Here is a 144,179-nt window from a genome sequence, read left to right as displayed (position 1 = left end):
TTCACATCAATAATATAATATACTTTGTATTAAACTCTCTATATCACTTATATAGAATGTATTTATCTCCTTTTTTTTTTAACATGGCTTCTTCTTCTGTTCATTCATCTATTCGTGGCCTTCAGGTAACCAATGAAGCTACCTTTGCAAACAAGACTCTTGTAGTCATTAACGTTGCCACTCAAGCTCCCTTGACACTTACGAAAACAACTTACTTCCTCTGGAAAATACAATTTGATGCACTACTCATAGGCTATGATTTGTATGGCTTTATAGATGGCACCTTTACTTGTCCCGTGCCTATGGATCATGACAAGTCACCTAACCCAGACTACACATTCTGGGTAAGACAAAATTCTCTCATTCTGAATGCCATACCTGCTTCTTTGTCAAAAGATGTATACAAATTTATCTCTTATGTTGAAACATCCCGTGATGCTTGGCAAAAATTATCACTCACTTTTGCTAAACCAACTCATCCAAGGCTACTACGACTTTGAGAATGTCTTATCCGACCTCAAGGGTCTCGTTCTATTCATGAATACTTGAATGATGTTAAAAATGCAGTTGATGAACTCACACTCATTGATCACCCAATGAGTGATGATGATCTAGCTCTTTATAATTAGTGGTCTCTCTCCTGAATATGAAGCCATCTCAGTAGCTTTTCGATCTTGCAATTATGCTGTCTCTTATGAAGAATTGTATGATAAACTTTTAGAACATGCTAGCTAGAAGAAACAGACTGAGATGCAATCTAATGATTCGCCATTCATTGCCCTTGCTGCACAACGACAATCCAATTTTTGTAGCTAGCCACACTCATTCAAGCCAATAGTTCACGTCAACTCTCTTTAGGTGGCAATATCAATGGCCGATCCTCCTTCTCTATTTCAACTTCTGCTGAATAGGGTACAACTCGACTCACTGGTCCCTCCAATTCCTACAAGAGTCATTGTCAACTATGCTTGGTTCAAGGCTACTCTGCTCGTTTCTGCCCACTGTTACACCAACAATGGACATATACTTCTCAGCAGCAAGCATCCTTCCCATGAAAACCTCTGCCTCAAGACTATCATACAAACTCTGTTCTTGGTCCTCCTCCAACTCCTCAATCGACAAGTTCCTCATGGCTTGTTGATTTTGGTGCTTCACACCACCTTGCATCTGATTTTCAAAATCTGACCCTTCACTCTGAATATGATGGCCTAGATGAGATAGTTGTTGGAAATGGTAAAACTCTTCCTATCACGCACACTGGTATCACTACTTTATCAACTCCTTCTCATTTTTTCCTTTAACTGAAGTCTTATGTGTCCCACATATAAAACAAAATCTCTTCTGTCTTTAAATTTTGTCAATAAAATAATACTTCCATTGAATTCTTATCCATTTGTTTTCTTGTGAAGGATCTACGGATGAGGGCAATGCTTCTACAAGGACCAATTAAAAGTGGAACATATGAATGGCCGGTTCCTCGTCCCTCTTCTTTTCCACTTCCTTAAGTTTACTCTAATGTCTGAACTAATCTTCATGATTGGCATCACAGGCTTGGTCACCTTCTAATCAGATTCTTCTTCAACTTGTTTCTCGTTTTTCACTTCCAGTGTCTTCTAGAATAAAATTTAATTGCAATCCTTGCCGTTGTAATAAATCACATCAAATTGCTTTTTGAAATTCCTATTTTTCTACTATTCAACCTCCACAATTAATATATTCTTATGTTTGGGGTCCTACATCTGTTATGTCACATGATGGATTTGCTTATTATGTTATTTTTGTGGATCATCTTTTAAAATTCACCTGGTTCTATCCAATTAAACAAAAGTTAGATGTTTCTTCCACTTTTATTAATTTTAAAAATCTTGTCAAAAATATTTTCAACTTCCAATAATTTCCGTTTACTCTGAAAATGGAGGAGAATTCACTGCTTTAAAATTCTTCTTTCAAAACAATGGTATAACTTACTTTTTTATACCTACTTTTTCTCCATGCCTTACATTCCTCAGCAAAATGGTTATGCTGAGTGCCGACATAGACACATTCGTGACTGGTTTATCATTACTAGCTTGTGCTGGCCTTCTTTCAAAATTCTAAACCAATGCCTTCTTCACTAACACTTATTTAATTAACAGGCTCATAACACCTACATTGAATAACCAGTCTCCATATGAAATCTTATTAAAAAAAAAATTCTCAATTATATGTCCTTGAAAAGTATTAACTATCTCTGCTACCCATGCCTTAAGCCCTATACAAAACATAAATTGAATCCACTTTCCAGGCCTTGTATAAACCTTCGCCCATTAAGGTCTCAGAGTGGATTTTTATGCTATGATCTTATTTCAGATACTATATAGAAGTCATGGCATGTTCATTTTGAGAAGTTTATTTTTCCTTATCCCACTTTAACTCTACTACCAGATAGTCCTCTGATGATAAACCTGACATATCTTCACTCCTTATGACTTCTACTCGTTTTTATATTCCTTTGTTCTCATCCAATAGTAATTCATCTATACCTTATTCTACTCCCTCCACCAAATCTGTCTCCCCCAAATCTCTTTCCTGGTCACATATTTGATCAACATGTGCATCCCACCCTTCTTTCTCTTCCTCGGTGCCAATGTGGGATCTTGACCATGTACGCCATATTAATACAACTGGTTCCAATAGAAGCACTCCATCTGTTCCAAAGCCTTTTTCTTCGGTGCCGACCTTACATCCTCCAAACACTATCTTTTCTCCAAGAAGCACCCATCATATGCGAATTCGAGCCCTCAACAACATTTTCAGACCAAAAATTTTGTCTGACTCTTACTCGGCCTCCAACTCTTTTTCAATTGAAGAACTAAAAGCAATTAGCCAAGCACTTCAGTCCCTAGCATGGCGCCAAGCCACGCATGATGAATACAAAGCTCGGCTTGCTAATCATACCTGGAACCAAAATTGGTACAATCGAATGGTATAAAACTCGACATAGCCAAAGGTTTTCATCAACGTCCTGGTATTGACTATTACGATACCTTCAATCCTGTTGTCAACCCTACAACCATTCATATTGCTCTCTGCCTTGGTTTATCAAATAACTGGCCATCAGACAAATGGATGTCAACAATGCTTTTTTTCATGGTACTCTTCACGAATAAGTTTTCATGACTCAACCTCCTGGCTTCATAGATGCATCGTCCCCCTCTTACATTTGTAGACTCAACAAGGCCATCTATGGCCTTAATTCAAACTTTATGGTTCAATATGAATTTACTCTCTTGATTTGATTCCTCTCTATTTATTTTTGCAAAGTGCCACATATTGCTATACTTGCTGGTCTATGTGGATGATTTGGTTCTCACCGGCAATGATAATGTTTTTTTAGCTAAGTTTATTGCCTCCCTTTTCAATCGTTTTTCCATGAAGGATCTTGGAATACTGAAATATTTTTTGGACATTGAGGCTTTATTTACACTGACTGATTTATTTCTCACTCAGCAGCACCACCTCAAAGATCTCTTAGATAGAACTCATATGGCATAATCCAATGCCATGGATACTCCTATGTCCATCTCGTCTTCCTCTTCTACTTCAGATGGTACTCCTCTACAATCTGCTACATTTTACCATCAAGTGGTTAATAGTCTCCAATGTTTAACATTCACAAGACCTAATATTTCCTTCACGGCGAACAAGTTGTCCCAGTACATGCATTGTCCAACTGCTCACCATTGGGTTGCTGTCAAACGCCTTCTACGCTATCTCAAAGGTACAGTTTCATTTGGTCTATCCTTTCACCGCAAGTCTCCATTACTTTTGTATTCTTCCTTGAATGCCGATTGGGCTGGCAATAATGAATATTGCTCCTCTACAACAAGTTATGTTGTCTTTTTAGGTTGCAATTTAATCTCATAGTCCTCTCGCAAACAACTATCTATCTCCAGGTCTTCCACTGAAGCTGAATATTGGATAGTGGCTCATACCACTTCTGAAATCAGTTGGCTCACTTCTCTTTTTCAAAAGCTTCATGTATCTTTCACATCTTCACCGTCATCTACTGTTACAACCTAGGTGCAACATACATGTCTACAAATCCTAAGCTCCATTTCAAGATGAAGCATGTATGTATTGATTTTCACTTTTTTAGAGAAAAGGTGGCTGATGGTTCTCTTCATGTATCTCATGTCCAAATAATGACCAAACTGCTGCTGTCCTCACAAAATCTCTTGGCCAATAGCAATTTCAGTTTTTCAAGTCCAAGCTTTGTGTCATTAACTAACTCAAAACTTGTAGGGGCATAACAGAATAATGTAGTTGTGCACTCATATCTCACTTTTGTTTTGTATAACTTATCATTTGTATGTATATCTATTAAGTAGAATTTATTTATCTCTTTTGTTACAACCGATGTAGAATATGTATATATATGTAACTATTTCACATCAATAATATAAAATACTTTCTGTCAAACTCTATATATCACTTATAAAAACTTGTTTATAAGAAAACCTCAAATCTGCTCTTTTGGTTTTACCATTAGAGAAAACTTTTTTATGTTACCTTTTATATAAATGAAATGGCATCATAATCCATTCATAATTGAATATGTAACTCTTTTTTAAATTCATTTATAATTGAATATGTAGCACTTTTTTTTATCTAGAATTTACATGTATTATTTCGTCATAATAATGTTATGAATATTATAAATTATTGAAAAGAATACAGCTGATATGGGATTACACTAAATGATATCTTAGGTAAGATGTAACACCCCGTCCCGAAATATGCTGGAAATTTCTCAAGTTGACCAATGTTGATCAAGTTGATCGGGTTTGACCATTGTTGACTGAGAAGGGTCAACTTTGACTTTTTGATTCAGCAAGAATTCTAGGTTGACCGAGACATCGTCGCGAAGTATGCATCAACCCGATTTCGTAGACTAGTAGCACAATGAAAATGGAGTTACAGTTTGAAAGTTATGGGCAAAACAAGTTGAGGTCCAAATTGTCCAAGGGTGCCGAGTTGACTTTTTACTGTTGTAGAAATGAGCTTTGATTCATGTACGGTTGTGAAGTATTCATTGATACGAGTCCATAGACTAGTGACACGTTTGATTTGGACATTTCGGTGAAAAGTTATGGACCTGCAAAGTTTTTCAAATACTATATTATTTTTAAATGTATGAACAGTTTGCGCCACGTGTAACATTATGAAATATGTCATGTGTCAGGAAAAAAAAATGCCACATGTCAGCCATGATTAAATACTACATTATTTTATATTATATTATTATTTTAATATTTTTTTCTCTATATTTATTATTTTCTTTTTTTTTTCTTTTTCTTTTGTTTTTTTCTCCCCCACGTGGGGAAATGCCCCAGGGGCTTTTTCTTTCTTCTTCTTCCTTCTCTCCTCCTCCCTCTCAGCCCCACCTCGGTTTCTCCATTTCCAACCGCCAGAAGGCTACATGCGCCGGCCACCGTCGAAGCCCAGTCGCCGGGGAGCTCGGCTGCAAAGTTTGGTGGCTGGCCGACCGGTGATGTGCGCAGATTGGAGGGTAAAGCCAGTGGCAGCACAAATTCCATTTTCGACGATTTTGCCATTTTCGGACGTACCCAACCCAAATTTATACTCTATCCCCCCTATTTTAGGTCCTCTAATCTCAAAAATGGCCTCAATTTGTTCAATTTTGAAGTGGATTGTGTGATAGGCGAAGGAGGAGCTCAACCGAAGCTTCCCGGTCAAATTTCGGCCACCACCGACGGGTTTGTGGTCAATGGAGGTTAGAAATGTGTTCCTCATCTTATTGGCTTTCTATAGGCACCTTATTTGTGAATTTTGGTTAACGTTTGTGTTAAATCCTCTAGATAACTGTGTATAATTTATTCGATTAAAAATATCATTTTAATCTGTTTGTATATTGTTGATGCTTTAGGAGCACGTGTGAATTGTGGAATTGATCCTATGGAGGATCTTGGTATAATTGCGTGCTTGAGGTAAGTGATCCACCTTCAAAATTATTTTGGGATGTTAAAAAATATATATATATTGTGTTAATTGGTTATTTGAAGAATATGTTTTATGTGTTGAATATTTAATAAATTTATATTTGGAATTTTGATGCCAAAATTGAATGAATTATAATTATTTGTGCATCAAGAAATATTTTGATTTCAAAAATTTTATGGATATGAAATTTTGTTAATAATTGTTAAATTTTATTGTTGGAATATTGTGTAATTAGAAATGCTTTCATGTGAATTTTAATATATGCTTAATATTTGAAGAAATTTCCATTTAAGTTTACAATACTGATTTATGATGGTTTTAATATATGTGTTGTTGCCAAAAATGTATTTGGGATTTTAAAAGAATTATGGTTTAAGGTTTTTAATTAATTATTGTTGAGTTTGATGTTGATTTTATAGTGCATAACAAATGCGTTTACATTATTTTAAGAATATATGAATTTCATGTGGTTTTAATATTATTTTTGGCATGATTTGATTTTAAAGATTTCAAGAAAAATATTGGTTTAAGTTATGGTGCTTTCAAAATATATATTTTTGCACTTGAAATATTATCTGGTGGATTTTATAATATGGAAAAAAATTATATATTATCATAGATTTATGCTGATGATATTAAAAAAAATTGTGGGAATGTGAATTTGAAAAGTGATATAATTCTCATGATGAGTTTTGGAAAAATTGTTATTTTTAAAATAATATAGTTATTTGTTTTAGATGCACTCATATATTATTGGTGTTCTGTACTGTATGTGTGGATGAGCGCACAAGTTATAATGTCTCCTGTAAGTTGCCATCGGACCTAGGGTAGGCAAGTTCTATATGGTGCACATAAGTTGCCCCGTCCATGGTCGAGATGACGGTTTAAGCGGCGATACTGTTAGGATGCCGAAGCGACCGTATGCAAGTTTCTCTTTTTAACCTCCCGTCAGATGGTACTCAGGACACTGGGTATCATAAGGCATCACTGGTATATAGTGTGGTGCATCAAGTTATTTTCTCGATACGAATTTCAAACCAAGATGCTTTAAAATCATATTTAAAATTAAACGTATTTAATTTTGTTTTATTGCTTATTTCAAACTAATATTTTCTAAAATGTATTTATTCATGTTTTTATCAATTATTTTAAACTGATGTTTTAGAATTTTATTTTACCATGTTGCTATTATTTATTTAAATTTCAAAATTTTAACATGAATTTTATTGTATTCTTTTATTTATTTTAAATTGAGATTTAAAACCTATTACAATGTTTCTTTGATTATTTCAATGATTTAAATAATAAAATTTATAATTTATATATTGAGTTTATTTTTGTTTTATGCCAAATTTCTTTAATACAAGTTTATTCATGATTTTATTTATTTTATCTAGTGATGTCTTATTCTAAATTTAATTATTGGATTTTTAAAATATTTTAAATATATATATTGACTTCTAAATTAATATTTGTATTTATGAGCATTCTAAATTATTGCATTCCATTTAATTTAATATTTCCTTGATTATTTTTAGTGTAAATTTATTATGATTTTGCTTATTTTATTTATGACACTTTGTGTACAATTTAATAATTGTTATTAAAATTATTGTTGTTTCTTATTATACATTCTAGATCTTTAATTTAATGTATTTTATTTATAACTTATTTAATTAATTATTCCTTGATTTTTGGGGTACAATTATTGGATTTTATAAAAATATTTTAAAAGGAAAATTTTTCCAACTGAGTGAACTGTGAGGGTTTTGAGAGAAAGTAATATTTCAACTACTTATTATTTATTTGATTATTTATTATTAATTAATCAAGTTTATTTTATCGTTATATTATTATTATTATTATTATTATTATCGTGTCATAATTAGGGTCACTCACTGAGATGATTAGCATCTCATGTTTTTAAATTCCGTTCCCCTAGATCTAAAGTAGTAGGCGTTGATCATCCGAAGGCGAGTTCGACGTCTTTGTTCGTTGCTGAAAGTCCAAGAAGCTTTCCTTTCTTTTGCTCCCTACCTTGTATTATTCATTTTATCTTTTGTTGTATTAAACTTCATATTTAACTATATTTTGGTAAAGCTCTGTATACTGTCTTGCACATTTATTTATTAATTATGCACTGATTTTCTATTATTCATTTGAAGTGCTACAAATTTGTGGAATTAAATTGTAATAAGGTGGGAGGAATAAGGTAGTATATATAGAAGTGTGTTTTCAGTGCAGAAAATTTATGGTAAGTCCAACCCTAAATGGAGGTTTTGCCAGATTTTTTATTGAAGGGTCTGGTAGGGTTTCCCTGGAATTAGGGTTTGTCTAGAGTTCTGGTGAGGGATCTTAGACGGATCCTGACATAAGATGCCGTCACTTGCTACTAAACTGTCATAAAGAGACAAATGGGTACCTTATCATGCATTTTTTAAAGAGAGAAATGTGTGCCAAAGTTTAAACTTTCTTTTCTTTTTTTTTTTACTAGATTTTTTCAACACTTGGAATAAGATAAAAGAAAATTCTAATAATAATAATAATAAAAGCCTTCATTATGTGATCAAGAAGAATGCAACTGGCACGCTTCCACCTACCCAAGTTTGTCCAGATCCAAATGAGGTTCCAATCCAAAATTAAATGAATATGAGTGGAATAGCCTACTTGAATTATATGGTATATAATATTTGTATTTTCTTTCGAAATGAGACTTTGGTTTACATTCCCGATAATCACTCTGTAACTTTGGTTTGTGTTTCCAACAATCACCCTATCGAACCGAGGACAACATATCTAGTCCCCTTTTTCCACTTTAGTACCCCCTCAACTTGACAATGTCTTTCGTCCCTATCTCATCAAGATTTCCTACCATGACTATGGCACCTCACTACCGTATCACTAGAAGTTTCATGGCACAGATCCTCCATGTAGAGGCTACATGGAGGTAGGTCCCTATCACCCCACTATGTCGACACAAAATTTTATCATTTTGTTGCCGATAAGAGTGCAACCAGTCCACTCTCTGCTCAAGCCCACCACATGTCCAATCCTTTGTCCATTTTGGTACACTCCCTCAACTTTACACTTCAACTTTCTCATCCCATTAAGAGTTCTTTTGCGGCTATAGTTCGTCCCATTGTGTTAAAAGGTCTCCTTACTATGGTTATGGCATGTCCGCACCTCACCATCTCGCCTATTGTTGCTATAGTTTCGTTCCCATCTTGTCAAAAGATTTCCTACTGCAACTATGGCACTTCCTTGAATCACCAAGAGTTTCATGGTGTGGGCTTAAGTCTCCCTACTATGACTATGGCACCTCACTGCACCTTATCGCATCTTTTACTACGGCTATAATTTTGTCCCCATCTTGTCAAAAGGTCTCCTACTGTGGCTATGATACTCTACTGCATAACCAACAATTTCATAGCATGGCCTCCTCCATGTGGAGGGTTCTTCCATTATGGTCCACCAAAGGGCTTATCATCATTTGATTCATCCGTCCGCATCCACTCGACAATTTTTTTTGGCTCTGATTCCACTTGATAAAAGTGCAATCAGCCTACTTTCTGCCTAAACCCTCAAGTCTCCATACTACAATTGTGGCACCTCACTGCATCTCTTATTGTGGCTTGGTTTCATCTCCATCCTGTTAAAAGGTCTCCTATTGCAGCTATAACATCTCATTGCATCACCAAAAGTTTCATAGCATGGCTTCTTCTATATGGATGATTCTTCCATCGTGATCCACCAGGTGGTTCATTACCATTCGATTCATTGGTTTGCATCTACCCAACAATATTTTTTGGCTTTGATACCACTTGATAAGAGTGCAATCAACCCATTCTCTACCCAAGCCCACCTGCTAAGATCTAAATGAGATTCCAACCTAAAATCAATAGGTTATAGGTAAAGTAGCCCACTTCAATTAGATCATATATGCTCTTTGTATTTCCTATGGATTTGGAATTTTGATTCGCATTCTCAATGGTGGTATATTATATATAGCCATCTTAAGAACAAATTTCACAAAATAAATCATTAAGCTAAGTAAGGAGTTCAATCTCTACCACTCAAAGTGTAATCCTCACTTGGACACACACACACACACACACACACACACACACATATATATATATATATAAAAGCAAAAAAATCAAAGGTATTGCCTTGGAAAGAGAAGTCAGAGGTTGTTAGTGAGGAGAAAAGGCATGCCATGTCGTAAATTACTAACGAATCCTACTTCATTCAGCAAAAAACCTAACAAATCCTACTTCCTCTAGCATGGCCTTTTTAAAGCCTATCATAAACCTTGCTAATTTCTCTTACTTTACTTTAAGTAATGGCCAACAAAATCTTTTTTCCCGAGATTGTTTTCAAATTTCAAAATACCTAATTGCTAATATTTACAAATACAATATAGAATAATCCATATATAAATGCAACAACAAATTGATTATCCTCGTAACACTCATATCATCCAAGAACATCTAATAATAAGGTTTAGATTGTAATATTCATGGTGCCTTGTCCAAAGCTTTTTGCTGTAAACAACCCACAACTATTAAGGATGTGAGTCAGGGCTGAGATGGCCTCCCCTGTACCCTACCCCCCCGCTAAAAATATCCCCATACCCACCTTGGAAAAATACCCCCAGGATGGCGATTCCTCAGCGAGGAAAATGGATAAGGCGGGAATTCCCCGTTTCCTCATTATTTAAAAAAAGTTAATAAAAAAATATAGTTTAAATATTTTTAAAAATATTTTATATATATATATATATATATTCATCAAAACTACACACAATTACTAATATAATGATATTTAAGTATACAAAAATATAAAATATATTTTATTAATAATATATATATAAACGAGGTGAGTATGGGACAACGAATATGATCACCATCCCCATCCCGATCTTGACCCAATTATGGGGTTTTTGCCTTGTCCTTGTCTCAGTTCCCTGTTTAATAAGGGATTCCTCGCCCCATTAGGGTCCGTTCCCCATGGAGATCGAGGAATGGTGAACAAATTACCATTCTTAAAAACTATTACCCAAAAAAAAAAAAAAAAAAGGGTGAAAAACAATAAATGAAAGGCGCAAGAGGCCACACAATAAGTCATCCTTCTCAAATCTCGACCTATTCTCTATAAAGGAGTGTTAACTTGTTTCTAATTTTTATTTTGGAAGATACAAACATACACCGAGAATGCAATTGTTATATCATTGTTATATCATAGTTGAAGTAACTAAAATACTACGTAACCTAAGTAGAGTTAAATAAAATATATATATATATATATGTTTTTTATTTTCTCCAAAAAAATTTTTAGGAAAAAATATGATTTGGCTTTTGTTAAATAAGATCTGGCCATCAAATAAATCGATTACAAATTTTATATATAAAAAATTAAACATACTACTTCAAGCAAAAAACGAAAAACAAAACAAATAAAGCCGTTTTGTTAGGTAAAGCCGTTTTGTTAGGAACTAGTTAACCGACGTAAATTGAGAAATAAAAAAAAAAATTTGTATTATTAGAATCAAAGAATTGACACTTCAATCTCTCAATAATATACGGGTTTTAGCCTCTCTGTAACCAATATATATATATATATATATTATAATAATAAAAGATAATTAAAATATTACAATAATCATATATTTTTGTTTTAATTGCATAATTTTTTGAATTAACAATTTTTTTAAATATGTATAATTGTAACTAAATATTATATTTAAAATAGTAATTAAATAATTATTGTATTATTAAAAAATATATAGATAAAATATTTTAATTGAAAAAATATTATCGATTAAGATTGTTGTTGAAGTTATGGTGTGAAAAAGGAAGAAAGAATAAGGAAAGTACAAAGTACAAACATACATGAGTAACAGAACGTACTTTATGGACGTCGACTGCGGAGCAAGTCTTGCTAGCATAGCTCGGACTTTTTTATTCTGAATAATTCAACCGCGTGCGTATAGACTGATTCATTGATTCTAAAAAAAAAAAAAACCAAAAAAAAAAAGGAAGCTGATTCATCAAAAAATTTAATAGGTCTTCACATCTTGTTGTAATTACAGCGCTTGGGACACTCTTTTATTTATATATACATATATATATATATATATATTTATATATAAAATATATAGGATAATTCTATATTTTGAACCGTACTAATGTAGCCAAGAGATATTATTATTTTTTTCCTGTTTATATGAGAGAAAAGATGACAAACAATAAAGGTTCTGATATATATATATATATATATATATTTATATATAGGATAATTTTATATTTTGAATCTTCTATACTTTGAACTGTCCACATGCAGACAAAGAATATTATCATCTTTTTCCTATCTATATGAGAGAAAAGATGATAAATCGTTGTTTTTTTTTTTTAATTCGCATGCATAGACAATTCTGATCATAAAAGAATTATATATATGCAAGAATGGAACCAGGATTATGGATATGGGGGGCCAAAATTTACATATAATTTTTTTGTTTCAAATCTTTAACTTTTTTATTGTTTCAAATATCAAAAATCTATATAATTAAATTAAAGTTAATTTTTTTCTGATATATACCCAAATTTAAAAATATTTTTTTATTATTTTTTTTTATATAATTTGATGTATAGATCAATATTTCTTTATTATTTGTTAAATAATTATATTGATCTATACATCAAATTATAGAAGCTTTAAAATATAAACTAAACAAAAACATATCATATCTGATATCCTTATTTATAAACAATTAGAAAGAAAAAATGTCATTGAATATGAAAAATGGATTATTATTTGTTTTTATTTTTTGTAACCGCACCTCATAGAATATTATCATGATGGGAGAATTGGTTTCAATTTTTCTTGAGACATATAAAAACTTTAGATTAATTATATTAGTTTAAAAAGATAACATGTGATATATAAAAATTTATTACCAGTAAGGCAAAACTTATAAATAAAATAACTAAAAATAACTCATATTAGATATTTAAAAATTTATAAACTTAATCAAGGAAAAAAAAATTAATTGATAACAAATTAACTTTAAAGTGATAAGTTTAAAAGGAAAGTGATACAATTTTGGGAGCTATATAGTAAATATTATGTTTAATTTTATATGATGTATATAGATATTTTTTAAAAAAAAATTAGGAGGCTCAATGTAGTTCGTCCATGACTAGATGCATATATATATATATATATATATTTATATATATGATGTCATATATATATAGTTAATATAATTAATAAACTTCTAGTTCATTGGACTTGTCAACTTTGTCTATTTATAGCATCTTTTTTGCTAATGTAGACTGATTCAGTGAACAGATTAATAAGCGTTGGCATATTCTTTCTACTTTCAGTTTGATAATTCATAAGGTTTGTGGAATCTATGTCATCTAGAAAACTAAAACATTTTTAAGTTTGAATAATTTGTAAAAGATGGAAAATTGTTGGCCAAGGGAAAGAAATTCTTAAATTTTTTTTTTTGAAAAAAAAAGATATAAAAATAGTTCTCATGTATGTAAAGATCATTTTAAAAAATAATTATTAAAATTTTATATAGTATATATATATATATATATCTTAATTTGTAATACAAAATTTAATTTAATTACAAATCTTAAAGTGCTTATTATCAATCAAACACTATATGGAAAACTAGTTTCTACAAAGCTAATTTTTGTAAAACTAAATTCCAATAATAAGTGATATATACATATACCATATACGTACATATGTATGATGTCATATATAGCCATATTTTAATATAATTGATAAATTTCTAGCTCGTTGTACATGAAGCTTTGCCTATTTAAAGTACATCTACTGCTAAAATTTCTCAACCAATCTCTCTACTGTATACCCATTTGTTCTTTTTGAGCGCTGTCTAACTGTTTTGCTGGAAAGATGGAGCAGAAACCAGTGTTGAAGAGCATCAATTTGGAAATAAAATGTGGACAAAATTCGGAGACGATGAAGATCAATTGTTCAGATACATCATCAAAAATACTCCTCCCTCCCACAAGAGGAAACATAAAGCGCCTAATCTTCTCGTCTTTGCGTGTATCATTTCCCAAAATTCTAAACCTGTAGATACAGGGTTGAACATATTCCGAAAATACTGGAAACATGCTCATTTAGAAAGAAGCTAAAAGATCATCATGTGGGATTTACTTGTGTCTTTTATAATGAATCTTCAAATGTTGTTGGCTCATAAATTTCCTAGATTTTCTATGTCTGTTTTGTAATGTTTGTATATGGCTTGAGGAATCCCTTTGCGGCTTCAGGATTCCTTGGCTCCATTAGTCCGAAGGACTAAATCCAAATAATTTTAACAACGCTCTCTTCTTTATTGGCGTAGTGTATTTGGTATTATTAAGCTTCTGAATTTTAGGATACAATATGTTTTTACAAATTAGTGATATTTGATTTTATTTAATATTTTACATACCCCAAGTTATGCCAACAATGAAATTAAATTAATTTTCAACAATGAAAATAAATTGTTTTTAGATTTAGCTTCTTCAATTAGCTTCAATATCTATGACCAGGCGATTGCTAGTCAGCTATCATTTTACTCAGTAAATAGTAGGGGCTGAGGCTCTGAAGGCTCTCTTAACTTGCTTCAATTAGGGAATAGCGCAGATGGAGCAATATACGTGGTTAAAATAAATTCAACTCATCTGGCATATCTTAAACTTATGAAATTCTTTTAAGGAAAAGAACCATGAAAATAAGTTCAGTATTCAATCAATTAAGAAAAGAAGTAGAAAAATAAAAAAAAAAAGAAAAATTTTATTCTCTCATCATTGTTTGTTTACAGAGAAAATTATGTAAAGAAGAAAGAACAGGACAACACGAAAGCAAAGAGCCTAACTTCTTTTTATACCTAGCTTATATGCTGTATACTAAACCCCAATGAAACAAAGACAGCTGTCAAACAATATAACAAACAAAACTAACTAAAACAAACATTAAAGATAAAACGTAAACAGTTTGTTATTGAATTAAAAGCTGATGTAGATCTGTGTCTATTGTGAATGCTGACATGGGGAGTTGTTGTTGTTGTGGAGTCTGACATGGATTTGATACTGTATAAAACACCCCAACACCCTCCCTCAAGAAGAGCACTCTCTAAGTGTGATATCTTGAACAACTTTGATAACCAGAATACACTCCATGACCCTCTCTTCAAGCAAGTGACAGATAGAGAAAGAAACTAAGTACCAGCAACTACATGAAGCTTGTTTCTTAAGAAAAGAAAACATGCAGTTCCTAAAGCTTTTGTGAAGATATCAGCAGTCTGCTCAGCTGTAGGAACATAACAAATTTCCAATTCTTTATTCAGCACTTTGTCACGAACAAAGTAAATATCAAGCTCTATGTGTTTTGTTCTAGCATGAAAAACTGGATTTGAAGCAAGTGCTACTGCACTAATATTATTTGACCAGACAATAGGATGAGATAATGTAAGTTTCAATTCAGAAGCTAGATGGGATAACCAGCTAAGTTCACAGGCAATAAGTGCCAAGGCACGAAACTCAGCTTCTGTACTAGAACAGGTAACTACTGATTGTTTCTTAGAACTCCAACTAACTAGATTTGGACCAAGAAATACACAATACCCACTGCAAGACCGTCGATCATCCGAATTACTTGCCCAATCACTATTTAAAAAGCCATGAAAAACCAAATGATCAAGAGGAGCCTTCTTTAGGAACAAACCATTATGTAGAGTACCCTTAAGATATCGTAAAAGTCTTTTGCAAGCTTCCCAATGTGCTGTACAAGGTGAGTGCACATACTAACATAATCTGTTGACAGAAAAGGCAATCTCAGGACGAGTAATTGTGAGATACTGTAATGCACCAACTGTACTTCGATATAGCTCAGGTTTGAGAATAATATCTCCATCATATAAAGATAATTGTTTAGAGGAGAGCATAGGTGTAGAGTATGCTTTTGCTGTATTCATCTTTGTTTTCACAAGCAAGTCTTGAATATACTTTGTCTGTGACAAGAGCAAGCCACTTTCTATCCATTTAATTTCTAAACCAAGAAAGTAAGATAGATCTCCAATATCTTTAAGTGAAAACTCTTTATGAAGTTGAGAAATAAGAGTGGTGATGAATTCTGAACTTGAACCTGTAATAACAAGGTCATCCACATAGACTAGGATGAATACATGAACTGTTGAGGTTTTGAGAATAAAAAGTGAACTGTCGACCACAGAGTTAACAAATCCATGTTGAATTAAAGCTGTCCTAAGCTTATCAAACCAAGCCCGAGGTGCTTGCTTAAAACCATATAGGGCCTTATTCAACTTACAGACATAACCAGGAAATTGAGTATTCACATATCCTTCAGGTTGTGTCATATACACAGTTTCTTGGAGATCACCATTTAAAAATGCATTATTGAAATCTAGTTGACAGATAGTCCAATTATAGGACAAATCAAGAGTAAGAATCACTCGAATAGTAGTAGGCTTGACTACTGGACTAAAAGTTTCAAAATAATCAAAACCTGGTTTTTGATGAAATCCCTTGGCCACAAGTCTTGCTTTATATCGCTGAATTGAACCATCTGCATTATACTTAACTCTAAACACCCATTTGTTCCCAATGACATTCATGTTTGAAGAATAAGGAACTAGATTCCATGTATTATTATGTAAAAGAGCATTGTATTCAGCATCCATAGCACTTTTTCCATTCTGAACTTTGCAGTGCTTCTTTGATTGTAGAAGGCTCTAGTATTAAGGAAGTTGAAGCTATATGACTAATTATTGCATCTGAATCTTTCTTGGTCAAAACATACACTTTGGGCTTGACAATACCACTTTTGGAATGGGTCTGCATAGGATGTTTATTCTGCTGAACAGGTAAGCCAACATTTGGTTCAGATTCAGAAGTAGTTAAAGAATCTGACTCCTGATGTTGTAAAAAGGAGTCTAACTGATCTGCTGAAGGAGTAGTAGAACTAACTTCATGTAAAATCTTTTGTGACTGTGAACCTGTTGAGAACAAAGGTGTAGCATTGATTTCGACCAAAGGTGTATTTGAATACTGATCTGGTGGAGAAGAGGAAGTAAACTCAGCAGAAGAAGTATTGGACATAAATCCTACAGCAAAAGGAAAATCAAACTCATTAAAGTCAACACTTTTTGCCACATAAAGTCTTCCAGAAGGATGCATGCACTTATATCCCTTGTGTTCTGTAGAGTAGCCAACAAATACACACTTTGAAGTTCTAAACTGAAGTTTCTGTGTATGATATGGCCTCAGGTATGGATAACAGGCACAACCGAAGACTTTAAGAAAACCATATTCAGGTACTTGATTATACACTTTTTGAAAAGGACTTTTATAGTCTAATACTACTGTAGGAGTTCTGTTATTAAATAAACTGCAGAACTAAAAGCTTCCTACCAGTACTTTAGGGTCATATGAGCTTTAGCTAACAGACTTAGACCTACTTCAGTAATGTGGCGATGTTTTCTTTCAGCTTTGCCATTTTGAGCATGAGTGTGTGGACAAGGATGTCTAAAAAGAATTCCACACTGTTGAAGATAAAGTACAAAACTATGGAATTCGCCACCCCAATCTGACTGTAAACATTTCAACTTAACACCAAACTGTCTCTCAACCATTTGATGAAAATGAACGAAGCATTTTAGTGCATCAGATTTCATTTTTAAAGGATAGATCCAAGTGTATCTGGTGTGATCATCAACAAAATGAATATAGTATTTATAACCATCTCTAGACAAGTTAGGTGCTAGACCCCACAAATCAGTATAAACCAAGTCAAGAATTCCATGACTAATAGTAGAAGATGAAGGAAAAGTTTCCCAATGTTGTTTGCCAAAACGACATGCTTCACAGAAATGAAGAATCTCTTTATTAAAGGAAGACTTATTACAAAGAGTCAACACTTTTTATAAAACTACAACTAAAGGATGTCCTAATCTTTGATGTAAAACATTAAAATTGTCATCTACATGCTTATTATTGTGAACAACCAAAGCATTACAAGTTTTATCAACCAAAGTATCTCTTGAACTAGATGCATCTGTCTCGGCAACATTGTTAAAAGTGAAGTGATTCCAAGAGTCTGTTTGACTATTACACATTTCCAATTAAGAAGGAACTTGAAGATTAACCTCGGCAAGTTGTTGATTACAAGAAGACTTCTGTGGAGAAACTGCAGTAGCTTTATTTTGGAATAAGGGATAAAAGATCCTATTGTCAGCTCCTGCTTTAAGTTCAACTGACAACTCCAATTTGTATAGTCCAGCATCAAACACTCCTTTAAGGATAATCACTCCCAGCTGCTTGTCCTTAAGCAAGCAATAGTTAGCACAGAATTCCACTATAATATTGTTATCATGGATCAACCTTGAAACACTAAGTAAATTCTTAGCAATTGTAGGAACAATCAATATATCTTTAAGAAGCAATGAATAACCAGATTCACAGGGGATTATAGTATTACCAATGCCAACAATATCAATTCCTTGACCATTTCCTATCAACAACTTGTTCTTACCATTGTAGCTAGAGTGGTGAAGTAACCCAGTGTCTGTTGCTGCTACATGGTTTGTTGCTCCACGGTCAAGATACCAATTTGGATCTCCAACCAAAAGAGGGGCAGTAAAGAAAGCTGAATTATTCTCAGGAGGTTTGTTATGTAACAACCCAGTCCACCCGCATCAAGATATTGTCCGCTTTGGGATATTCCAGGCCGTAGCCCCCCTCACGGTTTTGTTTCTGCCAGTCCCACTGGCAAAAGGCCTCTTGAAGGGAAAGGTATCCACACGCTTATAAGCCATGCTTCGTTCCCCTTTCCAACCGATGTGGGATGTTACAATCCTCCCCCCTTGGGGCCCAGCGTCCTCGCTGGCACACCGATCCGGGTCCGACTCTGATACCACTGTAACAACCTAGTCCACCCGCATCAAGATATTGTCCGCTTTGGGGTATTCCAGGCCGTAGCCCCCCTCACGGTTTTGTTTCTGCCAGTCCCACTGGCAAAAGGCCTCTTGAAGGGAAAGTTATCCACATGCTTATAAGTCATGCTTCGTTCCCCTTTCCAACCGATATGGGATGTTACATGTTATCTCGTGGTAAACCAATCTGTGAAGGTGAAGCAGCCTGTATAACTTGTCCAGGATAAGCATTCCATTGTGACATATTAGGAATAAAGGTATGACCAGGTGAAGAAACTGAACTTGGTAGCATATATGGGGAATTTCTCAACGGTAGCCCAGCTTGATTATTGAATGATGTTTCATACTGAAAGGGTGCACCATGTCCTGAAAATTGAAGAAGATTGTCCATAACAAATGGTCGTATGGTTGAGCTGGTGATAGGTTGAGGAGATTTGCTATGTCTAAAATAGCAAATATCAACAATATGTCCCATACGCTTACAGATTTAACACTGAAGTCTACCATTCCTAAATTTGTTCTTGCTTTTAAACTTGGGAACATTGAAATCATGTGGAGCATTAGAGACATGTGTTGCAAGCATAGATGAATCAGAACCATTTGTCAAGAAATTGGTATTATCATTCAAAGAATTTCTATTTTTCAAGAAGTGTTCTCGTGTGGCAGTGAACTGAGAGGTAGAGTTGGGCTTCAAGTTTGACTGTAAACCAATTTTTTCATGTAACTGTTCTGACCCAACCAGATTCACAGAAGAATTTGCAATAGATGGAACAGAATCCATCATACCAGCACAATTTTGTGTTTCAAGTCGATTTTCATAGTAAAGAAGATGTTGTTTTACCTCCTCAAAACTTGGGGGTGTCAAGTAGGTTTGAAGGCTTACTATTAGCATTTCATATTCTAGACCAAGACCTCCCAAGATGTAGGAAACAAGATCTTCTTCTGAAACAGAACCCCCTCCGGCTACCATTTGATCAGCCATAGATTTCATCTTCAAGAAGTATATGGCTATATTATCCGATCCCTTTTTCATATTTTGTAATTGAATTCGCATCTGTAGCAAGCTCATTTTCGATTTGGAAGCAAAATTTAACTCAAGTACCTTCCAAATTCGACGAGAAGTCTTCAAGCCTATCACCAAACCAGCAATGGAAGGCGAAATTGTTGCGACAAGCCAACCTTGAAGCAACTGATCTTGTAAAATCCAAAGTTGCTGTTCACACTCTAGGGCACCAATTTCTTGCATAAATGGTGGCTCATCTTTGAGGACAAATTTATCCAGCTTATGGCCTCTGAGAATCGGCAAAACTTGAAGCTTCCAGATCAGAAAATTACCTGCATCGAGCTTGAGAATTGTGCTGGGAAATGGTGAAGCTGTGATCAGATGTGTGCGCACAGGATCGGTCTCTTTTGTATTGGAAGTTCTTGACTACAGAGGATAGGAAAACTGATTCTCCATTGTTGAAGGTTTCTAAGCTCTGATACCAAATTAAGAAAAGAAGTAGAAAAACAAAAAATAGAAAAATTTTATTCTCTCATCACTGTTTGTTTACAGAGAAAATTATGTAAAGAAGAAAGAACAGGACAACACGAAAGCAGAAAGCCTAACTTCTTTTTATACCTAGCTTATACGCTGTATACTAAACCCCAATGAAACAAAGACAACTGTCAAACAATATAACAAACAAAACTAACTAAAACAAACATTAAAGATAAAACGTAAACAGTTTGTTGTTGAATTAAAAGCTGATGTAGATCTGTGTCTATTGTGAATGCTGACATGGGGAGTTGTTGCTGTTGTGGAGTCTGACATGGACTTGATACTGTATAAAACACTCCAACACAATCTAATGTTTCTACCATGCCATTATGGAAATAGATTTTTAAATTTTGAATATAACCATCAATGAAAAAAATGTGCAAATTGTATCCAACTCTCCCCTTTTTTTTTTTTTTTTTTTTTTTTTTGGTTGTTGTTGTTTTAAGGGGTGGGGGTGTTGGGAATGCAAGTGTTTCCAACTTGTTTGTTGGACGAGGCAGAAAAATAGTGACTTAAAATAAGCCTGCCCATATGATCTATTCAATTTAAGCCCAATCAATAATGGCGGCCCTTCTAGCTTTATAGCCCATAAAGGTACCAAATATGGGCCCAATAGTTGGGTAACATGGATATTTAGGTTTCGGCTTTGTGTTATTTTATTTTATTTTTATTTTTTTCGGTTTGGTAAACATCCATGCCTAGCGATACAAACAAATATTGATCCAATCAACAACTTTATAATCTTAATAACAAGAGGAAGATTTTTTTAACCATAGAGTATAGAAAATTACTCCAAATACATACACAATATACACAACGTAGTCTATACCACATCAAATAATTACTTTTCTCTACCTTTCACACTTGCCACTATTAGACCACCCACATGGAAATTTTCTTGGTCCTTTATTTTATATAATATAGATATATATATATATATATATAAAGAAATTAGAAAGAGAAAAATAAAAAAGAGAGAGAGTAAAAAAATCAATTGAAGTCCTTCACTTTTCAATCATCTTGAAAAAATAGAGTTTGTTGGGGAGTTCCAATCAATATAACCTTTTAATTTCCTGAGGCGCACCTAGTTGATCATTATGCTTCAAAAGCCAATTTAATAGTCAAAGAAATTAGTGCTACTTTCAAATTTTCTACTGAGAAAAAGACACTGGTTAAAATTAATGTGTAATTTCAAAATCTTATTCGCTACTTTTTCCCATATCTAAAGCAGAATTCACAAAAGGCCAAAAAAAAGAAGAAGAGAAATTCAGTTAAAAACAAATGAACTACACTATATGTCAACTTTGACGCTACTTTTCAACTAAAATCAGGTATTATTTTCACTTTGGTAAACATTGATGTTTTTCTTTCAACCTTATGATTATGATGGTGGGCATTTCATGTGACATGTCAACAACATTAAAGAGAATGTTATGATCGGTCCATGTGATGAGTCCAGCTTATCATGGACCCCATTTGATCAAAATTTTGTGGTGATAGGACCTTTTTTTACTTTTTTATTGTGGGGGAGGGGGAACTTTTTTATTATAATTCTTATTACGTGTGAACTAAGTTCTTCACTTAATTAAGCCCAACTAATGGTCCAAATAATTGATACAAACCAGCTGACATTATATGGTTTTGTTTTTTGCATAATTGCTTTTGGCTAAGAAAGACTAAAGTGATCAAGAAAAGGCTCTTTTGGTTAAGCAGAATAAAACTCAGAAAATAATTTGTTATATTGGGTGTTGATGCCCTTATAATGACATTAGCAAGTCGCAATTAAGTGGCATTAGATTCTTATTTATCAAAGCGTAAAGAGGGCCTTATGATTATTGAATGAGTTTGTTACCACTGCGGTGGTATTATTTCTTAATCTTAGTTTGGATTAGACCCCAATAGACGTTGGGTAATCAAGGAGCATTAATTTAATGTACTTTTTTTTTTTGGGTAAATATTAATTTAATTTGATGTATTTAGTTCCAACTTCCAAGCACAAATACATATTTAAAGAGAAAGAGATTAGACTGAGATAATATAGAAAAATACAACGATATGAATTCAGAATTAGTTTTTATTTTATTTTATTTTTCCAAACATCTAAATTAATTTTTGAACGTTTCAAAATTATCTTTGAGGTTCCAAAAGCAATTTCAAATGGGGCATCTCGATATCTACACTAGCCCACCCAGCCCAAATAGAAAAAAATAATATATATATATATATATATAATTCTAATATACCATAAAATTATAAAATAAAACAATTATTTAAAAAAGATAGAAAAAAAATGTAAAGAAAGAAAGAGGACGAAAAAGAAAAAGGAGGATGAAGGGAACATACAATTATTTCGGTTGAATTTTATGTTTTCGTGTTTTTTTTTTTTTTTAAATTTCTTTTTATGGTTTTTTAATTTTTTAAGTTGATGTATTGTGGAAATTATTTACGTATTTTGAGAGGTAAAGTTTACTATGCCTTCTCGAATAAATGTGTTTTTGCATTCAATTAAAAATTTTTCATATACATGCGTTAAAAAAAAATTTACAATTCCCCGTTAACGGTAAAATTTGGTTATGTCCCTAAGCTTCTTCTTTTTTTTTTTTTTTTTTTTTTTTTTGGATGACAGTCTGTAAGCATCTTCAATATTGATTTCTATTAAAACAAAAAAGTATATTTCTCAAAAAATAGTGACTATATCTTTAATACTAGTTTTAGAGTTCAAAAAAATAATAATAATACTAATTTAATGAGTGAAATTTTGTGGATAACTCTCTTGATGATTAATAAGACACACAGTTAGTTAAAAATACTCTAAATGGGGTGTTTTGTAAAAATAAAAGTATTGAAGGAAATTAATTTCTAATAATCAGTTTTTTGAGAATTCAATTTTCTAAAAATAAGATTTTTTAAGATTTTTTTTATAATGTTTGATTAATCACATAAGAAAATAAGACTTACAAATAATTAAATAAATTTATATATTAAAATTGAAAGATAAAATTGTATTTAAAATATATATATAAAATCAGTTTCTCAGATAATTTTAAAATGACACATCTAGAATCTATTTTCCCTTTCAATATTCCAAATTATGAAATTTATTTTCCACTGGAACTCATGAATTTTTTCTTTTAAAAATTATTCAAACAAGAAAAATTTTCACTTTTTTATAAAATTTTAGATTTTCACTAATTTTATTACTGTCCAAACATCCCATAAAAACAAATTAGCGGAAAAACTAGATATATGAATTAGATATAGAATATTCCAACTAAAATATTAACTTAACTTATTTTATCATAGATTCAAAAATTTATAAACTTAAAATATTAAAAACTAAATTCCCTACCATAAAGGTTAAATATACAATATTTAAACTGAAAAAAAGTAAAAAGAAATAAAAATAGAATCGTAAATTGAGATCAAAATAAAAATTGAAGCACTGAATTGAAAAAATTGAAATTTGAAATACTCAATTAAAATTGTGAGCGAATTAGAGAGTCCAAAAATATAATTTGTCGAAAAATTAAAGTGAAAACAAGAAAGAGAGATCAGAATATTAGATATCCTTGGAAGAGACAGTAAACAGATATCAATTACCGTGAGAGTTCTAAAAAAAACACAAAAAAATAAAAAAATTAAGGTATGGAATGCTCAATATTTCTGCAGTTGATGAAATAGTACAAGTAAATAATGAATAAAAATCAGCATAACAAACACCATTTGATTTCACAAGCCAAACAGTACGACAAATTAGTACCGAAGATGACTTTAATTAAGGAAATTTCGCGTGGAAATGTGGGAAAATAATTAATATATTATCCCCAAAGCAGAAAAGACAATTAAAGGCTCTTTTCCCTCCGAAAAAAACATATAAAAACAGGTATTAACTTCCAAATCATCATCATTAGATTAGAGGAATCAAGAGACTAGTACTGCCAAGGAGGACCCCATTTCAGCTTTTTGCAATTTTTATTAGATTTTCGACAGCTAAAAAGGTTGCATGGCTTGGTCCCCCTTTTCTTCTTCAATTATATACACAATATATATGTAGATAATCTTTGGCATGGACTTCCAAACGTTTTTAATTTGCATGTACATTTTAGACAATAATTTCTCTGAAAAAAAAATATCCAACGATATATTAGTGTTTATAAATTAAAAAAATTATAGATATTTGTATTTTAAAAAAAAATTATATATTATATACAAAAATAATTCTATTATAGATTACGTTCTCTATCAAAAAAGTAGACCACAAATATTTGTCATCGTCCAATCCACACAATTACATGTAATTAAATCACCAATATATATAATCATGTTTGATTGAATGATCATCCCTTATCAATTAGTTGGTGAATTCACCCATATTAACAAGATCATATATATATATATATAGAAAAAGTGAGCTATTTAATAAAAATTAATTAAATTTTCATATTGTATTTAAATAACATTAACTTTTTGTTTCAAAAAATTGAAAATTTGATGTATTTTATTTTTTACCCGCATTTAATTTTATATTATATTAATATTTGATACTATGAAATGAGCTAGGTAGATCACCAGAGAGAAAGAGAGAGAATCATGCTCAAATAAAATCGTTAATACGAGGGCTACCAAGGTATACTCAATATTTAAATTGTATTAAGCCCTCAAATTTAATATTATATTTATTAATTATCAAATTCCAATAAAATTTATTTTTTCTAAATAAGATTTTAATGCGTCGTTAAATCTATATTTGATTATTTTTAAAATTTTAAATATTAATATTTAATATAATCTAATAATTACCATAAATAAATCTTAGTTTCATAAAATACAATAAACCTTATTTAAGTGACTATATATAATATATATACATTTATCATGGACTGAGTTTTATAATTCAAACGGTGTAAGTTTTAACAGGTTGGATATTTGGATTAGACTGTGGTGATGACAAGAGAGGAAAGGAAAAAGAACAATATTAAAATGAATAACGTAATGAGGAGGAAACACAACACTAACACATATGTATATCATGGATTGTATAACGCTTCATTAATTAACTCATAATTTTTTAAATGGACCACTGATCTTTAATTAATCATGAAGCCACAAAAATTAGTACATTCAACCATGTTATATATCATGTATTGGTTAAGTCTACACTTTAATTTAAACACTATACATACACACAAACGCATCCATACATATATCCACACATTTATATATAACATATATTTGTATATACATATAAACATGGCTCACTTATTAAGTCGACATGAGTAGGGGAAAAAAAAAAAAAAAAACTGTTTATATATATATATATATATAAAAACAATATTGCCAGTGTTACAAGATGACTCAGAATGAGGTCATCATATTTTCAGCAAATATATTTTAGCATAATTTTAAAAATTCTGAAATACAAAGAAGATTCTGCATCTCCATCAAACTAGAAGACATGTACATCCACCAAAAGGCAAGAAAGGAGGGGGAAAAAAAAAAAGAAAAAAAAAGATAAGAAAAAAGAGAAATTTCTGGTTGTCTAAGAATTTCTTCTTTATGGTAAAGGTCTAAAAATTTTCTTTTGCTTTTTAAAAAGATTTAGACATGAATTTTTATTCTAGAATGTTAGATATATGCCTTTAATAAATTTGTTTTCTTTCTACACAGCAGGTATATCCTTACAACAATACTGCTAAAAAAAAAAAAAAGAAAAAAAAAGAAGTATTCTTTAGCAAAATATATATTCCTAACTGGTTTAGCGTGGAAAGAATAATTCTAAATTTTGCACCATCTTTTGTGGGCTAGATCATGTTCCTTTTTTGGGTTGGCTTAAAATATTATTTAGATTTATATTTCAACCGTGCTAGTATTGCAGAGAGCATAGTCAGAGTAGTGGGAAGCAGAAGATAATGTCTAATACTTGCCAAGACCCATTTTGGTCCTCCTTTGAAATTCCTGACATTCCTTTTGCACTGCAAATTCCACAATCTCAAAAAAACAAAAGGGTGTCCAAAGTGAACCCCACGAGGTTGAAATCTCAATCCATGCCCATTCCCCACCCACTCAATTGTCCTTATACCAAAAAACCATCAACATCCATGCAATGCTATACCCTCTTAATTCAAAGAATCCCACTTTGCCTTTCTTTAAAAACCAAAAGAAAAACAAAGGCAAATATGGTAGATTATGCATAAACTTTCTTATGATCTATCTTTGTTACGCTCCTTATGGTCTTTTAAAAACAGGTCAAGTGGGTCGATTTATTATCAGTGTGGCAAAGAGAGAGAGGAGACAAGTCTCTGACATTCCTGTATGTGTTTGAGGAAAAGACTTGAGAGAAAATAGATAATTAATCAAGTGGGTGTCTGCTATTTCTGCAAAAGAAAAATCAAGTGCCTGAGTCTGCTTCCTTTTCTTCATTTTCATCGAGTACCCAAGATTTAGTGGTGATTTTGTTCTGGGATTTCGTCTGAAAAAAAATACCACTTTGATGCACTAGTAAACCCATTTACATTCTTGGAAACCCAAAACTCATCACAATAAAAGAAGGCTTTCCCAAGTCTCACAGAGAGTAGAGCTGTGATTCTTTTTTTTTTTTTTTTTTTTTAAAAAAATTAGAGAAAAGAGGATGAAAATTCTGCAGAAACTGGTTTGTTTCTGCATCCATGCAAGTTTTATTTTTCTTGTTTTGCCAATACTGGTCAGTTCATCTCAAGAACATGCGAAAAGTACAGGGGGTCAAACAAGCAAAAATGATAATCCCCGAAAGGTAAATTTCCTACGTTCTGCTGATAAAACTTCCATTTCATGAACTTTGTATGTTTATCTAGCTGATAAATTCTTGGGTTTTTGTTACAGCTGAGCCATAAACTAATGTTTGAAATTACACTCCACGGTTTTCTGCTTTGGGCTTCAATGGGGCTCTTGATGCCTATTGGGATACTTACAATCAGAATGTCAAACAGAGCAGAATGTGGAAGAAGACTCAAAATCCTTTTCTATATCCATGCTATATCACAGGCATGTTTCATGTTCTTCCTCAATGTATTTCGATTTTTTTTTTTTAAACAATTCATTAATTTCTTCACTTGATAAACAAGATCTCTACAGTGTTAATAAAAAGATTCCATTATGCAATAACTTCTTTTTTCTTAATGGAGTTAGATACCCCACTCTTCAACTTTTAGTGATGTTGAAAGAGAAATACCAGCAAACTAAATCCTGTTTTGCAAATATTTTAAGCAGGACACAGTTTATTTATTAAATAATAAATCAAAACAAACTTATAAAATTTTAATTGCCCTTAACGGTTTTTTTTTTTTTTTAATAAGAAGAATTATCATGAATACTTAGATGACAAGAAAAGACAGTGGCCCAGAATTTTCTTGATTTAATTCAAGTCTCTCTGATCTTGTTTTTTGAGACTTTAGTTTTTTTTTTTTTTTTCGAACATAATGATTAGTGTTAGGTGTTAAGATTAGCTCAGTCACAAATCAAAAAAGTGTAGAAATCATACATACAAGTAAAAGACACGTACTCATTTACTTATCTGGTGAACTTTATGTTTATGTCTTCTGTAATTGGATGAATAAAAAAGTCTTTGTTCTTTTGGTGTACAGACGCTCTCTGTACTACTTGCAACGGCAGGAGCAGTAATTTCCTTCAAAAACTTCAACAATTCCTTCAACAACAATCACCAAAGAATTGGGGTAACCCTATATGGACTCATATGGTTGCAAGCCCTTATTGGGTTCTCGAGGCCTTATAGGTAGATCATCAAATTTCCTTTTTTCTTTTTCTTGTATTTTTCTCAAGGGAAAAGGGTGTGGAGAAGAAACCATATAAAGTGAAATTTGACTTTAAAATTTTACAAAATCTCATTTTTCTCTACAGGGGATCCAAAGCTAGGAGCATATGGTTTTTTGTGCATTGGATACTTGGAACTGGAGTATCACTTTTGGGGATTCTCAGCATATATACAGGTTTACAAGCTTATCATGAAAAAACATCAAGAAAGATAAGCCTTTGGACTACCATGTTCACTGCTGAGATATGTTTCATTACTTTCTTTTATCTGTTCCAAGACAAATGGATATACATACAAAAGCAAGGAGTAATTTTGAGCAATGAATTAATAAGGCCCACTGCAATTAATGAAGTGATCTGCGCAAGTGAAAAGAAAAAAGAATTTGCAACAGAGTCCTGTTGAAGAAAGCTGGTGGAAACTAAATACTTATTTTTCTGACATGGAACTTTCCTTTTTTTATTTTTTTATTTTTCCTCTTGAATTTTTCTCCAGTGGAATATATATTGGTTTTAGATCTAAGGGTCACGCTGAAGATTTCATCCAATAAGATAAGTAATGAATGTTTTGCTGATTTTCTTTTTTGTTTTCTCTTTTTCTGAACCGAACAACCATTGTTTGAAAGTTTGTATATTGGATTGTGAAGGGAATTTTTATCACCCCTATGAGTTTCAGATTGTAAATTTGGAAATAGTAAGGAAAATTCAAGTATGGGAAACCTATGTTATTTATTTGGAGTACAGTTAGAATTTGTAATCATCAAGTTGAGATTTGGGCATTTAATTAGTGCCATATTTCTTGTAACTATTAAGCCTTAATTATATAATCTTTCACTTTCTTTCTTAAGGGGATAAAATATGAATAATACTATAACTAAAGGCATGCAGTGGGTGAGGAAGAAAACCAAAGCATTTTTTCAAAATAAGGTCAACTTAAAGAGAAAAAGAAACCATTCTTGTCTGCATGCAGGTGGTAAAAGGTAGAAGAGTATAAAAAAAGGAGGAAAATTTTATCTTCCATACATATAACTAAAAACTATACCTTTGACTTAAAACCACATAAAATCTAAGATAAAGCAAATGATGAAATAGGATTTAGATAGCCAATTTTAAATTGTTGGAAAAAGTCTTCGTGTCTATATTTTATTAATGGAACTAATATTCAAATGCTATCATCCATGATACTGATTTTAAATGTCAAAGATAATCCAATTCAGATATTTTACCACCATAATCATCATTACAATTGTTATTAATCCATAGCCTCCCATCCTAAGTCAAAGAAAGTCTTCATTTTTCAGCATCTCTACACCGAAATTCTAATTGACTATCATTTGGATTTAGAAAGGACCTATTTGTAACAATCAATTATAATTAAAGACACAGATTTTAATTTATTGCAATTTTGCAAGTTTGGCTGCAACTAAGTAGGTCTCTAATAAAATCTTTTGTCACATAGAAATATAGCAATTATTCTGAAATGTGATTGTATTTAGAGATTAAATAGGGGGAAAAAAAATAAAAAGGAAAAAAAGGAAAAGAAGAAGAAGAAGCCTGTAATGGCTTTTTGAGATCATACTTGGTGCAAATGCAAAATTGAAAACATAAATGGTTACAGACTAGGTTTTGCTATGCATTTGTAAAGGAAGTACCCGTTTGATATATATGATTGGATTGAATTGAACTAGGCTATTTTAAATATGGCACAGTTTAGTTAAGCTAGATTTTAAAGTCCTGTTTACATATCAAATGGGCACTTAGGGACCTTTAATTTAAAATCACGTGGACTCATAAGATCCTATTTCGCACGTCAGAAAGAGTTGACCAGGTTAAATTCATGATCATTTCATATTTTTACCTGAAAAAATATAAATAGATTTCATGGTTTTCATTCAACTCTTTTTTGTCTTTTCTTTTCTTTCAGCTAGCTTCTTTTTTTCAAATAGATTGATGATATCTAAACCCTTAAAAGATATGCAGCAAAGCAGAAAATCAACTATGATTACTTTTACAAAGAAAAGGTGGGGGGAAAAAAAGAAAAGAAAAGAAAAGAAAGAGAAGGGTATTTGAAGGTATCTGAAGCACTTTTGAACCACTATATAAGAAAAATAGTATATCATATAGTGTTTCTTCATGGAAAAAGCTGTACATAACCAGTTATAATAGCAATTCCTAGTATCACAACAGGGGGAAGAATTATAAAAGCTCCAATTGTAGCAAAGAAAACACTATCATTCCTCTGAGATACTTCATTTAAGTAAGCTTGTCTTCTTATATTTCTCTTCTGTGAGATGGTTAGAAACTTTGCACTCACCTTCTTTAAATTTTTTCCCAGTGGTATGCTAAATTCATCATCTCTGTCACCAAACAGCTGTGCAAGCTGCTCACGAATGGTTGGCCTCCAAGAGCTACCATCACTCTCATAACCTGACCATAAGTAACTCTTAGCTTATGTTCTCTGTTTTCTTTTTGATGATGAGTGGAAATTGATGGTGAATGTTTAATGTTGATGGGGGACAGAATTTAGCACATATGTTTAATGTTGATGGGGGACAGAATTTAGCACATACCATCCACTGATGAGCTAGTAGAAGTTAGTTGCTCTAAGAGATCCAGCTGTGTACGAGCAGATGATAACGAACCTTCTAAAGAACATAACCGGGGGAAAAAAAAAATTGCATCAGAAATGTTTCTAAATAAGATCATTAAATTCAAGATCTAAGTTGATTTTCTTGCATTACTAAAAAACATACAAAGCAGACTTCAATATAAGATAAACTGTTCTTGAAAGCGCAAAGAAGCAAAAGATGTTAACAAAAGGACTGTCAAGTAATGAATACCAAAGAGACCGTTTTAGTCAAGCTAAAACCCCCAAGTTCCTTTTTCTTCTCAGCAAAATGGGAAATTCATCAACAAACTCTTTTCTTTGACTTCCCCTCTGACTGCTAAAATTGATGCAAAAACTTAAAATATATCATATTTTAGCATAGCATTTTTGGTTAGAATTTCAACAGGAAGTAAAAGTATCACTTCAAGTAGACAAACATGAAGCTTGTATCATATACAGGAGGGTGCTATCGCTAGAAGCAAAAGACGGAGAACTGAACCAAATCTCCCAAATAAATCCATAGGTTCTGTATAAATGTTCTACAGCTAATTCATTGCACCAAACGAGAAAAAATGAAACCATTTTTTTTTCCCCCCCTTTCTAATAAGTTTGAAACCAAATCGATTCATCTAAGACAAAAAATGTTAATGCAAATCAAAGTTATTGACTGCTACAGTATATAAAGAGAGATTTTTTCTCCTAATGAATTTCATTTCTTTTGCAAAAGAAAACAAGGAATGAAATTCTCATATATCTGCAGCTACTGCAAGTAACCTGCATAGGATTGCTTCAGACATTCATATTCAATTTTGCAAGAGATCATTCAACACTTTATGTTTTCTACAAGTACATACATAGTATTCTTCCTACCAAAACGGCAATCATCTGAAGTCATCAGAGGATTGGTTTAAAGCACAAACAGGTTACAGGCAATCCATTTGCAGTCACTTTTTGGGGTGGAGTTTTCATATATATATACATATATATATATATCACAACCAATAAAAAAAGCTTATTCAAATTCCTTTTCATATATAATTTGAAAAATCTCTCAATTTCAATATTACTTATCATATTGTTCTAAACCCAAGTTCCCATTTTTGTAGTAAGTAAATATATGACAAGCTATCCAGAATAAAAACTAATAATTATGCTCATCCATAAACTTAAGCTGGTGCAAAAACTAAACAATCTCAAAAACAAATCATATATAATATGTGCATACCAGAAAAAGAAGAAGGTTCTTGCTGTGCAATTCCAATTTCAGTTTTCTCAGGCTGAGCAGGTGTTCTAAATGAAGAAGATGGAGAAGAAAAGAAGTATTTGTGTTTTGGGATCATAAATGGAGGAGAAAGAGGAGGACTAGAAGAAGCGTTGGGGTAGAGAGAACTAGCACTCAAATTCATCAAAGCCATTCTTTTTTTCTTTTTTTTTCTTCTTTTTTTCTTTTTTGGTTATTTCTTTTATTTATGTTTATGTCTGTGAAAACAACTGCAATATTATAAATAAATCAATTTATATGGGCTCCAAAATGCAAATAACAACTCTTCCACAACCACACAGATATTCCACCTGGCCACCACCAGTCAGGTCGGTGTGAACTTGTGGATCTCAAAGTCTATTGGGGTTGACCACATGTCAATATTCGATTGGAACATTGTTTTTAATTTACTTTCCAGCAAAGGAGAGGCTTTATTAGTACTTTTACTTGTAGATTTTTTATTAGAGTGATTTTTTTTTATAATTTTAAAATAATTTTTATAGTTTTATTTCATACATTATAATATAAATATATAAAAAATATAAAATTATTTAATATAATATTAATTATTTTTAAAATATTTTTAATTCATATCATTCCAAAAATATATATTTTATAAATAAATTTTTTTTTATAATTTTAAAATAATTATATATAATTTATTATTATTATTATTATTATTTTTCCATTATGAGTTAGGATTGATTTTTTTTAAATGATTTTTTAATCACTTTTTTAAATAACATAAAAGATTATTTATTTGAAAGCAAAAAATCAATGAACAATGGAGAGTAATGGTGATTGGATGCTTGATAGTATATTTTTAAATAATTTTGAAAGTATTCAGTCGTATACTACTGAACATTTTAAAGTAGTTTAGTTCTATATTATTTTTAAAATTTTTTTTTTATACAATAGTTAGTCGTAAACTTTTAAACATCTGTAAAATTTTCAGTATTGTATTTTTAAACTTCTTTAAAATTGTTGAGTTATATTTCTGAACATCTTGAAAGTTGTAATTTATTATTTTGGAACGTTCAGTCCTAAATTTCTGTACATATTCAAGATGTTCGATTATGAACTTATAAACATATTTGGAATACTTGAATTTGTTCAACCCAGCAATTTTGCAATTTTTTTGTAAAGTATATTTTTAAACGGTTCGACTATAAACTTTTGTTAAACTTTGATATTGTTCAATTGTAAGCTTTTCAAGTTGTTCGATTGTAAACTTTTGTACAACTAAAAATGTTCAGTTGTAAGCTTCTGAACATATTAAATATCTGTATATAATATACGGTATTTAATATTTGTATATACATACAATGTTCGATAGATAAAAGCTAAATATCTTAATAATGTTCGGATGGATACTTCTGAACAATTAAAAAATATTCAGTTTTAAACTTCCAAATAAAAGACGAATTTTAATATATCAGATCAAATATAAGAGTATTGTTCTGACCTGTTCGTTGGTAAGCGATAGGAAAAAAAAATATTCCAAAGTAAAGTAATCATCACAAAAAAAAAAAAAAAAACTAAATACATCTTACTGTTTTATATTTTTGAGCTTTCATAATTTGTGAATAATTGTTTTATCTGCAATCTTAATTTTTAATAGAATATAAATTAGATGGATATATGTAATGTATTATTTGAAAGGAAGAATAAGACTGTATAAAGAAATTATTTAAATAGGTTTAGTTAACAAATGTCTTTAATAGTAATTTTAAATGGGGATCAAAATAAAAATTAATAATGAAACTGTATAGAGTGCATATAGTAGTGCAACTAGAAATTTCCTTTTTATTATTCATATTATTATTTTTAAATGGATGTTAAAAATTTATTATTATATGATCTATGCGTTTACATACAATTAAATTGTGATTATATATAATCAAGCATAATCGGATGGTCATTCCCCATTAAAATAGTTTAAGGAAATGTGTTGAGTCATCCCTTCATAATAATGAATATTTTGGTTAAAAATTCTAACATTTCCGCCAAAGTTGAGGTAGAAATAACCATGACTAAGAAGACTACTAATAAAACCCAACCCAAAAATGTTCTGAGTAGACTAACTAAACTTGATGAAAGACAAATGTTCCAGTCAAAACATTATTTTAAAATGCCTATACTATCTTTATTATTTTTTTTTTTATAATAATAAAAAAGATGTTTCCTGTTAGTATTATAGATATCATATCATAGTTCTGTGCCATGCGGCATTGCAGCATGAGATCATCTAAAACAATAACAGAATTTGTCAATACTCAAATCTCAACTTCCAAATTCGCATATGTGAAGATTGAGTGGCTTTTTTCCGTTAAACTGCCACCCTCAATGGTGCCTATACTAACTATTGCTAAATAAAAGTCATCGCAAATGTATTTGGGTGACCAAATTTGAGTACAGCTCAACCATTAAGGTTTAACAAAGCCCTAACAAGTGGCTCTTCATTTTCTCATGAGAATGACCCATACATATAGAGGAATATCTTCAATTTGAAGGTACATTCCAAATAGTTATTTTTTCCATACAATTTTCAAGGAAGTTTAACAATCTAACTTGAGCATAAGAGAGTAATAGGTACCACATTAGTGCCCTGTTAACTTCTAGCTTTTCTTTTTCCTTTGTTTTTAAGTGAACTCAATCAAAATTTTCATAGGGTTGTTTATATTCAAACAAAGGGTAATACTTGGGCCATATAATTTATTTATCAAATTTGAAATACAACATGATATCGTAGTTTATTTTTTATTGTTAAGTTAATATAATCTAAAATCATAAAAAATAAATTCAATAAAATAATGTTACATCATTTGATATTTAAAATTTGATAAATTAATTTATTAATTTGTGGGATAATTTTTTTGAACAATAATTCTAAATTTAAATTTCCATGCTTTCAATATCAAATTATTCGAATTTAAATCCCCATACTTTCAATATTAAAATTCAATTTTTGATTTAACAGTCAAAATATCTTATTCTTAGACCTTCTTTTTTATTATGAGAAAATATTTTATTTGAATTGTCAAAAAGTATTCTTAAAAAAAAAAAAAAAAAAGTAAGAAGTAACCGTTTAAATAAATGTGACATTTATATGAAAAGGTCAAATCAAGAAAATCATAAAAATCTATTTCCATAAATAAAAGATAAACAAGATCATAATAAGTTGAGAACTAGATGAGTGGGTTTCAAGCTAGCTAATGCAAACTATTACCCCAAAAAAACAAACAAAAAAAAAAAAAAAAAGGGCTAGCTAATGCAAACAGCGTTTATATCTGACTTTTGTTGACACCACCCCAACATAATCCAACTTGTATTCCAACACCCCAAACCCACCATAGAAGGCCCCACCCACCGGACCAATTTACCCCTCATCGTCATTGCCCTTTTAAAGAAAATTCCTTTACATATTATTTTTTAGTTTTTCTTTTTCTTTTCTTTTTTTTAATTTTTGAAGTAATTCAAATAAGAAACGTCTGGAACGGAGTATCCATAACCATTCAGAAATTAAAAATTCAGAGAAATTATTATTCACAAAGAAAAAAAATTCTAATAAAAACTGTGCAGATTAATGTGATTTTATCTATAACGCATATATACCTCCAAAAAAACATATTAATATAAAAATTAAATTAAACTATAAATTCAAAGTCTCGATCACTTTTTCCGTTGACAAAATATTCACATTTTGAACCTTTCATTTATCTATGTGTAAACGGACGGTTCAGTAGCCAAAATTGTTATTTTTTTATAGGAATAATTTCCAAGTTCGAATATTTCCAACTCAACATTTAAAAAAAAAATATATATATATATATATATAAATTAATATGCAATAGTTTTTGCAACTTACAAGTATTTAATAGTCCGAAAACAAAAATAAATAAATAATAATAACAATACTTTCTTAGAAAACATAGAAAATTAAGGGATAGTATGGTCATATCAAGTCGAACCCACCAACATCAATATATGACCGTTTGTTTTTCTTATATAATATTTTCTTTAGGACTGTTTCTCTACCTTTGCCAAGGGAGAGAAATGTGACCGTTGGAAGCTAACAAAACCCAAGCGTTTCAAATTACAATTTTTTTTAATTTGAGAAAAATTTAAACCCACGAAGCTTCATAAGAATCCGATTCCAAAGCTAGAGGTTTTCACACAACGAAACCCCAAAAAGTCATTTCCATAAAGCTACGCTCTCTCTCTCTCTCTCTCTCTCTCTCTCTCTCTCTTTAACATGCAAAGAAACCCAAGAGAGGAAGAAGAGAAGCTACTGTTGGAATCATTGTTTTAATGGCAAAGCGTACGGCAGAGGAGGAGATAACCAAGGACGTACAAGAAGAAGGAGAAGCTCATCCTTATGCATTCCATGTCTCTGGTCCTCGCAATGTGTCTTCTCCGAATTGGAGAGATCTTATTAATTCTAGTTGGTCAGTTCCCATTTTCATTTTTTATGTTTTTTGTTTTTTTTTTTTTTTTTGTTAGACAAAGATCTGCTACTAAAGATTTAGATTTGACTGTGAACTTATACATTTTTATAGTACTTTTTGTGGAAAATTGAAGGATTTGTTGCTTGAACAATGAAAATAACTGTAATTACCATCTGGGCTTTTGTTTTTGTTATCAAATAGTTAGATGTTGAATTAGGAAATGAGAAACGCCATTAATTGCCATCTGGGTTTTTGTTTTTGTTATACAAAGATTTGCTACTAAAAATTTAGATGTATAACTATGGATTTATACGTTTTTGCGGAAAATGGAAAGAATTCTTGCTTGAACAATGAAACTAACTGTAGTTTGTGTTTTTCTTTTTGTTGACAAATAGTGGGTGCTAAATTAGGAAATGAGAAATCCCACTTCTTAGATCTGATTGATAAACTAAGATTTAAAGATCTTCATTTCCATGTTGAGCCATCAATCAAAACCAGGTTTTCTCTGTAATGAAATCAGAGGATTTAGTTATGTTGCAATCTGGGTGTTACTTTCCTTATCCTAGCAGTTTTTGAATTGGAAAGTGGGTTTTGTAAAGATAGGGTTTGTTAATAGGGCAAGAATAAATCACTTGACTGACTTTTTCTTTTTTTTTCTTTTTTTGGGTACATTTTTGGTAATTTACCAGTTGGACTGGAGGGCATTACGATTCTTGATTCTATTTGTTTTGGTTGTTTTTCATATACTATATAAGATCTCAAAAATTTTAACAAGTTCAACTCTCTACATTTCAAATTCACTAAAAAATTTTCTCATCTTCTTTTTTTTTTTTTTTTTTTTTTTTTTTCTCAATTTTGTAGAGGTTTGAATTTAGATGTCAAATTCAATGAGAATATTTAATTATTTCGTGTAACAAAAAATTTGTGGGTAATTAATATTTGGGCTAATAAGCTATTAGAATTCGGGTTTGACTATCTTAATTTGGCAGGTAATAAATATAGTCTTCCTCACTTGGTAATTGTAATATAATTTCCATTGGAGCTCTTCATTATAGGGAGGAAAAACAAATAGAAAGAAAAAGATGAAGAGGATAGTTTTCAACAAGTTACTAAGCAAGTCTCTCTTGATTGTCTTGCAGGAAAGATGGGAATTACAAAAGAACTGTAATAGCTTGCTTTATACAGGGAGTTTATTTGCTTGAACTTGACAGACAAGAGAACAGAAATGAAGAAAATGGTCTTGCTCCAAAATGGTGGATACCCTTTAAGTACAAATTGGCACAAACTTTGATTGATGAAAGAGACGGATCTATATTTGGTGCAATACTAGAATGGGATAGATCTGCTGCACTTGCTGATTTAGTACTCATCAGACCCAGTGGTGCACCAAGGGCTGTATTAGCCCTCAGAGGAACATTGCTCAAAAGCATGACAATCAGGAGGGACATTGAAGATGATCTTAGATTTCTTGCTTGGGAAAGCTTGAAAGGTTCTATAAGGTTCAAAGGAGCTTTCGAGGCATTGAAACAAGTTGCTGAGAAATATGGAAGTGGTAATATTTGTATTGCAGGTCACTCTTTAGGAGCTGGTTTTGCTCTCCAAGTGGGAAAAGCATTAGCCAAAGAGGGTATATATGTAGATACTCATTTGTTCAATCCACCTTCTGTTTCACTAGCTATGAGCTTGAGAAATTTAGGAGAAAAAGCTGGGTTTGCCTGGAAGAGACTTAAATCCATGCTTCCTTCAAGTAGTGAAACTCAGGTCAATACTGAAGAGGAAGAGAAGAATTCTTCCGGTGTATTGAGGAATTGGGTACCAAATTTATACGGGGCTAAGAGTTCTGGTCTTGCTTTGGGAAAATGGGTGCCTCATTTATATGTAAATAATAGTGATTACATATGTTGTTCATATACTGACCCTGATGGAGCAGAAGAAAACAAAGCTGCCGTTGGGAAGGAGAATGTGGGTCCTAGCAATGGGAAAATGGCAGCAAAACTTTTTGTGATGTCAAAGGGAAACCAGAAGTTTTTGGAGGCTCATGGATTAGAGCAATGGTGGTCTGATGATGTGGAACTTCAAATGGCTCTTCATAACAGTAAACTCATAAGCAGGCAGCTGAAATCCTTATACAGTCTACCATCTAGCTCTACAACAAGCACTGGGAAAGCATTAGTTAACAAAGGTTGATTTGCTCTCCCAGCTGAAATTCTTATTTTGTCTTCTTAAATGCTTGTTAGGCAAAACAAAAAATAAACAAAACCACAAAAAAACAAAGCATTTAATTCTATACTGCTATGAAATTGTTGATGTTTTTGCTTTTATATGTGTGTTGTTTATTATAAGGTTAATTATTCCAATTTCCACTTTATTTCAATACTATGAGGTGCGTAATGTAACCCCTTTTAACATTTCTTAAGACCAATCTTACTATGTGAAATTATCAAATTACTGTTTTCTGTTACTTTTGACCAATTTTAACACTTTATCCAAAAAAATATATATATATATCAATTATATGAAAAAATTAACCAGCAAGGAAGCTACTAGGAAAAATGATAAACATTTCTTTAATTAATTTGTGAAAACTAGTGCCAATTGCTTATTTCCATTAGAAAATTAACAATCAATGTAGGTAGACGAAACCAAGAAATTTGACAAAGGGTTACATTAAAAAAATTTGAATTCTTGTTGAAGAGTCATTGTAGCACTAGCAAGTGCTTGTTACGTCAAAAACTATTAGAGCATTTGAGGAGGGGAAAAAAAAGGAACAAAAAAAAAAAAAAAAAGTGTGCATTTTGTCTCTTATGGCCCCTATGGATCCGCTTCTATAGTTAATTGCTTTAATTAGTAGCAACTTACCGATCAATCAAAATTTTCTTATGCTCTATTTTCTTCAATGGGTGAATTTTTTTCTAGCTATAAATTGATGACAAAAGCCATAAACTATATTTTTGAAGTTACAAAATAGTCCTATATTATTAGTGTGCCATTCTAGTGAGGTTAAATTGTAGGAAGCCTAAAGTAAGATTTTTAACAAGATATATCTCCCATTACAATATATATATATATATATATATATATATATAAGATATGATCTTAGAGGAAGATAGACTTCAACTCGAGATGCCTAATATATCAAATTAACTCAAGGCACCTAATTTCCTATCAAACCAACATCGAAAGAAAGCATCTTCGAGATAAAACCATTACATCATCTAATATAAACTTGACCATATTTGAAGTATCAAATATATTAATCAGTTTCATGATTTGCTGTATATATATATATATATACACATGCATATTATTATGTACAAATCTGTGAAGGTCATGATGGATATGATGGATGATAAATCGAACGAATTACACTCACTTGTAAAAATAGGTAAATGCTCTCTCTATACAATGAATACAAATGGAATAACATCATCATCTTCTTCACCCGGACGTATAAATATATATACGTAACACGCACACTCAGTCATACTATCATGTGTATATATATATATATATATAGATATAGATATATGTACCATCATATAACTAGCAGTAGCATAACAATCAATTTCATATCAGCCCTGATAACTCATAGTCGTATATGCTGACTTCCTGCTCACTCTGAACAAAACCATTGTTGCAGAAAGAGTAACCATAAGGATGATGATCAATATCTGAAAGCCATGATTCCAAACTTCCACAAGCCAACAGGTCCTCCACCTGATCAGGAATATCCTGTTGATTTGCCATCAAATCTTCTAAACTCGTGTTGTCCAACCAAATCTGATCGCACACTACTCGATCATCATCGCGATGATGATGATGATGATCTTGATCAGTCATCGTTGATGTCAACAACACTTGGCTTCTGTACAAGTCGTGTTGATCAGCAGAAGAATCATTATCAATAGATGCATCAACGGTCACGTCCGTACTGCTCTCAGGTTCCACTACTACTTGGGGTTCTTCCATGGAAGGTGATGAAGAAGAAATGAATATTGGTGATGATGATTGTGATGATGAAGAAGAGTTTCTATTGCCAGTGAGCTCTTGTACAAGACTCTTGAAACTTGAGCTGTCTGTGATGTAGACCTTTGGACGCAAAACGCTTAACCAAGATTTGAAATCCTTCTTGTTCTTCTCGCTTTTGTTGTTGTTGTTGTTGTTGTTGTTTTTGTTGTTCTTAGATATTTTCATTGATGCTGATTTCTTCCCCATAATTTTTCAAATAAATACAACGGCACAGGCTTTGGAATTCTCTTCAGCCGAAACTGTGCTGCTGCTGAATATTCAAAGAGGGTATATAAATATATGGAAGAGAGATTAAAGATTAAAGTGTTTTCTGATTGTGGTGGAAAACAAAACAAGCCACAGAACATAAATATGCTGAAAATGATGTTGATTCTACAAATGGGTTTATATTTTTTTAATAATTAAAAAAATATATACATATATATTAAACTTAAAAGGCTAAATAATACATACTCCTTCTCTTTCAATCTCTCTCACTTTCTGATCAGTATATATGAGAGAGAGGAAGATGCTTAGGTTTGTTTGTTTGTGCATCATACAAATGAATAGTATAATATGTAAAGAATGGAAATGTGGAAGGGCATTAAGGGCACGCCGCTAGCATTCCCAAAAATTTCTTTATTATAATAAAAAAAATGACATCATTTGCTTGTTAATTATAATCCTTCTATTAACATCCATGTTATGAAGAACTTGTGAGAGAAGGCAAAGATAAATAGAGGAAACTATGAAACAAGGAATAAAAGGTAAAGCGATAAAGGCCCAACTTATCATATATATAATTTGTGTACCTGGCTTTAAAAGCCATTATCAGTTTATCACACAACAATTTTATTTCAGTCTACAAATTTAGACCCTTTTCTTTAAAATCATTTGTGCATATTTCTGTTAGGTGTATTGGTGACTCAAATATTGATGGGAAATTCATACATAGTTCACCATGTCAAATTCACCTAAGTAATGTTAGTTATATTGTTTTTTAATATTATGATCAATACAATTACTACTTTGGCTGTTGTTATTATCATACTAGACAGGAAAAATTAGTGAAGGTTACATCAAATGTGTGAAAAGAAATTAGTTTACGCATTCAGTTATATAGCAACTAGAAAAAGAAAAATAATTAAAGAAAGGAGAAAGAGACATTCCATCACAACAAAGGCATATAAGAAAATGCTTATTTACATAGCCTCCATGTCTACATCCTGTATGTCGCATCAAAATCTACAATTTTGGCTCTGGCTGTCGATCTCAAATGTTAATGGCACTCCATGCTCTTAAAATTAGGTTCTAAGCTTGTTGCCAATTAAAGTGCCATTACCCATTGATGCTAAGTGAGGGTGGATAGTGTTATTAGTCTTCATATATATGATGAATTAGATTAAAACAGGACAAGTTTTACATACATGTATCGTCGTTTTTTTAATCATCTCAGCTTCTTTTATAAATCATAATTTTTTTCAAAAGTTAAAATTTAAAAATATATTAATGAACCATGTAATTTGTGTTGGATTAAATTAGAGTGTTTTAAATTTAAATTAATGAAACTTTCAATAATTTAGTCCAACCAAATCCAGCTCCAAAATTTAAATAAAAGAATCCCAAGTAAACTATTAGTACATTTTTAGACAAATCAATAAGAATGAATGATAAACAAGTCCTCATCTGAAAATTTCATATATATATATATATATATGAGTCTTGTTACCTAAAAAATAACCTTAATTACTAAACATATAAATATTTATGACAAAGATAGAAAGAGATATCGGCAGATGAAGATTGAATTGATAAGTTGTCCTAAACCCAATTCAACAAGGTTTAATTTTGTCTTAACTGCTAAATGGAGCTGAGCAACTGTTGTTGTGTCTAGCTATGTTTCCCAGATTAGGACCAAAAAACCATCTGTACAGGCCCCCATCAGTCTTCTACCCTTCCTTCCTTAGTGGATTGATATATAAACTTATATCATATATATGCTTAGTAATTTAATGGAGTTATTGTGTATAATATTAATATAAGCCTTTTTAAGAGTCAAGAAAAACAATTCCACAAGGTTTATAAATAAGGATAAAGGCTGACTCATCAGGGTTTGAATAGTGTGTCATCCTCATCCATGCCAATCAAAGCATAGAATAATTTAGCAGAGTTATTCCCTCACCAAAAGAGAGAGAGAGAGAGAGAGAGAGAGAGATAAATCTAGTACTTTGGGTGTATAATTTCTTTCCAATCTCTTAGAAAAGATGGGATTGGCAATGTTACCAATTGAATTGAATTTTGGCCATAAATATTAGAATATAGTACAGTAAGAAGTATCACCAACGTGGCTGCAAAGGCGTTGTCTTACCCACCTACTGTTGCAGTTGCTTCCAAACTTGTAATGACAACAACATCATGACAAAACACACAATCAATACAATAAACATATAATTGTTTGCTTAATTATTATTATTATTATTATTATTATTATTATTATTATTATTATTATTATTATTGATGTTTTTCTTAGTAAATTAAGTTTCATGATTCATCTAATACGACTATTAGGGGATAGTGCAAGGGAAATTACTGTAGTACACAATATACTCAGGGAAATCGAACTGTTACATCGTTTTTATATATTGAGCATATATACTTCCTCTATAAGAAAGCAAGAACCAATTTCACAAAACTCAGTAAGGGAAAAAAAAAAAAAAAAAAAAACTCACTCTTACAAGAATCTACTAAGTTCAAATTTGTTTATATAAAAGTTGTATAATGCTTTTGAAAAATTCTTTAAACAACGGCTGGGACATTCTCGCACATGAAATTCCAAGGAATATGATACTTAAATTCATGTCAAGATGAAACTGGGCAGGAAAGATATTTGACAAATCACCAAACCGGATCCATGTTTATTAAAAATTTAAATTCCTCAAAAAAAAAAAGAAAAATCGAAATGCTAACTTGAGAAAATCTAAGATAGGTTCCTCATGCTCAGAAATAATAGAAAGACGGAACTCCATTGTCCCACATTGACAAGCCATTAAAAAGTTTAATTATTTATAAGTGGCATACCAAAGCGTTTGGACCGCCGAGCTCAGTAACGCGGGCTTGTAACCTTTGTGGGGGCATTAGACTGATGGAACTCCGACGCCGTCCCTTTCGATCGGATCTGGACTGGCGATTCTCTAGCCCGCCCGTTCCAAGCCGAAAGTCGATCCAAGTGGTTTGGGCGAAGGTTTGGGCTTCTTGGATCATAGTAGGGATGGCACCGCGTGAGGCTGGCTTCACAGAGCAGCGATCACCTCCTACTTCCGGCAGTGGAAGGATAACGGGTCGGTGCTATCCAGGCCCAACAGGGTCCATTGGGCGGTCTCCAGTTGGACCATCACTTTTTGGACCTTTCTTTCTTAATTTTGACCATAAAAAGTATTTTTTTGGTGTTTCATGGGCCAGAATATAAAAACTTACCAACTCCATTTAACTTGATCTCTTTGTTTGTATTTCATCTATTTTGTATCATGTTACTATGTGTTTTGTCTTCTTGATCTATATGTTTGTAATGTAAAAATTGTAATAGAATGGAAGTAAAAGCAGTAAACTGTCATTCTTAATTTTCATTATTTTCTTACAACACACACAAATAAATAATCATATTGATAAAAATAAATAAATAAAAATAAAAAAAGAAGAAGGAAACGTCAACTATGCTCCTCTTTGTCTTCTTCTTGATTTACGTTTTTTAAGTATAAAAAATCGTCTTCGAAAATAATACTAATGTTTCTAATATGTCTTTCCATTTTACATTGTGTCATTACGACTCTACTGCAATTGTGATGGTGTTTGTTTTGCCTGTACCTCCCTCACCACTGGTTCATCCAAGTATTAATGAGAGTAGGTGCTTCCTGTATGCAGGAAAGAGTGATTTAATATAATAGATAATGGTAATGCCAATCAAACATATAACAACTAGCACATTAACTTACCCCTCTCTCTCTCTCTCTCTCTCTCTCTCTCTCTCTCTCTCTCTCTCTCTCCAAAATCAATTGCTTCAATGATACCTACTTTTTCATAGTTCAAATAAAATCCTGACAATTGGCCTTTTTAAAGAAGTATGTGCTTTTGTGCCAACCGCATGTTGTTCCAGTTTGGAGATTGTAAGGTCCCTGACCTTACCCTGCAACAAATTGATCCTCGTCTACAATAAGAAACCAACTATATAGTTTTTATTCCTACTTTTTCATCACTGCATTCAAAATTTACTTCAGTCATCATAATAAACTTTCATCATCTCATTTTTGATAAAACCATTTTCCTCTGTGCTAGCTTGATATACTTAGTCGAATGCACTTTTTATCGGCTTAAGTTTTTAGAAAAAATAAAATGACAACTTAACCATTTTAATCAATAAAAGGTAAATAGAAAAATATGAGCAGAGAGATGAATTAATGGTACCTCAAGTTTTCAGTATGTTCACCAATAATCTTGACAAGAGCACAAGCCATCTTTGAAATGGTGGAAACCTCTTAGTATCTCTCTCTCTCTCTCTCTCTCTCTAGAAAGTACTAAATACGCATGACTGCAAATGATTTGATAAAGGAGAATGTGACCTAAAACTGATTATACAATCTAACCTTTCTTCTATCATTTTGATTCATCGACTTCATTAATTTGAACTTAAAATGTCCCTCAGACAGCCAACAGACTACATATTCTCCAACAATGATTCTAAATTCATATTCCCACACTTCCAATATCACAAAAAGAATATATAAACTTCAAACATGGAATGCTTAATTTTTATCTACTACCATATTTGTTGGATAACAGACACAAGATGAATAAAACCTAAAATTTTTCAGAAAATAAAGTACATTTGTAATTTACATGAAACAGAAGGGAGGACATTATCACTACAAATGCAGGGGTTAAAAAAACAAAACCTGAGTTCTCGGTGAAGAAATGTAGGGCTCTTAGTTTTACATTTGTTATACACGAACATATATATATATATATATATATATTATAGCTATTAAATGGATCTTAATATACCCCCCAAAAAAAAAAAAATGAAAGTCTCACTTCTCTAAAATTAGTATACCTAAAAAAAAAATTTTTAAAAAAAAAAAAATCAGTCTTTGTATGCCTCTGACCCACCCACAGCACAAATAGTGCTCCTCCAACAGCTCAACAAGTCATCTCCTTTTTTCTGCCAAATGCGTATATGTATTTGATTTAATACTATGCAGCTTTTAGTACATCTTCTCAAAAGTGCGGCTAGCATTTCATGATGTAGGAGGATTTTCTGTCAAGGATGATCCTAATTGAAGCATAAGAGGGTATACAGGGCTAAACTCCTTGTCTCCTCTGGCCCTTATACTGGAAGCATAATCATCCAAAGTCGCTTTGATACCTTTCCAAATCTGATCTTCCCCTTGAGAATCTAACCACAGTGAATATTGAAGAGGTGTAAGTTTGGTCCTTTGAAGTGGTGACTGCAATTCATCAGGACCTCGGGTATACAGATGGTGGAGGATTACACTTGGTGGCAGGTCTTGAAGAATAGGAGCTGACCCCAGTTGAGATGTTTCCAAGAAGATAAGAGGCCGGAACGCTCGAAGTGCTCGATATGGTGCACCAAGTTTTTCTACAGGGAATAAGTTTTGACCTACAGCCAACTCCAGCTCAGCCATGTCCCTGGCCATCCTCAGCTTGCCTGATTCTGATAAGGGTCTGACAAGAGAAGCATGCCTTATGAAGAAAATTAGAACCCGTGATGCCATGCTCTTAACAAGCCTTGTGCATATTGTTTCTGGCCCAGAAGTGGTAGCATTTTTTGAAGGCAACAGCCTAGACAGGAACTCACGACGAAAGTGAAGAATGCATTTTTGCAACTCCTCCATGTAAGGTGATGCATTGTTGTCCATTGCAGCATCCACACCAAGCACAGCGAAATTCTGTTCATGAATTTGCAAGATGCAAGCCTCGAGACGGTCAAGCATCGCTTGGAACAAGGATGTCACTGAGTCACAGGCAACCCCATATATTGCACCCAATGACGGAGACAACACCTCAGCAGCAATTGCAGGCAGTCCTGTAATCATAGATGATATGCGTGTATGAATTTCTTGTAGATGCTGGCATAGCATGAAGTTCTTGAGTTGGGCTTGAGTTGCAGGATCATTTACTTGGCGGGCCTCAGGACCAGTAGATATCTGCCATAATGGTGCAAACATTTCGTTAAGACTCGTTCAGTAGAATAAGGTGTTCAGCATTATAAAATAAGGTTATATATGTCCTTCAAACAATTGAATAAATACAGTCCTAACCCTGGTCAAGATAAAATTAGAAGCTGAATCTGACCTCCCAAAACAAAAGACTACCTCCTTAAGTTCTGTACATTTAGTTATCACATTGAAAATTCATCTAGAATAGGAAATTATCACAAATCAATTAGTGAAAAACAAGGCTCTGTTTACTGTGTCATTGATCTTAATGTTTTAACTCCTTCATTTAATATTATTACATGAAATTAAAATGCATTCAATTTCTCTGTTCCTGGTAAACAGCATGGACTTGAGTTTACTTTGAATTATGGAATTGAGTTTCAAGTTCAACGTAAGCAACTCTATCATGGATCATGATAACTTAGAAACTGTAGATATACACGATTCTAGTTTCTAGCCTGCAAAAGGTATTATGACGAGGACACTCTCTTTGAAAAATGTCCTTCCTCACCCTAAAACCTAGAAATGGTTAACAAGGCATTGCCTAGTTGAACTTTAGGATCTGAAACTGCAACTTAAGACGGAGTTTTTTATTTGGACTGCGGTTCATGGTAGACTCTGATGATTAATAATATGATATCCAAGGCAGAGTGTTTGTTGTTCTATATGCGTACATAACACGATGAATCTCTAGCTTGTCTTTCATCGCACATCCAAGGACTTCAGAGTTTAAGGTTTTCTTTTGAAATTGTTTTAAGTGTACTGGATGCCACAGATTCAGTTTGTAATTTGATTTCGGCAATGCAATGCCAGTTCATTTAAAACTATTAAAGGAAGGGAGGTTTGCCTTTGGTACTTAAGACAGAGACAAAACCTCAATTATTGAATGCTATTTTGAGTGGTCCAATAGGACCCATTTTCCTTGATTTCGTATACATTTTTGTACCTCTTGTTTACTTGGTAATGACCTTTCAGAGTTCTTACAACAAATTTCTTTACAGATATAAAAAATTCAAAAGAAAAAGTAAGACTTATACAGCATCTAAGACAGTTTGACAGAACAAACAAACCCTGACAACCTGTAACAGAGTAAATGCAAATAGAAGCATGATTTCAATGGATCCCATATTGAATAAGCAATAAGACTGAAAATATGCATATATATATATATATACACACACACACGAGAAGATTCTTTTCTCATAAATGAACTAAAAGATTACCTGGTATTCAGCTCGTTCAGCAAGGAGGAGCAGAACCTTGCCAATTTCATGCAACACAAGAAGAGTCAAGCGTCCATCCAACTGTACAGATTCAATCTCCTCCTGAATCCGTGATATGATTTTTGAGATTTGTTCTTTAGTGGGAACACTTCCTCGGCTGGAAACTGGAAATACACTATTCACAAGATCTGAAAGGCGACTCAAGCAAAGAGCCAAGAATGCTGTCTGAAATATCTCAATAGCTGCAACCATTTGATCTTTTCCATCCGAATTAATAGCTGGTAAAACCCCTTTGATTTCTGTGTCACGAGATATCCTTTCGAGAAGATTCTCTACCATGGAGAATAGTTTAGGGTAACCAATGGTGAAAGTTTCTTTAACGAAACTTGAAGCAGTAAAAGCAGATTTCATATGGCTAGCAAAAGCCTTCACAATGGCTTCCCAGACTCGATCAGTTAACATGGTATCACCTTCCTACACAAACACAGTGTATGTGAGCAAAAGAAAATGAACAGAATGACAAAAATTAACGACGACTCCAATATCATTACAAAATCACAGTGAAGGAACAACAAAAGGAAATTGTAATGACATCTTCAAAAAGAGCTTGGTTTGAGTCAAAGATATAATTGCAGCTCACGTATAACAAAAATTCTCTTATCTCCACATAACCTATGCCAATTTTGTAGGCTCTCATCATAGATGGAGGAGATTAATTTAGCTACGCAAAGGGAATAGGTTTTTTCAATAAGCAAGTCACAGGTTCATTGACCATTAAATGCTGGGGAAATTCTTAAACATATCTTGGGTTTTAAATCAAAGAACAATTAAGCCAAAAGAAAGCTAACGATTCCTTTACTCTCTGAAAGCAACGGTTAAGTAAAATACAATCTTCAGAACAACAGTCCATCCAAGGAACCTTAAATCAAATATAATTTAATAGACAATATAGGTTAAAATGCTATAAAAGAATTCAATCAAAAAAGCAATTTGTTTGAAAGATAATTACTACTCAACCCTTTTTTAAATATCTTCTTAGATCCTACATTAGCATGAAAACTACAGTCACATCCGAATTTGTGAATTTGAAAATAAAGATTCAGATTACACTTTTTAAATATCTTCTTCAATCCTATATTAAGACGAAAATCTAGAGTTACATCCAAATTTGTGAATTTGAAACTAAGGATTCAGATTACCCATCTAACTAAAAATGTTTACACAAATGCTGATAAAAAATAAAAAGGGAGAGCTTTACAAACTACACACTACATTCGAGCTATCTAAAAAATGAATTTGACAAAACACATTCCGTTTGGGAATTTGAAATTCATCCCATGTTCATTTTATGCATGAGAAATTAACAACTTTGAAGCTTCGCTAAGGAATAAATAATGCTCAACTCTGAGTGCTGACCGCATAACTCCAATTCCTCAGCCAACCTCATCTTATATTAAACCTCCATTCTCGGACTCAACAAGACTATTTTTCCTACCAACATACCAGTTAACAAAATTTACCACCTTAATTGATAAGCAACAGAACTATAAACATCTAAGTGGCCAAATGTTGCGTTTTACAACTTTAATTCTCGAAAGATCTTCTTCTCAATATTTCCCTATCAATATTTTCCTCCCTATCTCCTAATAGCCATGAATAGCTCTCATTTCATTGCTAACACTTTCTTTCAATTGTAAGTATAAACCATCCTAAAGCTCACAATCACAAATATTTTTTAGTTCCCCCACGAGATTATATAATATTTGGCTTCTTATGCTTCATTTTGACTTCTTATTTCTATTCATTTCCAAACCAACATACAAAAAATAAAATAAAAACAAACAACCACCCCAATATACAAATCAAAATGCAAAGCACAAATCCCAACCCCACTCACATTGATAACCTCATCAAGCAGCAGAACATGAGTGAACGGGTCGCGTTTCTTGGACAACACTCTCTGCAAGTGCCACACAGCAACCATTATCGAATGCAACTTGTCCATACAGCTTCCCATCCTCAGCCACTGTTCCTCTCTAGCCTTGGCTCCTCCGCCGATCTGCGGCATCCCACTCCCTCTAATCCCTCCAGGACCATACCCACCACCTCCAGAAGACCCGGTAATCGCTTTCATATCCAACGCCGCACTCACACTCTTCGCTCCTATCCCCCTATACCTATTGATCAGCTGCTCCACAGTGGCTCTCAGTTCACCCAGATTGTAGAAAACCTGCAAGCCCGTCCCAACCTCAGCCTGATTCAAACCCTCCATTCCTCTATCCAGAACTTTCATGGCCTCGCTCCTCAATTTGTCCCCAGTCTCCCTAACCCACTTGATCTCTTCTTCTACCACATCGATACCCACAAGATCGTACTCACCGTAGAGGTTCAAGATCTCGCAGTGAAGCTGAGCGGCCTTGGCGAGATCCAGCTTGTCGGGATCGGAAGCCGATGCCGCAACGGTGTCACGGAGCTTCTTGGAGAGGCGAAGAGCTCGCGTGGAGTGGTGGAGTAGCTCGGTGGTGGAATGTAGATTGGAGAGCTGGATGGTCTGGGTCTTGATCGATATGAGAGGGTCGGAGAGCTCGGATCGAATGCGGCGGAGAGAAGATTGGAGGGATGAGACAGCGGATCGGACGGTGGAGAGAGTGTGATCGGCGTGCTGAAGCGAAGAGAGCTGTGAGAGGAGATCGGCATGGCGGGAGAGGACTTCGGTTCGGAGCTGGGATTCGAGCTGGCGGATGGCGTGGTGGAGCTTCTCGGCGGTGGAGGCGGGAGAGCCGGAGGAGAGGGCGGCGGAGGAGAAGGAGGTGGAGGAGAAGTTCGGGGAGAGGAAGGCGGAGAATATTGGATCGGAAGCGAAGGAATCGAGAGGAGATTGGGCGGTAGAATTGGTGGATGTGGATGTGGTGGTGGTGGTGGTGGAGGGTGAACCGCCGGCGGTTGGGGATTTGAAGGTGGAGAGACGTTGCAGAGGTGAAGAGGAAGATGGTGGAGAAGACGATGAGAGTGGTGATCTTTGGAGTGTCAATGGCTGTGACGCCATTTTTGCTTATTCTTCTTCAAAAGGTATTTTTTGGTTTCGGTTTTCTCATATACACTGAAAATAAATAAATAAATAAATAAATAATCGCACAGATAGATTTAACCATTTTTAACACTTAAAATTAAATATCATTTTTTTTCTTTTTCATATAATATATTTTCCTGTTCAAAATATTGGTAGATATTAAATGTTATAGAGAATATATATTTATAAAAATTAATAAATATTAACTAAAATGAAAAATCTATCGATTTTTAAGATTGGTGAAAAATTAAACTACTTTTGTAGAATTTTTTTCTTTTTATTTTACTTATTTTTTTAAATCAAAGATCAATATGTTTTAAATGGGAAGAAAAAATTTTCCAAATATTACGCTTTGTTTTAATTTATTTATGTTCATTGTTTTAACACGATTGTAAAAAAACGAAAACAAAAAAATCCTTAATATTTTTCAAGAATTTGAAAGATATTTTCTTTTCTTTTTTTAATAATTAAGGTCACACATGAACTTTATCAAAACATTTGATAGATCCTTGTATTAATAGTTGTTAGTGATTTTGCTGTAAATGTCGATATGCCACTTGGACCACTTGTTTGAAACGAAGACTTTTGATTTTATTCCAAAGTCAATTTTTTTAATATGAAAATTATTATATACATGGATTTGTGTAAAATCTATTTTAATATGAAATCAATTTTTTTTTTTAAATGTAGTTTATATATATATATATATATATATATTGTTTGACTTTGACATAAATGGAAAATTAAAATGCTATAAACAAGTTCTTACAAATTCAAAACAGTTTTATTTTATTTATTTTGCTGGAATATTAACACTTTAGCTTGAAAACAAATCGAAGTGACAATTGAGCTTATAGGGAAATAGATAACTTAGCTTATATTTGTATACACGTCCAACATTTTGTTAATTGTGTTTCTTCTTTTAGTATCGAATAGAAAAAAAAAAAAATTGTTACTTTTTTAAAAACTTGTAAATGATACGCTGCTCTTATTAAAATTATTTTTTATTATCATCGCAAACTTTTCGAACATGAAAATGTCTCTAAAATAAAATGTTTTTCAAAAATAATATTTGAAAAATGTGTGCTTTTTGTTTGAAAATCCTAGGCCAATTAAAATTTAATGCACTTTTGTACGAAGAGTAATGTTAAAGATATTAAATAATTTAACCAAAATATATATTATATATTTTATTAGTTATTAATATCATTATTTTTTTTTTACTATTATTATTATTATTCCAAGCCTTTCCATTGTAAATAAAAATGTCTTTAAAATAAAATATTTTTCAAAATAATACTTGGAAAATCAGTACTTTCGCTGGAAAATCCCAGGCCGATTAAAATTTTAATGCACTTTTGCTTTAAAAAATAAAATTATAATTGATAAAATATTCAAACATTACATTTAGTACATATTTTGATAGAGCTATTTAGTACCTTTAACATTATTTTAAATTTTTTATGCAATGTATATTGGACTGGTAGTAATAAAGCGGGCGACCATGAAGTTTGTTTCGAATATTGGGCCAACAGACCAAAACCAAAAAGCTCACCATTTTATTTATTGGGGAAAATATTATACAATAAATTTCCTACAAATTGAAACCTAAAAAATCATAATTCAGATCATATCATTCTCTACTAGTCTACAAACTTGATCGATTTAAACAATTCTTTTTCAAAAATTAAAAAAAAAAAATTCTAAAATCAAATAAAGTTACAAGCTTTAATGCCCAATTATGGCTTTCAAAGTTATAAAAATAAGAAATAAAAAAAAATAAAAAAAAAGGAAAAAGAATTATGTAAGAAAGAAAAGGAGTGAATGAAAATCAGAAATGACAGCCACAGCAGAGGAAGAAGAAGCAGAGCGTGGAGACAAGAACGACGGCTTCTACTACAGAAAGTATCTTGAAAACGACGCCGTCTATGATATTCAGCTGAGAATCGTCACGTTTCCATTTGAAGATGGCCGAGAATCTCCATGGCCAAAGCTCCTTGCTCACCTTCTTTAACGACCACGGCTTCTTCTTCATTCCCATTACTCTCTCTCTCTCTCTCTCTCTCTCTCTCTCTCTCTCTCTCTTACTCTGCGTGCTCTGTGCGATTCGAAGTCTGCTCAGAAGAAGCCGGACTCTAATATATATATATATGAAAGAGCTTTGGTTCCTTCGTATTGATACTGGCCGAGGATAATTTTTGGGATTTGTTGAGGGTATTTATGGAATTTTACAAGAGCTTGGAGGAGGAATATTCTGGTAATGGAGGTTTACAGCAAAGCAGTTTGTGTAATCGTTTTACACCTGTTATGATTCTGGTTCAATAAATTATATTAGTAATTAAAGATGTTTCTGTGGGTCATTAAGATACATTTATTTCTCATCTATCGATGTATAAAAATAGAAAAGTAAATTTTGAAAAAACTTTTAAGGAATAATACAATTAATTTGCGGTCGTGCAAAATAATCAAGAAATTCTGTGATTCCCAATTGGTTGGTTTTACGTTTTATATTAATAGTTATTAATATTATTTTTTTAATATAATGTTGGAAATATCGTATCTAAGGATTATAAATTTGGATAAGAGCCGGCTAATATATATTATGAATGGCACAGCAATGAATTATCTCAATCTCTAATCTGCAATGGTTTCTAATAAGTTTCATTGAAAATGACTCTTGCATAACATGTTTCACTTATGAGAGTGTATAGAGATTTGATTGGTGTACTATATATTTTTATTCATATTTATTTAACTAACATCTTACTTAATTTAAATATTTAGATACCTGTGAAGTTGATCCAATCATTGGGACTTGTTACTTATAAATTACAATATATATATATATATATATACATATGTTGAGCTGTTTTATTTTTTATTTTTTCCATATATATAATTAATCATGAACTTGTAAATTGTAAATCACTCCTTTAATTGATATAATCGACATCGAAAAATTCTATTGATACAAAAATTTATTTATTTGTTGAAAGTTATGAAATTTAAATTAACATTGTCTTAAAAATTCATTAATTAATAATTTAAACATAAATTGGATTATTATTCTGATACCAAATAAAATTAAATTAAATTAAAATTTTTTTTAAAAAAATTAAGAAGAAAAGACAAAAGAAAAAAATTGGATTCTTTATCTGGACGAAGATTGCCTCTTAGCTGTCTTCCTCTTTAATGTAACGGCTCTCAGCACTTGTGGTTGGGGAAAAAGACAAAAGTGCGACCTTTAAAAAAATAAATAAGTAAAGCAAAAAACTCAAACGGTCTGGCAAAAAGCAAACACTGTTGTGCTGTGCTGTGACCAGTAGAGTACAATTGACGTCGTCAAAATACAAGTTGGTCAAACAAACGTGCTACGGCTAGTTTCCATGCTTATAAAATACTTTCATGGATTACTTAACCGGCCCATGTTCATTCTTCTTTATTTGGGCCCTGGCCCTTATGGTTTGTCGGCTTGGCATATGGATGTAGAGTCCTATGGAAGAGACATCCTTTTTTTTTTTTTAAATAATAATAATAATAATAAAATACAGATTTTGGCAGCTCCTGTTTTTGGACCAAGATCATAAGATTTACATCGTTTTCTGATTTTGCCACTTTTTCTTTTTTCTTTTGTGAATGTGATTTTTTAAAAATATTTTAATATAATTTTTACGCGTTATTATGCTTCTAAATTGTATATAAATTTTTGTTTTTTTCTCCAATAATGGTGATGAAACTTGAAATTTAAATTCTAGTATCATGTCTAAAATATCATTTTCTATTTAAAGTTTAGACTAATAGGTCGTGAGTTTAAAATAAATTTTATGATAACGCTTGTAGTTTTTATTTGATTTTGTTTAAAACTCTTAGCATTTGTTCATAATTAAAATTTAGCAGTTTAATAGTTATGTAAACTAGTTGAAAAGCTTCTTCAACTAAATAATATTCTATTTATGTAGCATGTTTTAAATATAGAATCGATATGTATTTGAAGTGCATTATTTGAAATTTGGTTTAATCGAAATTATATATTTTTAAATATAATTAAATTTAATTAGATAATATTTAAAATAGTTCAATTTAATCCAATTGAGTGCAGTATCCTATTTCGAATGCAGCTATTTGTGGTTTTAATTATTTTGATAATCTACAAATAAAATGCTCAATTATTTTAATCTATTATTTGAAAAGGCATTTTTAAATACAAGGTGAATCTATATTGGATTTTTTATTTCGATCAATGAGAGAGTCCAATAAAAAGTTGTAAAATTCTATACTAACCAGAAGACAGGAGCATTTTAGGCTTGATTTAGGTGATTGATTGCACTTTATTTGAGAAATGGCTGTATGTTATTTTCGCATAAGTTTAGTATTAGAGCATAAACGGCTTCATGGGATACATTTATTTCTTTCTTGGTAAATGGCTTCATAGGATGCAAAGAGTTTGAAAAGGTGCGTTTTAGAACCTAATCAGAATAATCGAATGATTTTGATTGCGTCCATCCCACAATTATAACTTTTAAAAGTAATATAGTTGGATCAATCATATATCTTGTATATACATTTTTGTTAAAAAAAAGAAAAGAAAATACATGCATATAGTATAGAAAACGAAATTTGAGAAGTTTTGTTGGATGGGCAATCAAACTATTTTCTAAATTCATGCACATCCGCATTCCCAAAAAATAAAATAAAATAAAATAAAATAAAAAATAAAAAATAAAAAATCATGCGTATCCCAAAATTGAGATAATTGAACATTAATTGATATTATGCAACATATTTTCTCCCTCAGACATGATAATATTGGTGCTAAATTCAATGCCCTATTTGTGTGTAATTAATTATCTTGTCCATTTCCACAAAAATTCCAGCACATGCAATTTAGCTAAATTATCACGTGTAAGGTTCAAACACTTTGGTGGATGATACGTTAATTAAACTCATTCATGTACCAACTAGTCAACTGCAACTAGTCAACGACTTCTATCAAAGTGCCTAACTATTTGATCATTACAAGACAGAATTGTTGTAGTGACTAGTTGATTCAGAAATTAAAAGGATCATATCAGCCCTATTTTACAATTTTTTTTTTTTTTGGCAATAGAAATTTAATTTATAAGGTTGGTTAACTTAATTGAGCTTAATTTTGAGAGATATTGACTTAAAAAATATATATACTAGTCATTAAATAAAGACATTAGAGAATAATATTGAATTATTAATGCAGAAAGCTCAGCTTTTCCATCAGCTTGAATAATATAAATTCGATAATAAATCACAACAAAATTAAAATCAATAAAGTACAAAGAATTAATCAAAATATACCAATTACAGAAGTTTCTCTTTTATATTAAGGAGATAATTGGGAATTGAATCAATGATGAAATGAATTCAAGTAACAGAATTGATAATAAACGATTAAGAGAAAAAACTAAAATAAAATAAAATAGAATGAAAATAAGTAAGGTAGTGGATAAATATATATTTTTTAAGAGAAAAGTTTGAATTCTATTCAGATAAAGAAGGACCAAATTCCATTCGCAGCAAATGAGAGAGCTCCCTCTTCCACAAAAACCACAGTTTTTTTTTTTTTTTTTTTGGGTGGAGGTTAGTTGAATTTTTGAACCAGATTTTGGCGAATAAGTGTTGAACCCGATTGTATACATGGAGGAGTGTAAATATTCATTTTCCCATATAGATAAGTACAAACCACAGTGGTTGTGCAAAAAGGAGCAAAAGTTGATAGATAATAAAAATAAAGTGCTGTCACGGACCTGCCTTAAAGATGATATATTATTTTATTAATTAAAATTAATATACAATAAACTGAAAATGAGCTAATAAGTCCCTTCACACCAGTAATAATAATAAAAAAGTTCTCTTTACGGATACTTTGATGACAAACCAAAAACATAACAAAAACATAAAGTTTACGGAGCGTAATGTTCATAATGTTTAATAGTTAATTAAATTTTAATTTTTAATCATATATTAAGGTGGAATTCCATAATTTATTTTTGAGAATTTTAGAATCTTCAGTGTGTTCAACGGAAAATATAAAAAGTATAGAATGCCAATTCAACAACACAAAGACTAAATTTTTGTTTCATTTCGGTTTTGGGATAAAATTGTATTAAACACCATATAAGTCAATAGAATTAAAGACATGGACATTAAGAGAAAAATAATAATAATAATAATAATAAGAAACTTTTATGGTATACCATGAAAAGGATGTAAATGGGAGTTGGAAACCAAAATCTAGAAGGGTCAGATAGAGAATGAAGAAAGGCCATGTGGTCCAACAAAATACTTGTTAATTTGGACCAACAAAATATTAACAAATCGAAACTAAGAGAAATTTGATTTTTTTTTTTTTTAATTATTTTGTGGTAGGCAGAAGCTGCTGGTCCAATGGAATCAATGTCGTATTCTCATGGTCATAGACGCCGCGTCGCACAAGCAGTTGCCTTCAATCAGCTCTTCGCAAATTGGAAAACTATACCTGGTAATTCGGGTTGGTGGGTCGTGTTTGTGTCAACTCGTTTAATAATCGTGTCAAAAATGCCTAATCCGAACACGATCCATTTATTAATCGTGTCAGGTACCTAAAACACTAACCCGACCTGTTTATAAACAGGTCAACACGACACGACCCGTTTAACACGATTATTTTAACGGGTCGTGTTGACCTATTAACCCGTTAACCTGAAATTGATCTATTAACCCGAAAACTAACATATTAACCCGTTAATCCGAAAATTAACCTATTAACCTGAAATTTTTTTTATTTATTTATTTTTTTTATGTTTTTGTTTTATTAAATATGTATTTTTTGTTTTTAAAAAATTAGTAATAGAAAATTATTTTTATAAAATTTTTAATTTATAATATTTTTTAGTTATTAAATATTATATTAGTGATAAAATATTAATTTAAAATTAAATTTAAATGGGTTGTAATAGGTATATAATCGTGTCGGGTTGAAACTGACACGTTTAATAAATGGGTCGTAACGGGTCAATTTCGAGTTAAACAGGTTAACCCGAAAATGACACGATTAATAATCGTGTTAAACGGGTTGACCCGATTATGACCCGAACCCATTTATAATAAACCCAAACCCATTTATTCCGTGTCATTTTCGAGTCGTGTCGCCGTGTCATGATCCAAATTGCCAGGTCTATGGAAAACATTGATTTTTGACCCAAAAAACATTATATATACATTGAAAACATTGAATTTTGGCAATGATATATGTGAGCCATTGTAGAAAGGGATAACTACTAAAATTTAGTTTTTATTTTTAAAAACACCTTTACGAATTTAATGTTATTTTTGTGGCAAGCGCATTCAATTTTGGTTGAAAGCCATTAATATAAAACTAGCAAATTGGTTTCAAAAGTTATTATTTTTTGAATAAAAAGATCGAAATGATAAAGGTGGAAACTTTGTGTATAGATGGTTATAGCTAGCAAAATGTTTTCAAAAAAAAAATATATATATCTATTTTTTTTGGGGTTAAAAAAAAAAAGTTGAAAACTAGAATAGAGAAATGTTTAAAATTTTACAGATATGATTAAGCTTTTTGAGCATAGATCATATGATTGAGCTTTTTGGGCATAGATGGTGATGTCATTTAAACTTTACCTTCTTGATTATTCAATGGTACTCAAACATGCCTTACTAACTTATGTGTTACCACCTTAGAAATAAATACTAAGCTTGAAATATATAGGAGTCTATCTCTTATAAGCTTGTCACAACCATAAAAACATATATTAAAGTATATAAAGTTCATTTCCTATAAATTTTGTTTTAAATGTTCCTTTTAACTATGGAAATCTGAAAAAAAAAAAGTGGAAGATATTAATTTGAAATTATTTTTCCTTAGAATTTATGAAAAAAAAAAAAATGAGATTTGAATATAATGGTCCTTACAGTTTCAAAGGAGGTTAATGATGGTGGAAATTGTTGTTACCAAATTTATTATTAAAATAACAAATTTTTCTATGGTTAATATAATCTATCAGCTAAAGACTTAGGCCTGTGGTGCTTTAGAAAAACACCACTTCCAAAAAGGCCCAAAAAAAAAATAATATTAAAAAGAAGACATTATGATTATATTTATGAATGAACCATAAAGTTGAAAAATGGAGATATTTATTGAGAAAGACACGTGAATTAATAATAGACAAATCGGTAATGATCCAGAAGAAAAAAGAAAAAAAAAACGTAAATTTCAATATAGATTTTGGAAGATCCTTTTTTTTTTTTTTTTTGTTTTTTTGTTTTTTACAGGTCGCATCAAAATTTTGCCGCTGATGATACCCAGTTGGTGGTCCGAGCCCAAAAAGTCCAACATCATTTGCATATATATATAAATTAAAAGAAAAAAGTGTTAGGTAAAATGGTAATTATGTATGAACTGTGTGTGGGCAGCGTGGCAGAGACAAAAGAGTCACAGATTGCTAATCAACGAAACAGTTTTTTTCTTTTTTCCTCGTCTTGTCTGACCGTACACTGTCTCGTTTAGTAAATACAACTTCCATTTCCTCCCAACCTTCTATCTTTCTCTTTCTGTTCCTCAGTTTTTCATACCCAGGATCCTGGTACGGCTCTGTTTCACTCTCTCTCTTGTCTTTCTAGCTGAGAAGAAGAAGAAAAAGAAGATGGTGTTGGAAGCAACAGCGAGGAATCAGGATTGTCTCCCACCAGACTTGTTCGTCTTCAATACAATTCTGGCTTTCTTTAATGGTTTTCTTGCTGTAGTTGCATTTTCTCAGGTGTTTTTTTGCTAACCCTTTTTTTTTTTTTTTCCCTCTGTTTTTTTAAAGCTCTGTTGAGATTTTTGTCAGCATGGTTTTATTGGGTTTTTTGAAAAAAATCAAAATGTGTTTTTGTTTCCTGAAATTTGGATTGGATTGTAGGATTGCAGATGTGCATTCATTCTAGGTTTACAGGAGAGATTTTGTGGGTTATTAATCTGTTATTATTCTTCAAAGATGTGATGGAACATAGTGATGTTTTAGAGTTCCTAATTTTAATTACTTTGGTTTCACCCTCTTCAATGAACATTTTGATTTGTACTAACCAAAATTTACTTGAAACTTCATGGTTAATAATTTGGAAGTACTTGACTTGTTTGGTGTTTCTTCAATTGATTTTTGGAGATATTAAATGAATTTTGTTACTCTCTCTCACACACACACACAAACTATTAAGGTATTATTTTTTGTGATATTCCTCTTCCTTTTTCGATAAAAGTGATTTTTTCTTCCTTGTGATGTAAATAACGTAATAAAAGAGCTGTCAATTCTTCCATTTGCTATGTTCACTGCAAAAGGAAAATTTTCTATCTATTAGTGATGGTTGATTAGGATGCTTATTTGAGAGTATGTAGCGTGTTTGGCATTTAGTATTTTTAGACTGTGTTGGTTTGACATATATGTATTATAGTTGGAAAAATAACAAGGTAAAATAACAAATTACTTTTATATCATCTTACCAGTGGTAAAATAACAAGGTGTCGATAAACATATAACTTATCTGTCAAGTCTTGTGTTTGAATCCTGCCAGGAGAGTTAAAACTGTCCGTCTAATTTGTTGGATGATGGATATCTGGGCCCACTTCCTCTTTATGATACACATATTGAAAGCCAAAACCATTAGTGTTACCAAATGTTGATTCGAAATGGTATTTGACATAATACTGATTTATTGTTTCTTTTGTGACATAATACATAAAAAAGTATTTTGCTTATTTTATTCTTTCCGCTTTGTACTTACTGTATCACTTTGTCATGCTAGCTTGTCAGGATGCACATGCGGAATCGAGAAGAAGGATGGACACGCCAAAAAGTGAGTGGTATTATCTAGTAACTTGTAGCATCTTAATTTTTGATTGATAGAAACTTTATAAATTATCAGTAATATTATTAGCAGTTAAAGAAAGAAACCAAGGCTTTTTACTTTAGTTAAATTTCCAATAATTTGTGGCATTTTGATTGCATGTATGTGTCTTTTGAACATTGAGCATGAGATGAGTGTCTTTTGAGTTTACAGCATAAGATGAATGCCATTTGGGATGAAACACAATGAATACTTCGTAAATAGCTAATTGACCATACTTTGCTGGAGGGAAGTCTACTGAGTTTCTTTGTGTTTTAAATCTCTATATATATTACCAAAAATGAATAGCCAGAGACACTAATCGGTGAATGCTTTAAATTATAAGGCAGTTTTAAGAAAACTTTCTTCATCAGTTTCTGTTTATTTTAAAAATTTAGGTTGCCTATTGATTTTTTTAGTTTTATATTTTATACTTCTTTTTGAATTTTATTTCATAATTTATGAGTAATTTTTGATGGGAATGAATACCACTCTACAGGTACTTCATTTTATGGTCGGCAGTTCCAACTTGGGTAAGTCTGAGGTTCTTGGTTCATATAATGAGTTGCATATGTTTTAATCGTTAAGAAATTTGTTATGGTTCTAAGCTTAAGTTATGGTCAAGTTAATTGTATTAATGGAAATGTTAGAAATATTTTCTAAATATATTCTCTTGAATAGGTTTAATCATTTAGTTTCTGGTACTAGCAAATATGTCATTGAATTTACTTACTTTGTTTTATGATTGCAGTCCAATTAATATTCACATATTAAGTATATTATTAGTTTTATATGAAAGGCTATGGGCATTTTGAAGTGTACGTAGAAATATTGGTCTTTTATATAAGTTGTTTTCATAAACTTCCATCCATGAAGACAACCTTCATCACCCTAGTTTTTACTGATAAATCTTTATCTACCAAATTTTGGACTTCTTGTTTGTGAACTTCTTAAAGTGCTGGAGCATAAGTAGGAGAGCCTACTAAAGATTGTCTAAGTATCGCTTACCTAATCAAGTCATTTCATCTGTTTTCTCTTTTGTCAGGTTACTTGATATATTTTATATCTGCCCTTATTGCAACTTGTCAGAAGTGGGTTTGCTGGTCTAATGTGTGTGGGTTTATCCTTATGGGTATGTTTCCTTGCTCATTGCATTTGCATGCAGCTTCAACAATCATCTTTAGATTCTATTTTGTGAATCTGGTGGTAATTTTAATGATGTAAATATTGCTGCAGCCTACCCCAAAATTCTGTTTCTTGCAGCATTTCTTCTGTTCCTATCTTTCTGGTAAGTTCTATTAATTAAATTTGTTGCCTGAGCCCTCTGTCCTTATCAATCACAAGAAAAATTAAAAGATTAAACTTATAAATATAAGAACTATGACATAGAAGTGTATTTAAAGCTAATAACTATGAATATAAACAATAACTTTTTATGTTGAGATTCATTTATAAAGCAAGATGTTTTACCATGAGCCATTGGTAGTTAATAAGTTTTTAATAGTTTTTTTCCCCAAAAAAAGGAGTTTTAGTTTTACCATGGTGGAGTTGTGGATAACTGTCTTAAGGGACACCTTATTAATGAAACTAATGTGTATATCTTAATATGCTATTTTGGGCCCCTATAACACAAAGCTCTGAATTGCACTTATTATGGTTTCCATTAAAAATTTTTCAATTTGTTCTCGGTCTTATGTACAGAAAGTCCCATGAAAGTTGTGCATAACTTAATATTTTTTATGTGATTAAACAAAATTGCTAGCATAATATTTATACATTAAACATATGCTGCTGTTGTTGCAATGATTTTATAGGGTCGACCTCTGCCATCAGGCAAATGATGATGAGGATGATGACACTGACAATAGCATTCAACAAGCATTGCTGGAAAATTCTAAGAATAAACCTGATTTGTTAAATACAGATGTGCATTGGAGTTGTTGCTCATTTGAAAGCCTTCATGTTGGGATCCACCAAAAATTTGTGATTGTGGTAAGGAGAATAGAATTTATCTGCTTATTTGTTCAAATTCTTTGTCTTGTATGACTTAAGCATTTTTCAAAATATTGTTTTCACTTTTCTGTTCAAATCATTAATTTAGTCTTCTTTAGGTTGTCATTCTCATCTGTGCCTTGATGATAACATTCGGTCTGGTAGTCTGGATTGGTGCAGGGAAGAATCCAATTGATTCTTCACTAGTTGCTCAGGTATGGAATACATTCTTTCCAATTCCTGTTTTAGCTGATTTTAAGAAGCAGAATATCTTTAGATTCTTTCATGTTATCCAGGTGTGTTAAGCTGGGTCAAAACATCTGATCAATGGATATGGTTATGAAGGATTATAGGTTGACACAGTTCAGTCCCATGCCTGATATTTGGTTCATATTTAGAGAAGATAGTTTGAAACTAACACCTTATATATATTTTATCTGAGAAATAATGATTGGATACGAAGATCTGGGAGTTGTATTTTAAATCTCTTAGATTTGTCATATCAGCTATTCAATGGTTCTCCCTGTGAGTTAGTGAAATTCCTTGTTGGTGGTGGTCAACGGTGTTGGTGACCTTATTAAGTACTCTTGTTTGGTTCTATCACTCTATGTTCCAGTTATTTGGTTGGCATCAGGTCATGAAAGCAGTTGTACATGTTGCAATGCATTAAGTTCTTAGCCCTTACTGGAGATGAGTGCATACTGCTATTCCCTTAGTTTTTCTTGTTGGAACATCTTTTTTGTCTATAGCAAGTCTTAGTACATATCATTTGAGACATAGCTATCGTTAGATGATTTGATATTATGCTGTGATTTCTAGCCAAAGGGTGTATGTCGATCTGTTTCTATTTCTATACACCTTACCATGGCAGTTATTGTTGGCCAATAATTGCAAATGTTCATGCAGGTATATGAAGACTTTCTTGCCATAGCTGTTATTTTACTTGGAGGAGCATTGGGTTGCTATGGTAAGCACTGAGCAGCCTTGATTTTAGTTATTTTTCATTTTTATCATTTAATTTTTTTTTTCCTTTTCTTTTCTCATACTTTTAGATCTTTGCAAGTTGCAACTATTCACAAGACTTCTGTTTCATTTGTCATCACACATTTGTTTATTGGTGGCGTTGGCGGTAAAAATTTTATGCTATTAGACTTTTTCATGGATTTAATAGGTAAACAATTTTGTTAATATACCATCAATCCCAAAAATATTAATTTTGTTAAGAAGTAGACTTAATTATGTATTTGTACGACACACTAAATGCTGTTCCGCAAGCTCAATCTAATAATATGTTAAGCTACCATCGAATTTGAAGTCTTGAACTCTTAAGAAGTTGGCTGAACTATATCTGTTCAACTGACAGATTCATACACTTGACAAAGGTTTAATTAATCTAAGATTTGTTTATTTATTTATTTAGCATTTGCTTACTCATAGTTTGGATTTATTTTTCGCCTTATTTTGTTTCTGACCACTTCTTATACGTTCTCACTCTTCCCTTACCTGTAGGTCCTATATAACTTTTGCTATGTAAAAGTTACTCTCTAATCATTATGACATTTGCTTTTTTCCCATATTGAACTTAATACTATTTTAGTTACTAGGATTGTATGAGCTCAAATCATGACTCCTAAAATATCTAAGTATCTTCATGTTAAAATCCAGGTTTAATGTTAATTTTAAAATTGAGAAAAGTACGATCTGAGCAAGCTTCATCAGAGATGTGGAAGGTATTTATCTAATGAGTTTTTAATTTTTTTTTTCTTTATTGGCTTTGACATTTAATTATAACTTCTTGTATATATTTATGTTTTCGTATATGTGTATATATACTACAGATACATATATTCTTTACAAATTACAGTTTTCTGCTTAAATATTGTTGAATCATTTCTTGCAAAATTTGGCACACCATGCAGGTTGCTGGTTTAGCAGTTACATCTGTAATATGCTTTACGCCAAGTGCTTTAGTAGCCCTTTTTACAGATATTCCAGTAAGTGGTTAATTGAAACTGTACCTTCCTATTTGGTTTGGGTGATTCATTCTGTTTTAGATTTTGAATTTTTTACTTATCATGAAAGTCATTGGCAGCTTTATTATCATTGGCATCTGAAGAAAATCTATGGAGTGAACTCACTGGTTTTTCTGATTTTGTACTATTTTATAGGTAATTCCACATTCCTTAAATCTTAATGAATCAAGATGATTATTTTAGACTTTTATTTACTTTCTATGAAACTTCCTATACATAGAAAGTTTTTATATTAATTATAAGTTGATAATATTCTTTTAATCATCTATCACTATAGATTAGCAACTCTATTAATCGCTTAGTTACATTTTCTGTCTGCACTGAACTCCGATCAGCATTTTTCTTATTGACACTCTAGATAGAGTACTATGTTTCACTCAGGAATTAGAGTATATCAGTATGTTTTTCTTTTTCTTTTTATGTTTTCATTTTGATTTGTCTTTTAGGCTCTCTGGTGTCCTCTGCTTTTGTGGGGATCATGAGAGTGTTGGCATCTCCAATCATAAATAGAGTACCACATTTTAGTCAAGAGATCAAGTAGAACAATGTATGTTTAATTTGTTTTACGTTTTTATTTTGAACTTCTTTTAGGCTCTTTGGTGCCCTCGGCTTTTGTGTTATGGATCATGAGAGAGTTGCCACCGCCAATCAGTAATCAACCGAAACAAGCAAGAGTAATAACATTTGTCAGCCATGGCACAGCTGAGACCAGTCCTCGTCAGCTATGGGCTTCTGCAACAAGTTCAAAGAATGAGGTCTTCTTTATCATTCTTTCTACCTGCTTTTGATTTATTAAATTGTTTATGTACATTCTTTCCATGCTTAACCTCTATGCAGTATTTTCAGAGTATGAAATTACTAAAATTCTTGAGCAAATTTTATGTAATTCTGAGTTGCCTAGCTAGAAAAAGGGATCGATCCAGAAGATTAGGATGGCAACAGATTATGACTAGTAATAGTAAAAATGGGTTAAGCCCCAGGGATCTTTGACATTTCATCTCCTAGCTTTAAAAAAAAAAAAGAAAAACAAGAAAAAGTGAAGCTTTAAGAAATCAAAAATGAGAAAACAAACAGCAGCTTGTTTTTCTGTTCAGAATTTGTCTTTCAATGTGATGTTATTTTTTATGTTCTGTTTGTAGAGCATCTGCATGGACCCCAACACTTTCATCTTTCTCATGGATTCATGACAGTTGCATCTTTTCTATGTTTTCCCACTCTTGATCAGATGAGATTTTCACCTTATTAGCCTAATAAAAAAGATGGCCAATGATAGTTTCTTTCATAAATTTCCTATTTAGAATTATTTCATTCATCCATTCATAATTGTTTTGATTGCTCAAACTCGAGCCTTACTCATGGAGTTTTGCATTTCAAATTGCAGGCGCTGCGATCAAGTCCAATATGAGAAGGATTTCGATGCTTACTATAAAGTTCCATCCCCTTGCCTTTGCCATCTCTAAAGAACACAAGAAGATCTGCAGAAATGCAGTCTCATCATTCAAATTATATGTGCCTGTTGGTTGCGATGGCATTGCAGTACAAACTTCGATTGAAGCATTTTACAGGTGAACACATAGCTCTGGCTGCTGCTCCTTTTAGGCATGCATTTGTTCGTGTGCATAGTTTCCGTCGCAGGATTGCCAGAGAGGAAAATTTGCTAATGATTTTCCGGTTGGAACCATGAACTGTGATTGTACTGTATATTATATATTTTTTGACATTTATTTTTAATTGTACATCCCTCTAACAGGTAGATGCCACTAAACATTGTATTGTTAAGATGACAAACCGGGATATTAGAGATGTTATATACATTGATGCATTACAATAAAAAAAGACTGGAGGTGTTATACAATACAAACTGATCTTTGTTGCTAAAGGAGTTTCAGAAACCAATGGAAACAAATTTTTTTTATGTTTAATTTCCTTCATTTTTCTTCTTTTTCCCCCCTTCTATCCGAATGAATTATATATATTTTTAATCTTGAAGATGATGAGTATATTTATATTTTGCATGGGATCCCAAGAGTTGGAGAAAAAATTGTATAAAACGTGCAATATAAATCGAAATATATATCTTTGGTTTTTTTTTTTTTTGTTTGATGAAATCTAACCATCTGTGATAGCACACAACAGAATAAACATATGGATCCTATAAGATTATTTAAATGTTATTATTATAGGATTTTGCTAAAGTAGAGGACCTGTGTGTGGACGTTTGAAAAAAATTATAAATTATTATTTTTAAAAGGACAGGTGTTAATTGCCCACTTTCACCTACAAAAACAGTGTAGTGTAGCAAAGAACAATCGCCCAATTTGCATTTTTTTATACACCAAAATTACTTTATTCTTTCCGTTTTCTTTTATTTTGGTAAATTCTTTGCATTGTCCTTTGTGATAAATGTTGCGGCGAGAATAAGATATTTCGTCCTGGTTAAGTCAATCTATGTCCTTCATGACCAGAAAAAGCTGAGAAGAAGAAGGAAAAAAAGAAAAAAAAAGAGGGAAAATGAATCTAGAAGGACGTGTGTCATCCTTCAAATCCAGAAGCACGAAACTTCCATTCTTCCCTAGGTATATTTCATCAACAAAGTACGCCCCCAAAAAAAAAAAAAAAAAGTGGCCGACCATGTCGTACAGACAGAGAGCGACAGAGTTTTGAAAGAGTTCATTGTCTCGCTACTTGACTTGCAGTGCTAAACAAACTCATTCGGTGTTCTTCTCCGAAACCCAAAAGACAAAAAAATAAGTAATAAATAAATAAATAAAACACAGATTCACTGAAACAGGTAGGGAAAAGAAAAAGTAAATAAATAAATAAAACACAGATTCACTGAAACAGGTAGGGAAAATAAAAAGTAAGTGGAAGGAAAAACCAAAAAACAGAAAAAAAAGAAAGAAGAAACGAAAAGCTCTCTGGGATTTTGTATTCTTGGGTTTGTGTTGAGTAATCATTAGTGGATGAGCAAAAGCAAAAAAAAAAAGCGTTTTCAAAAAAGGATTTTTGTCATATAAAAAAAATAAATTAATTCCTCTTAGTCTCAGTCAGTCACAATTCTTTTCTTGATATCAGAGCAAAATCCTACTTTGCCCCACTTCTCTACCAAGGTATCTCTTTCTCTCTCTTTCTTTCTGTAAAACAAACAAATATCCCCGCCAAAGAGCAAGAAAAAGATGGTGATGCTTCATTTTTATACCATACGCTTCCCAAAACAAAAACCCAAAAGAATTCCCAAACAAAACAACAACAACAACAACAAGAACACGAACTCGAAGAAGAAGAAGAAGAAGAAAGAAATAGTGGGTTTTGAATTTGAAAGTGGAAAGGTGGAAGCTTTGAGGGGTTTTTGGAGGAAATGGCGAGCACCAGCGGGTCGAAGAGCGACCCGGGGGGTTTGCGGAGAACGTTCTCCAGCAGGACAATGACCCGACAGCCTACGAGGCCTGTGTTTTTGTCCAACGATGAGAAACCTGTCGTGGACAGTGAGCTTGTCCCTTCTTCACTTGCTTCCATTGCTCCTATTCTACGTGTTGCCAATGAGATTCAGGATGAAAATCCCAGGGTTGCTTACCTCTGTATGATACTTACTTTCTCATCACTAAATATATATTTTCTTCTTTCTTTCTTTCTGTCCTCTCATTATTGTCTTTGATTATTGCTCTTTTTTTATTTTATTTTTTTATAAAAAAAATTTCTCTCTCTATTTTTGTTTTTTTTTTTTTCAAGTATGATCGTTATATTATTTCTCATTATTATATAGTTGATGGGCAGTTTTGGTTTCTTCTTGTTACTTCAATCTTTGAAGGAGTTGTTTTTCCTTACAAAATTAATGTTTTTTGTGATAATCTAGTGCCCGCATGTGATTACAAAATGTAAAGCTAGGAGGATTGTATTGAGTCACTTTTATAGTACCAATACTATCTATTCTTTTACATCAGAAAAAAAAAAAATTTGAAAATGCATGTAACCATTAAAACAAAACATGAAGTGGCTTCCACTGATTCCCAGTTCAGCCAGAAGAAAAAACAGAGTAAAGAAAATCCCTTTTGAGATATTTGGAAAATATCTCAAAAGAAGAAGATGGTTAGTATAAGATAAATAGAGCAAATGTTGAATCTCATGAAGAATTTTCAATGTACCTTCCAAACTGATCTTGTAAGTTCCCTGAATTGCCATGTTGTTCAAGATTGGATCAACAAATAAATCCCTTTTTAGATATTTGGAAAATCACCCACAGGAAGTCTTTGATTGTGTAATTAATATCGGCTATTCGTAGTGCCATTTCCAAGCCCTAGTAAAGAAAAAGGGAAGTGGCTTAGTACTGTTTAATATGAAACTTATAAATCTTTCCATTTTAGTAATAACAAGGTAAGCATCAAATTCTAGCAAATCCTACGTTTGTTTTTGATAATGGATCTGAAGGTGTTCTGCTGATCTTCATAGATGCTGTCGCAGTAGACCCTTTCTTTATTTTTATTTTTATTTTATTTTATTTTTTTCCGTTTAGCTGAATACCCTGTGGAAATAAGCTTGCTGCAAAATTAAGGAGCTTCTAGGTTAGAATTTATAAAATGTTGTTGACTTTTCTTTTTGTCCCCATTAAAAATTTTAGTAATACTAGTTGCCTTATGAAGAATCATTTAAGAATATATGAGTTAGATATTGCTGTTTATGGATAAAATGTGGAACGTAATTCCATACTGCTGAGACTTGTCGGGTGCAAGACTTAGGCCCTTTCTGACATGGCTTGTAAAAAGATGCTTTTGAATTTCCTACTTGTTATGGTGTATAATTTCCATTAACTTGCAATACATGTCATGCTTTGCTTTTGAGAATGTCAGAATTAATACTTTGCATGCTTGATTTGCCAAAGAGATAATATCTTTCTGACCCTGCCACACTGACATTTTATCAGGCCGTTTTCATGCATTTGAGAAGGCACATAAGATGGATCCTACATCTAGTGGACGTGGTGTTCGCCAGTTTAAGACATATCTCTTGCACCAACTTGAAAAGGTAGACCTCTATATTGTTTTTCATGTAGTTTCTTCCTTTTGGTTGAAAACAGGTCTGGTTTTAGGCATTTTATGTTAATTTTTGCCTGATATTTTTGTGGGGATGTTGTCTGTATTGATTTGTGAATTAATGCGGTAGTGTGGCTATAATTTTGCTGTTTATATCCCTTGTCGTTTGGGAAAAAATTTAATGCTTTCGCTGTCCTAGCTTGATTCTCTAAGTCAGAAGTACTAACTTCGTAGGTAAAAGAAAATGATAGTGGTTGGTTTTAAGCTTTTTTACTTTTAACGTCAACATAGATAGATGCAGAATAAATTTTGGTTTTTCGAGCAAAACATTTGAGTGCATATCTGTTAACAATTTGTCTTTCTTGTTTCTTAAACTAAGGGAATGTTCAGCTAAATTTGATACCTAATATCATTGGTTTAAATGAAGTGGACAAACATGTAATTTTAGGATGAGAAATGTGAAAATTAAGTTGTAGACTGAAAGTTTTAACATTACTTCTGAAAGTTATCGCAACTTTCTGAGGCAATATTAAATTATATGTTGTAACTGAAATCCATTTTTTTTTTTTTTTTCACAGGTGCTAAATTGAAATAAAGTACTATGAGTAACTTAAAATTTTCTATGTTGCAGGAAGAACAAGAGGCAGAACATAAGCTTTCTCATCGTGATCCAAAAGAAATCCAGTTGTTTTTCCATCAGTTTTATGACAAAAATGTCAAGGAAGGAGAATATTCCAAAAAACCGTGAGGCTTGATTTTGAATATTTTTGTGTGAATATTTTTGCTAGGCATGTCATTCATTGTCTCTTATTCTTGCTTCTTCTTGTATTTTTAAAGAGAGGAGATGGCTAAAGTTTGTCAGATTGCATCAGTACTCTATCAGGTGCTGAAAACGGTGGTACCTCCTAGCATGATAAATCCTCAGGTTTGCTTTTTCGAATTTTTGTAATCCTGGCTCACAATTTTAAAGGCCATGTTTGGTGTGAAAGGTACTGAAAACTGTATTCAACATATTTTTTCATGATAGACAAAACAAATCGCTGAAGATGTAGAGACAAAAAGGAGCCAGTACACACATTATAACATTCTACCATTGTATGCTGTTGGGGTTAAACCTGCAATTATGGAACTTCCTGAGGTTGTACAGAGGATTTTTCTTGTTTTTATTAAACTGGTTTACTTAATTCTACCTGATTTTTTGGGTCTTTGTTCAACGTTTATGTATATCTTTTCTTTTTCTTAAATGAATAGATAAAAGCAGCACTCCAGGCTCTTTGTAATGTGGATAATCTTCCAATGCCCAGAATTCATTTAAAACCCACTGGGCCTGGTGATGGTGCGGCTGCAGCTACAGAGAGGATTAAACCTGTCAGTGATATACTTGATTGGATTTCCTCTGTGTTTGGGTTTCAGGTAACTTGCTTGTTAATGAACGTAAGCTATGATACTTCTACATGCTCAAGTGCTTTGGGTCTCGTCTTAATGTTCTAACCCTAAATGAGACCAACTTTATGGGTTCCAAACTGGATCACCATAATTCGTTGAAATGGCTTGTATTGGTTTGTGGATATCCTCTAAAAGGATGCATATTATGTCTATCTACAATAGGGGTGAAACCTGAACCTGACCTGATGTGGGGGGTTGGTGAACAATATAGTTGTATAACCATGAATTATCAGATGTTCTCTGATGAACATAATAGATAGTTTCTTAGTTTCTGGTGGGAAGGCTGTTGGCTGTATTACTGGCCTTTAAAAATGGTTCATATTTTATATTTTTATTTTAAAGGGATTTGGAGGGGGGAAGAAAAATAAAACTTTGTGTCATTATGCAGCAATGACTTATTTGTGGTTAAAAGATAGTGAAGGAAATTGGAGATTGTTGATCATAAGTGTCAAGATCTGTTGCTTCTTTAGGATCATCAGAACTTGGGTCTTGGCATCCTAATTGGCATCAACATTAAAGGATTTTAAAGATATTCTTCTTCTTCTTCTTCTTCTTTTAACTTTTTTTATGCTTTATTTAGGTTGGAAAAAATGTCCAATAATAGGTTCTCGACTTTATGGTTTATTAGTATGTAAAGGATTTCTCATCTTCTTGACTCTGTTTATCTATCATTTTAATAATTTAAAATCTCTTGACATTTTTCAATTATGCTTTTAATTTTTAATATTTAAAGTAGAAAAACATAAGATATCTCCTGAAGGATGTCTCGCCATCTTCTGGAATGTGTTATCGTCACAGACCAAATAATAATACCCCTTCTAACTGTCATAGTATAAGCTTTTTACTGCATTTAAGTGATCTAGTCAACTATTACGTCAGTATGTAAGATGTGGTATATTGCTTATGGTTAGGAGTCTAGGGACTAGCATTTGATCATTTGATTCGGTTATTGTATGAAGAAAACATCGTCTTATTTAACTGCATTCTGTCATCTTGTGTTATTGGGACATGAAGAAAGGGAATGTATCAAATCAGAGGGAACATTTGATACTGCTACTTGCCAATATGGATGTAAGGAGAAAGAATCTTCAAAGTTATAACGAGGTAAATCATTGTTCCAACAAGTTGTTTCTTGTTAAGTTTACATGCAGTTTTATAGGCTTTCAAATTAATCGCAATCCTAACTTGCATCTGGTTATGATCGGTAGAGATTGACTATAACCTTATTGCAGTTGGATATGGACACTGTACCAAAATTGATGGATAAAATTTTTAAGAATTATCGCTCGTGGTGTCACTATTTGCATTGTACATCAAATCTCAGGTAGATGATCTGTCTGATTTCCAAATATATGTTTAAGCCTTAAAGTTTATCGATTTGGAATTTGATACCATACCTTATTTTATGACATGAGAACTTAAGTTTTCTTTTGTTGTCTTTTTATATATTTTGCTTCACAGGTTTCCTGACCGGTCTGACAATCAACAGTTGCAACTGATCTACATTGCACTTTATCTTCTTATATGGGGGGAAGCTTCAAATATTCGATTCATGCCTGAATGCTTGTGCTACATTTTTCACAGGGTATGCTTTCTGCTATAATAATAATAATAATATATAATCATCATAATCATCTTCATCATACACTACAAATGGTTTGAAGAGATTCTTGAAACATATTTTGCTTGTTTGAAGACATCTGTGTACTAATTATATTTGTTCTGCACCATCTTATTTTTGATGTTCTATGTTGTTTCCTATTCATTTCTGTTATGGTATGTAATAGTGTTTTCATAGCGCTTATCAAGAAAAAACCTTCTGACCCTAAAATGTGTATTCTAACAGTTGCATCATATAGATACATGTGAATCCATTCTTGATTTGTTTATCTGGGAAAGCAGACGCAACTGAGAAGTGATGAATTATGGATTTCCTTTTTTTATAAAAAACATAATTTGTTGAGAAAATTTTATAAATTGAACTTGAACCTCACTAGGTGATGTTAGAAAAGCTCTCTGTTTCACCAAATATGATGTTCTATTCTATGTAATGTGGTCTTGCTTTTAGATATTGTATAAAGCATCACAATATTAAACTTTCAGTTAATGGCTATCAGTCAAGAATTACTGGCTTGAGCAGAATGAATATTCATTTCTCTTTTCTGCTGCATATGAACATTTAATGGAATTCAATTTAATTGTCATATAATTGTGACTAAATAACATTTGTGCTTGACATTGGGGCAGCTTTTCAAATTATACTAGACATTTATCTAAAAATTTTTATATTTGATAATTGATGATAAATTTTGTCTCTTAATTGTCTAAGATGGCCTATGAGGTCTTTGGAATTCTCTTTAGCAATGTCCATCCCGTTACTGGAGAATCCTACACAAATGAAGCACGTGATGATGAGTACTTTTTGAGGACTGTTATAACCCCTATCTATGAGGTCTTGCAGAAGGTAATATGCTGTGGCACTCTATACATTACCAGAAGTTACACTATTACAGTTCGTTTTACTGAATTTGAACTTTGCTGGGTGCAAAGGAAGCAAAGAGAAACATGTTAGGCAAGGCTAGTCATTCAAGCTGGAGAAACTATGATGACTTAAATGAATACTTTTGGTGAGTATTTCGAATTGTAAACTCTGGTCTATGCTCAAGTAAGATGTACAGCTAAAAAATTGTTTCTTTTTCCTAGGTCTAAAAGATGCTTTAGTCTAGAGTGGCCAATGAACAAGAAATCAGATTTTTTTAGGCATTCAGATGCGGTGCAATCTCCCCATGAGGTAATTATTGCTCTCCTTGTTGTTTTTCTTCCCCTTATCTTTTTGTTTTTGTTTTCATTACATAAGGTAGGAGAGGATGCAGGTGGAACTTCTGCTCTAATATACTTAGATTTTTTAGGAAGTAATTTAACAATGCAATAGATTTTTTAGGAAGTAATTTAATAATGCAAACCATTTATTATTGTATCTTTTATGGAAGAAATATAGCTTTTCTTTTTCGTTTGGAAGTGATAGAATTTCATTCAAATCATTCTTGGCTCTATATGTGCATTGCATCCTATATGCATCTTGTTCATATAATTTTATACATATATATGACTTATGGCAATGTGTTTGACAGAGACCAAACCAGGCAGCTGGTGGAAGGAGGAAGCCTAAAACAAATTTTGTAGAAGTGCGTACATTTTGGCACCTGTATAGAAGTTTTGATCGAATGTGGATATTCTTTATATTGGCTTTCCAGGTAGCATTGATGTTTGTGTCCTTAGTTGAATAACAATTTTCCGATGATTTCATAGATACACAAAGCTTTTTCATGAATTCTGAAATTTTATAGTGATCCATCTTAGAATTTTACCTTGAGCATCATTAAGGTGTTAGATCTTATCATTCAACATTAATAATTGATTATTCTACGTGTCAATGGGATTAGTAAAGAAGCAGCAATTTCGTGGTTTTCGAAAGTGGAAAGGCGGTTAAAGATAACGAAGTTTTATAAATATGATGAGCTCGGTGACCGTGTCATCACTTGTTGCCCTTCTTTAGGGATTGCCAAAGTCTTGCAGCTCTTAAAACAAATTGTATAAATATGATGAGCTCGGTGACCCTGTTATCACTTGTTGCCCTTCTTTAGGGATTGCTGAAGTCTTGCATCTCTTAAAACAAATTGTAAAGCCTGAGAATGCAGGGTCTAATATTCTAGGCTTAGGTTGATAGGTTGATGCCATAAGGCTCAATCACTATCATTCTGGGATGATGAAGATCTTGAAGTTTGATGAGGAATGACAGTAATTGATCAATTAGAGATAAGTGGAAATTGTTCGTCAAACCAATTTCTCCACTCCTACTAGTTCTCAAATTGGAAATGGGGATTGACTTGGGAACGATGGGACAAGTCAGTCTATTTTGGTCAAAAGTATTGGATCCAACAGGTGGCAGTGACAGGTTGGGTTGGTGATAGGGAGTGGTGTAGGTTTGAGATGTTGGTGAACACATCTTCTTCCAAGGGACATATTCGTTAATGGAAATGTGTAAACATCTTCATTGCTTCCTTTTGGACTTTTGAAAGTTTTGCAGCTTATAAGTAAGATTGGAGGAGATAAATAATATTTGACCATGAGGGAAAATTTTCCTGACTGTAACAGCTATTTATGGATAGAAGAATCTGTATATGGTTGTATGCCATTTATTTATTTTACTCCTTAGATTTTTCTCCCAAGGAATGTGCCATATCTTCTACATATTGTTTTTTTTCCAGGCTATGGTTATTGTTGCATGGAGTCCTTCTGGATCTCTTGCTGCTATCTTTGATGAGGATGTCTTCAAAAATGTTTTGACCATCTTTATTACTTCTGCTTTCCTCAATTTTCTACAAGGTACTGGTGATTTCTTATTTATGTGTATTCTATTTCAATACATATCAAAATGAAGTGACATGTTTTCGTATAGCTACTGTCAATGTTTATTTATTATTTATTTATTTATTTTTTTCCATATAGCATTTATGAGTATTTGTACCGGTATATCCTGTTCTGGTTACATGCTACCTACAGGTTAAGTGACTTTTCTGGGTTATCCTCTCTGCCTATGTTCTGCAGCCACTCTCGATATAATTCTTAGTTGGAATGCCTGGAAGAGCTTGAAATGCACCCAAATAGTTCGATACCTCTTGAAATTTGCAGTGGCAGCTGCCTGGGTTGTGGTTCTTCTGATTGGCTATTCCAGTTCAGTGCAGAACCCAACAGGACTTGTGAAATTCTTCAACAGTTGGGCTGGCAATTGGCAGAACCAACCATTTTATAACTATGCTATTGCACTTTATTTATTGCCCAATATATTGGCTGCTGTTCTATTTCTACTTCCACCTATGCGTAGAAGGATGGAGAAATCTAACTTGCGGATTGTCACTTTGGTTATGTGGTGGGCTCAGGCAAGCATGTCTATCATTCATTAGTTTGAAACAAAGTTCTTTTTTTTTTTTTTTTTTTTTTTGGTAATCTATTTTAATCTTTTCTATAAGTACTCTCTCTTTTCTTTTTTCCCCCCTTTAGTTGATTTGGGTATTTTTAACTTATGCTTAACCATGCTACAGCCAAAATTGTACATAGGAAGAGGCATGCATGAGGACATGTTTTCACTGTTTAAGTAAGGAAATAAAGTATTTTGCTGCTCTATGTTTTTCTTTTGCTATCTTTCGAATTCTGCAGATTGAGGACAGGGATTCTTTGGGGGGAAACTGCCAAAGAATTTGCTCATTCTGCTGTTTTTCTTCTCCTATCAATCTCATTTTGTTGAGTAATGCTACTATGTAACAGAAGTGCTCTTTAATTTGCTCAGGTATACAATGTTTTGGATCATGCTGCTAATCAGCAAGCTGGCATTCAGCTTCTATGTGGAGGTAAGTTTAAATAAATTCTTCAATTCAAAAATAGAGATAGAATCTGTTACTAGTCTCGGTTCACCAAAGTTGCACAAAACATGTATGCTATATGTATGTAAGCATGCATTTGCGTATTATTATTCGCAGGCGCACAAAACTTTTCTGTTGATGTGCATCCTTGAACTTAGTTGAGTCGATTAAAAATAATAAATGATTATAGTTTAGGATTTTTGCAAGTCAAGTTTGAAATACCAGTAAAACTATTTTGTTTGCATGTAACTGAATTAAGTAGAGAAAAAAAAAAAAAAAAAACTCTAAGGGGACTGGCAATACTGTCAATTGAAGGTTTGAAACACTTAAAATTAAATTGGCTAATCTTTTGTCAAGCAAGGAGCATGATGAAGACTCAAACTTAATTTGAGCTATATAATGCTAGGGGAGGCTGACGCATGCAGTTGACAACTAGTTGACAAGTATACTATTTAAATATACTCCACATCTTATGTGTCTTAGACCATGACCTTCTAATACAGTTTGGTATTTAAAAAAAAAAATAAAAAAAAATAAAAAATAAAAAAGAGAGAAAAGAAAAAAACAAACCAGCATTTGCATTAGTTATGTAATGGTATGACATTGGTATAATGTTCTTTTCCTGCTTATGAAGTATCAATTATTGCTTTTGGATTTACTTTCTTATGTGTGTCTGTATATATATATATATATATATATAACAATTCTCTCATCAGGACACCCTGATGAGAGACTGTATATATATATATATATATAACATTTCTCTTAACAAGAAATAGTCTGCACCAAAATTTTAGGAGGGTTCTTGATGAGAAATTGACTGTACATATATATATATATGTAATAATACTCTTAACTGTACAACCGATGAAATATTGGTGTGGAAACCAGTTTTCTTTGAAGGATACTCATGTATTTTGAAACACACACATATCCTTTTAAGGTTATGTGTGATTTCATACGAAAATTTCATCATGGTCTCTTGACGAGAGATTGACTGTATATACATGTTTGTGTGTATAGATTTAAATATGTAAATATTTTGTGTGTATTTGTGAAGGGTACCAAGAAATTTAAAGTGGAAGTTTATGTTCAGTATAGGGCCAACTTGCCTGCTAGTGTCCACTTAGCACTGAGATTTTTTTGCAATATATATCTTAATTAACTTTTGTGGGTAGTCCTGGTGATCTAAAGTTTCTAGGGAGGAGCTTTCATGGCTTCAAAATTGTTGACCAAGATAGTTTTTAAATTTTTTGTTCTTCTTCTCCCTCTTCTTTGAAGTTGGTTGTGATCTTCTTCTTCTTTTTAGAAAATTATGAGAAATGAAGTAACCTTTGACCTAAAGAATGATGAAAGTGTACTAAGAGATCTAGTGTCGAATATGAGATTGAGATTTGAGATGCATTATTAAAATTCTAATAATAGGACTAAATGACCTGACTTATTCTAAACATGCATAGAAAAAGATTTGACATTTCAACTGGTAAAGAACATTGACATTTCAACTAGCAAAGAACATTGCAAAACCTCTAACCTTAAGATTAAGCCTGGAGTAACTAATATGTGAAAATATGAAAATAAGAGGGTAGAACAATAGATTTCCTCAAAAGATTAACATGGTTCAATCAATCTGATCTAAATTTGCAAGACACAAACACAATGGACTATATATTTAGTTGGATTTCCTATTTCCTATTTTCATATTAAATATAAGTATTCTGTTTTCTTTTTTCTTTTCCCCCTTATTATTCTCTGAGAAGATGATGTATTTGTAGATGAATACTGGAATTAGGGTCCTTAAGTCTACTTGTCTAATTCAAATCCCATATTTACTTATATTTCTTTGCCAATGCTGTTGCCTAATATAATAGTGATATATGTACACATCATGGCCCTGCTTGAATCGTGTATGCTCTAGGCTATGTTTGAGGGTTCGTCATTGCTGTCTTAAATATCGGTATTGCTTCTTCTTATCAATAAAGTAATGTTTCCTATCCAGAAAAACAAAGGGAAAAAATAAAAATAAAATGAAAAAGAGAAAAAAGGAAAAGAAGAAAAGAAAAGAAGTGTCCTATAGACTTATAACTCTGTATCTTTGAGTTCGAAGCTGATATCTACATAATAAAAAGAGATATCAATAGGATCTTGAATGTTGGTTTCAAAGCTTTTTTTTATTTTTTATTTTTTTTATTTTTAACGCGCACACACACGCACATAAAATATAGGGTTTACTGCAGGTTCACATTGAGTACATGTTGATAACATTGACATTTTATTTTTCTTTTAATCATCTTAATCTACATGAAGAATAAGACTAAGTTCCACCTATAATTTAATACAAGGCTAGATTTGTTTCCAAGTAAGAAAAAAGAGAATTCTTTTTCTCTTTCAAAGGTGAAGCATTGAGTGTTAGAAGATAGGAAAATCATACACATGTACATAATGGGCCAGGCTTGCAATCTTTGTGATAAAAATGCTGATGCTGAAATAGAAATTGTATCCAGCTAGCAATAATCAGTGAGAATGATGTCCTTTGATTATGCTGTTAATTTTCTGAAGTTAAATTTCAATTTTGTAAAGCACTTTTCTTCTAAGATTTGTCAAATTGCCAAGTTGAAGCTTAAGCATGTGTTATATTAATAGATATCACCACTAGTTGGGCCAACGAAATTGATAATGGAGATGCCTATCACAAACTATCAGTGGCATGAATTCTTTCCCCATGGTAATGTTTCTCACCTTTCCCCCCCCTCTTGTACTGTTCCTACTTTCTTTTTATATGTGACTATAGCCTGTACTAACATTGTTTACTACTATAGCAAAATATAACATTGGCGTTGTTATTGCAATATGGACACCAATTGTCCTGGTAAGTGAAGCTTTAAAAATTTTGGTATGGCAGATTTATGTCATATGCTAAATTTTGGATTTCTACATTTATGCTATAATATCTGCCATTTTTTAATATTTATTGTTATATAGGTTTATTTTTTGGATGCACAAATGTGGTATGCCATATTTTCTACTCTATTTGGCGGTATTCATGGAGCCTTCAGCCATTTGGGTGAGGTTAGTACAAAATTTCTTGTCATACCTTGAAGAACTGGTAGTTATGCTAGTGGTGTGTGAAAATGTTAAGTCTTCGAAAACCATGAGCATGTAATTCTTTTTGGACTTGAGGAAACTTGGACTATTTTATTTGTTTGAAGATCTCTCTCAGCTGGGCCCAATGTTTCTCTTCCTGATGATATACTTCGTTCCATTTGATGTTCTTAGATTCGGACACTTGGGATGCTGCGCTCCAGATTTGAATCAGTGCCTACAGCTTTCAGCCGCCGTCTTGTGCCATCAGTAGCTAAGGGTGCCAAAACCAGAGAAACGGTAGTTGCCAATTTAGTTGGTATTTTGTGTTATCCTATCTGCTGTGTGAAATACCAGTTAATTTGTTGCAAATACATATTAATTTCATACCAAATGAAAGGTGATTTCATACTGAATACAGATGTGAAATAGTTGTTTTAGCTTCTGCTGTTTCTGATCCATCATATGTACAAACAAGACTAGGACCTCTTACCTTATGTTGTCTGTGGATAAAGATAATATTTCACTATGGCAGGATGAGGTAATCATACGGAAGAACATTGCTAATTTCTCTCATGTGTGGAATGAGATTATAGAATCTATGCGATTGGAAGACCTGATTAACAATAGGTTCTGACTGCTTCCTGCTCAATAATTAGTCTTATAACAAATACATCTTTTCATGTTTCTGATTATATCCTCTCATTTTTGACAACCAGAGATAGAGATCTTCTTCTTGTTCCATATAACTCAAATTCAGTCTCTGTTGTCCAGTGGCCCCCTTTCTTGCTTGCTAGTAAGGTATCTATTTGCATGTCTTCAAGTTTACTATGCATAATACAGCTCCCATTTCCTACTATTTTTGCTTATCAAGATTTTTACATGTGACAGATTCCTATAGCATTAGACATGGCAAAAGATTTCAAGGGAAAAGATGATGAAGACTTATTCAGGAAAATTAGGAATGATGAATATATGTACTCGGCAGTAATTGAATGCTACGAAACACTTAGGGATATAATACAAAGCCTTCTGGAAGATGAAGAAGATAGGAAGTTAAGTGTTCATTTTAGTGCACATTCATTCTTTTAAAAACAAAGGTTATCATCCTCTTCCCCCGAAAAAAATAAAAAATAGAAATAAAGAAATTGGAGGGATAACGATTTAAACCACCCCTCTATTTTAGGCTGCATATTTGTTTGATTTCTAAACCTATTTATTTATTTATTTATTTTTTCCCTCCTTAGGTTTTCTATTAGAATTTGACAAAATTGACCACCCACCTTTCACAATAATTGTCTTTATAGACAATATTTGCGTGGATTAGTTATTCTTTTTTTTTTTTTTTCCTTTTCTTTTTTCCTCCCTCTATCAATTTATTCCCTCCTAAAATTTGATTTAGACATATGTTGTTTATATAGGCTATCCATGTGAATGCGTGGTGATTAATTTTTTCAAATTCTAATAAAAGACCTAATAAAGGAACCAATTTGATAAAATGTCCTTTATGGGTGACATTGCTTACAAATAAGTTTAGTAATCAAATTGGACCATGTTATAAAGTACTTGAGTTATTTTTTGTAATTACCCCTTTTATATAAGAAGCATAAGTAATGGTATGTTTTAATTTTCTCTTTGTGGAATAGGATTGTGAGACAGATATGTGATGACGTAGAAAAAAGTATTGGAGAAAAGAAATTTTTGAATAATTTCCGGATGAGTGGACTTCCCTCTCTCAGTGAGAGATTGGAGAAATTTTTGAAACTCTTGGTAAATACTTGCTCTATGATGCCCTTATGCTGACATTTCATTAGTGAAATGTTAGACCGATTGGCAAATGCCACCTGTCCTTTCTGAGTAGTTAAGTTGGTAATTGACAGCAAAGAGAAGAGGACGATGTTGAGAATTTCAAGCGTCAATTAATCAATGTCCTTCAAGATATCATGGAGATTATCACCCAGGATGTTATGATTAATGGCCATGAGTAAGTAATGAGGGACATAAACTTTTTTTCGGAGACAAAACTGCAAGAGTACATTTTTTGTATTAATTGTCAATTGAGCCTTTTTTGTGTCTCCTGTTTGTTATTGGTTTGCTCTTCTCTTGTAGTATGCTGGCAGCAACTCATTATCACCTCCAACGCCATACAGATGTAGAGAATGCAAAGAAAGAGCCGCAGAGGTTCGAGAAGATTAACATAAACCAGACTCTGAATAAATCTTGGAGAGATAAGGTACTGTGTCCAAGTGTATTTATGGTAAAAGTGTTTTGATCTGATATACTTTGGTCTTATTGATAACATTTCTTTATAGGTAGTTAGGCTTCATTTGCTTCTGACTGTCAAGGAATCAGCTATAAATGTACCGCAGAACTTGGATGCTCGCCGCCGCATTACTTTCTTTGCAAACTCGCTTTTTATGAATATGCCAGTTGCTCCGAAAGTCCGTGACATGCTCTCCTTTAGGTTAGTAGTAACAGAAACACCCATTTTGGCATGAGCAAATAGCATAGCCTACAAAATGGGAAGGGGAGATACAGTGGGACAATGGAAAGAGTAAACAAGTCCTTCTGTAACACCTTCATGCGATTAGTTCTAAAGAGAGAATAATGAAGTTTCATACAAATATATAGGAAAGTATTTAGGTTCTTTTCACTCTTGTATTCGTCTCTAGCTTAGCTCATTATGCTTGTGGCCTTAGGTTTATCGATTGTTCCTTATTTATGGTATATGGTAATCTATGGTAGATGACTATTTGTTTTCTATTTTACTACATTGAGATTGAATTTCATTTCTGGCTTATGAATTAGTGTTCTGACTCCATATTACAAAGAAGATGTTCTTTACTCTGATGAGGAACTTACATTGGAAAATGAGGATGGGATAACAATCTTGTTTTACCTCCAGAAAATATATCCTGGTGAGTATAATCTAATTATTCTTTTCATTATCAGGAATGAGCATTGACTTATGTGTGACCTCTTTGGCTGTAAAACAGATGAGTGGACGAATTTCTTGCAACGGCTAAAGGATTCTAAACAAGAATATAACTTTAAGGATGAACTTCGCCAGTGGGTATCGTTCAGGGGGCAGACACTTTCTAGAACAGGTCTGGGTATCTGTTGATGCTGCAATTTCTCTTTTTTTTGCATCTTTTACTGACCTTAAGTTAAAAGTTCTACATATGTGATTCTTCCAGTGAGAGGCATGATGTACTATAAGCAGGCTCTAGAAGTGCAATGCTCTCTGGAATTGTCAGGAGAGAATGGTTAGTGGTTTCAATCACGACATTGTAGTTTGCTTCCAGATCTCCACATATCCAGATTTTGTTCCAATGTAATTTATATTTATTCTGGAGTAGGAAACTTTATTGATGATCTATTGTTGTTTCCTTTACAGGTATATTAGGTGACTTCCTAACCATGGAGTTAAGTGAAGAAGAGCAGAAGGCTTTCTATGATCGTACACAGGCTTTGACAGATTTGAAGTTTACTTATGTTGTTTCTTGTCAGATCTATGGTGCTCAGAAAAAATCCAATGACAAAAGAGAACAAAGTTGTTACAATAATATTCTCAAGCTGATGCTAATGTAAGTCAGTTTTAAAATATGATGAGGGGTTCCATTTAATATTTAAAAGTGTTGATTGTGTCCTTAAATATTGCAATATATATATATATAGGTATCCATCTCTACGTGTTGCTTATATAGATGAAAGAGAAGAAACAGTTCATGGGAAATCCCAAAAGACTTATTACTCTGTTTTGGTCAAGGGAGGAGAAAAGTTGGATGAGGTATGGAAGAAAAGTTTGTTGGTTATTGCGTTACTTCTTTGCTGTTTATTAGCTAAATATAAAAATTATTAGCTATCAATTAAATCAGGCGTTTAAATTATACTGAAGGTTAGACATCACTTGATTTCTACTCAATGTATAATTTTCTTATTTTTTTAATAAAAAATAATTAAAATTTTAAAATAGTAAAAGACTAATTTAAATTCTAGTTACATTTGACTCTGTTGATTCTGAAATATGTTTGAAAATTGTTAATAGTGGTATTAGTCATAAACACAACTTCAAAATAAACAAAAATAACAGTGCAACAACTGAGTGTGAATTGGATCGTAAATCAGTAAAAGATCATGAATTCCTAATTTTGAAAGGATTCCTGCTTTAAAATCTATGAAAACTTGTCTAAATTAATTATCATGATTTTGGAATGTGAATGATATGATTGCAATTGTTTGAAATTTTATATTAGTTAAAATTTTATTTTATTGTATTATAATAAATGAAGTAATTAAGTTTTGAACTAATTGTAGAAAAAAAATTTTTATGCCCCCTCTTAAGGTAAATTTTTGTGGATTTGCCACTGCATGACAATATGGAGAACTTGTCCTTCTACTTTTTGAATTCAATTGTTTTGCAGCCAGTTTATGATGCCTAAAATGCGGAAATTTCTTACATTGCTAGGAAATCTACCGTATCAAGCTTCCAGGTGATCCAACAATAATTGGTGAAGGGAAACCTGAAAATCAAAATCATGCCCTTATTTTTACTCGTGGAGAAGCCTTACAGACAATAGACATGAATCAGGTAACTTCTCTTCCTTCTTTTGATAAAACACTCAATGTGCTTTATTATCACAATAGAAAGGCTGAGGGTAGGGCTGTTACAGAAGTTACTCTGTGCTTTGTATCATTTCTTTCTAGGATAACTACTTTGAGGAAGCTTTCAAAATGAGAAATGTACTGGAGGAATTCCTAAAGCCTCGCCGTGGTCAGCGAAAGCCCACAATATTGGGTCTAAGGGAGCATATATTTACAGGAAGGTCTGTCCTTTTGTATCACTACCTGTTAGATTGGAGATGAACAAGTGTGTTATATGATTATGGCTCATGATGATGACAGTTATATTATAATTTGCTAATTGTTGCTTGCTTATGTTACAGTGTTTCGTCACTTGCTTGGTTCATGTCTAATCAGGAGACTAGTTTCGTAACCATTGGGCAAAGAATTTTGGCAAATCCTCTAAGGTAAGCCTACTATGTACATGTGACTTTATTATTATATCTGTTGCTCTGCTATTTATTAGTGGCTGTGCTAACAATTTATTTGGGTGTGGGTTGACCTTCATCAAAGCCAAACATCTTAATTTAATTCTAACACAGTCTCCAATTACCCATTTTATATAAAAGGGTACGAGTTCATAATGATTGTAGTGACAAATCTTACTCTGTTGCTATTCAGTAGACATTTGGATGTCACATGTACAAGTATACTGCTGGTTATCTATCATTGTTGGTTCAGGATTTTTCATTTGCCTCTGGCATTCTCCTACTATGAGATAAAATAAGAGAGACAAAGCAGTCATACATTTATTTTCTTTTACTTGAAGAGAATCTTTTCTTCAATTCTAGTTTCAAATATTTAAGCTCTTAGGCAACCATATTCTGAACTAAGAGCAGCAGCATTCGTCATTAAATATTGTTGCCTGTCATTTGAGTTGCAGCAGCATTGGTCATTAAATATTGTTGCCTGTCATTTGAGTTCTTCTCTCTTCTAAATTCAACCATTGGACATATTTCTGATTGTCTAAAATTCAAAATAATGACAAGATGTTCGGTTTATAATCAGTTATTGTCTAATGTGATTCTGACCTTACAGGGTGCGATTCCATTATGGTCATCCTGATATTTTTGACAGAATCTTCCACATAACAAGGGGTGGCATAAGCAAAGCTTCCAAAATAATTAATTTAAGTGAAGATATATTTGCCGGTAAGTTATGGTTCATCAGAAGACTTCTTACTTATAGATACGATTCATGAACTAATTACGCAAATGCCTTTTCAGGGTTCAATTCAACTCTTCGTGGGGGATTGATAACCCATCATGAGTATATTCAAGTGGGCAAGGGGCGTGATGTTGGGATGAATCAGATATCCCTTTTTGAGGCTAAGGTTGCAAATGGAAATGGAGAGCAGACGCTAAGCCGTGATGTTTACCGACTTGGACGTCGATTTGATTTCTACAGAATGCTGTCTTTTTACTTCACGACAGTTGGTTTCTACTTTAGTAGTATGGTATTGTCATCTCCTCTATAATCAATTATTAATTCGTTTAGTATCTCTACAGGTGTGTACATAATTAGACAAGACAGACTGCTTTTTCTTATTTTAGATGCATAGGTTCCTTGGGCAGTGCATCAGATATTCTTATCGATCTCTTTTTATTTTTGCTGGGCAAAATTTGCGGTATTTGATTATAAGATCTCACCTAAAGCATCTCTTGTTTGAATAACTCATAGAGCATTGCTGTCATCTAGTTTTTGGTTTCATGCATATTCCACTTTTGTTCCATAATGATGATGTATATGTAAACTTGAAGTGGAAATTATGTTGTTTCAGGTAACTGTACTTACTGTATATGTTTTCTTATATGGACGTTTATACATGGTTATGAGCGGAGTGGAGAGGGAGATCCTGGAGAACCCATACATACATCAGACAAAGGCCCTTGAACAGGCTTTGACTAGTCAGTCTATCATCCAACTTGGTTTGTTGCTTGTGCTGCCCATGGTTATGGAAATTGGCCTTGAAAAAGGGTTTCGTACTGCCTTGGGTGACTTCATCATCATGCAGCTACAGCTGGCCTCTGTATTCTTCACATTCCAATTAGGAACAAAAGCACATTATTACGGGAGAACAATCTTGCATGGAGGTTCTAAATACCGGGCTACTGGTCGTGGATTTGTTGTTTTCCATGCAAAGTTCGCTGATAACTACCGAATGTACTCACGCAGTCACTTTGTCAAAGGGTTGGAGCTATTTATCTTATTGATTGTGTATGAGGTTTATGGAGAATCATATCGGAGTTCAAGTCTCTATTTCTTCATTACTTACTCCATGTGGTTTCTTGTTGCATCCTGGTTGTTTGCTCCATTTGTGTTCAATCCATCTAGTTTCGATTGGCAAAAAACTGTGGATGATTGGACGGATTGGAAGAGATGGATGGGAAATCGTGGTGGTATTGGGATTCGACCAGAGAAAAGTTGGGAATCGTGGTGGGATGAAGAACAAGAACATCTCAAACACACAAATATTCGTGGCAAAGTGCTTGAGATATTACTTGCATGTCGCTTCTTTATTTACCAATATGGAATTGTCTACCACCTTGATATAGCTCATCACAGCAAGAGTTTGCTGGTAACATTTATTCTCCATAATAGTTGCTTGCTTTTTCTCCCTATGATTAGTTTTTCCATAATCATCGTACAATCTTCTTTTCTTTTCTTTTTTCTAAATAGGTTTATGGACTTTCTTGGATGGTTATGTTGACTGTTCTTCTTGTCTTAAAGGTAGGTTGGATGGAACTCACAAGTAAATTTTCTAATAAGCTTAGTAATTGTTTTACGTTAAGCTAGCCAGTTAGATTAAACTAAAACTTTCTTCTTCTTCTTCTTCTTCCCCTTTTTTTTTTTTTTTTTTTTTAAATTACAACGGGGGGTTTTCACCTAGGTCGAGGTTTGAACTCTAGACCTGGAGGTGTATTCCCAGTGGTTTTACCACTAGGCCAAGCTTATGAATACTAGACTAACTAAAACTTGTCAATTAAATGTGTTTTGATATAGACCTCAAAAGAGCATAGGTTTGCATCACATAATGTCACCTTTTTATTCGTTCCTGCTTTTAGTACATTCCAAAAGACAATATTCTTTTAAAAAACTCTATACTAACATACACCCTTAGCATGTTGCTGCTTATATATTTGTTCCCCTTACATTTGCATCAGATGGTATCTATGGGAAGACGGAGATTTGGCACCGACTTTCAGCTCATGTTCAGGATTCTCAAAGCACTTTTGTTCCTTGGTTTCATGTCAGTTATGGCCGTCTTATTTGTAGTTTGTGGCCTCACTATATCAGATTTATTTGCTGCTATCATTGCCTTCTTGCCCACCGGGTGGGCCATTCTTCTTGTAAGTTCTATTTTGCAGTTTATTTTCTGCATGCATGTCTTCAGGAGTTTCAGTTTCTATGCCATCCTGTCAAAATCATGTTTTCTTGGTAAAATGTCTAGAAAATTACAGAACTTAGTCCATTTAGGTGTGAATTTTACAATTTCATTGAATATTCACCAAGAAAGCATGATATGAATACGCAAAAAACTTAAAAAGCTGTCTAGAGGAATTGTCTTTTATGATATATATATATATATATAAAGATATATAAAATTTTGTTTTGTTTTGCTTTTCTTCTCATGCACTCTTACTAATTTTCAACTTCTGTCATATTAGCATTATTAGTATGCTTGGTACTACTACAACCTGGTTAAAAGCATGATGTTTAAGAGGATTGAAAAATCCTCTTAAATGTTTGTTTAGCCATGAATGTTTGTGCGTGTTATTACTATATCTATGAATGATTTAACAAGAAGCATCAATAAATGTTTCTTAGGAAATCACATTTTGAAAAACCCTTACTCTATATTTTTTCATTTGACAACTCTTAAAGTTCCAGAACTCTGTCCCTCATACTGTATTTGCTAAACCTATGACTTTTGTGTTGTCCATTTCAGATTGGGCAAGCATGGAGGGTGCCATTGAAGTGGCTAGGATTATGGGAATCTATAAAGGAGTTAGGAAGAGCATACGAGTATGTAATGGGACTGATAATCTTCGCGCCCGTCGCTATTTTGTCGTGGTTCCCATTTGTGTCAGAGTTCCAAGCCCGGTTGCTCTTCAACCAAGCATTCAGCAGAGGTCTCCAAATTTCTATGATTCTAGCAGGAAGGAAAGACAAGAATGCAGATCCTATGACTCTTGCAGGAAGCAAAGACAAGACTGCAGATCCTATGATTCTTGCAGGAAGCAAAGACAAGACTGCAGGACATTGAACCCGCTAACATACATTCATATTTATTCCCTTTCAAATGTCATAGCATATCATTCTTTCTATCTTTTCTTTTATCTTCACAATTTTCAGATCAGAATATAGCCACTTTCTTCTTGTTTTTAGTCGTTGCAGGACTGTATTATCTCTCAAGTAATGTACAGTCTGAAACCTTTTTTTTTTTAGAAGTAGGAGAGATATTATTTTGGATGTTGCAAAATGCTTTTAAAGTGTTAAAAACAACATCTAAGGCATATTTCTTTATGTTTTAGCTCTATGGAATTATGCAATTATATAATTTTCTGACCCGTTTTACATCTTCTAAAATTTATTGAAACTTTATCATTATTGTTATTGTTATTATTGTGATGATGATGATGGAAGTGTTGGCCTTTGGCTTTGTAGGAGAGTACGCTATCTTTTTTTTCAAATAGTTTTTTTTTTTTTTTCCCCTAATGAAAAGTAAATTGTAAAACCATAAAAGACGCCTGCAATAAAGAGAAATTAAGAATTATTATTCAAGTCATATTAAAATTTTTAAAAAGCTATCTTTTATTTTTTTATTACAATAATATTTTAATCTAGAATTAAAGAAATTTCACTCATAATAGATCTGAAGGGCGTGTATTTCTCAAGGATTTTACTCTTAACTACTGGATTAAGCCTACCGAAATGCCAAACATATTGTTTTAAGAACAAAATATTTATTGTTATACCAGAAAAGATAATGTAATAGATTTTGACCAAAAAATAATAATAGAATAAAATAATAATGCATTAGATGCCATGTTCATAAGGTATCTAAAATCTTCTTTTGAATTCGTGTTTTTATACACGCAAAATAAAGATGTTCTAGATAGTTAGATGTTTTAGTATAACTATCCGCTTTGTCAATTTTATATATAAATATATATATAATTTTTTTGAATAAACCTCACATGTATACTTAAACAAGTGTTTTCTTACTCTATTTTTTTTTTTTTTATAATATAGTATTTATGTGTTTTATTAAGTATTGACGAAATTAGTAAATACAAATTTATAAGCTTTTAAATAATTCAAAAATATATAATAATTTATGTCTGAGTCTACGTGTTTGGCTGGCGTGAAACTTGGGATGAGAAGCAAACAGTAGAAATTTTGGTTTCACCGTGATTCCTCTGCACTTTCTCGACTATTCCAAGCCTAAGAAACGGCACGTCGTTAGAGTGCTTTTAACCATGCTGAATTATAATCTGATGTGCCGGGGGAGAAGTTCTTGTTGTCGTTGTTGTTTTTTCCCCTTTTTTTTTTTTTTTTTTTTTTTGTCTCGAGCGCCCAATCGAAAAAAGTTCAAAAATTTTCTTTTCTTACTTGACATTTTCTCGGCAACTTACTGAGGGTTTATCGATTTCAGAGTTCACAGGTACAGATACATTTGATTTAGGAAGCTTTTTTTTTTTTTTTTTTTTTTTTTTTTTTTTTTTTTTTTTTCCTTTTGTTTGGGGTAAGTTTTCATTATTAAAGAGCAAATGCTTCCGAATTTTACTCTCAAAAAAACAAGGGAAATTTTACTTGACAATTTGTTAGTCTCCCTGTAAGATGGTTTCAATTTGGGTTTTAGGTCGAAAATATCACTGCTTTTGGGTGAATATTCCCCTTTTTTTTTTTTTTTTTTTTTTTTTTCCTATTCTGCATATTCAAAAATTGAAAAATAGCTGTGATATAGATGTATTTCTTATGCATTTGAATGCATATATTGCCCCTATATTTGTCTAAAAAGAAGTTGTAGGACTTCAAAAATGCTTACTGGAAGAGGTTTTTTCTTTATAAATATATATATATATATATATATAGACACACACACACTTGAAGTAGCCGTCTAGGTTGTTGCTTTTTCACAATGTTTCGTGTTCAATATTGACGCATGTGGTTGAACCCATGAAAAACGCTCAGTGGGAGTTTGAATTAGAGAATAGAAATATTGGCACTATTAAAGTCCATGGGAGGAATAGATCTATAAGCTATTTGGCTGAAAAAAGGTGAAAAGGATTAGTAATCTTGTGAATTCCAACAGAAGAGTTAGTGATTGCATATACATTTTAATGTTCTCTATTCACAAACACGGAGGTCAGAGCACTATTGTGTTCCTTGCATCCTGATATTTTATATTTATAGTTTTCAACTTATGTGTCCTTAGTGAAGATGGTGTAGTTTTTGTTTTCTAGGTCATGTTTTAAAGAGTATTGGCCTCTAAAATGAAGATCGTTTACTGATCTTTATGTACATCTTCTGAAAGTAGATCACGTGCATGATGTTTTGATCTTCATGTGACATGTGTTTGTACATGTTTTACATGCCCTTAAAATGGTTTTGATAGGTCTCATTAAAATGTCAGAAGGTAGGCTGTAAATTCTACTAAATTGTTTTTTGTTTGCTATGTGATTGCTAGAATGATGTATATTGGGAACTTGTTAATTCTCTCAAGTTTGATGAATAGCTAATGTCATATGTCATTTTCTATTAACATGATCTCAAGTGGTTAACCTCGTAATTTATTTTTTTAAATGCCACAATTAGTAGTATAAATTATTACCAATTCAGCATCATCTCTCTCTCTCTCTCTCTCTACTATATATATATAAAATAAATTCAGTGGGTGATTTTTCAAATGTAATGTAGTTTCAGTCTGAAGAGAGCATCAAAGAGATCAAAGATTTGCTGTTGGAGAATTATACAAAGTGTCTTGGCTGTCAAAGATTGGTAGGCAAAGGTATGATGTTTTGCATGCTCTGCTTTACCGTTGACTTTTCCTTGTGTCATGTTTTCCCCCCTTGCGTCCTGTTCCCTTTTTCTTTTCAGAAACTGCTGACTGCTTACTGGCATATATAGAGACAAATCTTGCCTCATAATGACTGCTGCTAAGGACTTGGTTTATTTATTTACGTTATGTTATACATGTTAATTTTTAATTTATGTGTTGCACGTGGTTTATTTATTTACATTATGTTGTGTATGTTTATTTTTAATCTATGCGTTGCTTACTTTGTTGTAATTACTATTTTATGACTGATCTTCTGATTGTCTAATGGATCATTGTTGTTGATTTAGGGCATGCCTCATTTTCACATTGCTTAGTTCTTTTCAATTTAGCAAATTTACAATTTGTCCGGAATTTGGATATTCAGCTGGTGATACAACTGTATGATATAGAGATTTATCAGCTGTCATCTTTTTTTCCCTTTGCTTGGATTATTTTTGAATGCAGACATCTCAATCCTGAAGTAACGAAATGTCCAAATCTCAAAGTGTGACACAGCTGCATAATTTAAGGCAGCAAGGAGGAAAGAATGTTCAGATTGGGCGCTCCCAGACCATGCTCAGCACAAGCTTGGCTAAATCAGTTACAGCCTTGGATGAATTTAAATATGGATTTCCATCTAATGGCTTATCAACTGTATCAAATAAATGGTGGGGAAGCAGTTGCCCCGAAGGGTATGAGGACATCTGTGGACATGGAGCCAATACTGGTGAAGTCATGAAACAACAATCTGATAATGTGGCAGATAACGGTGCCAACTTAGTTAAAGTAGATAAAGAGCAACATGAAGGTGACGAGGGGAGAAATGTTGGTCCTCAAGGTACAGGTTTGTTGATGGCTGTGAGAAAAAGAATTGCAGACGAAGGGCGAGATGCACTTAAGCTTGGTGTTACTAGAAGCTCTGGTATAAAGAAGCTAGGCAGGAGACAAAAAACATTGCTTCTGCGAATATTCAAATCATCGATACCCAGACAATGGATTCATGGGACCTTTTAGGTATACGAAGTGACTCTCTAGATATGATTTTTAAATCTTGCTAAGTCTTTACTCGACAAGATTGAATTTGATTGCTGCATTGAATTTTCAATTATAATAATCATGGCATTCAGACTTCTTGTTGATCTTATTTCTTGGTTTCATAATTTCATTACGATCTCACAATCAGTCAGCTTATTGGTGGAGAATGGTCCTTATGATGCTCTATTTTGATGGCTTCAGGAGTAAAAGATGCTCTTCATTTGTTTATTTTTTATTTTTGATGGAAGATTCTCTTCATTGCTCATCTCTCAATTAGGCATGATCAATATGTATGGTTTAGTCTGTGCATACGATGATTTGCTGTGTCCTTTTCCACTCTACAAATTTACATGGTATTATTATAAACCTACGATTGTTGGTGATCTTGTGGGGTAGGTATACCGTATGCTAGTAACTACACGGTCGAGCATTGCCCCTATGTAAATCCCAGTCTTCATGTGAAACTTGTTTTAGGCTTCAGCATCCATGTTTTGCAGCTCGTCAATGGTAAGCATGTTCCTTCTGCCTGCCTCATTCAGAGAGAGATTTCAATAATAACTTATAAAATTCCATGAGCTTTTACTTGTCCAAATTTGTTGAGTTAGAGTTATGGTTCTCTTATCCATTTTATCATTCCCGAACTGTGTTTATTAGTTTGTGATTCTCATTCCAACCCATTAAAGAAGCTTTCATATAAATGGAAGCTTTCATATTAGTTTATCATTCATTTTTATGCGCTGAAGAAGATTTTACTGTGACTTAAGTGAAAGGTCAGGTGAAAGACCATCCAGTTGCATGCTTTTATGGGGGATCGTCATGTTGCTAAGCCTAATGGATGATGCGGACATTCAATAATGATAACGAGTTATCGAGTGTTTTATATAAAATAACATAATTGATATCAAAATAAGCAAAGTGATAAAATAAAAATAAAGATAGAATTCTGATATGGTTTAAGATTTCATGAACACTTTTAAAGGCTGCACTTACTGTGTCAGCTGCCAAATACCAAAAAAATCTTCGTTAGACTTTAAAAATTTATTGAATAAACTGTTGGTGATAATTAGTGGTAGAGCCTATTCAAATAAATATATTGCAGGTTGTTTCTGTTTCAGTTTATTTTAAAAAGAGAAAGAAGGCAATTTAAATGATGTGTACTGCTTTCTTGATAACAATACCATACATGAATATTAATCTCCAAATATCAATTCGTACAATTACTCTTTGATTGAATTTGAACAATTAAAATAAAAAGTGGGTTATAAACTGAAAAATATAAAAAAGAAAAACAATGACGAAGTTGGCAAGGCAAGATTTATCCACCAATCATATTTGCATCTCCCTAAGCACTTGGACAAACTCTATTGGCTAACGGCTAAGGAGCAAACATCAAAAAATCCAAGCTGGAGTTGCCTTTTTCCAGTTGCGTCTTCCAAACAAATTAGTGAAGCATAAAATGCCAATTGAAAGCTAAAAGGGTAATTGGAGGATCTTCAAAATATAGTGTCCCCAATGAGAAAATAGATATAGATATCATAAAGATAAGACACTCCTTGCACTAAAAAGCTATATATATATATATATAGAGAGAGAGAGAGAGAGAGAGAGAGTTTATATATATATATATATATATATAGATTACCAAACTCATTGCCATCCATAACATTCTATCACCCTCTCAACAACAAAGTTCTTCCCCACATTGCTTGCGATTCAAACTTCTAACCGCTCATTCATTTTGCTTTCCATGGCTGCTTCAACAATAGCCCTCTCCTCTCCTTCATTTGCTGGCCAAGCTTTGAAGCTTGCTCCCTCCTCATCAGACCTCCTTGGAAGGCCGAGTAACCATGAGAAAAACCGTGGTCAAGCCCAAACCCGTTTCATCGGGTAGCCCATGGTATGGTCCTGACCGTGTCAAATACTTGGGCCCATTCTCGGGTGAGGCTCGGTTGGGATACTGCTGGGCTTTCAGCTGATCCAGAGACCTTTGCCAGGAACCGTGAGCTAGAAGTAAATCCATTCAAGATGGGCCATGCTTGGTGCGCTAGGCTGTGTTTTCCCTGAACTCTTGGCCCGTAACGGCGTCAAGGTCAGCGGCTGTTTGGTTCAAAGCTGGATCCCAAATATTCAGCGAAGGTGGGCTGGACTACTTGGGGAACCCAAGCTTGATTCATGCCCAAAGCATTTTGGCAATTTGGGCCACACAGGTTATCTTAAGGGGAATTTGGCCTAATACCCCTGTAGGATCGAGCTTCATGAATTTTACCCCCTCAATTCATTTCTTTTTTGATTTACCCCTTAATATCCCTTATAACCCTCAAACAAAAAACAATTACTTACATATCCTTTTATTTATTTTAAAATATAAAAAAAACACTTGGTGAGCGCAAAAACCCATGGCGTGAGAACCAGAGGCCGTATCATCGAGACCATTTTGTGGAGATCGCGGCTTTTCAGTCAGCCGCCGGCGCGGTACTGTGTGATCTAGCGTAGAGAAAGTTGAAGATTGAAGAAGATGGCATGGAGGCAAATGCTCTTCAAGGGGAGCCCAATTTCTCAACCCCTTTCACCAACTGGGTTCGCTAGATTCTTCTCCAAGCCATCCCCTTATGCAGGTTAGTGATTTTTTTGTCCTGGGTTTAGTAACCCATAAAAAGATTTTCTTACTTTCTGTTCGGTTCCCAGAGCAAGAAAAGAGAATTGATAAAGAAGAAAATTTTTCTGGGTTCTTGTGAATTTTGTGATTTGAACTTTGTAAAAAAATTGTCGATAGAAAGAGAGATCCAAGTAGCTGTTTTTGGCTGCTGAGTTAGAATCGAAATGGGTAAAATTGAATTTTATGTGTAAATCCAGGATTTACAGAGTGAGAAACTTGGCTGGTATTGAAGTTAATAGATTCACAGATAGGAAACATAGAGGAAAAAATGATGAATAAGGTTGATTATGCTTAGTTTCCCGCATTGTTTGGTTGGTGAGAAAGATGGGGAATAAAGGAAAAGGAAATATTGGTTTATAATTTATTTATCATTATTTGAGAAACTTATCTATACCAAGCTGATTACTGAATGCTGAATAACTCTTTAAGTTGGAAAAAGAAACATGGTTTTTGTTTCAACGTTATTATAGCATTGAAAAACCATGTTCACTCTTGTCTGGTTGCTAAATGACTGATAAAGATGAAGAAAAGCAGAATTTGATGTTCTCTGTTTTGGTGATTTTACTTTTAGTGACTGGGAATTAATCCTACAAATCATGTTTTATGTTGGCTCAAGTGAGCAAGATTCATGCTTCCTGATGAGTGATGTACTTGAGCATGAAAGTTTATATGAAATAAAATTTGTTAGAATTAGATTAGATTACTGTGAAAGTGTTATAGTCAGTAGGAGATCTAAAGTTGTTGCTTTTGTTGCAGTGAAAGTTGGAATTCCAGAATTTTTAAATTGAATAGGCAAAGGGGTGGAATCCCATGCGGCTAAGCTTGAAACCGAGGTGGGCGACTTTCAGAAACTGCTTGTCACTCAGACGCTCAGGCTGAAGAAACTTGGCATCCCTTGCAAACAGGTATTTCCTAAATCTTTATCTACTATATATGCACATACTTGAAGCCCTCTGCCTTTTGGGTATATTATAATTCTTTCAGTATATCCGTCAATACATCTGATAGTATTGCAGATCAGAAAATTTGGTTATAGATTGCTTGCTTAAATCTAAGTGAAAGATTTCATGAAAAGTAGGGTGATTAATTTATGTTTACAGTAGTAGCAGAGGCATAGACTATGCAATAGAATTCTCCGTTATTGTATTCTGCTGTTTCTGCTACATGAAGAAATAGCTCTTTAAAAACTCGTTACAACCTTAAACTTGGTACTCTGTTCTGTAAGCCAAATTCAGCTCTCTCTGTTTGTGTCTCGAAACATAATACTCATCTAAATGGTAGTCGAACTCGAGACCTTATGTCTAAGATAAATGGAAGAATTCAAAGCTCCTTATAATGCTCAAAGCCAAACAAGTTGCTTTCATCTATAAAATAAAAGAGAAAATCATATAGTAAACTAAGAAGCAACATAGGCATAGTATCTTCAAACTTAATCGGCCTCAAAACTCCAACTGAATGGAGTTGGCTGAATACACAATTGGTTTTAAAGACTGCCATAATGCCAGTGACAACTGATGTACATGCTTGGAGTCTTAGGCACTTCAACATTCTCATCATATCTTCTGATGTATACAAATTCTACAATGGACCCAATAGAGGTACCTATAAGATAAAACATAAGGTAACTTCTGGTTAGAACTCACAAAATCCATGTTAGCAATAGCTGCAGAAAGTTTATATGAGAACTCGACCGGTATAGAGAAAACATACGTGGGTAGAGAGGAGCAAGGTCCAGATGGGTTGTTATGGGTACAAAACTTGCTTCATGCCATCGAAAACCACTACATTGCTCCCTGGTTTGTAGTTCGTTTACACTGCAATCACATCTGGAGCAAGTTCCCGAATTCATAAAAAGCCTATTACAATGTATCGTGTAGTCACAAAGATTATAACATGAAAACTATTCTCAAGCTTGCGAACAAAAAACATAGGAGAAAGTACTTGAAACAGGTCATACTCATGAACAGATACACAAAAGGATGACAGAACATTTGGTTGCTAATTCATGCCTGCCAGTGCTACGTGTGGTGACAATATGTATGAGATTGGTTCCCCATACAGCCTGATCGAAAGATGAATTCATATTGCCCACTGGAGTAATTATAAAAGAATACAACAAAAGTTGATGAATTAAATAATATGTTGACTTATGTTTTGGATATTGATATTGATTAGCTTGCTTGCTTGGAGGCAAAAGTTGATGAATTAAATAAAGAGATGGCAGCGTTAAGGAAGATGCTTAGTTCTGTTATTGACCAACAAAAGCATCAGGTATCATTTAGACAACTTAGTATACTTTAGTGCTTCAGCATTATTAAATTACATATTGTAATTCAGCAATTACAATTTTTCCAGAGGGCATTTGTAGTTTCCCGACAGTTTCGTCGGTAATTTCCCGAGGGTGAACAGTCATCAATTTTTTGCAAACTTTGATACACTTTTATGAAATTTTTTGATTTTCTCTCCTTAGTACAATTATAGAATCCATGTTTAGCATGTTTTTTCATTCAACACACCTTAGGGGCCTTGTGGGGTAAAAAAAGTTGGCAAAACAATACGTACTATACATCCTCGGGAAATTACCGACGAAACTGTCGGTAATTTTTCCAGGGGGCATTTGTAGTTTCCCGACAGTTTCGTCGGTAATTTCCCGAGGGTGAACAATTAGCTTATTTTTTGCAGACGTTGATACACTTTTATGAAATTTTTTGATTTTCTTTCCTTAGTACAATTATAGAATCCATGTTTGGCATGTTTTTTCATTCAACACACCTTAGGGGCCTTGTGGGGTAAAAAAAATTGGCAAAACAATACGTACTGTACATCCTCGGGAAATTACCGACGAAATTGTCGGTAATTTTTCCAAAGGGCATTTGTAGTTTCCCGACAGTTTCGTTGGTAATTTCCCGAGGGTGAACGGTCATCAATTTTTTGCAAACTTTGATGCACTTTTATGAAAGTTTTTGATTTTCTCTCCTTAGTACAATTATAGAATCCATGTTTAGCATGTTTTTTCATTCAACACACCTTAGGGGCCTTGTGGGGTAAAAAAAATTGGCAAAACAATACGTACTGTACATCCTCGGGAAAGTACCGACGAAACTGTCGGTAATTTTTCCAGGGGGCATTTGTAGTTTCCCGACAGTTTCGTTGGTAATTTCCCGAGGGTGAACAGTCATCAATTTTTTGCAAACTTTGATACACTTTTATGAAATGTTTTGATTTTCTCTCCTTAGTACAATTATAGAATCCATGTTTTGCATGTTTTTTCATTCAACACACCTTATGGGCCTTGTGGGGTAAAAAAAATTGGCAAAACAATACGTACTGTACATCCTCGGGCAATTACCGACGAAACTGTCGGTAATTTTTTCAGAGGGCATTTGCAGTTTCCCGACAGTTTCGTTGGTAATTTCCCGAGGGTGAACAGTCATAAATTTTTTGCAAACTTTGATACACTTTTATGAAATTTTTTGATTTTCTCTCCTTAGTACAATTATAGAATCCATGTTTAGCATGTTTTTTCATTCAACACACCTTAGGGGCCTTGTGGGGTAAAAAAAATTGGCAAAACAATACGTACTGTACATCCTCGGAAAATTACCGACGAAACTGTCGGTAATTTTTCCAGAGGGCATTTGTAGTTTCCCGACAGTTTCGTTGGTAATTTCCCGAGGGTGAACAGTCATAAATTTTTTGCAAACTTTGATACACTTTTATGAAATTTTTTGATTTTCTCTCCTTAGTACAATTATAGAATCCATGTTTAGCATGTTTTTTCATTCAACACACCTTAGGGGCCTTGTGGGGTAAAAAAAGTTGGCAAAACAATACGTACTGTACATCCTTGGGAAATTACCGACGAAACTGTCGGTAATTTTTCCAGGGGGCATTTGTAGTTTCCCGACAGTTTCGTCGGTAATTTCCCGAGGGTGAACAGTTAGCTTATTTTTTGCAAACGTTGATACACTTTTATGAAATTTTTTGATTTTCTCTCCTTAGTACAATTATAGAATCCATGTTTTGCATGTTTTTTCATTCAACACACCTTAGGGGCCTTGTGGGGTAAAAACAATTGGCAAAACAATACGTACTGTACATCCTCGGGAAATTACCGACGAAACTGTCGGTAATTTTTCCAGGGGGCATTTGTAGTTTCCCGACAGTTTCGTCGGTAATTTCCCGAGGGTGAACTGTTAGCTTATTTTTTGCAAACTTTGATACACTTTTATGAAATTTTTTGATTTTCTCTCCTTAGTACAATTATAGAATCCATGTTTTGCATGCTTTTTCATTCAACACACCTTAGGGGCCTTGTGGAGTAAAAAAAATTGGCAAAATAATACGTACTGTACACCCTCGGGAAATTACCGACGAAACTGTCGGTACTTTTTCCAGAGGGCATTTGTAGTTGCCCGACAGTTTCGTCGGTAATTTACCGAGGGTGAACAGTTAGCTTATTTTTTGCAAACTTTGATACACTTTTATCAAATTTTGGGATTTTCTCTCCTTAGTACAATTATAGAATCCATGTTTTGCATGTTTTTTCATTCAACACACATTAGGGGCCTTGTGGGGTCCAAAAAATTGGCAAAATATGCCGTACTGTACACCATCGGGAATTACCGACGAAACTGTCGGTAATTTTTCCAGAGGGTATTTGTAGTTTACCGAAGATTTCCTCGGGAATTACCGATGGTGAACAGTTATTGACAAGAGAATCATGTACAAAAACTAAAAACAAAATCTGAATATGGAAGAAATTGGATCCTTTCACAAATATGGAAGTTTCCTTTTTTTTTTTTTTTCTTTTTTGTTTATTACATTTTGGTATCTTTTTTTCTACAAAAATCCAGCTGAACACAACTCTATAATTCCTATGTTCCAAGATTATGTATAAGATTCGAAACATATTGGATAGAAAGTCCTACAAGGTAGCAGACACGGCAAGACTTTGCTGGCATACCTCATGCTGAACCAGAATCCTGATATCCCAAACAAAAATATATAAAAGAAAGAAAAAATTTGTGAAAAATTAAGTGAAAATTCAAACTCCAATGCCTGTTATCAACTGGCCCAGCGTGAAGGATTCTTTTCACATATACCAGGTTAGGCCATCTGCCTCTGTGCTAATAAGCCTTTGCAATTCAAATTTTTTTATGATGCTGAAGAATGATGCCTAAAATTCACACAGCAGCATGCATCTCTAGCCGTCTTCGTGCTAAGATTTTCAAATTTGTTCAGAATGCTTTGAAGCAACCTGTGTGTCCACCGTTCTTGTGTCATGCTTTCTCTTGCTTCGTCTCTTTGATCTAGATGTGCGGGTCTTTGTAGGATGCTTTACAGCATGCTCTTGGATGCCCAACACTACATTTTCATTGGTAGGGAGTTCAGGAGGGGCATCAGGCCATGGTGTGCGTTTTGATGGTACATTGACCTCCAGAGGAGGATCAATTATCCATCTGTAAAGAGACCACACTAATGTCAAATGCATGTGCATAGGAAGAGATTCTGCTAAATGAATTTTAATTAAATAGGCAATTGACTGTCATGATTTTTGTGTGTCAATGATATATATTGAAATTTAGATGGCTTGATGAGGGGTGGGGGGAAAAAAAGCATTTCCATATGACAAAATTATTGACTAAAGGTAAAGATTTGCTGAACCAAAGTAAAATAAAAAGAAGCATGCTACATAAAATCATAGTACAATTATATAAGTCAATTGTTTAAAGGATTGTAGTCAAATTGCAAGTAAGAAAGCCCTTGGGAATGAGGTCAGAGGACTGAACAGAAATACATTGAAATGCCAAACCAATACCACTTGACCACTTGAAACAATGCAATGACATTCACTTGAAAAGAGAAGTTGAGCATCATTGTCACATTCACAGGTAGGTTACTAATTTTAAGTTCTACCCATGTGTGATATTCAAAATCACAATTTCACAGCCACAATTTTATGCTTTGAAAATAAATTAGAGACGCATAGTACTTAGAAATTGAAGGATATAACAGCAGAAAGTTTAACATGACAAGATGATTACAAAACATTTCTACCAATTGTATATGATCATTGGCACTGTTGACTCCATCTATGCTTCAAAATTTTTAAACAACCATGACAGCTTTCAGAATGCAAAAACCATATGCACTATAAAATGGAAAATGGATTGGAGACACAATAGGAAAGAAGATATGGTACCTGTAGGGCCAAACCATAACCGCCATTCACATCTTGCTCGAAATAAAGTAACTGGAAAATAAAGCAATTAGATTATAAATTTAATGTCACACCAGCAACACAAAAGAAAATGCAGATGCAGAGAGAGAGAGAGAGTTCATAGTCATCAAACATGGTATATAAACAATTTAAATGCAAAAATATGAAATATACATACCTTAAATTTGCTTTGTGCATTTGAAGTAACTCTTTCTACAATACCACACTCGGCTTGTTGCTCGTTGATCGGAACACCAAAGAAATGAGCATTTTGCTTATCCACCTGCAACAAAACAAAATCAACCAAACGGAAAATTCCAGAAAGAATGAAAGTCCATGATAACAAACATGAAAGCACCTTTCCACTAACTGATGACAGAATGGAATGTATCCCTACTTGGCTGTACTCCATCCAGCATCATATCATCATACATATCTCTCAGCAAGAAATGCCTCCCACGACCGTTATTTAAAAAAAAAAAAAAACCAGAACACAACTTTCACAATTTCTCTTTCACAATTTCTCCCAAAAAAAAAAAAAAATTCCCAACACCACTAACAGAAAATCAAAATTAGAGCAGTTGCCTACCTGTTGCTTCTGCTTCTGCTCCTAGGGCTCTCTAAAATCCTGCAGTTTTCTCTCTGAGTCGCCTCTTCACCATCTCCTTCAAAACGCGCAGTCTCCACGCTTACAATCCGGCCGATTCATGAAAGGAAACAGAGGACTCCTAAGGTCTGGTTATGGATAAAGAGATGGAGGGGAAAAGTCGAAGAAAGGAAAGAAAAAAACATATAAAAAAAATAACACATAAGGGTATTTTGGGATTTTAAAAGATTGGAGGGGTAGATCAAAAAAGAAATGAATTGAGGGGGTAAAATTCATGAAGCTCGGTCCTACAGGGGTATTGGGCCAAATTCCCATACTTATGTATCATTCTTTCCATTATATTACTGGACGGTGAGGGGTTATTATAGGGAAAGAGCCAGTGGTTCAGCCGCTATGGCTTACCTTTATGATATGGCACCATATACTTCAATTCTTTAAAACCGCTGCACAGCTCCAGGATCGTACATTCCATCGACGAAAAAGTAAATCAGATAAAAAGGGTATGTAAAAGAATTGTCAACTTAAAAACATCAAAAATTTCTAGCAAAAATATAAAATTTATTAGAGGGTACATTTATCAATGCCTGGTTATGAAAGGAATAAAACAACAAAAAAAACCTGATTTAACAGATAGAGGGACTAGGGATAAATACCGAAACCAAAAAGAAGTTGAACAAATTTTATATCTTGTGGAATTTATAGGTTCTATACATGTATAAGAGCTACTAACCTGTGTAAAATGAATAAGATACAAAATACATACATGTATAATGGCTCAAGTAACTAATCCATGACCGTATTCTTCCCCAAATGAACTAATCTGACCAGAAAAAACCCATGCATAAATGAAGCATTAGAAGAAATCCTCCATCCATCAATGACCGCCTATGCTGTTCCAAAACCATTTTCCCTCATTCAACTTCGCTTTAATCTCAGTTCTGGCAACACGAATCAAGAACAAACTTGCAAGGAAAATAGAAAGAATTAGCATTAAGAAGACACTGTTCCATCCCCTAGTGGAAATATACCCTGCCAATAGTGGTCCTAAAGCTGCCCCAACAGAACCAGTGCCATCTATAATTGCACTTACAGTAGCTAATGCAGGAGAATTTCCTCCAACCATGGTCTGAGTACCAAGATCAGTAGCAACAGCCGTTGTAATGAGTGAGTATGGACCATTTACAAGCAATCCAGAAAGAAACATCAAACTAATATTGGCAAACATGGAGATGCTTCCATAAACCCTGTAGAAAAGGAGGGCTGGAATTGATAGCAACAAGAATACAATTGATGTAACAGCACGAGCTTCAATTACATCAGAGATGAATCCCGCCAAAATTCCTCCAAGGACTCCTCCCATATCAAATATAGTTGAAAGGATCCCAGCAGTTTTGTGTGACAAATGCACTCCCCCAACAGCTAAAATGCCAAACAGAATTCATAAATAAGAGAACCTTGTAAATTGTAACACATTCAAATGCATAGGGGAGCCCATGAAAATTAAGCAGATTTGATCGTTTAGCAGTCTTTAATTATTTCATGATAAAAATTAAATACCCAAAGGCATATTTATCTTTATGGGGAAAGACACAGAAAAAGAAACCTATTGGCAGTCCCAAAACAAAGCAGATTTAGCTGTATGTTCACAGATGCCAAAGAGTTTCTTATGCTCATCATTCTTCATGAAAGAAAAGAGTAAATAATAATAATAATAACAATAATAACAAAGAAACAGAGACAAGATTCTCATCTTGCCATTGCCAATTCACGATGCATTATAGAGCACTAACCACAAGAAGACAAATATAATCCAACTCTGAAGGGAAAGTCATAGCACAACCTATAGGAAAATTTTTATGGCATATTCATATAAACTCATCCTATTTGACCAAGTACCTGTGTGCCTTATGTAGAAGGGCAACCAGTATAGAAAAGTGTAAGCCACCAGCTTTGAAAAGAAGAGACAGAAAGCAAATGGTGCTACACCTGGTAGCCTCCATGCCTCAAAGAATCCAATTGCGGCCAAAGAATCAGAGTCCCCTGTTTCAAGAAGACCAGCTTTCTCTGACTCCACTTTCTCCTCTGAACTCCTTACACTATCAACTTCCGCATCCATTTCAATCTCCTTGCCGGGAGACTCAAACCCCAAATCATCCGGACTAACAACGAGAAACATAAACACTACAATGCCAACCACAATCATCAAAACTCCAGGCAAAACAAAGGAAAATCCCCACCCAAATTCTAAAACACCTGATGCTAAAACTGATCCAACAATGTTTCCCACAGAGGTGTGCGAATTCCACAATCCCATTATCAAGCCCCTCTTTTCTTTCCCAGACCAGTTTCCCACAATTGCCACCACACAAGGCCACCCAACTGACTGAAACAATCCACAAACCACTTGAACAGCAAGAAAGAATCCCAAAACATGAACTCCCAACCAATACCCTAGGCCAAACATTATTGTAAAAATGCCACTGCCTATCATACCAAACACAAGAAAGTACCTCAAATGGACCCGATCACCGACATGGCCGGAAAAATACATTCCAATGGAATATACGGAAAGAAATGCGAGATCTAGCTCGCCTAGCCGGTGTGTTCCACGTGGACCATTGAAAGGAGCCCAACCAGCATCAATCGAGCTCGAATTCAATAAGGTTGAGTTCAAATTACTCTCGGTTAGGGATGAGTTTGAGTGATCATTTGGTCTAAGAACACTCTTAACAATGCTTGGAGGTTTTCTAGAGGCATGAAAGGAAGCATAGGCGAGGAAAGTTATTACTAGGACTAAGATTTGGTGGAAAGCTAAAGTTTTTTATGGGGGTTTGAGAGATGGGAAGAGATTGAGACCTGGAGGTGGGTTTAGATTTTTGGATGGCATTGTAATCCAACTTCAAAATAACAACAACAACAACAACAACAACAACAACAACACAACAATCTACACAGAAACCCCTAGACATAAAAAAAGCTTCAAAATTTATATAACCCTAAATATATTGATCAAAGAAGAAGACAATGATGGATGAGGGCCTTAATTAGTAGCTCTGTGAATTCACTAATTATAATATTATAAAAATAAAAAAATAAAATAAAAATAAAAAAAGACAACTATGATTCTGGAGAGCTTTGATAGAATCCACCACTAACAGACAACCAAAATTAGAGCTGTTGCCTATCTGTTGCTTCTGCTTCTGCTCCTAGGCCTCTCTAAAATCCTGCAGTTTTCTCTCTGAGTCGCCTCTTCACCATCTCCTTCAAAACGCGCAGTCTCCACGCTTACAATCCGGCCGATTCATGAAAGGAAACAGAGGACTCCTAAGGTCTGGTTATGGATAAAGAGATGGAGGGGAAAAGTCGAAGAAAGGAAAGAAAAAAACATATAAAAAAAATAACACATAAGGGTATTTTGGGATTTTAAAAGATTGGAGGGGTAGATCAAAAAAGAAATGAATTGAGAGGGTAAAATTCATGAAGCTCGGTCCTACAAGGGTATTGGGCCAAATTTCCCTTATCTTAATGGGTGCAGTGAAGGGCTACAGAAGGGGAATTTAGCCCATTACCCCTTTTGAAAGGGGGTTAACGATATATGCCACCGATTCATGATTTATTTTTGTTTTGCCCTTTTCTTTTTGAATATTCCTAAAGTACCCTTGATATCAAATTTTACTTTTTGCCTGTCATTCTTTCACTTCCTTCGAGGTGCTTTTCTTCTCTTCTCCTTCCTCACCCTTCTTCTCCTTCCTCACCCTTCTCCAAAAAACCCCAGAGCCGGCTCCTATCTTCTCCTTCCTAGAGTCGGCTCTTCTCTTCTCCTTCCTCACACTTCCCCCAAAAAACCCAGAGCCTGCTCCTCTCTCACACAGCCTCCTCTTTAGGTACTCTTTCTTCTTTATTATTTGTATGTTGTTGGTTTTCTTAATCGACTGAGATCCAATTTTTAATATGGTGCTGGAAATATTCTGATTAGATGTGGGATTTTTCCTTCTCCTTTTTGGGTGCTTTCAGCATTGTTTGCTGCACTGCTGGAGTTTTGCCTCTTTTGCTGCTTCCGGTTCTTGCCAAGAACACTTACATATCCGAAAATGCCCTCATGCCAGGTCAATTTCAATTCCTTGTAAAAACCATAAAATAAAAATCAAAGTGTAGTTAAAGTTTGCTTAACTGTGGTGATTGTTTCGAATTATTTTTAATGTTAACTTGAACAGGTTCTGGGAATCCCATGCTCTCCAGTCAGGATGTATCGGAGGCAAATAAATGGGTGAAGGACGTAATTGCTCTCAATTCCAAATCTCGAGGTGCAGGAATGTATGTGCTTCCTTATTCGGTTTAATTCTGTGAATTCTAATTTAACCGCTTCAATTTTGCATCTTCAGTATGAAACAATGCTAGTTCCTTTTTTTAGAAAATTACTTTAAAATAGTTTTATAGCTCTAGCACTGAATAATCCTCTATACTATGTTAGCAAATTTTCTAAATCTTTATATGATTATTACTGGACATGCATATATATATATATAAGGGTACCCACCTCTAAGATTGTTGAACAATAAGATTGAAGTTAGCTTGGTTTTCTAAGTATCTAGATCAACTTGTCGTAGCCAAGCTCATGTATCTAGGGGATTTGATGTGAGTTAAACTGTGTTTCTCTTTACATGCTTTGGAAATTTGGTTAAACAAATTTAATGTTTCTTTTTAATTCTTTCTCTGTGTTGCTGATGTATATTAAAGGTGTTATTGCTGTAACTTAGTGCATTAGAGATTCTAATACGTTGTTATTCAACTTTCTCAAGACATTTAGCAAAACAGTTGCAGGAAATTATATGCACTTTGCACTATGGGACCTCTCCTATTTCCTGGGATATTTTTTGTGTTCTCTGTTGCAAATGCGTTTTTATTGCTTCCCTTAGCTTGACTTAATAATGTAGATAACCTAGGGAAAGAAGAAATCCTATGCAAGTGTGTTCTTACTTGGTTCTCTCTTAAATCTTTTGATTCAGAGAGAGGTAAAGACTGATAGCACAGTATATGTCAGACTTGGGTGCCGAAGTTAACTATCACAAGTTCCAGCCTCAGGCTGTTCAGTTTCGTCCACTGCATTTTTTTTCTGGTCCAGATTCTGGAAAAACTGAACAGAATATCAGTTGTTCAGTACCAATGTTGGAATAATAAGAGCACCACGTGGTGATGGGAAGGAAGCAATTGTCCTTGTAACACCTTACAATTCATCGAAAATTAATCAGGGCGAGGCTTTGTCTTTGGGCATTGCATACTCGGTATTTTCCTTGCTCACCCGTGTCACTTGGCTGGCCAAGGATCTTATTTGGCTGGGTGCTGATTCCCAGCATGGAGAATATGCAGCAGTTGCTGCATGGCTAAGAGAATATCACACACCACTATTTACCAGATTGCGCACAGCAGATGTGGAAATATGTCTTGAAATCGATAATGTGCATGAAGTGGAAGAGAGCCCAATTGCTGAAAGGAAGATATATGATGAATTTCGACATGCTGGGACTATGGCTGCAGCCTTTGTCATTAAGGTTGTGGATAAAAAGGAACAATCTGAGGACAGCCTTAGCATCTATGCCGAGGCATCAAATGGGTAGATGCCAAACCTTGACCTCATCAATATTGTGAACTATTTAGCTGTACATAGGCAAGGGTTGTGGGCAAAGGTGGACAAGATGTGGTCTGTACTTGACTCCAAATGGCTAAAGATTTTGAGAGAATAATTCGAATCAGCAGGACAAGTGGCTAGATCCTTAAACCCCCAATGGAAATTTGGTATTCCAGCAGCTGATTATGTTGAAATCAGTGATTATCTCAGTTGCCTTCATTGGTTTATGTCTCATGTTAGTCATTAACTTTGCTACAGCAGAAATTTGGGTTTTACTTATTGTCCCAATATGTTTACTGTCTCATCCCTTGAAGCTTGATCTTAGAGTTCCGAGTTTGAGAAACTTTTCAAGAGTATCTCGTAATCTTGTTTTGGGATTTATGGGATTTCCACCAGCAACATTTATGGTTTCCGAAGGTGCATTTGAAGGTTTTAGCAGCATTGATGTGGGTGATTTCTGGAATTGGTTGGAGTCTCTTTGGGCTTGGAACAGTGCTGCTTACCTTTTTATAGGTATGGTTCACCTGCCATGCTGGTTATTATGCATTGTCATTTTATTTCATCATTGTTGACACATCTTAGTCGATTTTTCCGTGTACTATTTGTTGGTTGGACCTGCAAATCAGAGGATCAATAGTACTATTTTTGTATGTTGATGCTATGTCTTATCTGATTTTCAATCTGAGTATTGGCTAGTACTAGAATGATACGTCTTGAAGCCTGTGGTGGTTTTTTATTTTTATAATCTTTGGAAGTGTTTTATCAGCTTATACTTAAATTCTCCAACAAGTGTGAGGTCGTAAAGTTACTGCGTATCTTTTTCTATGTTATATGGTTACGCAGACACTTTCTATGGAGGGAATAAAAAGAGAAGTTCTCTTGGCATATAGAAAAGGCAATTGCTTGTAGCAGCAAATATAAAAATAAAAATAAAAAGATGATTGAAGTAAAAGAGACCGACGAGGACAGGTTGCCTTGTCGACGTAGTTCATGCCCCTATCAGAATAATTTCTTTTGTCCTCATATACATAAGTACAGGCTGTAACAACAAAATAGATCCTAAATGTTTAAGTCAGCACCGTGTGAAGGGCTTTACATAAAAGGCAGAAAAAGTAACAAGAAAACATTCATAAAAAAGGCACAGCTCCAAGTTGATTACTTAAAATTGGCCAAAAAAATACGATGACTGTAGACCTTCAATAATTCCCGAGGAAATCGTCGGTAACCAACACATATCCTATGGAAAAATTACCGACGGTTTCGTCGGTAATTCCCGAGGGTGTACAGTCCATAACATTTTACCAATTTTTTGAGCCCCACAAGTCCCATAACGTGTGTTGAATGCAAAAACATGCAAAATAGGGATTCTAAAATTATGCTAAGGAGAGAAAATTCCAAAATTTCATAAACGTGTCAAATTTTACAAAAAAATTGGATGACTGTACCCCCTCGGTAATTCCCGAGGAAACTATCAGTAACCAACCACATACCCTCTGGAAAAATTACCGACGGTTTCGTCGGTATTTATCGAGGGTGAACAGTCATCATATTTTTTTGCAAAATTTAAGACACGTTTAGGAAATTTTGAGATTTTCTCTCCTTAGCATAATTTTAGAATCCCTATTTTGCATGTTTTCGCATTCAACACACGTTATGGGACTTGTGGGGCCCAAAAAACTTGTAAAATGTGATGGACTGTACACACTCGGTAATTACCGACGAAACCGTCGGTAATTTTTCCAGAGGGTATGTGTTGGTTACCGACGATTTTCTCGGGAATTACCGAGGGTGAACAGTCATCCAATTTTTTTGCAAAATTTGAGACACTTTTATGAAATTTTGTGATTTTCTCTACTTAGTATAATTTTAGAATCCCTATTTGCCATGTTTTTGCATTCAACACACGTTATGGGACTTGTGGGGCCTAAAAAATTGGTAAAATGTTATGGACTGTACACCTTCGGGAATTACCGACGAAACTGTCGGGCAACTACAAATGCCCTCTGGAAAAATTACCGACAGTTTCGTCGGTAATTTCCCGAGGGTGTACAGTACGTATTATTTTGCCAATTTTTTTTACCCCACAAGGCCCCTAAGGTGTGTTGAATGAAAAAGCATGCAAAACATGGATTCTATAATTGTACTAAGGAGAGAAAATCAAAAAATTTCATAAAAGTGTATCAAAGTTTGCAAAAAATAAGCTAACTGTTCACCCTCGGGCAATTACCGACGAAACTGTCGGGAAACTACAAATGCCCTCTGGAAAAATTACTGACAGTTTCGTCGGTAATTTCCTGAGGATGTACAGTACGTATTGTTTTGCCAATTTTTTTTACCCCACAAGGCCCCTAAGGTGTCTTGAATGAAAAAACATGCAAAACATGGATTCTATAATTGTACTAAGGAGAGAAAATCAAAAAATTTCATAAAAGTGTATCAAAGTTTGCAAAAAATTGATGACTGTTCACCCTTGGGAAATTACCGACAAAACCGTCGGGAAACTACAAATGCCCCCTGGAAAAAATACCGACAGTTTCGTTGGTAATTTCCCGAGGATGTACAGTACGTATTGTTTTGCCAATTTTTTTTACCCCACAAGGTGTGTTGAATGAAAAAACATGCTAAAAATGGATTCTATAATTGTACTAAGGAGAGAAAATCAAAACATTTCATAAAAGTATATCAAAGTTTGCAAAAATAAGCTAACTGTTCACCCTCGGGAAATTACCGACGAAACTGTCGGGAAACTACAAATGCCTCCTGGAAAAATTACCGACAGTTTCATCAGTAATTTCCCGAGGATGTACAGTACGTATTGTTTTGCCAATTTTTTTTACCCCACAAGGCCCCTAAGGTGTGTTGAATGAAAAAACATGCAAAACATGGATTCTCTAATTGTACTAAGGAGAGAAAATCAAAAAATTTTATAAAAGTGTATCAAAGTTTGCAAAAAATTGATGACTGTTCACCCTCGGGAAATTACCGACGAAACCGTCGGGAAACTACAAATGCCCCCTGGAAAAATTACCGATAGTTTCGTCGGTAATTTCCCGAGGATGTACAGTACGTATTGTTTTGCCAATTTTTTTTACCCCACAAGGCCCCTAAGGTGTGTTGAATGAAAAAACATGCTAAAAATGGATTCTATAATTGTACTAAGGAGAGAAAATCAAAAAATTTCATAAAAGTGTATCAAAGTTTGCAAAAAATAAGCTAACTGTTCACCCTCGGGAAATTACCGACGAAACTGTCGGGAAACTACAAATGCCCCTTGGAAAAATTACCGACAGTTTCGTCGGTAATTTCCCGAGGATGTACAGTACGTATTGTTTTGCCAATTTTTTTTACCCCACAAAGCCCCTAAGGTGTGTTGAATGAAAAAACATGCAAAACATGGATTCTCTAATTGTACTAAGGAGAGAAAATCAAAAAATTTCATAAAAGTGTATCAAAGTTTGCAAAAAATTGATGACTGTTCACCCTCGGGAAATTACCGACGAAACCATCGGGAAACTACAAATGCCCCCTGGAAAAATTACCGATAGTTTCGTCGGTAATTTCCCGAGGATGTACAGTACGTATTGTTTTGCCAATTGTTTTTACCCCACAAGGCCCCTAAGGTGTGTTGAATGAAAAAACATGCTAAAAATGGATTCTATAATTGTACTAAGGAGAGAAAATCAAAAAATTTCATAAAAGTGTATCAAAGTTTGCAAAAATAAGCTAACTGTTCACCCTCGGGAAATTACCGACGAAACTGTCGGGAAACTACAAATGCCCCCTGGAAAAATTACCGACAGTTTCGTCGGTAATTTCCCGAGGATGTACAGTACGTATTGTTTTGCCAATTTTTTTTACCCCACAAGGCCCCTAAGGTGTGTTGAATGAAAAAACATGCAAAACATGGATTCTATAATTGTACTAAGGAGAGAAAATCAACAAAATTTCATAAAAGTGTATCAAAGTTTGCAAAAAATTGATGACTGTTCACCCTCGGGAAATTACGAACGAAACTGTCGGGAAACTACAAATGCCCTCTGGAAAAATTGTAATTGCTGAATTACAATATGTAATTTAATAATGCTGAAGCACTAAAGTAAAGTATACTAAGTTGTCTAAATGATACCTGATGCTTTTGTTGGTCAATAACAGAACTAAGCATCTTCCTTAACGCTGCCATCTCTTTATTTAATTCATCAACTTTTGCCTCCAAGCAAGCAAGCTAATCAATATCAATATCCAAAACATAAGTCAACATATATTAGTACAACATATGAAATACAAATTTGCGTGCAAGTAACAATTGCATACCCTGAAATTAGAATTTGGAGGGCCACTAGAATGCTCCCCAGCTTTGGACGCATCTTTAGCTCTAACATCTTTAGCGCCAACTATTGGTGCTACAATTGGAGGTGACGTGTATCATCACCCAATATCAACCTGATTGCGATGGCTGTTACCATTATCTTCTGCTTTGTGATAATTTTACAAGGTAAAGATACCTCTGCTTATTGGGGTTATGTCTCTTGTTTTAGGGTAACTTTACAAGGTGAAGATAACTGTATTGGTATATTTGTTTTCTAACTTTCAGGTATCTTGGGTTCTCGTGTATGATGTGATGCAGTTTCCTGTGTTCATCTTCAAAATTGTAAAACCATATGGATTCATGTACGATTTGCCCATCGATCTTTTTCCTTTATTTTTGTTGTATTCTTTTATAATTACTCCAGTGGGCAATATGAATTCATCTTTCGATCAGGCTGTATGGGGAACCAATCTCATACATATTGTCACCACACGTAGCACTGGCAGGCATGAATTAGCAACCAAATGTTCTGTCATCCTTTTGTGTATCTGTTCATGAATATGACCTGTTTCAAGTACTTTCTCCTATGTTTTTTGTTCGCAAGCTTGAGAATAGTTTTCATGTTATAATCTTTGTGACTACACGATACATTGTAATAGGCTTTTTATGAATTCGGGAACTTGCTCCAGATGTGATTGCAGTGTAAACGAACTACAAACCAGGGAGCAATGTAGTGGTTTTCGATGGCATGAAGCAAGTTTTGTACCCATAACAACCCATCTGGACCTTGCTCCTCTCTACCCACGTATGTTTTCTCTATACCGGTCAAGTTCTCATATAAACTGTCTGCAGCTATTGCTAACATGGATTTTGTGAGTTCTAACCAGAAGTTACCTTATGTTTTATCTTATAGGTACCTCTATTGGGTCCATTGTAGAATTTGTATACATCAGAAGATATGATGAGGATGTTGAAGTGCCTAAGACTCCAAGCATGTACATCAGTTGTCACTGGCATTATGGCAGTCTTTAAAACCAATTGTGTATTCAGCCAACTCCATTCAGTTGGAGTTTTGAGGCCGATTAAGTTTGAAGATACTATGCCTATGTTGCTTCTTAGTTTACTATATGATTTTCGCTTTTATTTTATAGATGAAAGCAACTTGTTTGGCTTTGAGCATGATAAGGAGCTCTGAATTCTTCCATTTATCTTAGACATAAGGTCTCGAGTTCGACTACCATTTAGATGAGTATTATGTTTCGAGACACAAACAGAGAGAGCTGAATTTGGCTTACAGAACAGAGTACCAAGTTTGAGGTTGTAACGAGTTTTTAAAGAGCTATTTCTTCATGTAGCAGAAACAGCAGAATACAATAACGGAGAATTCTATTGCATAGTCTATGCCTCTGCTACTACTGTAAACATTATTGCTGGATGAATATTCATTACTAATTCAACTTCTTACTTGTTTTTTAAACTAAGTTGAACTAATTAAAACTCATTTATCCTATTATTTGGTTATCCGGGATAAAGTTGATAATTAAACAAATTAATTTGAACCAGAAGGATATCAAAATAATTCGAAACTTCACAATGATAATGGGCTTATCAAGGCATTGTGAACGTTGAACGCCAGATGACATCAAATTCTGCATGTTTCCTACATCACTCTGCAATGACATCTTTACTAAGAAACAAAAGTAAAACCTGCATAGTTCCACCTGTAATGTGACATTTGATACATTCTCAATAAGCAAGCTAGTCCTAAACTAGTTAGGATTTCATTGGTACCGCTCGAGGCCTCCATAGTCCCAGCCTATACTTGTGGGCGTGTGTCAATATCAGCTTCCTCTGAAAAACAAAAATCATATTCAGATATAAGTAATCTAATCTCTTCAAACCATCAAATGAAGCTAAGTCCCAAAGAACTTAATCCTAAAGAAAACCGCAACTTTCATTACGCCTTTCACCAACAAATTTAACAAGTAGCAGAACAAAAAATATATGTACTACTTTTAACTCTTTCTTCTTAGATAGAGAAATGAAGAAGAAGACAAGGCCTACAGTATTTCAGAAGCAAAAGTCAGTACAACAAGACAAGAAAATATTACATCACTTAGGGAAGAAGCCTAAACTCATTTGAGTCAGTATTTAGAAAGTTTATATCATTACCAAATATAAAGCAACACATACTCCGGCACTGCATTTCAATTTTGGTAAACATTTTCGTTAAATAACATCTTTTCTTTCTACCAGTATGATATAAATGACAGCTCTCAAAGCAATTCTGCATGCTGTCTTCCTGAAACATTTTCACTTTTGCCCAGTAAAACAAAAATATTTGCAACCATTGGAACATAACAAAGAACAACACTCCAGAACTAGGGTGATTTCAAGTTGCAGTACCATTGCCAAACTAAAAGATAAATTAACCATTCCCGGATAGTCAGAGTTTCCTTTAAGCATCCCTAAACTTTCTTCGTTAGAAGAGTTTAAGAAACCATAAACATAAATTAATCACCCTACTTTTCATGAAATCTTTCACTTAGATTTAAGCAAGCAATCTATAACCAAATTTTCTGATCTGCAATACTATCAGATGTATTGACGGATATACTGAAAGAATTATAATATACCCAAAAGGCAGAGGGCTTCAAGTATGTGCATATATAGTAGATAAAGATTTAGGAAATACCTGTTTGCAAGGGATGCCAAGTTTCTTCAGCCTGAGCGTCCGAGTGACAAGCAGTTTCTGGAAGTCGCCCACCTCGGTTTCAAGCTTAGCCGCATGGGATTCCACCCCTTTGCCTATTCCATTTAAAAATTCTGGAATTCCAACTTTCACTGCAACAAAAGCAACAACTTTAGATCTCCTACTGACTATAACACTTTCACAGTAATCTAATCTAATTCTAACAAATTTTATTTCATATAAACTTTCATGCTCAAGTACATCACTCATCAGGAAGCATGAATCTTGCTCACTTGAGCCAACATAAAACATGATTTGTAGGATTAATTCCCAGTCACTAAAAGTAAAATCACCAAAACAGTGAACATCAAATTCTACTTTTCTTCATCTTTATCAGTCATTTAGCAACCAGACAAGAGTGAACACGGTTTTTCAATGCTATAATAACGTTGAAACAAAAACCATGTTTCTTTTTCCAACTTAAAGAGTTATTCAGCATTCAGTAATCAGCTTGGTATAGATAAGTTTCTCAAATAATGATAAATAAATTATAAACCAATATTTCCTTTTCCTTTATTCCCCATCTTTCTCACCAACCAAACAATGCGGGAAACTAAGCATAATCAACCTTATTCATCATTTTTTCCTCTATGTTTCCTATCTGTGAATCTATTAACTTCAATACCAGCCAAGTTTCTCACTCTGTAAATCCTGGATTTACACATAAAATTCAATTTTACCCATTTCGATTCTAACTCAGCAGCCAAAAACAGCTACTTGGATCTCTCTTTCTATCGACAATTTTTTTACAAAGTTCAAATCACAAAATTCACAAGAACCCAGAAAAATTTTCTTCTTTATCAATTCTCTTTTCTTGCTCTGGGAACCGAACAGAAAGTAAGAAAATCTTTTTATGGGTTACTAAACCCAGGACAAAAAAATCACTAACCTGCATAAGGGGATGGCTTGGAGAAGAATCTAGCGAACCCAGTTGGTGAAAGGGGTTGAGAAATTGGGCTCCCCTTGAAGAGCATTTGCCTCCATGCCATCTTCTTCAATCTTCAACTTTCTCTGCGCTAGATCACACAGTACCGCGCCGACGGCTGACTGAAAAGCCGCAATCTCCACAAAATGGTCTCGATGATACGGCCTCTGGTTCTCACGCCATGAGTTTTTGCGCTCACCAAGTGTTTTTTTTTTATATTTTAAAATAAATAAAAGGATATGTAAGTAATTATTTTTTGTTCGAGGGTTATAAGGGATATTAAGGGGTAGATCAAAAAAGAAATGAATTGAGGGGGCAAAATTCATGAAGCTCGGTCCTATGGGGGTATTGGGCCAAATTCCCCGCTACAGAATTGGTGGTGGGCCTCTCGGTGAGGTTACGGATCCACTATGCCCAGTTGGTAGCTTTGACCCATTGGGGCTTGCTGATGATCCTGATGCTTTTGCTGAGCTAAAGGTGAAGGAGATAAAAAAGGAGAATTTGGCCCAATACCCTCATAGGGAGGAGGTTAACGATTTTTGCCCCTTCATTTGATTTTTTTTTCTACCCCTCAATATCTATTTTAATCTTAAAATAAAAAAAAATTACTTACATATCCTGTTATATTTTAAACAAAACAAAAATTTGTTTGAGCATGTTAGAGCTGAATGCAGTCGCAAGCTTTGTGAGGGTAACTGTCAGATAATCATATGCCTCAAATTGCATATTTGGCAATTGTTGGTAACCGTTTCACCCCTCCAACTTCCATCACTTTCAAGGCACATTTTCCGTGTGTTTGGTACAAGGATGGGCGATGAAGAATGAAGAGTTGATCCTTGATTGGTGTAGAAGCGTGGTGGAACGTCCCGTGGCCATGCAAAAACTTTCCTTCCAAAATTGGAATGATTGGACTCTTTCTCCAATCATAAAGCCCCCTGATCCCTTCCTTTGTCTCTCATCCCCCCTGAACAGAATAAGTAAGGCCCCGTTCTTTCTAATTCAAAAATGAAAATACAGGCGAAGGCCCCAAAGCAAAGTAATATATAGATGTATTTCATTCCTTTATTCTGCCATTTTATATCAAAAACCATAAGCCTTGCATGCTCTGTATCCTTTCTCTAGTTATTGTACGTACTAGATTACTCTTGAATTATTGCTTAAATTTCAATTTGATTCTTCAGCGTTTACCGGTAATACATCTAGAACTAGGTCTTTATGTCTAACGAGCGATTTCTATTATCAATCTGTTAAAGAAAAAAGAGAAAGGAACTGACGACAAAGGAGAGAGAAAAAATAAGAACAAGTCAAATAAGTGGATGGTTTGTAGTGTCGATGTGGGTCAATATACATAGTGATGTGAAAATGCCATCTTCCTTCTCTTGCACTGAAAAGCAATTTCCCATTCAAAAATTGGTTATGAAGCCATTCTCAACTCAAATCATTTATTTTCCCAGAAAAAAATTGGTTATGAAGTCATTCTCAATTCAATCATTTATTTGTTGGATAAAAGATTATGGGTATATCTACTATGGATCTATAAGTAAAACATTATATTTGTTGGATAAAAGATTATGGGTATATCAACAATGGATCTATAAGTAAAATATTATACTATATTGTTGGATAAAATTACATTTTTGAAATGGAATAAAAATAATTTTTTTTTATACACTTGAATATTGGAAGATCATATCATCTTCTCAAATTTATCAAGTTTCTTCACCCTTTGCATAGACCTAGCAAACAATGACAAAAAGACTCCTGCACAATCACATAAAAACATACACAAACCTAGTTCAACTTCATAGAAAACCAGAAAAGAAATCTTTTATACCCCGGTCTTAGAAGGTTAAAAGTCTAAAAGGTCACCTGCACCAATGAATGATCCATTAGCAATAACTTGACTGCCTTGGCTGCTTAAAGTGAAAAAAATACGATGACTGTAGATCTTCGGTAATTCCCGATGAAACCGTCGGTAACCAACATATACCCTCTGGAAAAATTACCGAAGGTTTCGTCGGTAATTACCGAGATCCTTATAGCAATCGCATTTTACCAATTTTTTGGGCCCCACAAGTCCCATAATGTGTGTTAAATACAAAAACATACAAAATATGGATTCTAAAATTATCCTAAGGAGACAAAATCCCAAAATTGGTTAAAAATTTCTCAAATTTTCCAAAAAAATACGATGACTATAGACCTTCGGTAATTCCCGATAAAACCGTCGGTAACCAACATATACCCTCTGAAAAAATTACCGAAGGTTTCATCGGTAATTACAGAGACCCCTATGGCAATCACATTTTACAAATTTTTTGGGCTCCACAAGTCCCATAATGTGTGTTGAATGCAAAAACATGCAGAATATGGATTCTAAAATTATCCTAAGGAGAAAAAATCCCAAAATTGCTTGAAAATTTGTCAAATTTTCCAAAAAAATACGATGACTGTAGACCTTCGGTAATTTCAGATGAAAACATCGGTAACCAACATATACCCTCTGGAAAAATTACCGACGATTTCGTCGGTAATTACCGAGACCCCTATGGCAATCACATTTTACCAATTTTTTAGGCCCCACAAGTCCCATAATGTGTGTTGAATGCAAAAATATGCAGAATATGGATTCTAAAATTATCCTAAGGAGAAAAAATCCCAAAATTACTTGAAAATTTGTCAAATTTTCCAAAAAAATACGATGACTGTAGACCTTCGGTAATTCCCGATGAAAATGTCGGTAACCAACATATACCCTCTGAAAAAATTACCGAAGGTTTCATCGGGAATTACCGAAGATCTATAGTCATCGTATTTTTTTGGAAAATTTGAGAAATTTTTAAGCAATTTTGGGATTTTCTCTCCTTAGGATAATTTTAAAATCCATATTCTGCATGTTTTTGCATTCAACACACATTATGGGACTTGTGGGGCCCAAACAATTGGTAAAATGTGAAAACCATAGGGGTTTCGGTAATTACCGACAAACCCGTCGGTAATTTTTCTAAAGGGTATATGTTGGTTACCGACGGTTTCATCGGGAATTACCGAAGGTCTACAGTCATTTTATTTTTTTGGAAAATTTGACAAATTTTCAAGCAATTTTGGGATTTTTTCTCCTTAGGATAATTTTAGAATCCATATTATGCATGTTTTTGCATTCAACACACATTATAGGACTTGTGGGGCCCAAAAAATTTGTAAAATGTAATTGCCATGGGGGTCTTGGTAATTACCGACGAAACCTTCGGTAATTTTTGAATCAAAAACAAATTGAACATTGTCATTTTTTAATGCCGTTTGATCACTTACTTTGTCAGAATTTATCATTAATAATGCTACATTTAGCATGTTATTGGTTGGAAGACACATGATTGAAGTTGCCGGATGGAATTGTGATGATTCTTTTACGATGGTGTACAAATGTCAATTACCGATGATGCATCGGTCATTACCATTGGGCAGTAATATCATCCATGCAAGAGTAAGAAACATACAAACAACTGAACCAAAAACTGAACACGGAATGACATGTTATCAAAACAATACGATAGATGAATTTGACAACAAAAGAACACATAAAACCAATGTCTATTATGCCAAAACACATGTTAGCGGTTGAGCTACTAATTGCATTTGCTACTACATTGCATAACACACGAATACCGCATAACATGCCCCCATTGGCTTAATATAGCGTAGAGCAATTTATGGTCCTTCAGTTGAATGGTGCTGTTGGTTGGTAGTGCGATCAAGAGGTATGGCAGCCGAGCATGATCGGCTGCTGTTACCAATCTGTTTGCATCCCCTTCATCTATATTGAAGATGCTCCTCTCCTTGAGATTGAATCCTCTTCTTTCTTGGTCTTCTTGACTGTTTGCCAATCTTAGGTGGAAGTACAAGCTGCTTTATGACATCATCTCGAGCATACCACTGACATTTATCTCCAAGTGGATATATGGTTTCCGAATATGCGTCACAGAGTGAGTCAACTTAGTAATGCACCGAGCAAAGGATATATGGAGAAATATGTCGATGCTTACATGCTTCAATTGCATGGACACAAGGAAATCCATCAATGTCGAATTCCTTGCATGAGCATGTCTTATTTTCTAAGTTGACTACTCCAACGAACATGCCATAGCCAACAATTTGAAACTTGTATAAGTTCAATGGAATAACACGTAAGCCTCTGCCATTATTTGAGTGCTCTTGCATGATATTTTCCAACCAATTAGTAACAAGAGTTTGCATTGCAGCTGCGTTATTTCGACGTTCATACCCCTTGTTGATTAATTCTTCAATCATGTCTGCAAACAAAACAGCTCAAAAATATTACAAACTCTATTATTGCCCTTCCTCCTCATGATAATTATAGTAGACCATGCCTTCTAACGCAAGGAAAAAAAACTGCTAAATTATAACAAAACCAATATAATATTAAACACAGTAATCACATAATAAAAGCATTAAAAGTTAACTAAAGACTATAACTGTGGATATTTAGATATCATAAAATATCAACAGCAAGTGGACTTCTCATATAAAACATTTAATATGTCCCCAAGAAGATAATAATCATCAAATGCGGCTCCTACCATGGACCTACCAATAATCCAAACCACAACAGCTGTGGTCCTTGTGGTCCTTAAAATTTTGAATAGAAACCTAAAGTGAAAGAGCTTCATGATATCATAATATGCTGACAACACAAATACAATTGAGTGAATAATCTTCCACCAGTTCCTTTCACCCTAAAGAGAAAAAAGTTCATCCCACATAACAAATGGCAGGGAGGATTGAGGATTTCTTAAAAATTAACAATGTTTCAGAACATGTGACAAATAAATTGCTTAATTTTTAAAATCCTAAAAACTAGTTATTAAGTGCACAGGAGAAAAAAGGTTCTTAGATAAAGGTGGAAATTCTGTGGTTCGGTAAAATAAAGTAGAAAGCTAAAGCATAGATATTAATTTGAACATTGTTATACAGATAATGAGGATCCATTAATAGTTCCAACCAAGTCAGAGATCAAAATGCCAACTCCCTGTGTGTAGAATGTACAAATATACAGATAATGCCAACTCAATGTTGACCTTAATTTGAAGGTCAGCAAATATGAACTGAACAAGAAGAATATAGGTAATAATACTATTGCACTACTTTGACCAATATAGGAACCAAATGGACCTCCAAAATTCAGAACATCTAAATTTTTTAGTCTGGCTAATGATGAAATGAGGAAAAGCAACATCTAAATTTTGAAGTGCATGTAAATGTTGATATCTATTTGTGCAATTTCAATTGGTTTACTCGTTTTTTCATATGAACACCTTATTTTACATTCATTGTGATTTTGCCTGTTTTCTAATATCTTTTCTTGGCTTTTTTCCCCTTAATGTGTGTGTATTTGTCAATACAATAGATAATATAGTGGTGGCTAACTTCCAAAAAGCATAATTGATTCGCAGCCAAACCGAGGAACTCATATAAAATATCTTCCTTGCATAGCTCCCATAGTTTTCTATTATTATCATACATTAACCTATCATTGCATCTTTTAACATGAAGTGCAAAGGGAAATGATTCCACAACATCATAACTGGAGTTTGAGTTAAATCAATAAATGAAAGCCCCAATGGACTGTTTAAATCAATAAACATGTATGAGAAATGACTAGATTAGAAGGGGATAAATACAAAAAATATCAACAAAGAAAATGGAGAACAATATTTGTGAAGGATCTCTTTGACACAAGAATAATTTACTTGAATAAAAGATATTAAAGTAATAATAATAATATAAATAAAAATAGAAAGAAAAATGCATGCTGATACAAAAAAATAAAGGAAAAACAAAGTGCATTTACATTGGATATTAAGTGTTATGAAGCGCTACGAATGCAAATACTTTAAATCGAAAAACTCATTCATAGAACTCAAAGAAAGGCACTAAAAACAGTATCACTAAACAATTCACTTTGTAAACCATGATTAATGCTGCAGAATAACACTACCCCAGGAAAACTTAACTCGTAGAGCCCAAATCCAACTAAAGCTACCAAAGGAACAGCTGAAAGTGGACTCAAAAACTTGAAGAATAGATATAGAAAATCTAATTAACAACAGCTTCAGAATTCCAATTATTTGTAGGACAAAACTATTTTGGAGAAAACATTAAAAGGCATCAGTGCAAACACTCAACAGCCTTAACAAATATTTGACAATAGTTTTTGTAGTCGAGTTCTATTACTTCACTTTCCTCTCCATTTTCTTCAATCTATATTCCTAGCCAAACCACTGAAAACCATTTTGAATAGGATCATTACAAAATTGTTCAAGATGGTGATAAACAGGATTGGCACACGTCCTATGTATGCACAATCATACAAAGAAACCAAAAGATATTATGTGTTACTGTTTGCATTTAGATGGAAATTTCAATTTTTAAATAAAGAGAAGCACTAAAACAAAAGTTAACATCACACTGATAGAACATATTCTCTAAATGAATCAAAGAAACCAAGTTGGCCAGGAAGAGTTTCCAATAACCTACTAAACGGGTGGCTAATATTGATTTAGATTTCCCATTTTCAAAAGAAAAAGTCAAAGAGTAGTTTTAAATTCTCCAAGATTCTTCACATGCTATCACCATTAATGCAAGTACCTTAAACATTTTTTAGCACAAGAAGAATTACGTGTATCATGCAATCAGATTAATCCAATCAAACAACCAATATCAACCAGGAAGACCAGATTGTTTATACCTTTATGTACCTTCCAAATTTAGTTCCTTGATCTTTTCTAATAGTGGAACAACAGGCTCTATGACAATATAGATAGCAACCTTTGTCGTATTACCACAAAAAGTTTTAGTCTCCATACTATAAAGGAATGATATAATATTTGGTTGTTTGACCTGAAAAGAACAAATGTGACCTTTTTATAATAGTAGGTATCGCAGAAAAATTCCTTTACAGAAGGCTAGTAACAGAAGGATAAAGTAGCTAGACAGGGAAACAAAACATGTATTAAAGCTTTAGAAAAATAGGCATACTATCAAACAAAATCTATGGACTCTGAAAAAACAACCATGTTGAGTTAATGCTTGATAAAATCAAAAATTTAAACATTTTTTTACAAAAATATTACACTTAAATTTTATTAGATTATTGGATTTCAAAGTTCAGGGATGTGAGAATCTTTCATATCAATTCCCTCTTTGATTTTGATAGGTGTATGTGACAAGAAAATCCACAATGCATCAATCCGCTAATATCTAAATTCAAAAAAGTAGCAACCAAAATATTGAAAATTGCAAATAGAAGAATATTTAAACCAATCCAAGAAACCAAAGAGAATAAGAACTTTCTCAAGAAAAATACTAATCACATCAAAGAGTAAAACAGATGAGAACTTATAGTTCTGAGGCGCTTTACACCATTACGACCAGCAGCTAAATGTCCATCTTGGGCATTACTTCCAGAAAGAGAAAATATACATATAATAGATCCATCATCCTAAAATACCAATTAAAAGTATATCTTATATATGATAAAATTTTCTTAGATTAGAGGAACTGGAGATTGAAATTCGTAATTGACGTATAGGAAATAGCCAATAATAAGATCTTAGGAAGATCTGAGCATATAGACACATCCAAGACTTTAACAGAACAGGTTATGGAATAGCTTCACTACTAAAATTTTCTCTTCATTTGTATGAGCAAAAGCATTATATAATTTCTACCACACACACGCAACCCAATAAAACATATCAACAAACAGTTAAAATGCATATGATTTTGGCCCCAAATAATAAAACCCAAAAATAATAGCATTCTAAAAACAAGTTCAGTAATTAATAATTACTATATCCCATGTATAAGATCCATTAACTTAATATTTTCAATTGTAATAATCAACAAAATTTCCAGAACAGCTAATAAAAACAAAAGTAAAAGCAGACCCAAAAACCTGAACGGAACAAAAAGTAAAAGAAGATTTAAGGGGGCTGAATGATCATCGTCACCTGATGAGGTTATTGTTCTAGTTGTCTCAATAAGTCAATGAGAAGCAGAGGAATGGGAAGAGTGGTGAGAAGAAGAAGAAGCAGAAGAAGAAGAGGAAGGAGGAGTTTGTTGTAGACCAGCTCGTCAACTCTGAGGCTAAGACCAAGAAGGGCATGACAAAGCTGATTGCTGAGCCTTGGATGCTTTGTCCACTCGCTACTCCTCCTGAAGAACTCCGATTGTCCCAAAACGCTTCGCCATTCTCTCTCACTTTCTCTTCCTCTTCTTTTTCGTGCTCCGTTTAGGGGAAAAATGGCGTAACCTTACATCTTCACTCTTTCTTTTCACATTTGCAAAGGGTAATATGGGGATATTTGAAAATAAAAGGGTAAAACAAAAAAGGTTGGAAACGGGTGGGTAGTTTTCATTAGAGCCTTTAAAACAAGGGTATTGGGCCAAATTCCCCGATAAAAAATGGACGGTTGGCCATGTTTTCCATGTTTGGGTTCTTTGTGCAAGCCATTGTTACTGGAAAAGGTCCTCTAGAAAACCTAGCTGATCATTTGGCTGACCCTGTTAACAACAATGCTTGGGCATATGCCACAAACTTTGTACCTGGGAAGTGAATTTGATTTGAGAGAGAGAGAGATAATACTCCTTGGGCAAATTGTGTGTGTTAATTGGCTTAAATTACTACCATTATTGTTATTATTATTTATATATTACTCATTTTTATAACATCCAAAATATTGAATACAAGAATTGTGGTTCCAAAAAAAAAAAAAAAAAAAATCTCCTTGTGCATGTATTCTCTCCACTAACTTGAATTCAAACTAATAAAAGATAATGATCCTGGTAGATATAAAGAGATGAAGTTATAATAGAAGACTCCCCTCATAGAAACCTGTTGATTCAATAGAAAGATGTTTAAAATTTTACACATAGCAAAGCTATAAATATTTGAAATTACACGTAGCTGCTAGCTAGAGTTAAAAAGAAAAAAATAAAAAATTAAAAGATAAATATTTGAAATTTATTTATTTTTTTAAAAATAAAAAAGCTAAATGAGTTTTGAGATTTTGTAAATTATATATATATATATATATTAGTTTATTAAAGAGATTATATATGTATGACTAACAACTATTATAATAATCATTTATAGCCAAAAAAAAAACTTATAAGTGCTTAATTTTATAAATTATTTAAGATAATTTCGAATTTGTCTTTTAATTTTTCATTATTTGCTTTCAGACCAACTAAATGATTTTTCACAAAATATGTATATAATATACGTATATAAGATATAAAAAGAGAATAAAATGCCAATTTACATGTGGTGCCTTTATTTATTTATTTTTTTTGAAAGATATGTTGTGCCTTTTTATATAACCATTTGGATGATGAACGTGCGAGGACGAACAGCAGACTGCAAAATGAGATCGTTCGGGGTCATTGGTTTAGCCCTAAACTATTGGGCCAGCCTACTCAATTCACACATTTTTGGACCCCGACTTTCCATAATGGATTTTGACTTTACACGTACCCAAAATTTTCTGACCCAACTGAAATTACAATTGTATTCGTCTATCCTACTCTTCTTCAAGCCCCTTTTCCGTCTTTTTACTCTTCTTCTCCAGTTCGAAATCGTAAGGTAGTCGCATCCCAACCCCACTGGCTTTTACTCCACCATCAAACACAGAAGAAACGACGACGTTTCTAGACTCTCCCAGCTTTTCCCTCCGTCTGTGTCTACCTCCGATTTCGCTTCGCATACTCCTCTGGTAAATTTTTATATCGTCCTTCCTTTTTTTTTTTTTTTTTCGATGTCTTAAAAAAATAAAAAAGCTTCGAGGGCTTAGAAAGTTATCGAGGAATCTGATTTGGGTGATTTTAATTAATTTAGTTTGAGATTTATGTGAAATATCTAAGATTTCTTTTTTTTTTTTAATAAAATTTTGTCAATTATTATTTTATTAATTGTAAATCATGGTGAAGATTAATGAAAAGTGTATTAACCATAAATATGGTTTCTTATCTGCTTTTATAAAATTAATAATTTCTTTGATTACACCCAAAAAAAAAAAAAAATTCTTTTATTACACCCAAAAAAAAAAAAAAAAAGGCAAATTTTCTGCTGCCCTTTCAATTTAAAAAAAAAAAAAAAAAAAAAAAAAAAAAAAAAGATAGATAGGTGTTCTGTAGAACCCAAACAATAAATAAATAAGATAAGTGGTATTCTAAACATTCAATAAGAAGAAAATAATTAATTGGGGAAACAAGGCTATTATTATTGGAGCAAACTGGTGATAATTGCAACTAAACCAGTATAATGTGCTTGAGGCTTGATTGGCTTAAGCAATATATTTATATTACCTTTCCCTTGTGATTTTTTCCCAACAAATAAAAGTTAATAACATTTATTGTAATTCCTTTTACACAAAAATTATTTCTCCTTTTTCTTTTTTTTTTTTTTTTGGGCTTTCCATTCGATGATAGATATGCATTGCGACTCATTTATATTGATTACTTTCATCATTTTATTTTGGTAGTTTGAAATCTATATCTTTACACTTTCATCATCTTTTTTTTTCCCTTGTAAGACGCATATCTGTTGCATCTTCGGTTTATTAGTTAACTTTTATCGTCCAGGCTCTGCTGTAGTTAAATTTTCCCTTAAGGTTGGTTTGAGATTGTGGCCCTTGGAGTGTGTGTGTGTGTGTATATGCAGTTTGGCTTAGGTGAGAATGCTAACTTGTAGACGCTGTGTGGACACTCCTGCAATAGTGTATCTTCACGATGTCTTCAAGTTAGCATCCTCTTTTTTGCATCATGTATATATACATATATATATATATATATATATATGCACATCAGTCAGTGATCGATGGGCGACTTCGTCCATACTAGTATTCTTGTATATACATTATATTTGTGTATATATATATATATATATATATGCAGTTTGGCTTAGGTGAGAATGCTAACTTGTAGACGTTGTGAGGACACTCCTGCAATAGTGTATCTTCACGATGTCTTCAAGTTAGCATCCTCTTTTGCGCATCATGTATATATACATATATATAGTTATATATATATATATATATGCACATCAGTCGGTGATTGATGGGCTGTTGCCCACCAAATGGTGGGGCGACTTCATCCATACTAGTATTCTTGTATATACATTATGTGTGTGTGTGTATATATATATATATATATATATATATAGAGAGAGAGAGAGAGAGAGAGGGAGAGGGGGGATGGGGTTTATCCTTTTTTTCTTTTTTTCCTACATCTAAATTTGTGTTTTGTTTAATTATTGTGTAATTTAATCTTTATCCTTGTCCTAATCAATTCAACTTCCAATGCTAGCCTAATATTGGTTATGAAAACTGTGTTTTTGTGAAGAAATTTATTCTTGGGTTTTACTGGATTTGCGAAATGGATAATTTGTTTAGAATAATTAACTTTTGAGAAAGCCTGAGTCATTCATGCTGCTTGACAATAGACAAGAGTAAATCCGTAATCTTTTTTCCCTTTAGAAATGGACATTCATGTAAATGGCAATGCATTCTATTACTGTTTGGCATAATTATGGATTAGAGGATTGTGCAATGTGTCAATTATATTTCATTATAAAATGTTTCTGTTGTTTGCTCTTAACTTTAGAGTTGCCAAATTCACTTCTTTTAGTTGTATATATAATATGCTTTTCATTGTTTGTAACATGGATTGCTAGAAAGGCCTCATATGGTGGCCAGTTTAAGTTTTTGTTCCACCATCATACCTAAGTGTATGAAGATTCAATTTATTATATAATAGCTATTTATCATTCTAGCTTTCTTTGAGAATTAACAAAGTATGGACATATGCATGTTAGGATTATTTATTATGTTAGTATGTTTGTTATTTAGGTAGACCAGATAGATACAAAATATTGAAAACTAGTTTTTTCTTAAACCAAACAACACAAGTATAAATCCTTCCAATTTTTTTTTTTTTTTTCCTCCTCAAAATTGGACATCCAAACAAAGGTGGACCACTAGTAAGTAGTAACATGTGCGGCTGATTTTTATTTTTATTATTTTTATTATTTATTTTTTCTGTGTTTCATTCTGATTTTATACATTTCCTAGGCAATTTGATAATATTTCATTTCACTTTTATTTTTCAGTTGATTGGTGAAAAAATTATAGGTTATTGTAGAATATTGAAAGCTTTAATGTTGGACAAATTTTGATTCTACTTATTTTTCTGTAAAAGTTATGAAAATTCAGAGTTTAATATATTGACATAACAGTTGGCCAGAAGAAGGAAACAGCAGCTTTGTTTCGTTTTCTAGTTACCAAACTTAACCAGCATTGGGGAATAGGTTATTCTATTTGCTAAGTTGTAATATATTTGTCAGAGAGTAGAAATCTTTATTCCCTGTTAATCCAATGCTTGTTCTAGTCGTTTGAGTGGTTTCAAAATTAATAATAATTTGTCGATTATACAGAAGAAAAGATAATGAAAGTAATTTTGGTAAATTTATTTGCAGAGTAATTGAAATGGCAGGCCACAAGGTTGCTCATGCCACACTGAAAGGACCAAGCGTTGTGAAGGAGTTATGCATTGGCATGGTACTTGCCTTGGCTGCTGGTAGCCTCTGGAAAATGCATCACTGGAACGAGCAGCGAAAGGTCAGAGCCTTTTATGACATGCTGGATAAAGGTGAGATCAGTGTTGTGGCCGAAGAAGAATAAGCTCCTTCTTATTTGTCATATCATCCTAATGTCAATCATTTTTTTTTGTGCTCTTCCCATTTGGGTCGTGTCGAACCTAAATATGAGCTTTGCTTAGTTTGATATTTTTGAAATAATAAATTTTTTGAACTGAGTTGTCGATTAAAGTATAGAAATTGATAATTTTCACATCTTCAAATGCATCATCATTAGTGTCATTGCTATAGTTTCGTTTAGGATTTGAGCTGAGATTTTATGTTTGATAATTCCTCTTTGGCACCATTTTGTTTCTGCAATTTAAACTTGATAATTTTGTTCTAATGTGATGGAATCAGCTGCAATAACAGTGTTGTGTCAATAAACCCAATTGCAAAATTTCCCTTGGACGCCTTTTTGGTCTCTTGAGCTTCCCTCAACTTCAAAGTAGGGTGACTTAGATGGTGAGGAGGACCAGGGAGTTTAAATCATGCATGATAAATTCATATATTTTATTAATATATATATATATACTGGGCTCCATGACAATGGGGCACAACATAAGCTGGCCGGTGTATGTAGATATATAATAAAAGTATGTGTTTTTTCTCAAATCATTTTTATCCTACATCAAACCCCCCAACACAAGAAACATGCCTACAGAATTTTTCTGGGAGCCATAGAAAAGGGCACATATTTGTTGAGTTTCCTGTCTCCAAAAACCATGTCACACGTTAGGAAAGACATTCCTAAACTCTCTAACGCTATGCTTTCAGAAGATCTTCAAATACGATGTCAGGGATATAGATATCACAAAGATAACACATTCTCACACTAAAAATATATATATATCCAGTACCAAGCACATTGCCATTTATATAAACAGTCTCCCACTCTTTCAATAGCAAAGTTCCTTAAAATTGTGAATCTGGCTTGTGGTCAATTTGTCTGAATTAAGACCATTATTACTATTAATATGTAACTCCCACATAATTGGGTACAAGAATTATGAGAAGCCTCTTCTGCATCTGTTCTTTTCACCAACTTGGATTCAGATTCATCAACATAATGCAGATAGATAGATAAATCCCCAAATTGCCAGCAACATCGCCACCACCTTAAGCCTATCCATCATGTCATGGAAAAACCCCACAGCCTGTATCGGATTAGAGGCAAAGCAATTGTGCTAATCACGTTGGAGAAAAGGGAGGACACTTGAAAAATCAATCTAACTGACCCAATATTGCAGAGTTGGCAAGACAATGTTGCCCATATCAAAGTCATGACGTAGGATAACTTTCCGTGCTCAAACCCATTCATCTCCTTCTTTGGGCCTTTCCGTTCCCCACTAACGAAGAGACAAAACAAGTAGCAAATGCTAATATGAACATGGTCAATTCCAAAACCATCACTATGTTCCCCTTTAGGACCTTTCGGAAAGCGAGTTATGTGAGAGATAGTAATAAGGAGTAGGTAACAGGTGCAGCTAGGGTGCACATATAGACCCAATTGCAAACTTTCCTTTAACTCCTTTATGATCTCCTGAGCTTTCTCCGACTACAAGTAAGGTAGCAGAGATGGTGAGGAGGACTAGGGAGTTCAACTATAAATGGAGTGAATTTCTGAGAGTTGATGAAGAATGAAAAGAGAGCGTTGAAAGCCAACTGGGTAGCACAAACGAGAGAATAAGTAGAAACCGGAAGGAAACATAGCCCATAAGAATACATCACTGTGTCTCCCCCCAGAAGAAGGCCAAGGAAGAAATAAACCAAAACAATGGTGATTGATAGATGGTGGTGTTCAGAATTTGTTGTAGTAGAATGAAGGAATTGGTGGGTTTTAAGAGGGATTTGGAGAGGGAGAAGGAAAAGAGAAGGATTGGAAATCCCACAACTTGCACTAGTTCTGTGGTGCATTTGCTCTTTCCACCATTGTTGTTGTAGAATTTAGATAGAGTGCCAGCTGATTGTCCTGCAATTAGAAAGAATGTGAAGAAGATGATACGAAACCACCATGTACAGTTTCTCTGGCAGAGGATTGGGTGGTGTTTTGACTGTCTCTTCCTTGGACAAGTTTTCTTCTTTCGTTTCTTGAACTGTTAGAAAACAATTAAGAAATTAAGAAACGGGTTGACATCCGATCCAACCTTCTAGTAAGCGATCTGCCAAAAGCAACCAAAATATTCCTTGGTGAAGAGGACGAAAACTTGAACCAAGTACATGCATATTTTTGAAAAAAGGTAAAGCCAACATACATATAAAAAGTGTCTCCATTGAGGCTACACCTCCCGATTTGCCAGGTACCAGGTATACTACGAAGAATGGCAAGGATCGGTAGGAAATACCATTCTATAAGAAATTAAGTTTATGTGTTATCTAAGACACCCAAAAAACACCACCCAGCACCTTCTCTAATTGGTGTATTTCTTTTTTAAAGATAGTGAAGAAGTTCTATTTCTTTTCCGTTGTCTGCTATATGTTGGTTCTTTGTGAACTACTAGATTTTATTACTTTTTTCTCTTAGTATTAATTCAAGTTCGACATAACTTAAAACAATATGTAATTCTGACAGCAATATCCCTTAAATTAGCTTAGCTTCCTACAGAAAAAAGCAAAACACCAGGAAAAACAGAGAAAAATAAAATAAAATTTGACAGTGAAAATTATGAGAGACTGTATTCGGATGCAATAATTACCAAAAATATTGACTTGCTGAAGTTTTTTAGCATCCTTCATCTGAGGGAAATAAGAAAGTGGTAATGGGAATACTTGAAACAGAAGAATAGCTATACTTGACAGATTGATGCAACTACAAGGTACCTAGCGATCATCTCTTATAACACCAGAACCTACTGAAGAAGCTTCATTTTGAAGGCCATGGTCCAGAAACTTCATCAGTAGCTTATATAACAGCCAAGTAGTTGTATATTTTTAACACGTATGTGGTATGATCATCATTATTACGATCTTGACATCATGATTTTCAAGATGATCCAAATTATAGGCTGTCATTCTTTTTGGCATGATTTTTACTATACACAGATGATTGACAGACAGGTTCATTTAATTACTAGGATACAATAAATTTGGATGAGAATTTGTTTCTGGACTGCCTCTTATTGTGTTTAATGTACACACACACACACACACACACACAACTCCTGCATATCACCAGAGAGATATGTGTAACATATTATCAATTATAACTTCCTACATATAAATGGAGATGAGTTTACTTGCTTTTGAGTGTCCATATTTCTTAAAAATTGTTTCCACTTGTATATCTAGAAGTGAGTGAGGTTTACATCAGTTTAATGTAACGATTTTAGCATTTGGTTTTTTTAAGCAGTTTTTGAATCGTTTTGAAAGTTGAGATTTAATAAAACCATCAAATTGATATTGATATCCATCAGTTGATGTGTGCTGGTTAAAGTATATATGTTAATTCACAACTATATTATGTAGTTTTGGTTGCCAGAGAATTATTTTCCTAGTTACAATGGTAAATATAGTCTTTCGGCATTTAAAAAAAAAAAAAAAAAAAAAAAAAAAAAAAAAAAAAAAAGGGTAATTATACTGATGTGGTGGTAAGTCCTAAGGATTGTAAGATTTATAACTTTTTCGGCTACGTTTTTAATTTTTAATTATTTATTAAGATATAACCTTTAACATTTATTATGTAATCTCATATCTCATATTTCTTACCAGAACAAAACTACATGTGTTAAACTCATACATACACCACCTGATAAGCTACTATTCCAATTTTCAATTTGAATACTATTAATTGTGTCATAGTTGAGTTTTTTTTGGTAAATTGATGATACAAAGTATTTTCATATTTTTTGAGCTTTTTTAATAATAATGGACAAATAAACACCAAAATTCCTGCTCAATATCAGAGGATTTCAGAGACATGACCATACATATAAATATATATATATATTTTTATTATTATATATAGGCAGTAGGAGACAGTAGCTAGGGAAGTAGTATATACAGATGGGAAATGAGTATATCCTGCATTTGGGATTTGTTTAATGTAGCTTTCACGCTGGCTCCGGCTCTATCACCAAGAAAATGGCTGATACCTGAAAGCTCCAAAACAGACAACATGGCAATTTGCATTATGGTATCACACAGTGCTCTCTAATTTTCTTGAGATTTGGAAACTAATTATATATATGTTTTATCAAATCATTCTTCCATATTTCTCATTCCTAACCTATTCTCTAAAAACATTACTACTAGCCTCAACTCTCAAACACAATAATTTACCCCCACCAAAAAAAAGGAAAAAAAAAAAAAAAAAAAAAAAGAAGGTCTCAAACACTAGCCCATTTCCTTAATATTTTTACCCAAGTTGGGGTAAAAGAAAAAACAAAAGAAAATGTCACGTACTTGATGTTTTATTATATAAAGTCTAATAGATATAATAAACATATGATTTCCTTAGAATAAAGAAGACTTAAGGCAAAGGTAATGGGATAGGTGTGGATGGAGGGAAACAAAATAAATAATTTATGAAAGGTCAGCATCCAAGAAATAAACATCTTATCGGAATGTTATGTGTGTGTGTGTGTGAGTGAGAGAGAGAGAGAGAGAGAGAGAGAGAGAGAGAGAGAGATAAACCTGCAAAGTTAGAAAATTGTGAAAGAGGTTTTAATTGAAATAAATCATGGCCTTAATACAAGGTCTTTATTGTTCCTTTTAATTTATTTTTAGGGTAAACTCTAAAAGTTGGGAATGTCAGCCAGATAAGTTTAGTTGCAAAAATATATAGGCATGTGAAAGATAATAATATACTAATAATCCTAAAATTAAATGTATAAAATTAACTATTAAAATTTCATAGCAAGTACAAGGGTTTGTAACTTGTTTACCCCTCACGTTTCTCAGTGCATACAAAAACTGGAAATGGTCTTGCTCTTTTCAGCTGATGCACTTTCCCTGCTACTTCAAAACACTTGAAATTAGTACTGTCAGCTTCATGGCAGGCAATGACAAATAACATTTTGAAAGGTTGTTTTTGTTTTTGATTTTGATTTTGATTTTTTTTTTTTTTTTTGGGTTATCATTCCTTGTGTACAGTTTTATCTTAGGTTTTCATTCTATTAAGTTATTTATTTATTTATTTCTTTTTTCCCTTAAAATAAGTCATTTTGATCGTACGTGATTTAATGTTAAAATATTGTTTCAGAAACCGGATGGGATATAACCACACTAATTGAAACGGCTAACCATTTGGCTTCTTCAACTATATTATTTAACAAAAATCATTTATTAAACTGCGTTGGTCTTGAACTAATACACTGGAATTAAGATTTTTTTTTAGCAATTATTATTATTATTTTTTTTGTTTTAGTATGACATTTAAAATAATAAGCTTTATTCCTGGACTAACCTTTTTGGAGAAACCTTTTGTCACTTAAAATTTTCTATCTATATAGATTTGTTTTCTGGTCAACTACAAATTTCCAGACAATTGCATAGAGAAAAGTGTATGTTGATCTACCATTTGGGCTTCTTGGTCCTTAGTATCTTGATTCGTAGCCCAGTTTTAGAAATGTCCATCAAAGCTTCAAATCAGATTTTGCCCAAATCTGGGCCCAAGTGGGGCCTACTTTTAACCTTTTCCTTTGTGACGTGGTGTCATTTTTGTGGTCAATATTTTTCTCCTTTTCAGTCTTTTTGTTCTTTTCACTTTTACTACAAAGAGTCTAGTAAAGTCTAATAATGGAATACTCTCCACAATATATATATATATATATATATATAATAATGCAATGAGTATGAAGCAATCAAATTGGCATTTCACAACTTCCTAATTTTCAGTTAACTACTAATGAAAAGAAAATTTAATGAGTCTTAACAAAAGAAAAATAGTATCAAACTTTTGATTGAGAACTGTCACCATCTCCTACATATTAAGCTTTATCCATGACTAATTGACTACCAAAAAATGTTTATATTTCAGAATATACTTATTTTTCTCGATGAAGCAAAGTAATAAAGATAAGATGAGCTGAAGAAAGTAATTCTTTTGCCAAATTACCAACCAGTCTTTATTTTTTGGTGAATAAAAAAATTACCCACTATTCTTGCAAAAAGCTAGGAGGGTACTTTTTTTTTTTTTTTTTTTTCCCCCTGCTCTATATTAAAATATTTGTTTTCTTTATTGTTATTTTTTCTATCCTTAAGAATCTACTTTTAAAATTCTACTACAGCCAGAAGTTTCCTTGAGAAGAACTCAACAAGATAAGAAGTGATAAAATGATGAATATGTGCCACTAGTCTCATATACAACAAAGACATATTATTTTAACTTCTTTAATTGGTTAATTATTTTTAACGTTTCTAGTAACTCCATAGGACTAATGTGATAAGGAAAGGCAAATAAGGTAAAGAATACATACATATATACATAATGTGTGAGTAGCATATAGAAAGCAAAATGTGGACATTTTTACTTTGTTGGGCACACCATTTTTTCTCTGTGTAATACATTTTTTGGTGAGCTTACCCCAAATACCACAACAAAAATGGAAGATAAATTGTATATACAGAGTTAACTTAAATTAATGTCCTTAAACTTGTATTTCTTCTCTAGTACTTGTATTTTAAAATGTGTTGATTGTTCAAAAATAGCCAACTTATGCTAAGGAAAAAAACAATTATTTACTAGGTCAACTTTGTTTCCATATATCAAGCTCCTACATTGTACCATAACTGCTATTTCATAATCATACCCAATTAATGTTGTCTAACTATTTATATATGCCCAATAAATGTCACTTTCTTTCAAATTTCTATATTTGGTTTGAGCGTTTGATCCACCATGGACCCTTTTATTTTTTTGGATAGCACTATGGACTTACTAGAGAAACATTAATTAATTTACCCAATATAAAAATAAAAACCATGTACCTTTTGTGTACATAGAAAACTTAAAAGCCAATATATTTCATATTGGGTTGGATTTTGCAATTCATATTCCTCTTTTTGACCATATACACTCTCAAGGTCTTGAAATGAGAAAAAGAAAAAAAATGAAACCTTTGTGTTAGAAACACTCTAAATAAATAAAGCACGATATATACAAAAACTATGTTTTCTTTTACCTCTTAAGTAGGATACATTCATTCACATCGCATTATACTAAAACCAAGACAAAAAATGCCAAAGTGTATTTTATTTATTTATTTATTTTTTATGTTGGTTTTTTATTTCACTTTACACAAGATGAACTCCAGGGTTTACTTGGCTGTTCAAGATGTGTCGAAATTTGTGTAGTTATCCATTTATAACTTCAAGATAGAATATACAGAAATTTGTCCCTCTATGATGCACTATTTGTACCCATAGTACTCCTCTATTTCTCCCCAAGCATCAAAATATTCCTCATTTTCCATATATATAGACAATTTTTATAAACGTATGTAATGCAGAGAAAAAAAAGCCACAAAATTTGTCACACAATGACAAGAAAAAGTTGGGTTTTCAATTATTATATAAAATATTTTCACTAATATTGTAAGTAAAAAACCCCAAAAAAAAAAATTTGCTTTTTCACATGCCATGCAAGAAAAGTTGGTGGGATGTGAAATCAATGCCCATTTGATCTAATTCATTCTGGATGCTAACAGAAATAGAAGCACATGATTTAGAGCCAATCTAAGGAATGGGATTGGCCAATGAAGTCAAAATTTATGCTATTAGATCTATAAAGTGGAGCCCATTAAATGACCCTAATTGGCTACTTTTTTAGTAATAAATTCAACACTAATCATCTATAGTTTTTAATTTTTAAATCTTAAATTCAATGTAAAAATCCTTAATTTTAAAAGGAAGTTTGAAAAAAGAAAAAAAGAAAAAAAAAAGGGGATTTCTCTGGGACACAACTTCAATAAAAAGTTATGCTTCAGATCAAAGCCTCTGTTTGCTTCCCCTCCACTGGGAGCTTTATAGGCCCTCCACAATTACAAGTCCGAAGCTATGATTATTATAATATTCGAGAAAGCCACCCATTTGTTTAGTAAAATTTTTTTGATAAACCATTTGTTTATAATTAATTAATTAATTTCACTCAGCAAAATAATAATAAATTAATTTCTATGTGAAAAAGGTTCACAAAGGTTAGGTTTAGTCAAGTTGTATTGACAATTCTACCCTTCAGAACCGTTGCATTAGCACATTCTTTTAAAAAATTTGTAAGTTTTGGTCAAAACTCAATTTATTAAATCAAAAAAATATTTTAAAAAAAGGTAAAGCCTAACAGCTAGCTCTGTGAAAGCTACTAATAAATATATACTTGGAAAGGTCAGGAAGAATTAATTGAAACTCCAGAAACCTTTTTTTTTTTTCTGATAGAAATTGAAACTCCAGAAAATGCTTGGCAAAGAAAAAGAAGAAAATATCCCAGCCAAAAAAAAAAAAAAAAGTAGAAGAATATTACAATAACTACTTTGGAAATTCATAAATCAAATTATGTAGATAAGAACAAACAAAATGCCTTGTAAATACTAATAAATAAATATATTAATTAATTAATTAATTAATTAATACAGTGCACTAATTGTCCTGTTAAAATAAATGTTAATGGACATTAAATATTTTTTTTCTTTTTGTTTTTTCTTCGTGTGTTTATAACTCTTTTTTCCATTTCAAATTTCACATTGATGTTACTGTCTTATATCTTAATAAATAAGATTTAGTTCTTCAAAAAAAAAAAAAAAAAAAAACAAAGAATATGATTTATTGTGGCATTAATGGGGAAATAATAAAATAATGTAACATTCCACAACACAACCCCCCCCCCCGGGGGAAAAAAAACTTTTTAATTTATTTATGTATATTAGCTTCTTTTTTTAATTTTTTATTTTGGTTACTGGCTATTTTTTTTATCAATTTACCCACAAAAATAAACAAAATTTTTGTATGGATATATTAATCGAGGAACCTAAATCACAAGTCAAGTCTTTTTTTGGAATATTGATTTTTTTTTTTTTTTTTTAAGATGGACTATTGAAATTGAATACCTACTTTTAATATACCTACTATTGAAATTGAACCTAAAGATTATTTAAGAATTACAATAGATATAACCAATTTCTTGCTTTGTTCTTTATAGCAATCATTCGAAATTAAGTTTCCCGAGCAATTCAATATTTTTCTATACAATAGATTAAATTCAATGCAATATCTTTTATTAGTTATCTCTCCTCACCATTTTATTTATCATTTTTGTTAGTAATTTTTTTTAATCGGTTTGTTAGTATTGTTATTGTCATCAAATTATCAAATTTTTTTTGATAAACAAGTATTCCTGAATACATGGATAAGTTATTTCAGAAAAAAAAGGATAAGTAATAAAATAAATCTAATATATCTATGAAATATTATGTGGTAATTTTTAAACTTTTTTTTTCCTCCCTTTAACATAAGGTATGTATTGATTTTTTAGATATCCAAAATTAAAAAGATAACTTTAGGATTAGTCAGTATAAAAATGGTTTAATACTACTAGAATTTTATTGTCAAAAGAAAAACTCCTAGAATTTTATAGTCATAAAAAAGCTATGCCATATCTTATTGATAGTATTTATCTATTAATTAAAATTTTTTATTTTCTTTATCAAATAAAAAAGAAATTTCATCCTCCAACCGAACGACCAATAATTCACAGCAAAAAAATAGAAAGAAGAAAAAAAATGGCTTCCAAAAAGGTTATTGGAATAGAAGAGTTGCAAAGAAATGCAATTTCTTTTATTTTGGCCTAAAAAATTAATGAGAAAACCAAAAGTTCCCATCTTGCAAGTGACAAACAAATAAAGGCAGTGAAAATTACCAAAAAAAATCAGATAATAATAATAAAGGCATTGAATACCAAAAATGAAAACAAAAAATAAAAAAAGTTAAAATGGAAGAGCTTCAAAAAATGATGGAGCTCCACAACTGCATTTTGTCTGTCAAATGGCATAAATGTGCAGTGACAGAGTATGATTCTCTTTTATATATATGTGAAAATGAAATTTGTGATTTTTTCAAAGACAGTTTCTTAGAAGAATAGGGACAGTTTGGTAAGTATACCTTAACCAGAGCTTTAGATTTGGAGTTCCCTCCTCCTGTTGGGTTGACCCTCTCTCTCTCTTCTTTTTCACTTTTTTTTTTTTTTACTTCCTTTCTCTCTCTCTCTCTCCCCTTTTCTTCATGGTTCTACTTTACTTTTGTGCTTAATCAAATATCTATGTTGTTACCCAGCTATAAATGCCCCAAACCTGTTCACTATATTTGCTTTTCCTTTACTGTTTATCTCTCTCTCTCTCTCTCTCTCTCTCTCTCTCTCGCTCTGGTATCCTCCATTGCAAACCAAGCTTCCTTTCCAGCTTGCTGAGGTCCCTCTCTCATTCACACAGATAAAATACCTACCAACCATTTTACCCACCTTTTCTTTTTTGCTCCCTAAAATCCATCCCAAATTTGCATATTAAATCTCTCATTCTCTCTCTCTCTCTCTCTCTCTCTCTCTCTTCTCTCTCTCTCTCTCTCTTCTCTCTCTCTCTACATTTTCCTTTCAAAGATTAGATTTTTGTCTGGCTTTACCTCTATTTTTATTTTTTTATTTTTTCATTCTCTGAATTCTTTTTGGCCCACTAGAGGCCACAAACCCCTACTTGTAAACTACTCCTCTGCAAGTCTGCCTTTTTGGGCATCTGAGTTTTGGTGAGTTTCTGTTATTTCAGGTCTACATTGGCCTATCTATGCTTATTGAGTCTCTACTGGTCCAAAAAGAAGCCCTTGCTTTGCTTCTCTGGGTTCTTAAGGAAGAAGATCAGGGGGGTTAGTTTAGATCAATACAAAGGTGACTACTTTCCTCTTTGAATTGCTTTTTATATGACTCGCATTTTTCGCATTTTTCTCTTTTTGGGTCTCTTGCTTGGATCATAAGTGATGCTCTACGAGATTTTTCTTCTTTCCCTTTTTTTTTTTTAATTTTTTTTATGGGATTCTTTTGATTTGTGTGTTGGTAATTCATGGATGTTCGCTTTGGTTTTACATGGAATGTCGAATTTATGGCGCTTTGTTTCTTCGTTTTGATGACATATGCTAATTTGTTTTTCTTGATTTATCAAAAATTAGGAGAAAAGAAAAAAAAGAGTTACTTGAGAGCAATTTTTGCAGCACCAACTTTTGGCGAAACTGTCGATGCCATTTATTTTTTTTGAGCTTCCAATTCTCAACGCATTTGGTTCTCTCCTTTGCTTTGTCTCTAGTCTCTCCCTTCTTCCTGTGTTCCTTTTTGGTTTGCATGCTTTGGTTCTTTTGATTTGTGTTAGTGTTTGCAAACTAAGCCAAGAATCTAATAATATCTTCAAATTTTTTTCTTTAAGATTCTTGTTAATCTGGGATTTAAGTGTTAAACAAGGATGGGGATGGGGTTAATGAATTTGTTGCCTTGCAATGCTTATATTGACCCTTATTCTTTATGGTAATTTACTAGAAAATTTCATTTGAAAGTTAGGAAAAGCAGATACCTTTTCTTGTATTAATGTGCAAAGAAAACGTTTTTCTGGCATCCAGGTGGGGAATGTCTTAAGATTTTTGAGACTGGAAGATAGAGCTTTGAGTCCAAGTTGAGTTTGCGGTATCTAGAGAATCGAAAATGTCATCGGGTGGTTCTTTGAATGCAGAATTATCAAAGAAGACATCATTTTTGGGTTTAAAATTATGGGTTTTAATCTGTCTATGTGTTGGTGCATTTATTGTTTTGATACTTTGTTTCCTATCTATATGGGTCACATTCCGGAGGAAATCTAGGAGATCTCTAGATAAGTTCTCTATCACCCAAATCCCAAATGTCTCAAAAGATATTAAGGTTGACAAGGTTGGAGCTCAGAGTACCCATGATCACCCTGAGAGTTTATTTCTGACAGTAAATGATAAATCAACTGATAAGAATTCGGAGAAGATGTTAGTTCATTTGGGCACAAGCAAATCAAGTGATCCCGATAATGCCAGTCAGTGCAGCTCAGTTTATCATCATGAGAGAGCATGTAGTTCACAATCATGGGAAGAAGGTAGCTCTGGGACTGTTCGGAAACAGTCTTCGATGTCACATGGGGGACTTTTGACAGCCTCTCCTTTAGTGGGTTTGCCAGAGGGTTCACATCTTGGATGGGGGCACTGGTTTACTCTTAGGGATCTGGAATTTGCTACAAACCGTTTCTCTGCAGAGAATGTGCTTGGTGAGGGTGGATATGGGGTTGTTTACAAAGGCAGACTGATCAATGGAACTGAGGTTGCGGTGAAAAAACTTCTTAATAATCTGTAAGAACTTAAAACTTCTAAATATCATCTTTTACTTGTAAGTTGTTTTGATGAAATTTATTTTATAACTGTGTAGTTAATTTTGAATATAGGGGACAGGCAGAGAAAGAATTTAGAGTTGAAGTGGAGGCCATAGGCCATGTTCGGCATAAAAATCTTGTGCGTCTCCTCGGTTATTGCATAGAAGGGGTTCATAGGTGAGAATCATTTCCTTTTGAGATTAAATATCTATTCTTTCTGAAATTTCTTTTCTTCCCCACCTGTCCTACATCACTTTCCTGATTACTTTAACATTATATGCTGATATATTAAACAACCATGCTTTTAAAGTTTTTTTATAATTTTTCTTGTTCTTTTTGTCTAAAAGAGCCTTCACAAGTAAATGATTATGCTTTTACTATATTTTGCATAGGATGTTGGTGTATGAATATGTGAACAATGGAAACCTAGAACAGTGGCTACATGGGGCTATGCGCCATCATGGTACCCTTACTTGGGAAGCTCGCATGAAGGTGATACTTGGTACTGCAAAGGCGTAAGTTCATTGTTTACTCAACGCAGCTTCAAAGGATAGACTTTTTTTTCTTTTTTTTTTTTTTTTTTTTTTTTTTTTTAACAGTTCAAATTTTTTGCCCATTAACTTATTCTTAGTGTTGTATTGGATTAAATTATTGACTACTTTGTTGAATGATTTCTATTTTAGGATATAAACAATTCAATCTGTCACAGAACAGCTAGACGCTTTTTCACCTTTCTAATTCCGCTTAAGATAGTTGTTTCAGGCCTTAATTTCAAACTGCTTTCTTCAAGAGCTTTGATTTACAAGAAAAATGATTTTACATATGAATTGCAGGCTTGCTTATTTACATGAAGCCATAGAACCCAAGGTTGTTCACAGAGACATAAAATCAAGCAACATTTTGATTGACGATGAGTTTAATGCCAAGGTCTCAGATTTTGGGTTGGCCAAACTCTTGGGTTCAGGAGAGAGTCACATCACAACAAGGGTAATGGGAACATTTGGGTATGTATGGTCTTCATTTCCTTAGTCCTTTTTTTTACCTATTAATAATAGTATGTTCTGATGGGAGCTTATATTTTTTTGTTTTCTGAATTTCAGTTATGTGGCACCGGAATATGCTAATACTGGCTTGTTGAATGAGAAAAGTGACATTTACAGCTTTGGTGTCCTCCTGCTTGAAGCAGTTACTGGAAGGGACCCTGTGGACTACGGGCGCCCTGCTAATGAGGTATCGAATTCATGATCTATTGTCTAGGTTTTCTCAGCATGTTTTTAACGTACTCTCTTTCTTGCTCCTCTCTTTGCCCCCCACTCCACCTCACCACCACCCCATGTGGGTTGTTTACTACTTTTTGGGAGTTCATTATAGTATTTTTGCAATAATGTCTGATATCTATGTTTTATTTTCATGGCAGGTTAATCTTGTTGAGTGGCTAAAGGTTATGGTAGGTACAAGAAGAGCTGAGGAGGTTGTGGACCCAAACCTTGAAGTTAAACCCAGTACACGTGCTTTAAAGCGTGCCCTTCTGGTTGCACTTAGGTGTGTTGATACTGATGCAGATAAGAGACCCAGAATGACTCAGGTTGTACGAATGCTAGAAGCTGACGAATACCCATTTCGCGAGGTTCCAATCTTTCTCTTTTCGTAGTATTATTTAGCTATCTTATTCCATGGTACATGTGATATAACAAGTTAATCTTTAAATCTTTGTTTCTTTGATACTTGTATTTGTTAAAACTTGTTTTCTCAAACCTATTGGTATTACATAATTCCACACATTTGTATATGCATTTTAGTCCTGGAATAGTTCAAAGTTTTTTGGGAATTCAATGTCGGCTAGGCTGCTGGGTAGATTTAGTGATTTAGCACATGTTTCATTTTGTTAAAAGAAAGACTAGTTTGGTCGGACATACTATTTAGGCAACTTGTCGGTCTTTAGAAAAGCAACGTGAACTTGTATTAGAAATATCTGTACTCAATCAAACTAACAATGAGTTTTAGACTGAAAACTTGCTTTATGCTCTTCAGCTTTTTTGTTTTACATTGAAAGCTTATACTTGTGTGATGTATCCCACATGCTGAAAGTTATTGTGGTGAGGTAGGGTTAAATCCCATATTTGTGACCCTGCTATTCACGATTTGGTTGGTATTAGGATGCTTGTATAGCTAAATTGTATAATGTTATTCAGGATCGAAGAAACAGAAGAAGCCGAACAACCAGCATGGAAATCGACTCCATAAAGGACATTTCTGGTTCAGCTGAAACAGAAAACAAGGTAGAGGATCCAGAGAGCCAAATATCTGAAGCAACTCATGGATAGGACTGACAAAGCACATGATTTGGATGAGTAATTGCCTTCTCATCTGCCGAAGTAAAAGATTTTAGTAACCCCATCAATACATAATACATTTCAAAGTTTTTTGGTTTTTTGGGAAAAAAAAAAAAAAAAAAAAAAGGTCTTCAATTTAAGAGATCTGTATTGGAGATAACCCATTGGATCATGAAAGCATTGCTGTTGTTTCAGTTGTTCTGCCTTCTCAGGCATATGGTTTTTCCAAAATGATGGTGTCCCAAGTGCCAACCCCATAAACTGGGTATTTTGGGTGGGTGAGAGAGTGAGAGACAGAGAAGATGGAGCATTACAGAGAGAGAGAGAGAGAGAGAGAGAGGCTCTTGTACAGGTTGTCTTGGGACCAATGGGCTGTCTTTTTCTATACATGATTGTATTTTTTCTTTATGTTTCTTTTTTGAATTTTCATTTGATTACTGTTCTTGGGTGGTGGTTAAGAGTCTTGATTTCACTTTTCTTTTCCTTTTTTTGGGGGTTTTAATTTATTTTATTTTTCTTTTAGAAATGAAAGCTTATGGAGTCAAAATGATGGTAGTTTCCTTTTCTCTTTTTTTTTTTTTTCCCTGTTTTATCTACCTCTTTTTTGTTGCAGAAAGAATGATGCTTATCATCCTCTATTGTTTTGCTTTCAACTCCTCTCCTTTTACTCATTGCTTCAGTTTCTGGTCAAAATCAACTATCTTTTTTTTTTTTTTTTTTTTTTTTTTTGGGTTTCTTCCCTTGGTGAACCATAATGCCTGTCTCTCAAAAGTATATTACTAATTCTGGTTTTGACCAACAATTATTCTGCCCCGAATTGTAACCTTGAGTGCATGATCAGTGCCTAAAATCAGGCATTCACACACCGAACAACCGTTTTGTCACTTTAGCTGCAGTAAACAATCATCATAGATACGCTGTGA

General features: G+C 33.2%; 11 protein-coding genes and 4 pseudogenes across 16 annotated transcripts; 9 read left to right on the top strand and 6 right to left on the bottom strand.

Moving 5' to 3' along the window:
• The first annotated feature begins 26,297 nt into the window (after positions 1-26,297).
• On the top strand, positions 26,298-29,068 carry LOC107416124 (cytochrome b561 domain-containing protein At2g30890-like). The gene is made up of 4 exons (XM_016024584.4): positions 26,298-27,291; positions 27,381-27,542; positions 28,142-28,290; positions 28,416-29,068. Exons 1-4 carry the CDS (start codon positions 27,151-27,153, stop codon positions 28,729-28,731), a joined length of 768 nt encoding a protein of 255 aa, XP_015880070.3. The 5' UTR covers positions 26,298-27,150; the 3' UTR covers positions 28,732-29,068.
• A 1,322-nt stretch (positions 29,069-30,390) lies between these two features.
• LOC107416123 (uncharacterized) lies at positions 30,391-32,408 on the bottom strand. The gene is made up of 3 exons (XM_016024583.4): positions 32,159-32,408; positions 30,896-30,970; positions 30,391-30,752 (listed from the first exon to the last, which is right to left on the bottom strand). The coding sequence occupies exons 1-3, from the start codon at positions 32,346-32,348 to the stop codon at positions 30,457-30,459; spliced, it is 561 nt and encodes a 186-aa protein (XP_015880069.1). The 5' UTR covers positions 32,349-32,408; the 3' UTR covers positions 30,391-30,456.
• Positions 32,409-36,238: 3,830 nt separating this feature from the next.
• Positions 36,239-39,016, top strand: LOC107416125 (GDSL esterase/lipase At4g10955). Its single transcript, XM_016024585.4, has 2 exons — positions 36,239-36,642; positions 37,782-39,016. Exons 1-2 carry the CDS (start codon positions 36,506-36,508, stop codon positions 38,827-38,829), a joined length of 1,185 nt encoding a protein of 394 aa, XP_015880071.3. The 5' UTR covers positions 36,239-36,505; the 3' UTR covers positions 38,830-39,016.
• A 6,409-nt stretch (positions 39,017-45,425) lies between these two features.
• LOC107416133 (conserved oligomeric Golgi complex subunit 5) lies at positions 45,426-51,213 on the bottom strand. The gene is made up of 3 exons (XM_016024592.4): positions 50,001-51,213; positions 48,104-48,577; positions 45,426-46,868 (listed from the first exon to the last, which is right to left on the bottom strand). Exons 1-3 carry the CDS (start codon positions 51,147-51,149, stop codon positions 45,939-45,941), a joined length of 2,553 nt encoding a protein of 850 aa, XP_015880078.3. The 5' UTR covers positions 51,150-51,213; the 3' UTR covers positions 45,426-45,938.
• Positions 51,214-52,711: 1,498 nt separating this feature from the next.
• On the bottom strand, positions 52,712-53,302 carry LOC107416129 (uncharacterized). The gene has a single exon (XM_016024588.4). The coding sequence runs from the start codon at positions 53,212-53,214 to the stop codon at positions 53,005-53,007; it is 210 nt and encodes a 69-aa protein (XP_015880074.2). The 5' UTR covers positions 53,215-53,302; the 3' UTR covers positions 52,712-53,004.
• Positions 53,303-59,594: 6,292 nt separating this feature from the next.
• LOC107416116 (tobamovirus multiplication protein 3) lies at positions 59,595-67,014 on the top strand. 2 transcript variants are annotated; one of them, XM_060816887.1, is made up of 14 exons: positions 59,595-59,962; positions 60,756-60,873; positions 60,987-61,037; positions 61,567-61,600; positions 62,113-62,199; positions 62,304-62,355; positions 62,882-63,059; positions 63,179-63,274; positions 63,966-64,026; positions 64,725-64,789; positions 64,979-65,053; positions 65,152-65,227; positions 65,684-65,847; positions 66,474-67,014. In XM_060816887.1, exons 2-14 carry the CDS (start codon positions 60,871-60,873, stop codon positions 66,495-66,497), a joined length of 966 nt encoding a protein of 321 aa, XP_060672870.1. In that variant the 5' UTR covers positions 59,595-59,962; positions 60,756-60,870; the 3' UTR covers positions 66,498-67,014. The 2 variants fall into 2 exon arrangements, with proteins under 2 accessions (XP_060672870.1, XP_015880059.2); XM_016024573.4 differs by lacking the exon at positions 60,756-60,873.
• An 819-nt stretch (positions 67,015-67,833) lies between these two features.
• On the top strand, positions 67,834-89,260 carry LOC107416130 (putative callose synthase 6). The gene is made up of 42 exons (XM_048472276.2): positions 67,834-68,670; positions 70,011-70,111; positions 70,751-70,863; positions 70,957-71,044; positions 71,147-71,257; positions 71,371-71,532; positions 72,580-72,669; positions 72,798-72,889; positions 73,027-73,150; positions 73,895-74,029; positions 74,116-74,192; positions 74,269-74,356; positions 74,697-74,819; positions 75,834-75,951; positions 76,174-76,505; positions 76,668-76,720; positions 76,913-76,973; positions 79,629-79,710; positions 79,805-79,854; positions 79,968-80,054; positions 80,262-80,366; positions 80,602-80,696; positions 80,786-80,867; positions 80,958-81,121; positions 81,713-81,836; positions 81,947-82,050; positions 82,176-82,299; positions 82,379-82,530; positions 82,875-82,984; positions 83,063-83,173; positions 83,264-83,332; positions 83,464-83,653; positions 83,745-83,856; positions 84,535-84,657; positions 84,774-84,892; positions 85,013-85,096; positions 85,728-85,840; positions 85,916-86,145; positions 86,470-87,267; positions 87,369-87,419; positions 87,854-88,039; positions 88,639-89,260. Exons 1-42 carry the CDS (start codon positions 68,451-68,453, stop codon positions 88,954-88,956), a joined length of 5,871 nt encoding a protein of 1,956 aa, XP_048328233.2. The 5' UTR covers positions 67,834-68,450; the 3' UTR covers positions 88,957-89,260.
• Positions 89,261-90,200: 940 nt separating this feature from the next.
• Positions 90,201-93,548, top strand: LOC107416120 (uncharacterized). Of its 5 annotated transcripts, none has more exons than XM_048472323.2 (4): positions 90,201-90,357; positions 91,614-91,704; positions 92,200-92,748; positions 93,534-93,548. In XM_048472323.2, the coding sequence occupies exon 3, from the start codon at positions 92,224-92,226 to the stop codon at positions 92,746-92,748; it is 525 nt and encodes a 174-aa protein (XP_048328280.1). In that variant the 5' UTR covers positions 90,201-90,357; positions 91,614-91,704; positions 92,200-92,223; the 3' UTR covers positions 93,534-93,548. The 5 variants fall into 5 exon arrangements, with proteins under 5 accessions (XP_048328280.1, XP_048328278.1, XP_048328279.1 ...); XM_048472321.2 differs by lacking the exon at positions 93,534-93,548 and adding an exon at positions 93,166-93,402; XM_048472322.2 differs by lacking the exon at positions 93,534-93,548 and adding an exon at positions 92,918-93,140.
• Positions 93,549-93,940: 392 nt separating this feature from the next.
• Positions 93,941-124,612, top strand: LOC132803400 (chlorophyll a-b binding protein 7, chloroplastic-like; annotated as a pseudogene).
• On the bottom strand, positions 102,904-105,142 carry LOC125419537 (putative glycerol-3-phosphate transporter 5; annotated as a pseudogene).
• On the top strand, positions 105,919-108,590 carry LOC112491326 (GPI transamidase component GAA1-like; annotated as a pseudogene).
• Positions 113,670-116,010, bottom strand: LOC107416132 (uncharacterized). The gene is made up of 3 exons (XM_016024591.4): positions 115,829-116,010; positions 114,883-115,031; positions 113,670-114,038 (listed from the first exon to the last, which is right to left on the bottom strand). Exons 1-3 carry the CDS (start codon positions 115,926-115,928, stop codon positions 113,961-113,963), a joined length of 327 nt encoding a protein of 108 aa, XP_015880077.1. The 5' UTR covers positions 115,929-116,010; the 3' UTR covers positions 113,670-113,960.
• Positions 124,613-125,496: 884 nt separating the features above from the next.
• LOC107416106 (probable cytochrome c oxidase subunit 5C-1) lies at positions 125,497-128,804 on the top strand. The gene is made up of 2 exons (XM_016024562.4): positions 125,497-125,658; positions 128,418-128,804. The coding sequence occupies exon 2, from the start codon at positions 128,428-128,430 to the stop codon at positions 128,620-128,622; it is 195 nt and encodes a 64-aa protein (XP_015880048.1). The 5' UTR covers positions 125,497-125,658; positions 128,418-128,427; the 3' UTR covers positions 128,623-128,804.
• LOC107416105 (probable purine permease 10) lies at positions 128,597-133,879 on the bottom strand (annotated as a pseudogene).
• A 4,888-nt stretch (positions 133,880-138,767) lies between these two features.
• Positions 138,768-143,821, top strand: LOC107416135 (probable receptor-like protein kinase At2g42960). The gene is made up of 8 exons (XM_016024594.4): positions 138,768-139,437; positions 140,157-140,903; positions 140,996-141,100; positions 141,316-141,438; positions 141,757-141,927; positions 142,024-142,153; positions 142,341-142,550; positions 143,116-143,821. Exons 2-8 carry the CDS (start codon positions 140,239-140,241, stop codon positions 143,245-143,247), a joined length of 1,536 nt encoding a protein of 511 aa, XP_015880080.1. The 5' UTR covers positions 138,768-139,437; positions 140,157-140,238; the 3' UTR covers positions 143,248-143,821.
• The last annotated feature ends 358 nt before the right edge of the window (positions 143,822-144,179 follow it).

Source organism: Ziziphus jujuba, chromosome 4 (genome assembly GCF_031755915.1).
Source record: "Ziziphus jujuba cultivar Dongzao chromosome 4, ASM3175591v1".
In the NCBI taxonomy this organism is placed as follows: Eukaryota; Viridiplantae; Streptophyta; class Magnoliopsida; order Rosales; family Rhamnaceae; genus Ziziphus; species Ziziphus jujuba.
The sequence above is the reverse complement of the archived record's forward strand: the minus strand, read 5'-3'. Positions and strand labels throughout refer to the sequence as shown.

Bases quoted from the DNA above. Each gene is read 5' to 3' on its own strand.
- LOC107416133 (XM_016024592.4), bottom strand. From the start codon at position 51,149: ATGGCGTCACAGCCATTGACACTCCAAAGATCACCACTCTCATCGTCT. The intron at 48,578-50,000 runs GTGAGTGGGGTT...GTGTTTGTGTAG, and splicing joins TGCTTGATGAGGTTATCAAT to GAAGGTGATACCATGTTAAC. The intron at 46,869-48,103 runs GTAATCTTTTAG...CCATTATGGCAG, and splicing joins CTGAACGAGCTGAATACCAG to ATATCTACTGGTCCTGAGGC.
- LOC107416132 (XM_016024591.4), bottom strand. From the start codon at position 115,928: ATGGCATGGAGGCAAATGCTCTTCAAGGGGAGCCCAATTTCTCAACCC. The intron at 115,032-115,828 runs GTTAGTGATTTT...CTTTTGTTGCAG, and splicing joins CAAGCCATCCCCTTATGCAG to TGAAAGTTGGAATTCCAGAA. The intron at 114,039-114,882 runs GTATTTCCTAAA...TTTGTTTTTCAG, and splicing joins TTGGCATCCCTTGCAAACAG to AGGAAGCTGATATTGACACA.
- LOC107416124 (XM_016024584.4), top strand. From the start codon at position 27,151: ATGAAAATTCTGCAGAAACTGGTTTGTTTCTGCATCCATGCAAGTTTT. The intron at 27,292-27,380 runs GTAAATTTCCTA...TTTTTGTTACAG, and splicing joins AAAATGATAATCCCCGAAAG to CTGAGCCATAAACTAATGTT. The intron at 27,543-28,141 runs GCATGTTTCATG...TTTGGTGTACAG, and splicing joins ATATCCATGCTATATCACAG to ACGCTCTCTGTACTACTTGC.
- LOC107416120 (XM_048472323.2), top strand. From the start codon at position 92,224: ATGTCCAAATCTCAAAGTGTGACACAGCTGCATAATTTAAGGCAGCAA.
- LOC107416123 (XM_016024583.4), bottom strand. From the start codon at position 32,348: ATGGCTTTGATGAATTTGAGTGCTAGTTCTCTCTACCCCAACGCTTCT. The intron at 30,971-32,158 runs GTATGCACATAT...TATGTTCTTTAG, and splicing joins AGAACCTTCTTCTTTTTCTG to AAGGTTCGTTATCATCTGCT. The intron at 30,753-30,895 runs GTATGTGCTAAA...ACTTATGGTCAG, and splicing joins TACTAGCTCATCAGTGGATG to GTTATGAGAGTGATGGTAGC.
- LOC107416130 (XM_048472276.2), top strand. From the start codon at position 68,451: ATGGCGAGCACCAGCGGGTCGAAGAGCGACCCGGGGGGTTTGCGGAGA. The intron at 71,533-72,579 runs GTAACTTGCTTG...TGGGACATGAAG, and splicing joins CCTCTGTGTTTGGGTTTCAG to AAAGGGAATGTATCAAATCA. The intron at 75,952-76,173 runs GTACTGGTGATT...TATGTTCTGCAG, and splicing joins TTTCCTCAATTTTCTACAAG to CCACTCTCGATATAATTCTT.
- LOC107416116 (XM_016024573.4), top strand. From the start codon at position 59,849: ATGGTGTTGGAAGCAACAGCGAGGAATCAGGATTGTCTCCCACCAGAC. The intron at 59,963-60,986 runs GTGTTTTTTTGC...TTGTCATGCTAG, and splicing joins CTGTAGTTGCATTTTCTCAG to CTTGTCAGGATGCACATGCG. The intron at 65,848-66,473 runs GTCTTCTTTATC...TTCAAATTGCAG, and splicing joins CAACAAGTTCAAAGAATGAG to GCGCTGCGATCAAGTCCAAT.
- LOC107416106 (XM_016024562.4), top strand. From the start codon at position 128,428: ATGGCAGGCCACAAGGTTGCTCATGCCACACTGAAAGGACCAAGCGTT.
- LOC107416135 (XM_016024594.4), top strand. From the start codon at position 140,239: ATGTCATCGGGTGGTTCTTTGAATGCAGAATTATCAAAGAAGACATCA. The intron at 141,101-141,315 runs GTGAGAATCATT...TATTTTGCATAG, and splicing joins TGCATAGAAGGGGTTCATAG to GATGTTGGTGTATGAATATG. The intron at 141,928-142,023 runs GTATGTATGGTC...TCTGAATTTCAG, and splicing joins AGGGTAATGGGAACATTTGG to TTATGTGGCACCGGAATATG.
- LOC107416129 (XM_016024588.4), bottom strand. From the start codon at position 53,214: ATGGGAATGAAGAAGAAGCCGTGGTCGTTAAAGAAGGTGAGCAAGGAG.
- LOC107416125 (XM_016024585.4), top strand. From the start codon at position 36,506: ATGGCAAAGCGTACGGCAGAGGAGGAGATAACCAAGGACGTACAAGAA. The intron at 36,643-37,781 runs GTCAGTTCCCAT...ATTGTCTTGCAG, and splicing joins GATCTTATTAATTCTAGTTG to GAAAGATGGGAATTACAAAA.